The 121896-nt window shown below is 44.8% G+C and overlaps 8 protein-coding genes across 9 annotated transcripts; 6 read left to right on the top strand and 2 right to left on the bottom strand.

The window, feature by feature from the left end:
* Positions 1–18661: 18661 nt before the first annotated feature.
* Positions 18662–21045, bottom strand: LOC136456188 (probable leucine-rich repeat receptor-like protein kinase At1g68400). Of its 2 annotated transcripts, XR_010759372.1 has the most exons (3): positions 20238–21045; positions 19796–20148; positions 18662–18974 (listed from the first exon to the last, which is right to left on the bottom strand). XR_010759372.1 is itself a non-coding variant. In XM_066455971.1 (2 exons), exons 1-2 carry the CDS (start codon positions 21043–21045, stop codon positions 19904–19906), a joined length of 1053 nt encoding a protein of 350 aa, XP_066312068.1. In that variant the 3' UTR covers positions 18990–19903. The 2 variants fall into 2 exon arrangements, 1 of the variants encoding a protein (XP_066312068.1); XM_066455971.1 differs by lacking the exon at positions 18662–18974 and having other exon boundaries at positions 18990–20148.
* Positions 21046–22889: 1844 nt separating this feature from the next.
* On the bottom strand, positions 22890–23790 carry LOC136456189 (hypersensitive-induced response protein 1-like). Its single transcript, XM_066455972.1, has 2 exons — positions 23197–23790; positions 22890–23112 (listed from the first exon to the last, which is right to left on the bottom strand). The coding sequence occupies exons 1-2, from the start codon at positions 23546–23548 to the stop codon at positions 23027–23029; spliced, it is 438 nt and encodes a 145-aa protein (XP_066312069.1). The 5' UTR covers positions 23549–23790; the 3' UTR covers positions 22890–23026.
* Positions 23791–26073: 2283 nt separating this feature from the next.
* LOC136458432 (hypersensitive-induced response protein 1-like) lies at positions 26074–27565 on the top strand. Its single transcript, XM_066458368.1, has 2 exons — positions 26074–26753; positions 26838–27565. The coding sequence occupies exons 1-2, from the start codon at positions 26402–26404 to the stop codon at positions 27374–27376; spliced, it is 891 nt and encodes a 296-aa protein (XP_066314465.1). The 5' UTR covers positions 26074–26401; the 3' UTR covers positions 27377–27565.
* A 4220-nt stretch (positions 27566–31785) lies between these two features.
* LOC136458431 (outer plastidial membrane protein porin-like) lies at positions 31786–34033 on the top strand. Its single transcript, XM_066458367.1, has 6 exons — positions 31786–31967; positions 32085–32152; positions 32723–32833; positions 33029–33118; positions 33229–33434; positions 33518–34033. Exons 1-6 carry the CDS (start codon positions 31925–31927, stop codon positions 33822–33824), a joined length of 825 nt encoding a protein of 274 aa, XP_066314464.1. The 5' UTR covers positions 31786–31924; the 3' UTR covers positions 33825–34033.
* A 4751-nt stretch (positions 34034–38784) lies between these two features.
* On the top strand, positions 38785–39966 carry LOC136458430 (protein RESTRICTED TEV MOVEMENT 2-like). The gene is made up of 2 exons (XM_066458366.1): positions 38785–38956; positions 39054–39966. Exons 1-2 carry the CDS (start codon positions 38857–38859, stop codon positions 39764–39766), a joined length of 813 nt encoding a protein of 270 aa, XP_066314463.1. The 5' UTR covers positions 38785–38856; the 3' UTR covers positions 39767–39966.
* A 1662-nt stretch (positions 39967–41628) lies between these two features.
* On the top strand, positions 41629–42413 carry LOC136458429 (17.9 kDa heat shock protein 2-like). The gene is made up of 2 exons (XM_066458365.1): positions 41629–41785; positions 41877–42413. Exons 1-2 carry the CDS (start codon positions 41683–41685, stop codon positions 42239–42241), a joined length of 468 nt encoding a protein of 155 aa, XP_066314462.1. The 5' UTR covers positions 41629–41682; the 3' UTR covers positions 42242–42413.
* A 20564-nt stretch (positions 42414–62977) lies between these two features.
* LOC136458428 (15.7 kDa heat shock protein, peroxisomal-like) lies at positions 62978–63813 on the top strand. Its single transcript, XM_066458364.1, has 2 exons — positions 62978–63224; positions 63292–63813. Exons 1-2 carry the CDS (start codon positions 63083–63085, stop codon positions 63660–63662), a joined length of 513 nt encoding a protein of 170 aa, XP_066314461.1. The 5' UTR covers positions 62978–63082; the 3' UTR covers positions 63663–63813.
* Positions 63814–79645: 15832 nt separating this feature from the next.
* LOC136458427 (protein QUIRKY-like) lies at positions 79646–83568 on the top strand. Its single transcript, XM_066458363.1, has one exon. It carries the CDS (start codon positions 80034–80036, stop codon positions 83244–83246), a length of 3213 nt encoding a protein of 1070 aa, XP_066314460.1. The 5' UTR covers positions 79646–80033; the 3' UTR covers positions 83247–83568.
* Positions 83569–121896: the final 38328 nt, after the last annotated feature.

The raw sequence follows: 121896 nt of genomic DNA, 5'->3' as shown, positions 1-121896 counted from the left end.
TCTCTCCGCCATAATGATAGCCAAGTGTTCATCAATGTACGGTTGCATCAGTTGTGTACTCTGCAAGACACTGTAATGCGTCTGACTCACCTCTTTGTAATCATGGTCGATGAACACTTTTCTACCACTGGTGCCCTTCCTAGCTAGCCTACCCTTGTGATGAGAATCAGGTTTACCAATCCCTTTCTGTACTTTTAGATACTCTTGACAACACTCGATGACTTCTTCAGTACTGTAACCCTCTATCATGGAGCCCACTAGGTATGCTCAATTATGCACGTATCGACTTAGAACCGACATGAACCGCTCGTAGGACCATATTTCATGCAAGTAGCAAGGGCCCAACGCCTATATCTGATGAACCATGTGAATCATGAGATGTGGCATTATATCAAAAAAAGCAGGAGGTAAACACATTTCCAGTTGATTTTGTGTCTCCACCACAAATTCATGTAGGTCACTCAGCTCTTGCTTGCTAATTGTCTTCTGTGAGATCTTCGAAAAGAAGTAGCACATGCGGGTGATGGCCATTTTCAAGAACTCTGGCTTTATAACCCTGATTGCAATAGGTAGAAACACTGTCAGCATCACATGGCAATCGTGAGCCTTGCAGTGTGTTATTGACAAGTCCTTCATCGACACTAGCTTCTTCACATTTGCTGAAAACCCACTCGGGACATTGATCCCCCTCAATAAAGTGCATATAGCTCTCTTCTCGTCTGGTGTTAGGTTGAAGCACGTCGCGGGCAGAGTGTATTTTACATTAGCCTCAGGTACCGGGTGAAGCTGTGGCATCATGTTTAGCTGCACCATGTCTTTCCGTGCTTTCAGACCATCCTTTGACTTGCCTATGTCCATCAAGGTAGCAATGAGACTCTCAAAGACATTCTTCTGCATGTGCATAGCATCAATGGCATGGGGGACCTCTAAGTCTGGCCAATAAGGCAGATACTGAAAGAAGATCAATTATTTCTTGAAAGGTACGCCTTTGATAGGAGGTGTGCTTCTATCTCTGTTCGTCCTATCTGGATTCTTCTTTCCATAGATGATGCATATGTTTTTCACCATTCTGTACATGTGTTCTCCGTTATGACGTCTCTCTGGAGGGGGTTCAATCTCTAGGACATTGTCATAAAATCTAAAGAACAATTTGCTATGGTACTTGTGACTTGTCTTTAAGAAGCGTCGGTTCCTTAGGTAAACTATCTTCTTGGATGCATCCAGGTACACCCATGTAGTACCATCCAAGCAAACCAAGCATCCCATCTTCCCTTTGATCTGTCCAAAACAAACAAACAGCGCGGGGTAATCATTGGTAGTAACAAATATTATTGCTCTACATATGAAGTCCTCCTTTCGGAACGCATCATACATCTGCTTCCCATGCCTCCATAGCCTCTCCATTTCTTGCATCAAAGGCTTGAGGAACACGTCTATATCAATGCCTAGTTGTTTAGGGCTAGAAATAAGAATAGTGAGGAGAAGGTACTTTCTCTTCTAACACAACCATGTTGGGATGTTGTACATGGTCAAGATCACTAGCCATGTGCTGTGGTCGCTCATCCTCTCATTGAAGGCATTCATTCCATCGGTGCTCAAGCCAAACCGTACATTCCTTGGGTCATCACAGAATTCTTTGTGCTTCTCATCAAACCTTTGCCACTGACTACAATTAGCCGGGTGTGCAATTTTATCATCATCCACCTTACGCTCATCATCCCACCATGTCATGAGTGTGGCTTCTTTAGGGTTTAGGAAGATACGTCTCAAGCGGTCGGTCACTGGCAGGTACCACGTTACCAAGGCAGGAATTCTTCTTTGCTTTGCATCGTTGCCTAATGGAGTGTCCTTTAGGGGCTGAGATTCTTGTATCACCTTTTTTGTACCCTTCTTATTCCTCTTTTTCTCCGTAGAGGCTTCGTCCCCACCATAAAGGTCATTGTTCTTATACCAACTGGCCCCACACCAGGGACATTTATCTAGTGACTTGAACATTTCGCCATAAAAAAGTATACAGTGGTTGGGGCATGCATGGATTTTTTCAACCCCCATTGTCAATGGACTTATGACCTTCTTCGCTTGGTATGTGTTGGTGGGAACTGAGTTTGGTTGTGGCAGCACCCATGACAGGAGATGCAATAGATCATTGAAACTACGGTCTGACCAGCCGTACTTAGCCTTCAGGATGAGCAGCTCAAGCACAAAACGTAGCAATGTCCAATGTGTCGGACAACCCTTTTCAACACCATACATAGTCTCCTTTGATGCTTTTGTCACCCTTTCCAAATTTTCTAAACCTTTTGGGCTATTTAGTAAAATCTCTAGTCCAAGGGCTCGAATCATGTCCTCCAAATCATCTTCATCCCCGACACGTGCTCCACCATCATTATTGGCACCACCTTCGTCGTTACCATCCCAACCACCAGCATCACTACCTTGTTCATTGCCAAACTCAAAATCCATTTATGCATCAAGCTCTGCTGAATATTGGGACATGGATTCTATGGTTTCATCGTCGTATTTCTCCTCATCCTCGTTGTTAACAATAACCATTTCACCATGATGAATCCACACTGTGTAGTCCTCAACAAATCCTCGCATAATCAAATGTGATCTGATGATAGTCACATCTGTCCATGCCATACGGTTCTTGCAATCTTTACATGGGCAAATAATTGTATCCTTATTCTCTTTCAATGTCGTTGCATGCTTCTTTGTGGCTTCAATAAATTTATCCACCTCTTCATGGAAACCTGCCTTGAACCTTAACGAACCATACATCCAAGAGTTCATGTACTCCATCTTTTACAACAACAACAAAACAAACATTAAAGGACTACTTATTCAGATATATATAAAAATGAAACAAATTAATAATTACTTGAGAATAATTGTATATACTTCAGATATATATGAATATAAATCTAATATAATTACATGAAGCATACAAACACACCATGGTAAAGGAAAATTAATTAATGGTCCATTTATCCATAAATAATTAAAATACATATTTATTGATTACAATAAACAATTTGAAAGACAACAATTAGCAACAATTATACTTTACCCAATATCTTTCATACAAACCCTAGTCCAATTTCATCAAACATAAATTTACAAAAATGAAATTAATAAAAAAAACCAAACCCAAGATCTAGATCCATATGCACATGAAACATCCATAAAACTAACTAATTGTTCACTAAAATCAAGAAACATGGACCAAATAAGGGTATGATCTTGTTCCCCTCCCTAATTTACCCTAATACATTTAAAACTTGGGTCTAATTTACTTTATAAGTAGCTCAAGCACCATAGAAGAGAGAGAAAAACAAAAATCTAATTACTCACTAACCAACCATTAAAACTTCAAAAAAAGTATGGAATATCATTTTCTTACCTTCTACAACCTCTCTACCAAAGGATTTAAGACCAAAACCTTTCCCCCTTAGTAGAGCAATTTTTGGGAGGTGCCCAAGGCCTCCCCACCTTTCTTTTACGAGTTGAAGTGAGTGACCCGAGGAGGAAGAAGGTGCTGCATCTGTTTTATATGAGGGGCATTTGTAGAGGCGGCTGGTGATTGAGCCACCCCTATAAATCGGAGCTATAAATACGGGGCCATTTGTAGGGGCAGCTCAATCACCAGCCACCCCTACAAATAACATTTTTAGGGGCGGCTGGTGATTGAGCCACCCCTACAAATCAGACCCCATTTGTAGGGGAGGCTCATAACACCAGCCACCCCTGCTGTTCCATTTGTATAGGCAGCTGGTGTCTGGGCACTTGAGCATGCCACTGTAGGGGCGGCTCCATCACCAGCCGCCTCTACAAAAAAATTGAACTGTTGCTAAAAATCATTTTTTACATAGTGTCCGTCCCTGGCAGAGCTTCGGCGTGCACGATGCACTCTGCTGCTTCATAGAGAATGCACCCATCATCGATAGCCTCATGTCCGATTCACAGGGTCAAAGCGTTGGATCGTTCCACGGCTGGTCGACATGAACCTGTGGGGCCTGAGGCAGCTCCTCATCGCCGAGGTGCCATCACGTGGCCGTGGCTACTCCTGCAGGCCGCACTATCGCTAGAGGTCCTACACATCCACGTAGCCCATCACCTGGTTACAGCACTGCCACCTGGGCACGAGATAAGTTGGCAGTGGCAGCGATCGATGTTCCGGCACCGTCATCTCAAGGAGCTTGTGCTTGCCGGGTTCGAGCGGATGCTACGGCAGATTTCCTTAGTGAGATACCTGGCCAGGGTGTGCAAGTTGCTGGAGCGTGTGGTTCTTCTCAAGGACTGGTGCGTGCGAGAGATGAGGCTCTAGGACGGGGAGGTGACGGACATTTTAGCTACAATGCCATCTTCTCCTTTCTTCACCCGAGCGCTCCCCTAGGGTGACTCGGGGGCGACCGCCGTGGCTAGGACCCCCCTCTTGGCCCTCCCCTCTGTCCGCTGTTGTCGCCCATCGGCATGTGGCAGCGGTAGCCTGAAAAAAGGTGCCCGCCGCATCCTCCCCCCATCCACCTCTCTCTCCCCCTCCCAATCTTCCACCACCATGACTTCCCCGGTGCTTCTCCAGTGGGCTCATCGATCGGCGGCCTGGATCCAGGTTCCTCTAGACCGGATCTGGCCTCCTCCTCATCGGTGCGACGGTGGGGGCTGGGCGGTCGGGCTTGAGCGGTGGCTTCTCCGACGAGTTGGTGTGGCCGGCCAAGCGGCGAATCTGCTCCCTGTGTGTGGATCCGGCGCCGGCTCCTCTAGTGGCACAGATCCGGCACCTACTGTTGCCGTCTAGTGGGGTGCTCGGCATGGGCGGCCTCTAGGGCCTCTCGTTCTATGCGTGGGCCCCTGTAGCCACTGCTACAGGGCATCGGTGGACGCGGCCGTTGCTAGGGCCACGCTCGATAGGCGACCAGTTCCGAGGTCACCATCGGCCTGGCATGCTGGCGTCCGCGCCACGGGGGCCACCGGTCATGGGGTTGGCGACCACTGTCAGGTGACGTGCTGTCACCAGATCCAGCTGCCGCTGCTCACCTAATGCCCCAATCCGTATAGTGCCAGCGTCTGTGCCGTAGCTGTCACCGGCCATGGCTTTGGCCCGGTTGGTCCATCCCGTCCGCAGAGCCATGTGGATGGTCGGCGCACTGGGGGCTGGTGTGGCGGGGCTCATGGGACTCATGGTGAAGCGACGGTAGTTGCACGGGTTGTGGGCGAAAGCTCAGCCCGATTTTAGCCGGGCGGACGACAGTGACGCCTTGGGCGCCACATACCTCCTTGGAGGCGTCGCTTCTGAACCTCATGCTTCTGCACCAACATCACCAGATTTTGGGCGAAAGCCCCACCTTAGAACCCTCTAAGGCCAGCGACAATGGCATCTAGGATCGTTCCCTTGGGTGCCACCTCCTTCCTGAAGGCATCGCTGAAGAATCCCGTGTGGTCGTCGTCTTTTGTGGTTCCTGCCATTCGCTCCTAGAGGAGTTCCTCACTGTGCCCGTGTGTGCCTTCATTCTACTCGCTTAGGTCTGTCTTGCAGCTCTTAACCTTGCCGTCATTGTCTTGCTTATCTAACGGATGCTTTATCATCATTGTCGTTGGTCTCCTCTCAGGCATTTGGCGTCGAGAGTGTCATGGTCGCTCTCCTCTATGGATTCTTTGTCGTAGGGGGTCACTTCTTCCTCGATGGATGTTTGACCATCGACAGAACTCTTGGCGGATGCTTTGCTGCCGTTGGCTCTTGGGTCCCCTCTCTTGTAGATGCTTTGTTGCTGAGAGCGTGTGGACCCTCTTCTTGGCGGATGCTTGGCCGCCATGGTCGCTTGGTCTTCATTGGCGGATGCTTTGCCACTATTGCTGCTGGATGCTCCTATGTCTTATCAGGGTGGATGCTTTGCCACCACGGCTTTGTCTATCTTTAGGAAACCCTTGCGTGTTATTTTTATTGCAGGCTTAGTTGTATGTCTTCGGTATTGAGGGCAGTCGCTATTCTTTCTTCTCTTCTCTTGTTCCTATGTTTATTCCTTTGTGTTGTCTCCAAGACGTGTATGGCTCCTCGCCGTGACTCTCTTCGGAGGTTGTAAACTTTCCCGCTTCTCTTAACGAAGCACGTGCTAATGCACGCTTTTGGAAAAAAAGGACTGGGAGGTGGTGCCGCCGGAGCTGGAGTGGCCATGGAGCAAGGTTGATAAGATGGTGGTGAGGAGGCAGGTCATGTATGGGAGTGACCGTCCCACGGTGCATCATAGGGTGTACGTAATTGGTTGGCTGTTAGCACTCATCCATCACGGGCTGAGGAACCAGGGACTTCGAATTAGACCTGGCCCCCTCGCTCTCGATGGCACACCGTCCGGGTCGCTAGCCCAAACTAGACCATTGCCAATGTACTAATTGAGAGGAGTGGTTTCTCAAAAAAAACTAATTGAGAGGAGTGAGGAGGAGAGAAGACAAGTATTGAAAAAACTCTAAATTCGTTCCAAGAATTCTGTCCTCAGTCCTCGTTCTTTGCTTCTTCCTTCTTTTTTCTGTATTTCTGCAGTGCTGCCGGTTCAAGCCACTTCACCACTGCCGTTGTGCCTGTGTGCGGCTATGCCGTGCAACCACATTTGTGCTGCCAGCAGCACAATAGAATGAACTCCCATTGCAACGCACGGACATATTTGTTAATATTTTTCTATATATAAGAAAAAAAGGAGATAATTTGGAAAAAGAAAAAAACGAAAAAGGGGCAAGAACGACGGGGCGGTGGATATAGAAAAAAGAACTCACGATGTAAATAAAAACGGATGAAGCTAAAAAAATAAAGAAAAACAGACAGGAGAAAATAGTAATACATAGTAATATTGTTGCCAAAGAAAATTTGTTTGTTTGGTCTCCACTTCCGAGTAGGTAAGAGCAGTGCTTTGGATACGTTCTCAAGGATGAACTATATATTCTTTGAAAAATAGTAATACATAGTAATATTAAAGTACTGTTTCAGTGGTCCTTCACTCTTTCCCATTAAGATAGACAGGGCGGACATGCTCCTCGGCCAGGAGCCCTGTCCACGTCGCCTGAATTCTTCACCATCGTTGGATCGCAGCCACCGACGGCTAAGGTTGTTTTCATCTGATTCTACCGAGATCAGCTTCTGATTTTACTGCTTAGCTTCTACCTGCTCTCTTCTACTAGGATCGACTTGCTCTTGCTTCTCATTAGAATCTGTAAAAACTAAATATATACTCAGCTTCCCTTCTCTTCCCTTACCCAAAAACTTCTCGGGCCGTCCCGATCCATCCATCCCGAAAAAAAATCCTCCCTCTTGCTCTCTTTCCCGTCTCCCGACGCCCACAGGGGCGGTGGCGTGGGGAGAGCGTGCCACTCCCGCCCTCCTCCTCTGCCATCTGCACTGTCGCCCGCCTCCTCCGCCATATCATCCTCCTCTCTCCCCTGACCTCCCGAGATGGTGCCGGGCATGAGGAGATGGCACTGCTTCGAGCACCGTCGCTTGAAGCGTTGTGGCAGCGGGTCGAGCCCGGTGGCTCCCTTCCTCTTCCTCATCCTCCGTGCGGCCTCCTGATGCTTCGTCCCACTGGCGCTGCTTCGAGCGGTGCCGCCTAAAGCGTCGTGGCAGCGGGTCGAGCCCGGCGGCTCCCTTCCTCTTCCTCATCCTCCATGCGGCCTCCTGATGCTTCATCCCACTACGCATGTGCTCCTTCGGCCGGTGAAAACTTAGGTACCATGCCTAACCCTAACCCCACCGTGCACTCTTTTCTCTTCTGCCCCCTTCCCTACAGTTCGATATTTGCGATTCTCAACTCTTTGATTCGTACCTCTTGTAGGGTTAGGATTTTTGAGCCAATTTTAGGTATGATATGTTCGTTCTAGGGTTACCAAGAGGTGTTCCCGGATGTTTAGAAACTGTGCTTTCTTACCTCTTCTAGGGTTAGGATTTGGGCTCAGCTTTAGATGTATAAACGGAATTCACCCATATATGCTTCTATGCAGAACCTCCCAATTTTTTAAAATTTGACATGTCGCTCATTTCATTGACACCAGCTTTATGTACTCTAATTGTTTGTGTTTTTTATGTACATTACGATCCGAAAGGTATGCCACTTCATGAAGTGCAGCCAGCCAACGTTCAGGAAAACATCATCTACCATGTGCATGCTCATTCCGTACTTGCCAGCTTTGTAGTAAGGTAATAACCTGAACATTGCCAGCTTTGCAGTTGAATAGCTGTGGTTACCTATGAGTTCCATAATTAGTCCGCTGGCTTGATTTTTCGTTTGTATATTTTCCCTGCTCCTACACAGAGGTTGCAAGAACAGATTGCCTTACAAAGCTACAATGATATTTTTTGGTTTTTGATTAAGCTGTTGTGGATGCTTGCTTGCACAAAATGTTTGGATGTTTCAAGCCTATATCGATGCCCCTAAAACAATCCTGATCCCAACCTGTAACACCTAAACTTACTTATCATGGTTAGTTCACTATGATACATATTGTCTACATCGTTCTCTGTTTTTTGCTTAGTTTTAAGCCAACCTTTACAGTATTTTACTATAGGCCCCAAGGAAATCAAGGCGACGACACAAGATTCTTATGATTGCCTACATCATTGTCTGAGTTCTCCAATTTTTAAGATATATGAACAAACCCTGTGTGAGATTGGGGTACAAAGGTAACAGGCCCTGTACTCTGATCTAAATATTTTTTTACTTCCTTTACAATTTTAGTATTCACATAGTCATGATTGAACTACTTCAGTACTTTTTATCTTTGATTACCACACACAAATATGATGCCTGATGGACCGGTAGGTTTTGGTGTCAAACACTAAAAAAATGTTTATGGTAAAATGATTTTGGCACACATGGCCTTAGCCTTTCAGTAGAGATTTTGCTGTAACTATGTTGCCAAATTTTTAACAGTAAGTATTTTGTCCAAAAAAATTGAAGCTTGGTCTGGCCAGTTAGGGCCCTTGACATAATATGGCACGCATGGGCTATAACATCAGGTAGATGGCATATCTATGTCATGTGTGTTTCGGTTAAAACTACAGTAGTGAAATCATGTCTCTGTTGATGAGTGCATCACCACTGCCTGAGGACATAAAGGTCAGTTCATGGAACCACCGTAGTGAAAATGTTATATTCTAATTTCCAGGTTTCATTTTGTGATTCGTTAGTATTTCGCAATACAAATTTACAAGTGTGTGTGGATGGAAGACCCTTTCCATCTATGATTTCTCAGTAGACAACACTGTTACATTAATCGACCTTGCTTGCATACTCTTCCTGTTGAACGTTGAATGCTCTAGCCTGTTGAATTTTGTGCCAACATATTTCATACATTCTACTGCTATTTAATGTTTGCCTCTCTATTTAGTATTCTATAACTGCATCTTGAAAAAAATATATTTGCAGGTACACGTTTAGCATTCTATAAAGAGGACAAAGGAACTCTTCTTCTGCCATGCTGATCATCCACTACTGCTTCAAGGTTATAACCTCTCTTTGTTTTTTACTTGGTTTTGGTTACCTGAAGCTTTCATAGACTATTACAACATGCAAGAAACTGTTGCTAATGAAGGGTGTATTCATATTTGTCTACTTTATATCACTAGAAATAGTTCTTTGTCATTCTGCTGCCATCATCTCAATAGGGTGGGAAAATTCAAATAACCTTCATACCGCTATAGATATACGTAACTCTCACCTGCCCATGCATTCTTATCAGTATTCTAATGTGGTATATTAGAGGCTAGGTTGTAATTCCATAAATCAATTTCCATTTACCCAATTTAATCAGTAGCGTTTCAGTTAAGAGATTTTCCAATATTTTTGTATCCTTGCCTTAGTCGTACAGAGCAATTGGTATGGCCTGACCACTCTGCTACTCATTTGCGCACAGGTTCTGGCTGAACGGCCACCATCTTCTACCTGTCCGGGCTAGAAGAGTTCTATCGGTTTTAAATTTATGAATAGGTTAAAATGTAATGGAGACAAATCTTAATTTGGATATACGTTCACATGCACAGCTGCACCAAAAACTTTGCCTGCCTCGTGTTTACCTCCCATGTGTCTGGTATGCTTACTATCACCTAATACGTGAACTAATTTTCAGTGTCTCATGCGAAATAGATGTTGTTTTCAAGCTGTTTTCTTTGCGCATTATCATAAGGCTAATGCAATGTCAACCGCATATGCTACTGATTGGGCACTCTGGACATCAGGTATATCGTTTAGTGCTTCCTATGGTACCTTACATTCATTGTATTTTCATCTTTTCAGCAACAAATTCTTACTGAATCCTTCTTAGTTTGCTCCCGAGTTGCCTACTCTATTTTTATTTAACCTAAATCTTTTTAAGATTTTCTTGCTTCCATAACAGTAAGCTAGAAAGTTTTGCCTGGTTGCGCTGCAAAACCAGTGTTACCCTCGTCTTTCTTGATGGACAAAAAACTCTCTTTTGTTTATACAGTTACCATGACAGTAAGGCAGAAAGATTTGCCTCACAATTTGTTGCTCCAGTGTAGGTTCCGATGATCATGTTTATAAAATAGTTAAATTTGTTCTGATGTTGAAAAAAACATTATGTTTAGTTTCTATACTAGGTCACCTTTACATAATTATGGACCTACAGTATACTTCTTGTACTGACATACTTAGTTTAATACTTGGAGTGCGATATAGCCATAGATCTACGTATGTTCTGAATTATGGCACCTCTGTAGTACAAACTTATGACACCTGGTTATGCAATCTATTTTAGTTTTACAGACCCATGGTTACATAGATAAATGAATAAGCAAACACTTCTTGTAACACTAATTTTTTTTTAAAAAAAACTGAAGGACCACGCGAAGCATAAAAACCTAATACAAAAGATTATAGTTTGGTTTAGGCTACCTCTTCTGAAGGACCTGCCATTTTTCCATTCAGGTTGGAACAAGCATGATTACAAGTGGATGTCAAACTACTAAGAGTAATTGATGAATTTCGTAATAGCAGCTGGGAACCCCATGGGGCACAAATCTTGGTCCTGCGTTGGTCAAAACAAAGGCTGCAAAGAAGGAGCAGGAATACCTACTTACAACAGCGACAGATTATGCGTAAGTAAAGGTATACAAGCAGCAGCATCTGTTAATGATTTTGAGGCCCTCCTCATCTTTTGCAATAGATATATAGGCTTCATTGAAAATTTTGAATTAACCCTTTCCTGATTTTCCATAGTCATGGGTTCCAATCTAAGATGTCCCAAATTATTGCTAACTGCAGACAACGATGGCCTCATACTACCGTCCCTCATGATGGAATGTCTTCCTTGCTCAATTTGCTCTGAATAGCTATTGGATCTCAAAAATTGAAACCTGAATTTTTCATAATGTTTCAAGGTTTGTGCCTGATCTTGTGATCACCCTACCTGATATACATATCTCTATTCTTGTAGTTAAGTGCAGTTGTCTCGTCTATATTTTACTTTGAAGTGTGTTTGCAGATAAACTAAATTAACAAGCCATCTGTCTCGTTCTGAATTTTGGATTGGGTAGTCTTATAGCAGTCCGTTACAGATCAGATGTAAGTTTAGTTCCATATATCCCACGTAAATTCTCAGATTCTAGTCTGGCCCTGTATTATGGACTTGCGTTTCCTTTTATTTTAATTCCAAATTATAGGTTTAGTTCCATATATCCCAGCTAAATTCGCAGATTCCAGTCTGACCCTGTCTTGTAGACTCAGGTTTCCTTCTATTTTAATTCCAAATTCATCTCTTCCATAGATGTTTTTCCCTGATACCATGGAAAATTACATTTGAGTAAATAAGCCAACACACCTTTTGTTTCTGTGAACAAATAATATTGTTACTGCAAAATTACATTTGAATAGATGTTTCATGGACTGTGATAATACTGCTATGTTTCCATAAGAAAAAAAAGAGGCCATGGTTCACACTTTTTAGTTTCCATTTTGATGGCCGATTCCCTTTTCTGTTAGCTGCTTGGCTTTACTGCAGTTACCTCATTGCTTGGCATAATGCAGGTTTCCTCTCTGCATTGCAGGTAAACATCTTAACCCCCAAACTTCTTGCGACTCAGCTGAGCAGCACATTGCAAAGTATGTTGTGGAGATTAATTTGTTATCGTTACTACTATATTGTTTGCCGCTTCCATCTTGTGCTCCTAAATTCATGTTGATGGCTCTGGGGTTCCTAATTCATGCCCCATGCTATATTATAGTAACTTAAAGTGGGTCTACACAGCTTATTCCATTCCTTCTGCTCTATCAGATATCAAAAACTATTAAAAATATATATTTTTCTGGGAAGAAGACTCTATGTCTATATCCTCGTGCCACCTTTACCTGCTAATTGGTTGTTTCAACTGACAAATATTTAGTGAGCGCACATTTACAGTTAATAATTGGATGTCCGGTTTACTCCCGGTCTTCCATCTTTTCATGTTCCCTTGATAATTTTTTGGTGTTACTTACTATTTTGCAAGCTGCGCTTTTGTGAAAAAGAACCGGTCATTCTTGTGGTACAAGTACGTTTCCATTTAAAAGCTTAGCCAACTTGGTTTTCAGGTAAGTCAGCTGCTCCACATGGAACCGCCTCAGCCTGTCTCTACTGAATCAACTTTTTGACATACTTTTGGCTTGGCCTAAACATGGTGCATTCTTTACTCAGATTTACTAATGCTTTCACACTGTGTTCTCATTTGAAAGGCGTGAGAGATGAAAAAGAGCTTTCTAGAGTGCTTGATCACAAATTAATTTGGATCTGCGCTATTCAATGTCGGTTTTCCCTAACTGTACTTCTCATTTCCCTATTGCTATGCAGGATATGATCTTGATAAGTGGAGCTACCTTCCTCTCTATAGATTTTCCTGAGCTCCAACGTCGACCTTGGTTACCTACCTGGTCTACTTTCGGTGCGCTATCTTCGAGGCTAAAAATAATGCTTACAAGGTACTACACCATTGCTGCCCTGTTCGCTTCCTTGATGAACTTATAATTCCAAATGCATTGCATTTGTACATTGACACCCTCAGTATCAGTCTCTCTATTGAATTTCTCATTATCTTTGAAGATCCCTGACATGCCGTATTGCATAGGTTTTACAGATTTCTATTATTATCTGTTGTTGTCGATTTGAGTAATTTAGTATGTGCTACTAAGCAACCTCAGGTTCTCAGCAGTTTGAGAGGAACTATCTTTTCCTGACTGGAATTATGGTAGTTTTCCCAAGTTTAGATGGCAACCAAGAAAGTTCTCCTTATATTCTAAGCCAACATATCCCTCAGTAATATGCTTCTAACCCTACAGTTTCTCTTTAGTGCATCTACCATCTCTTTCATTCCAAGCGTTTAGTTTGATGAGCATTTCTTCTCTATTGATTTAGCCAGCTGCTTCCCCAGCAGCAGTAGCATAGGTGTGTCTGCTAAATGTTGCCGATTCTATCACCATGATCTTGGCATTGGGAAGCGAGCTGCCAAATAGTTGTTGTCGTTCAAAGAAGAAAGGTTGGGATAATACTTCTACTTTGAGCTGCATTGAATAAATTATTTCTGCACTCCACAGTCTAGGAGTATATCTCTTAGGGATGGAGACATGGACAATGTGTCAGATACTGCTATCAGCACTTGGCCTTCTTACAAAGTAACATTTCTTTCTCGGCCCGTCGTAGCTTGATAGGACCCCCTTGGGGAAATAGCTGGGATGACCAGCGGTGTTGGCGAGCCCTCGGTGTTGGCGATGTCCACTTGCCACCTTGGTTAATTTCAATCTGTTATATAATTCATGGTTGGTTGCGGCATGCGTTGTTTTCGTAGGTTTCCTTTGTCTACTATTATTTATGTATTTTACCTTTGCTTGTCCCACATTACTTTTCATGCTTTGTGCTAAGTGTATTGATTTATGAGCAATTTGTGAGAAAAATACATTGTTATAGTACTTGGGCGGCCTGTTGGAAAATATTGCATGTAGAAACAATTTGGACTCATCTTGCATTGGTTGGTTGTTGGAAGGAATTTTAACGAAAGGAGGTTGCCTACATAGTTATTCATCATTGTTCAGTTTCATGCAAGTTATCCACCAAGATAATTATAGTATGACAGCACCCTATGTAAGTAAATTGTATCCAATATGAAACTGAGCTATGTTGGAAGGAGTCTCTTCCACCAGGCACTCCTAAAATTAATTGTACTTTGTTTTTGTCATTCATCTTAGTATCATCGTGATCATATAGATTACATATATTCATGTGGTTACCTGTCCCTTAGTATTTACTGCAAATTGGTCCTTGCTTATTGTGAGACTGCTTTTAGTTGTTAGAAACCATGGTTATGGCAGGTGGTTAAACACCAGCACCTGCATGTAACAGTCCTATGCAAATAGTGGGGAAATGAAGGTATTAGCAGCTCTATCATGCTCAGCCAATAATATGTTGCCAAAAAATAGTATTCTTTATGATCCTGAGGGGCCTTGTTTTCATTATATGCTAAATAAAATTCATGTGATTTTAGGTAGTTGCCTCTAATTTTTTATTACAGCTGTCTGGTCTTTTAATACGAGCAAAATGGATGTCATCACAGTTACATATGGGACATGGATGAGACAATTATTTTGCTCAAGTCACTTCAGGGGCTTTTCATGGCCATCTGTGACTGACATTGTGGATAGCCTGAAGGCCTCTTCCAGCCCTTTGAAGACTGTAAACTAAAGGTTATTGTAGTCATGCACAAGATGTAGAATTTGTTCTAAGTCGAAAAAGAATGTAGCCATGCTCTGAGCAGCTTATGTATGTTCTGTTTTCTCTGATGTAACATGTGTTTATGTCAATCTATTATATATCATTGTAATGTGCCACCACCAAATATTATGTCTTCGAGTCACATCTATTCTTTGTCATATGGATATCGAGATTATTCCATTTATCAAATAGTCAAAAAAAATACCAGGTGCAAAACCACGTTATTTAGCTACTTGACAATAGAGTCCACACACTTTCATGCTTTCCAGAACGGGCGCGCCCCTTATATTAGTGGATCAATGAACCTAAGACTGGTACCAGCAATAACATATAAGATATGTTGGTACATATGTTTATTCTCGCATGTCTACCATTACTTCACCACGGGCGCGCAAATGCGCGCGCAATGATACTAGTACCCATACAAGTTAGAGCAGCGTATTCAGACATGGTTGAGTGTTCGATACTAGAACGAATTAGAACATCTGACATGATTATTGAACAAAATCTACAAGCCTTTCATTCATATAGGAGTTAGAGTAGCACATGTCTGATTTCGATTTCAAGATGAATGCAGGATGTGTGAGCATCGAATATATAAATCTCTAAGCCGACTTCATGTTGCAACGCACTGATACGTTTGCTAAATATTAAATCCGCGGGGTTGTCTAGGTGACGACACAACAATATGTGCATTCCATTCAGCGCACGTACACGTTGCTAGTATTACTAATGATATATCTCTAACAGAGTCTGCGCATTAATCCTCATGAGACATATACTAAAAAAGATGAATCTTAGAACATATGACATTTTGTTTGGTAGATTTTAATTATAATAGTAACAATAACCATTGGATTTGTTGTTTTCTAAAAAAACCACATACTCCTTATGTACCAAAATACTCCCTCTGCCCCCAAAAAAATTGATGCTCTAGGATTCAAATATGTGTCAGAAAATTTCATGTTTAGCTCTTGGAAAATAGATTTGGATTAGATTGTAGTCTGCATGTCTTCATGCATTTCTTTTAATGAGGAGGTTATCCTTAATTAGTATTGTTTACCTTCTAGAAATACATGAATAATTTCTGTTGAGTACTAATTTATTCTAAAAAAATCTTGAAAACATCATTTTTTTAGGATGGAGGGAGTAATTGATGCTTTAGTTATGAATTTGGACAAATGTGTATCTATATTCATAGCTGAAGTGTCAACTATTTTGAGACGAAGGGAGTATGCTATATGAAAATTATATAAACTAGCCTACTAAACTTGTATTTAAATTACCCACCACTGATACCATGAATGGTAAGTAAAAAACCCTCTAATTTTCATTTAAATTATCTGTCACTACCATTTAAGGATAATACAAAACAACCCTTAGATTCACATTTAAAAAGTTTCATATTTAAATTACCACCGTCTGTCACTATGAAAAATAATGTAGAGTAACCTCTTTAATTTGTATCTCATCTCCACTATTATGAAAAATAAATTAAAATATCGCTTAAATATATTTCTAAATACTAATATCACGACGACATGCCAGATCCCCTCCAAGACTTATCATTTTCTACATACTAATATCATTGAGTTGTCACTTTTTGATCGGCCGGCTGGCCGAGACGCCGATTGCTGACTCCGCGATTCCATTCAATCGTTCTGTCCATGTGAACGACATGAGTCCAAGACCGCACTGTAGGTCCCTTCTCCTTATCTCTATTCTGAATCTATATCTATATCTATCTATATCTCTTATAATCCTAAACCCCACTAGCTATATATCTCAACATGCAAGATGTCGCTCGAACGGGCACTCAAGCACCTAGAGCACCGAAATCCCTACACGCATGATGTCATCACCCGAATAACTCTCGGTACTCGAGAGAAAGCCTCTGCACTCGCACAGAGCACTAAGGAGACCTCGACACTCGAGGATGATAAAACACTGTTAAAAAAAATTCAAGGCATTGGCACCCGAGGATTAAGGGGTTTGCACGACCATCGGAAGATGGAGCTGTTTAACCAGCTTGTCATTAAGTTCTAGGGGGCTACTATCGGATATATGGGCCAGGGTACCTATACCGCCCGTATATTCGATAATGTCCATCTATTGAGCTGGAAGCCACGACAAAGGAGGCCCACAAAGGTCGACCGATTCCACCAACTTGGAGATCAAGGCGTATCGAACATATCAGGAGCCGTCGTATCTGAACGATTGAGTAGGATCAATCTGTTGTGCTTTCTGTATAACAAATTAGGAATCCAATCTGTTAATCGATCGCTCTCATTGTAACCCTAACTCCCCTAGGCTATATAAAGGGGGTAGGGGCCTCACGATCGGGAACCCATCTACTTCATTCTAGCGCATAGTTAGAAGGAGGAGCAGTCCATGTAACCGAGTATACGAATACAAGAGAAGCAGCATCACCCCAACTAGACTAGGGTACCTCACGTGTCTAAACAAGTATAAATCTTGCGTCTCGTGTGCTACCATCTGATTCTTCTTACGCGAGTAGCTCTGTTAGGTATTGCCGAAGCTAAATCTTTTGACACCGTGGTGTTGGCACACCCATGGATGTGTACCAAAGACTTATGTTGTACTTACTAAAAGACTTTTGCTTGTACTCTATGTGATTGCGTGATGGAGACAATTTGTTGTAAACCTTACTCTTTTAATGTTGTGTTGAACTTGATGTGAGATGTAATAATCATTTTTGGTGTTTGATCTTGGTTGAAGGTCGGATATACAATACACTATATGGGTAGTGTACCAGGATGACAATTAAGTTTATTATGTAACTAATCATAGTTAATGGAAGAATGATTAGTTAGGTAATCAACTCAAGAGGGAGGCGATCCTGACATATTTGACTTTCTAGGCTAGTGATAATCTCCTTGCCTTGCACGCCTTCCGAAGTTTCTCACTTTTGTGAAGACAATAGGGCTCAAGCAGTCTGCCTCTCCTTCTCCAAAAAAACCATGGCTTTGGACCGCTCAAATGTGTCTTTGCGTTCCTGCTCAGAAGTCTTTGACAACATGTCTTTGGTCCTAATTTCATAGCACTAATTCAAAGGTAACTTCTCACGGAACCACTGGCCCATTACCTTGGAAGCCTGTCTTAGGAGGAAACCTGGAGTTGGCCCTTAGGGTTCTTGCAAGAACAAACATTTCTTCTTGCACTGATGGTCACACACACAACAAATGATCTTGCGGGCATAAAATTCACATATTTGGATCATCTAGTGAGGCTTTTGACCATTGTCGACCATTAGCACTGCAACCATAATCAATTTGTCCCACATCACCAAATGGTCAACTATCTCCATCCACCCATGTTGCATGTCTCTATCTTCATATATAGATGGATGATTGGGTGACCTTGTTCACCATTGGCTTCCAACTTGTGCATCTTATTGATCAACACCACATGATCCTGTGACCTCTTTTTCACTTTGGTGGTTGATATAGTGATATTGTGCACAAAGACTTCTCTATATCATGCGATCTCTAACCTTCTAGTGTTTGTTTCTTTGTTGCTTCTTATTGGATCATGGTGTTCTTCACCCATATTGTTCCTTATCATCCACATGATCTACGTAATCCTATCTAATACATATTTGCAAATTGGTGAAGTCAACTTGCACCATACTGTCAAATGGGTACATTGGCTACCAATAAAGAATACTAAGCCCAAAATTCAAAAACATGTGGTAAGTTTGAGGATAGAAATAGAGTGGATAAGTTTGCCCACATCAAACCTTACGTATACTATTAGCCTTTGTTTGCGTGGTCATTCTCATCTAGAAAATTAGAATGTTTAGAACACCAAGCGATCAGTTAAATGTAGTGTATTAGTTATTTTAAAAACAACTTTGTGTGGTCTACTAAAAATGTATATGAAAGGCTGACAAATTGAAGAAATATCCTTACATAGAATAGGGTTCTTTTATTCATTCATTCATGACAAACATTTTCTCATCTTATCTGCCTCTACATGTAGTAGATATGGTCATGAGCATCACATTAGAAGAATGGTGCACGTTGCGGAATTCCCTTGCGTCGGTGACGAGCAATCCTTTTTGGTGGTGGTTCTTCTTCATTGTTGTCATTGCAGCTATATTTGATACTAGCAGTGCTTGAACCAACATTATCATTGCTAGTCACATTGTCCTTTCCTCTATATTCAAGTTTGCTTTCCACCATGACTGGCAGATCCATATCCTCTTTTATGCCTTTGAGCTACAAAATGTGATAATTTCAAATGTGTGAAATTAGTAAAATATGACTTATGAGCTGAAGTACAATAATTGTCAAACTTATTACTTCTTTTTATACCTTAATGAACTTAATATTTATAATACATAATAACTTACATTGCATCCAAGAGAGCAAAAGCAAAATGCACCAAGTAGAGCACGACCACACATCTCTCAGTTGTGTGAGGATGATGAAGTTGATTTACTAATGGAGGCACCAGAACTATGGAGTTGTGGCCGCTCATTCAAGAATACAACCCTTGCACTATTGATTATGTAAGTTTGCACATCTCTTATATCAAGAACTATGGTATCAAAATTATGATTTTATCCCTGTTTTTTTTACTTTGTGAATTTACCCCAGTGATTTCAAATCGAGGCACTACTTTGCCCTTATTCCGTCATCCTCCCCTAACGGTGTTAAATTTTGTACAAAATGATAGAAATGCCCTTGTGATTTTGCCCCTGTTTGTTGTGCCTGTTTGTGATTTTACCCTTGATTTTGGAATTAGACATTAATATTTGCTCAAATATATTTGCCACGACTTGCAATTATTTTAATTCAGATTTAATGTCCAAAAATAATCAAAAATTTGGCAGCACCTTGGTAATATTTTGATAGCATTATGACAACAATATGAAGCACATATAAAACACATGACAACAATCATGGAGAAACATGTCCATATCACATTTCAAAGTCTCCCATACACCATGTGAATATTTCCACAAAAGCTAAAAAAATAGTGCACTCACTCTGGCAAAAAACAGCAGTAGATAAGGGTTAGGGTTTGCTGAAACCACCTTCGCTCTTCCATGTCGATTTGAGAGATCCCGTGCGCTAAGCCGTCCTGAGCAACAAGCACTGAGCAGGATTGCAGCCACGCGGCTCCCTGAGCACCTTCGCGCCCCTCACGTGCCCATAAGAGCAGAAGCGGGCGCCCCTGAGCCTTGCTCGAAAGGGAAGAACAGCGGGCGGGCGGGCGCCGCCGGGACCTGCGCCCAGGCAGTGCTCTTGATGTTGCCGTGCGCCAGCTTTGGCATGCCGCTGCCCCGACGGCCTGAGTGGTGGATGTAGGCTAGCCCGTGCGCAACACCGGCCGGAATGCGCAGGCGCTCCGCCCACTCCAGCGGCGTGCGCCCAGGGCCCCAGTTCCCTGCATCGTCATCATACCACATTGTTTCAATTCAGCAATAAATCAAGCCAACAAAAATTATTCACAAGACAAGCGAAGAGAGGACTTGCCATGGAGGACGGAGAAGAGGCTGCCATTGGGCATGTACTCGTACACCAGTAGCTTCTCGTCGCGGGCGTAGTAGTAGGCATTGAGGGGCACGATGTTGGGGTGGTGGAGGCAGCCCAACACGGCCATGTGGTGCTCGATGCCCTTCTTGGACGCGGTCGCCGGCACCGTGGCGTCACGCAGCCGCTTCACGGTCACCACGGTGCTGTCGTCGAGCATGGCCCTGTACGCCGTGCCGCACCCGCCCTTCCCCAGCATCTCCGCGGACGTGCGCAGCAGCTCCCCCAGCTCGAACCACCTCGTGCCACCGTTGCTGCAGCTCATGTCCTCTAGAAACACCATCTTCCCATGCTCGAACGTCGCGCCACCAGCACCAGCCGCCGCGACGACACCGGTGGCGCCATAAGGGCTGGAGGAGTACACTATCTTCTCCCCCTGCTGGAGGCGCCGGCCGCTCTGCCACCCAGAGAGGCGCGACCAGAAGTAGCAGAAGAGCAGCCCGGCCACCAGCCCCACCACAGCGAAATCCCCCACCACAATTGCCACCACGGTGGCACGACTCATCTTCCCCTTGCCGCCGCCGCTGCCTGCCACCTCGGAGCCCGCTGGCTTCCCTAACGGCAAGGACACCGCCACCATGGTGGAAGCCGGAGGACAGTTCCTTGCCACGGATGCGTTCACCGTCGTCGACGCATTGGGCTGTTGCGCCTTGTCCTTGCACAGCGGGAGCGGTGAGCTGTAGAGACCGACATTCCCGCCGAACACCACGGCCGGGAACGACGCCATCATCGTCGGAATCCTCCTGGACATCAAATTGTTGGAGACATTGAGCTCCTACAGCCTTGGCAGCACAATGGCGTCGATCCCACCGCTGAGCCGGTTGGAGTCTAGCCTTACGGTGAGTAGCCTGTCGAGCCAGCTGAGTGACAAGCACTGAGCAGGATTGCAGCCACGTGGCTCTCTGAGAACCTTCGTGCCCCTCCTGTGCCCATAAGAAGAGAGGCGGGCGCCCCTGAGCCTTGCTCGAAAGGGAAGAACGGCGGGCGGGCGGGCGCCGCTGGGACCTACGCCTAGGCGTCGGAGGAGACCCGCGGTCGGGCACCGCCACTGCCCGGCGCGCGAACAACCAGAGCCACGTCATTCCCCCACGCGTGCGCTCCCGCACCCCGCAACAACCGCCTCACCGCGTGCCCTAGGCCAGATGCGCCGTCGCCGATGGAGCCGCCCGCTACCGATGAGGGCTATTCTGGATGAGGAAGAGTCAGGGGCAGTGTGGTCATTTCTACTATCTTTTTCTGCTTTGGAATTCTTTTAATTCATTTATTCTGTGTCCATTTGACGGACATCCAAAGCAGGGGCAAACGGACAGTTCATTTCAAAATAAAAGGGGTAAAAACACAAAGTAAAAAAAATAGGGGCAAAATCATAATTGGAGTTCTGGACAAGGGTAAGAACACAATTTTCCCAAAAAGACTACAACAATCGATTTTTAAGAGCTAGCTTTTAGTATTTTTTCATATTTTAATACAAGTGAGAGAAAAGCTAGCTTTTAATTAAGAGCTAGGCTCTTACACACACTTCAAGATCATGTGAGAATGGTATGTGAGACTAATCATACTAAGAATTATTAGTTAACACTATTAGAGATGTTGACTTAGAGCTAGTAAATAGCTCTTAGTGTTGCGGGTGCCCTAGGCCCTGTTCGTTTCGCTAATAAGCTAGGTTGAAAAGTAATGTTCGCTAATTTATTGTGAGAGAAAAACATTGTATCAGATAAGCCAGGCATAAGTTCAAGCAAATAGGGCTCCTTGGTTCGAGAAGCTTGCATGTGGCTTGCGAGGTTTGGTGCGCTGGAACCATTGGAACCATGGTTTTGGTCTAATTTGGAGTTTAATCACCTCCCGTTTGGATTGGTGTGGGGATTGGTATGGGTTGTGAGCATTTGTCTGTGGACTAGACTGGTTCGGTGAGACAATGTTTGGATTGGTACGGGGATTGGAGTTAATTTGGAGTTTAATCACCTCCAATTTTGATTGGTATGGGTTTTGGACTAGACTGATTCGGTGAGGCAGTGTTTGGATTGGTATGGGGATTAGGGTGGGTTGGTATGTGGATTAGATTGGTTCAGTGAGGTCGCTGTGTTTTTATGGTTTGAGGTTAGTTTGGCTGAGCCCCTTAACAACTTTAAGCATGCCTTCATGCACCCAATCGGCGGGCGGAGATGATTTCGCTTAACTTCGGTCATTCGGTGCCCATAACAATGGGCTTGCTGTCTTCGTTACACAATACTGTTTGGGCTGCAACAGTGGTGCAATAGCCCATCGGTTGTTGCCTGCTATTGAAAATGTGAGACCGTGAGCAAAAAAATTTATTAGCCTAGCTTATCATCCATGGTACAGTATTTTTCTCTCCCAACAAATCAACCAACAATACTTTTCAACATGGCTTTTCAACGAAACGAACAGAGCCTAGGCTGCAACAAGCACTATCGAGCAAGCTGATGGGTAGCATCTGCTTCTACGTTAGCAAAGTTGTTTTTTTCCCCCATATATAAAAGAATCTGATGTTTATATAAGTTATTCTAACTTTATTGGACAGTCAAAGTATCTTAAGTTTTACCAAATTTATATAATAAAATAATAATATATATGATACCAAATAAGTATCATTAGAATCTTCATTAATTATGTTTTCATAATATACCTATTTGATGTCATAAATCTTCGCAGATCTTTCTATAGTCTTGGTCAAAATTTGAAATGCTTTAATTCTATAAAAAAATTAGAATGACTTATATAATTTGAAATAAAGGCATTATATACACTAACGCACACCTCGAAGTAGAGTATTTCATGTTGGGCACGCTCGCACGGATCACTGGATCAACCAAATCGTCCATCATCCATCACAAAAACACATGAACGGATAGACAAACTGATGAAAAGGAAAAATGATAGTTACCGTCGAAGACGTAGGACTGAATCTGCTCCCGGGCGTTGCTGAGTCGGTAGAAGGCGTCGTAGGCCTTGTCGGCGATGGCGCGGTACTGCACGGATGCCACCACCGTGACGAAGACGTTGTCCTTGCTCTTGGTTTCGCAGCGGACGTCCAGCTGCTGCACGCGGAGGGAGAGGTAGCCGGCGACCCTCCGGCCGACGCACCAGGGCATGAAGTGGCAGCCCGGCTGCAGCACCGTGTCGTACCGCCCGCACGTCTCCTCCATGGCCACCGTCGACTGCTCCACGCACGCGCAGCACAGCAGCTGCGGCAAGTCCGCCGAGTGGATCGACGACGACGACGACCCCGCGCCCATCTCGATTATTGCTCGATGATATGAACAGTGGATGAATTATTGGCGCCTGATGGTCAACTGATCGATCGAGAGGATGCAGACCGCGTTATGTGGAGCGTAGCTGAAGGGAAGACTTGACTATCCACTGAGATGACAGACGCTAGACAAGCAAGTGCACTAAAAAAAATTGTTAAAATCGACACGAACCCTGTGATGACCGACATCCAGGTGCACTAAAAATTCAACACAAAATCGATTGGTGGTAGCCAGTCTGTAGTCTGAAATTCTGAACTCTAGCAAACATATATGATTTTTCTGAACTGGAGTTCAGTTTATATTAACAAACGAAAGTGAGTGATTGATTGTCTTCTGACTTCAGACTTATCCGACGACTATAACATGTTCGGGTTGGAAGAATTAGCACGGGATGACTTCTTGGCAGGTAGTCTCTAAGTCTCCCTCTCGGAGAAGCCAAACCTCGGTCGCCATCGGGATGACAAGAACCGCCGGCGCTGTCAGTGTTGAATCAGGGCATATGTATCAGTCATATGTATATGTCGGTCCCCTAGTTCTGGGGTTCACTGTACATATGTATCAGTCCCTAGATTGGTAGCGGATACGCACAACTCAACAAGATTGATATAAAAAAACCCATCCTTTTAGTGCTAATGGGGAAAACGGGTTACATGGTTCGGGTTTACATAGCTTGGGCCACTGGACTTGTTTCCTATATCAGAGTTCTAAGACAGTGGTCCTATGTCAACGTGGCTCCATTTCCTACAGGCAACTTGAAGTGCGGACACAACCTTAGCCTTATTCATCTAGCGTAATCCTATATCATAACATCATAATCCTAGAGTAGCTCTCTCGTACGGCTCCATCTTCGGGTATATTCCTGGTGTCTTATCCTGGCATAGTCCTAGTAGTTCCATCCGAGCATAACCTCTTGTAGCTTAACTCCTAAAAATGTAGATGGAGGGGGGTTGAGTACATAAAGTACTCAGGGTAGGCTATTGGTGAAGGTGGATTTATGGTGGTTGGAGTAGTTGAGTGGATAGGTAAGGTAGTAAGATGGAGTAGTTATAATTTTAGGTTGGATCTGACAGAGTATTACTATTCTCACCAGTTCCCGTTGTTCATAATAATTATTAAATTTGTAAAATACATCTTACCAGATAGTTGTAGTAATTTAATCATAGTATCTCATCCTAGCATTTGCCCATTCCAAGGATGTGGCTATTCGAATACATTTAGTTAATTCTGCAGAGGTGTACAAAATTCCCCACACGATAGACACAGTCCGACACCATCGTCATGGCTTAGACAGGTCTAACGAGAACCCGTACCCGCTCGGAGGCTAACCTAGACTTCTATATAATATCTACTTCGGCTTCTCAGGGGTTGGAAACACAAACCGGGAAGATAACAAATCCCCCCAAACATGATGATACCAAATCATCACAAAAGAAAACATGGCTCGAACATGGCCAAGAAAACAGTGGCTCGAACGCGACCTAAAAACTTAAAGCTTAATGTGGAAGATCACATAGCATCCACGCCAACCGGACACGGAAGAAAACCTATCCCCCGTGTCGGCTTCTGATTTTCCGTTGCCTACACCGGCCTCCTAGTAGACATTATACTTCTATTCAACGGAATGTGAGATCAGGTCTACCCATATAGACATGTGGCTGTACGTAATGACTCACTAGGCGAGAGGGACTACGAACCGGTCCTTATGTGACCGAGGCGAGTATCTCCTACAGGAATTTATCCCACATAAATTACCCCCACTCGCCCCATGTCGGGGTTTAGTCAAATTTTACCAATTTTAAGTTCCATAGTTATTATCGTCAAGTTTATCAAGGTAACCATTACCTTATCATTATCACATTATCATAATTAATTTATAAGGGGTTTCAAGTAGTATAGGCTGGGTTATTAATTAGTGGAGATGAATAGTGATGGGTTTATGGTGGAGGCTAGCAATATATGGTGGTGGTGGAAGGGAGGTGGTTAAGGTATGGCATGTAGTGTAGAGGGAAGGGGTAGGTGGGTGTTAGGACTTGCCTTCATTTGCTGATGATTATATCCTCTCCAATTCGTGTGTCTCATATTCTTATCTTCTGGACTCCATCGGGTTCCCTCACGTCTCCTATCCTACACGGTCTAGCGTCGACAAACAAGAGAACGCAAATAAAGAAAATAACAAGCAAGGCATGTAAAACAAGCATAGACGATTTATCCTAGGTGGGTTGGTCCTATTGGATGATGGGTTGGTTTATTAGGGTTATCGCTATTACATCAATCTGAAGTAAGGCTTGGATAGAGGTACAGATAAGGTTTTACGGATTAGGTTGAGGCGGGCGGTTGGTTCGATGGGCGCCGGTGGTTCTTGTCATCCCGATGGCCACCGAGGTTTGGCATATCCGAGAGGGAGACTTAGAGACTACCTGCCAAGAAGTCATCCCGTGCTAATTCTTCCAACCCGAACATGTTATAGTCGTCGGATAAGTCTGAAGTCAGAAGGCAATCAATCAATCACTTACGTTTGTTAATATAAACTGAACTTCAGTTCAGAAAAATCATATATGTTTGCTAGAGTTCAGAATTTCAGACTACAGACTGGCTACCACCAATCGATTTTGTGTTGAATTTTTAGTGCACCTGGATGTCTGTCATCACAGGGTTCGTGTCGATTTTAACAATTTTTTTAGTGCACTTGCTTGTCTAGCGTCTGTCATCTCAGTGGATAGTCAAGTCTTCCCTTCAGCTACGCCTCCACATAACGCGGTCTGCATCCTCTCGATCGATCAGTTGACCATCAGGCGCCAATAATTCATCCACTGTTCATATCATCGAGCAATAATCGAGATGGGCGCGGGGTCGTCGTCGTCGTCGATCCACTCGGCGGACTTGCCGCAGCTGCTGTGCTGCGCGTGCGTGGAGCAGTCGACGGTGGCCATGGAGGAGACGTGCGGGCGGTACGACACGGTGCTGCAGCCGGGCTGCCACTTCATGCCCTGGTGCGTCGGCCGGAGGGTCGCCGGCTACCTCTCCCTCCGCGTGCAGCAGCTGGACGTCCGCTGCGAAACCAAGAGCAAGGACAACGTCTTCGTCACGGTGGTGGCATCCGTGCAGTACCGCGCCATCGCCGACAAGGCCTACGACGCCTTCTACCGACTCAGCAACGCCCGGGAGCAGATTCAGTCCTACGTCTTCGACGGTAACCATCATTTTTCCTTTTCATCAGTTTGTCTATCCGTTCATGTGTTCTTGTGATGGATGATGGACGATTTGGTTGATCCAGTGATCCGTGCGAGCGTGCCCAACATGAACCTGGACCAGGTGTTCGAGCAGAAGAACGTGGTGGCGCGGGCCGTGGAGGAGGAGCTGGCCAAGGCCATGACCATGTACGGCTACGAGATCGTGCAGACGCTCATCGTCGACATCGAGCCGGACGAGGTGGTGAAGCGCGCCATGAACGACATCAACGCCGCGGCGCGCCTGCGCGTGGCGGCGGCGGAGCGCGCGGAGGCCGACAAGATACAGCAGGTGAAGCGCGCTGAGGGGGAGGCCGAGTCCAAGTACCTGGCCGGCGTGGGCGTCGCGCGCCAGCGGCAGGCCATCGTGGAGGGCCTGCGCCGGTTCGTGCCCGACGAGAAGTCCGTCATGGACATGGTCCTCGCCACGCAGTACTTCGACACCATCAGGGACATCGGCGCGACGTCGCGCGCAGCCACCGTGTTCATCCCGCACGGTCCCGCCGCAGTCCACGATGTGGCTGCGCAGGTCCGCGACGGCGTGCTCCAGGCCGCGGCGTACGCTCCCGGCGCCGGAACCAAGTGACCGGCCGGCGTAGTGGCGCACGGTACCTTTCCTAGCTCTGTTGCCTGTCTATTCTTGGTTCTTGGACATGTACCATGTATGTATTCGAAACGTGGCCGTATGTGTTTTGGTACCTTGTGTTGAACCTTCACTCTACTTATTACTGGAGTGAAATACTCTTATATTTCAAATTATAAGTCATTTCAACTTTTTTTATAGAATTAAAGCATTTCAAAATTTAACCAAGATTATAGAAAGACCTACGAAGATTTATGACATCAAATAGGTATATTATGAAAACATAATTAATGAAGATTCTAATGATACTTATTTGGTATCATATATATTATTATTTTATTATATAAATTTGGTAAAACTTAAGATACTTTTACTGTCCAATAAAGTTAAAATGACTTATATAAACATCATAATCTTTTATATATGGAAAAAACAACTTTGCTAACACAAAAGCAGATGCTACCCATCAGCTTGCTCGATAGTGCTTCACTGGAGTTGCCACTTCAGCACCCACACCCAGTTATCAGCAGCAGCATGTAGTTGCAGCCTAGGCCTTATTCGTTTCGCTGAAAAGTCATGTTGAAAAGTACTGTTGATTGATTTGTTGTATGAGAAAAGTGCTATACCATGGCTGATAACCTAGGCTAATAAATTTTTTTTGCTCACGGGCTCACATTTTCAATAGCTGGCAACAGCCGATGGGCTATTGCACCACAGTTGCAGTCCAAACAGTATTGTGTAACGAAGACAACAAACCCATTGTTATGGGCACCGAACGACTGAAGTTAAGCGAAATCATCTCTGCTCGCCGTTTGGGTGCATGAAGGCGTGCTTAAAGCTGTTAAGGGGCTCGGCCAAACTAACCTCAAACCATAACAACACAGCTACCTCACTGAACCAATCTAATCCACATACCAACCCACCCTAATCCCCATACCAATCCAAACGCTGCCTCAACGAATCTGTCTAGTCCACAACCCATACCAATCCACACCGGAGGTGATTAAACTCCAAATTAACTCCAATCCCCGTACCAATCCAAACGCTGTCTCACCGAACCAGTCTAGTCCACAGACAAATGCTCACAACCCATACCAATCCCCACACCAATCCAAACGGGAGGTGATTAAACTCCAAATTAGACCAAAACCATGGTTCCAATGGTTCCAGCGCACCAAACCTCGCAAGCCACAAGCAAGCTTCTCGAACCAAGGAGCCCTATTCGCTTGAACTTATCAGCCTGGCTTATCAGCCATGGTACAGTGTTTTTCTCTCACAACGAATCAGTGAATAGTACTTTTCAACCTGGCTTATCAGCGAAATGAACAGGGCCTAGGGCACCCGCAACACTAATAGCTATTTACTAGCTCTAAGTCAACATCTCTAATAGTGTTAACTAATAACTCTTAGTATGATTAGTCTCACATACCATTCTCACGTGATCTCGGACTGTGTGTAAGAGCCTAGCTCTTAATTAAAAGCTAGCTTTTCTCTCACTTCTATTAAAATATGAAAAAAAATACTAAGAGCTACGTCTTAAAAATCGATTGTTGGAGTTTTTTTTGGGAAAATTGTGTTCTTATCGTTGTCCAGAACTTCAATTGTGATTTTGCCCGTGTGTTTTTTAACTTTGTGTTTTTACCCCTATTATTTTGAAATGAACTGTCCGTTTGCCCTGCTTTGATGTCCGTCAAATGGACAGGGAATAAATGAATTAAAAGAATTCCAAAGCAGAAAAGGATAGTAGAAATGACCACAGTGCCTCTGACTCTTCCTCATCCAGAACGGCCCTCATCGGTAGCGGGCCGCATCGGGAGTGGGCGGGAGCGGGCGGCTCCACCGGCGGCGGTGCATCTGGCCTAGAGCACGCGGTGAGGCTGTTGTTGTGGGGCGTGGGGGCGCACGCGCGGTTAACGCCGTGGCTCTGGTTGTTCGCGCGCCGGGCAGCGGCGGTGCCCGGCCGTGGGTCTCCTCCGGCGCCTCCGCGCCTGGGCGCAGGTCCCGGCGACGCCTGCCCGCCCGCCGTTCTTCCCTTTCGAGCAAGGCTCAGGGGTGCCTGCCTCTGTTCTTATGGGCACAGGAGGGGCGCGAAGGTGCTCAGAGCCGTGTGGCTGCAATCTTGCTCAGTGCTTGTCGCTCAGCCGGCTCGACAGGCTGCTCACCCTGACTTCGACCGCCTCAGCGGTGGGATCGACGCCATTGCGCTGCCGAGGCTGCAGGAGCTCAACGTCTCCAACAATTTGATGTCCGGGAGGATTTCAGCGGCAATGGCGTCGTTCCCGCCCGCGGTGTTCGGCGGGAACGTCGGTCTCTGCAGCACGCCACTCCCACCATGCAAGGACGAGGCACAGTAGCCCAATGCGTTGGCGGCGGTGAACGCATCCGCGGCAGGGAACTGCCCTCCGGCTTCCGCCATGGTGGCGGCGTCCTCGTCGTCGGGGAAACCAGCGGGCTCTGAGGCGGCAGGCGTTGGCGGCAAGGGGAAGATGAGCCGCGTCGCCGTGGTGGCAATTTTGGCGGGGGATTTCGCCGTGGTGGGGCTGGTGGCGGGGCTGCTCTGCTACTTCTGACCGCGCCTCTCTGGGCGGCGGAGCGGCCGGCGCCTCCAGTAGGCGGAGAAGATAGTGTACTCCTCCAGGCCTTACGGGGCCGTTGGTGTCATCGCGGCGGCTGGTGCTGGTGGCACGATGTTCGAGCGCGGGAAGATGGTGTTTCTAGAGGACGTGAGTTGCAGCAATGGTGGCACGAGGCGGTTCGAGCTGGAGGAGCTGCTGCGCACGTCCGCGGAGATGCTGGGGAAGGGCGGGTGCGGCACGGCGTACAGGGCCGTGCTCGATGACCGCACCGTGGTGACCGTGAAGCGGCTGCGTGACGCCATGGCGCCGACGGCCGCGTCCAAGAAGGACTTCGAGCACCACATGGACGTGTTGGGTCGCGTCCGCCACCCCAACATCGTGCCCCTCAACGCCTACTACTACGCCCGCGACGAGAAGCTACTGGTGTACGAGTACATGCCCAACAGCAGCCTCTTCTCCATCCTCCATGGCAAGTCCTCTCTCTGCTTGTCTCGTGAATAGTTTTTGTTGGCTTGATTTAATGCTGAATTGAAACAATGTGGTATGATGACGATGCAGGGAACCGGGGCCCTGGGCGCACGCCGATGGAGTGGGCGGCGCACCTGCGCATTGCGGCCGGCGCCGTGCACGGGCTAGCCTACATCCACCACTCGGCCCGCCGGGGCAGCAGCACGCCAAAGCTGGCACACGACAACATCAAGAGCACCGCCTGGGCGCAGGTCCCGGCGGCGCCCACCCGCCCGCCGTTCTTCCCTTTCGAGCAAGGCTCAGGGGGCGCCCGCCTCTGTTCTTATGGGCACGGGAGGGGCGCGAAGGTGCTCAGAGAGTCACGTGGCTGCAATCCTGCTCAGTGCTTGTCGCTCAGGACGGCTTAGCGCACGGGATCTCTCGAATCGACATGGAAGAGTGAAGGTGGTTTCAGCAAACCCTAGCCCTTATCTACTGTTGTTTTTTGCCAGAGTGAGTGCACTGTTTTTTTAGCTTTTGTGGAAATATTCACATGGTGCATGGGAGACTTTGAAATGTGATATGGACATGTTTCTCCATGATTGTTGTCATATGTTTTATACGTGCTTCATATTTTTGTCATAATACTATCAAAATATTTCCAAGGTGCTACCAAAATTTTGAATATTTTTTGGACATTAAATCTGAATTGAAATAATTGCAAGTTGTGGCAAATATATTTGAGCAAATATTAATATCTAATTCCAAAATCAAGGGTAAAATCACAAACAGGCATAACAAACAGGGGCAAAATCACAAGGACATTTCTATCATTTTTGTACAAAATTTAACACTGTTAGGGGAGGATGACGGAATAAGAGCAAAGTAGTGCCTTGATTTGAAATCACTAGGGTAAATTCACGGAGTCAAAACAAACAAGGATAAAATCATAATTTCGAGACCAAACAGAGAGCCTTTTTTTTTTTTTAGCTCGCACGCGTGTGCAGCTGCAGCACAGTGCTCCCTGGCGGACGGACTCGGGGAAACTGTTGGCCGGGCTGCAACCCGTAGAGGCCCAATAAAAGCCCGTGTTCGCCGAAACTTCCGGCCTGTTCGCTGGTTGGTTTCTGGGCTGGTTTGGACTGGTTGGTACTGATTTATTGTGAAAGAAAAACACGATTGACTGGCTGATTTGGGCTGGCTAAAACCAACAACAAGCGAACAGGCTCGATCCACACACGTGCGAGGCGACGGCGAACGTCCACGAGTGACGTGGATGTGGGTCCCAAGCAGCCTGGCCGAGCTGCCCCCCTCACGCGGGTTGCATCCCACGTCCCGCGAAGCACGAGGAGACACGATGATAATGTGATATTATTCCTGAAAGCCAAAAAAAATAGAGGAAAATAAAAAGAAGCAAGATCTGCCGCGGCTCCATTTTAACTGGTCGCCGCCTCCGCCGCTGCCATCTCACCCCCTCTCTCTCTCCTCCGTACCACCCGTCTTCGTCTAGCCGCCGCCCGCCGCCACCATGGCACCCGGCCTCTACACCGACATCGGCAAGAAGACCAGAGGTCTAGCACGCCATCTCTACCCTCCTCTTACCTCCTGATTGAGTACTGTTCATGTTCTCCGGTGCCCGGGAACCGATTGATCCTGACGCGTGGTGTCTCGTTTCCCTTTGCGCGCAGATCTGCTGTACAAGGACTACAACACGCACCAGAAGTTCTCCCTCACCACCTGCTCGCCCCATGGCGTCGTGAGTGCTCCTTCCCTCCTAACCAATCACCATCTCCTCCTAATCATGTCACTAGATGAGAACCCCATGGCGTAGTCCTTATTGGAGTGAATTACTTGTAGTTCGCTTCCTTTCGGTGTTGCCAAACAGATGGAAACTCCACGCCCATTTCCAACTGGCCAATCGATTAGGTCGCTCTTGCTGGTTCTCTGCAGAGAGCCGTCCCCTCTAGCGATCACTGTTTTAGTATTGCCTACAAATCTACAATGTGTGCCGGATCTCATACATGGAGTCCTGTATTTTTTATTTTTAAAAAGAGGATAAGGAGTCCTGTATTTTCTAGATTAGATTATGCATGTTCAGGATATCCTCTCTCTTAATTACTGTGGTTCTGGTCTCCCTTCCTTTTCCTGTAATTGCGTCGTGCATTTTGAAGGTGGTAACACAACAAAGCTTCAGGCGCGTGAGTTGATGATGTTTTACTGAATAGACGAGTAGGGGATCAGAATGTAGTATTGGTTTTCTCACTTTCTGTATCTCAAGTTCTATATGTGATTTGCTCTGTGGCAATAATCTTGATTTTCCATACAGGCAATCACAGCTGCAGGAACAAGGAAAGATGAGTCCATCTTTGGTGAGCTTCACACCCAGATTAAGAACAAGAAATTGACAGTTGATGTCAAAGCGAACTCAGAATCAGATGTAAGCAAACTTGACGGTGTTCCACTTCTCTCTATCAAACTAACCATGTTTATGAGAATCTAGTTTCTGCTTTTGTTTTTCACATTGTTCTATTTTGGTTTGCACATTTAACTGTTTTTTATGCATAGTATTCTCGACTTGTGAGGATACCTTTTTTCTTGAGACTTACGAATTTCTTTTGGATTCATCTTACAGCTGTTGACAACAATCACTGTTGATGAGTTTGGCACTCCAGGGCTCAAATCAATTCTCAGTTTGGTTGTTCCGGACCAGAGGTCAGGGAAGGTATGTTTTTTTTAACTCTACGGATTTAATCAATTGTGATTTGCTCAACTGTGTCGAACGACATGGTAACCAGTAAGGAAAACAATTATCCTCCTTTTTTGTCTTATCAGCTTGAACTCCAGTACCTACATGAATATGCTGGTGTGAATGCAAGCATCGGGCTTAATCCCAACCCTATGGTTAATCTTTCTGGTGTCTTTGGAAGCAAAGCACTCTCAGTTGGCGTTGATGTTTTTGATACGGCGACTAGCAATTTCACCAAGTACAATGCTGCCCTGAGCCTCACCAGTCCAGATCTTATTGCTTCCCTTCATTTGTGAGTATCACATCTTTACTGAACATTGGTCTTACAACCACTCCTATTTTACTATGGTAAATAACCATGAAAATCTTAATCAGGAATAACCATGGTGATACCCTGGTTGCGTCCTACTACCACTTGGTAAAGCATCATTCAGGCACTGCTGTTGGAGCTGAGCTGTCTCACAGCGTCTCAAGAAATGAGAGCACACTAATCTTTGGGTCTCAGCACTCACTTGATCCCCACACGACTGTCAAGGCACGCTTCAACAACTATGGCATGGCCAGTGCCCTTGTCCAGCATGAATGGCGTCCCAAGTCATTCATCACCATCACTGGTGAGGTCGACACCAAGGCAATTGAGAAGAGTACGAAAGTTGGCCTGTCCTTGTTGCTCAAGCACTGAAACACTGAGTGTTTTGGGCTCTAGGATTTTTTATTTTCGGTTCAGGTGGATTGGAATAAACATGGCCTGGAGTCATCTTTGCGGCACCATTTTGATCTTGAAATATAGATTTTTTTTTCTCTCCATGATCTATTTCATAGGCAAATATTAGGATTGACCTTATGTTTTAATTCTCAGTGCCCTGTTAATAGTTTCTGTTGATTGAGACCTATTGTTAAGCTTGTCAAATATGATGGTGACTACTTTGTGTTCACTTCTATGTTCATTCCTTTGTCAGTCACTAGAAACATGCGTGGCTTTGCCACGCCTACACCAGATTTGGGCCAGTGTAGAATTTGGTGTGAGCCATAGCGAGTAGTGACCTAGAGTTCTCTCCAGATGATGTATTCACCTGAATATGCGCCATGGTCAGTAGATATGCAGCCTGTTCGCTTGTTGGTTTCAACCAGCCCAAACCAGCCAGCCAACAGTGTTTTCCTCTCACAACAAACCAGCACCAGCCAGCCCAAAAACCAACCAGCGAACAGGCCGCATGGTCTCTGATGATGGCCAGGTTAAAAAGTATATAGTGATATAGTCATTGATTAACATGAGGAAGTAAGAATGCTAGGAGTTGCATTGAGCTACAAATTCTCTTGAAAATGGCTGTAGCATCTGACATAGTTGCTATATATGGCCTGCTTTAACAACAGAGCTCCATGCCTATCGGAACTTGCATTATTATAATATCACTATTCAGTTAATGCATTATTAGGCAATGACCACTGGAAGGAATTATGCACCACAGTAGTATTTTGTTTGTTTGTCTTCAACTCTCTGGGTCCTATACCTCAGTTAGGAGCAGACTCCAGCTCACGCATCCTTCTCATGCACACGTTTAGCCGAAGTTGTTCCGTCCTCTCTACTCTCTCGATAGCCTCCTCTCCCCCTCCATGGCTCCTAATACAGAAGAACATCGTATTACTCAGTACCTGTAGAAAGGACTGGTAGCAAGCAGAGAGAAAAACTGGGCAGAGATATAACATTCACAATCATCGAACCAAAGGAAGAGGACTACCTGCACATAAATGTCAAAAGGACTTGGTAAAAATTAATTGGACCATGATGACATGAAGTTTTTTTGAAGCTAGGCGATGTCACGTAGGCTTTCAGTTGCTGAGATGATCAAATATCAACGCGTTAAGAGTGGTTTCAGGAAGAATAATAATTTATATGATTAGCAAAAGACAACACTGAAATTTGTTTGCAAGGTTTAAATGTTAACTATACCCAATGCAAATCAGTATGTCTACAGGATGGTTAAATTTAAGAATTCCAACTTTCTAAGTCCCTTAATGATTCTTGAAGAACAACTATGTTTGAAATGTAAGGAATATAAACCTATCTTCTTCAGTAGATATAGAAAATAACAGGATGGTATGCAATCTCAAAATGTAGTCTGTTTGATGTAGGCAAGCATTTATACATCTCTACTGCTAAATGAAACATTCTGAGGTACATTTTTGGGTCAATGGAAGTTGTGCACAGCAATTGTCACTACAGTGTTGATGGCAGAAGCGCACAGGAGGTCGGTATTTACCTATTTTAGCTCGTGTGAATAATTGAGGTCATCAGGCTTCAGGTCAGAAAGAAGTTTGAAAACCATGCTGACTGATGTTAAATAAAATTAGTTATTGGTTATAAGTATATTTTCCTCAATATATGCATAATGAAATAGGTAAATGATGCATTTGTCAGCTAAATGCATGAGTACATTTTCTATGAACTATCAGTCAAAAATATATTTTAACGATATGTGGTTGTACCATGCCGTAGATAGATGAGGCGCAAAACTAAACATAGCGTGACATGCTCTTTTTGTATGCATGATGATTAGGAGCCAAAGCAGAGGCAAGAATCTCTTTAAATACAATGTTCCTTGTTTGATCAGAACAATTATCATTGTCATCTACAATTAAGATGTTGAAGCCTTTAATTTTAAGTCACACGAGATACAGCATCATACAATATTACAATTGACCATGACTGAAAACAGTTTTTTTTTTTTAAGTATACACCTACAGCTGACAGGTCTATCCATGACTCTTGCTGTTTGTCATAGCATAACATACATTAATGGGAAATTGCCGTCTCTGAAGAATGACAGGAAATTTGTTATTTTTCAGTGTAAGACAAATTGAAGGTATGGCTATCATCACAGAAGTTTATATTGTGTGGAGTAACCTATTGAGTAGGTTAGTATAGAAAACACTATAGGGTTTATGGTTAAGACACAAAAGGGAGCTGGATATGGCAGCCGTCACTAAAATTTGTATTTCACATTAAAATAAAATATGGAGTAATGGTTACTATACAAAACACCGTGGGCACATAAGAGAGCCTGGATATGGCAGCCCCTCACTACAATTTGCATTTGACATTAGAATAAATTAATAACCATGGTGACAAATCCATAAAGCATGAATACTGACATGAAGGAATAACTAAGTCTTGAGACTTGATAACAAACATTACAAGTAGTTACAAAAATAAAACTACTGATCAAAGGCATACTCATCTGAAATCTTTTCCTACTTGACGTATTTGTTGCACTGCGTCAATATACTCTCAGAAAAATTCAGAAGCACAACAAGAGAGAATCCATTCCTATCCTATAAGAAAATCTTGAAAACAGGTCACTTCCGGAACTTGCATCAGAAGCTTGGTTACGTGAAAATAAATAGGACTTGTGGCACATCAACGGCCTGATAGTTGCAATGAGCCCAGCCTGGATGCAACAAGCACATTTTTTTCTAGCATGGCTAACCCAGAAAGTGTTCAGGTCTTAAGTAAAAAACCGTAACTATACATCTGTAAGACTTGGTTGCAGGTTACTACCATACAAAGTACTGAGTATTAATTGACATAGATATAGAGCTATTGAGTAAAAGAAAAGGGAAATATTAATCAAATTTATTCTTCTCATGGGGATAGATATTTGACAAATGTAATTGAACATCCTCTTATGCATACAACATAGTTAAGTAGTAGGACCTCTCTTTCTAGGCGTGGGAAACTACCCCATATGAAATATTGGCACCATTTAGTAGCTGTCAAATTTTGATGACTGAATCTTCAAACTACAACATTATTAGCAGTTATCAAGTAAGTCTCAGTTGATGCCATTGTGAAATGTAAATTGGCTGCAGCTCAAGTTGCATGGCAGTTCTTGATCAGCTGAACCACAGTATTGGCACAAAATTGCAAGTGCAAGAGCAGGACATCCAATTGAGGAAAATTTTCAAAGCAATACAAGGAAGCAAACCTTTGGGTGGCTACTGAAGGATGCAAAGATCATGGAGTTCTGCTGCAAAAATTTGCTCCTTTTTTCTGAAATGAGCAAAAATGTGTTCCTTATCGAGCAGCAAATAGCACAGCTCGATATACACGTTGCTGGGCCAAATCTGCATGTTCGCCCTGTCCATGTCTGCATCGTGGCTGCGACAGGTTCCCTGCAGACCGGCACTGGGGAGGGAGACACGGCGGGTGCAGCGGCGGCGTCCGGGGCGCGCGTGTGTCCAGTGGACCCATCGTATCTTCTTCCTTGCGTGTGCTGCTGACCATGGTTCAGGGATGGCCCCCAACTTGCATCACCATGGAGGGGCCGAAGGGGGCAGGCTCGGACGAGGGCCGTGGTGGAGGGAGGTGCGTCCGGCGAGGCATACGAAGGGAAGAAGCCGGTGGGAGCGGCATTGTGAGCAGCATACCGCGGCGCCACCATGCTCGCCTGTACTCGACGCACGTGCCTCTCCTCGTGTCTCACCGCCCTCGTCTGGCCGCCCCCGCGTGGCCTCGCTAATCTCCCCGCCCATGCGAGCGAGTTCGCAAGGATTCACGGGAGGAGCATGGCGGCCTCGCGGGAAGTGCGGAAGAGAGGGGTGGCGGCGGCGTGGGTGAGGCCGATGGGCCGGCAGCCACCGGCAGCAGTGCGGCCCAAGGCAGAGGGACCGAGTGCTCAGCCGAGCCGAGCGGGTTCATGAGCATTAGCGTGTGTCCGGGTTCACAACTTATCGGGTAAGACACCCACTACGGTTCATATTGCATCTTGGCTGGATCCGACGGCTAGTGGGTTACAGGCGACGTGGCCCTATCCATTAGCCCGCTTTTGGTGCAAAAATCGTATACAGTGAAGTGATGCGTCTGGATTTAGGGTGATTACTCTGTGTTCACTTCTATGTTCATTCCATCGTCAGTAATGCGTTTGGATGTCTGGATAATAGTGGGATTGTTTACTGTGGTATACGTATATTATGTAAGGACATAACGGCACATATATTTTTCTTTTTCTATTTGGCCTGTTTGCTAGTTGGTTTCTGGGCTGATAAGTCCGACTAATACTGATTTGCTATGAGAGAAAAGCACTATTAACCTGTCTGATAAGCCCTGGCTAAAACCAACACTGAATATTTGCAAAGCCAAAGCAGCGCGCGTGCCTCCTGTCACTCTCAGTTGACATTGACAGTTTTGACACCACCTAATCCGTGAGGACAAGACGTGAGTTCGACTGTTCAACCAGGGTTTCAATCTGGCCATACCGAATTGGGGCATGCGGCAGAGGCCCGGAGCAACACACATGGCACCGCGCTTCCGTGTCGTGTTGGTGCGACCAACGGAAAACGTTGTAGTGAAGCAGGTAGCCTAGCCGAGGTGCTGCCGTGCCGCGCGCCCAAAGGCAACGGAACGGAGCATGTACATTGGTGGCTCCGCCAGAGCTGAGATCCCTATCCGATCCTTCACCCCAAAACCAAAACATTTTTGGTACGGTGGCCTCCTCCTCCGTGATCACAAAGAAATCGACAACAATTTTCTTGCCCTCAGGAAAAAGCTTAGAATGAGTGAGCAGCTAAATTAATCAAGGCTCGCTGCATGCGCCCCTTAATATGAAGCACCTATCCTCCTTACGGCCACGGACCAAGCTACCATAGGCACCAGGCTCATCGTAAACACCATCAGCACGCGCGGCGCCGTCTCAGTCTTGTCGAGACCACCGGCAATGGCGAGCACGCAATCCCCGGCGGCGGCCGACAACGTGGACCCCGTCTACGAGTGGCTCGACGACGGCGCCAGCTACCTCCTCCGCCTCGACCTCCCAGGTGACAGCTGAGCTGACGCTCAAAATGCATGGTGCTACCTGCTCATTCTACTTACCTTGTTCTTCTCCTTCTTGTTGGTTGAATCAAATAATGGAAGGGTTCAAGACGGAGGACTTTCGGGTGCACGTGGACGGCGAGGGCCGCCTCACCGTCATCGGCCACCGCAAGCCCACGCCCGGCAGCGACGGCAAGGCGCTGCGGCTCCACAAGACGTTCCAGCTGCCCAATACGGCCAACCTTGACACCATCAAAGGCCGCTTCGACAGCAACGTGCTCACGCTCACCGTACCCAAGCTGCCCGCAGGTGCTGCCGCCCCCACACCGCCACCGCCGCCACCGCAGGCCAAGGCGGAGGCGCGAGTCGCCGGCGATAAGAAGCCAGCGGCTGATCAGGAGGACAAGGCTGCCAAGGTTGGCCAAGAGAGGACCGAGGTGGAGAGGACGAGCTTGACGGCGAGAAGCAAAGAGGAAGACGTGAAGAAGGCTAAGGCCACGGCGCCGCCACCGAGCGAGAAGGCGAGGGGAGACCATGAACAACAAGATCACCAGGATGGCAAGGCGAGGGCCGACCACAGGGAGAAGGTCGCCCGCGAGGCCGCGCGCAGGGTCGAGGCAGCGCGGGCGAGGGTGGCGGAGGCCAAGGCCAAGGCGGAGCGGGAGAGGAAGTGCGAGCACTGGAAGGACCGCGCCATGGAGGAGGGGATGAAGTTGGCGGAGGCCGTCAATAAGAACAAGGAGGTGATCGCCACGGCCGTCGCCGCCTTCACACTTGGCGTCTTCGTCTCCACTAGGCTCTTCTCCAAGAATTAATTAATCAATCAACCCGTGCATAATCATGGATCAGACATGATCAGAACAAGAGCAGGATCGCCAATTATATTCATTCGTAGGCTTTGTACATGCACGATCCATCACTAATATGCATGCATATAAGAGATGCAGTGTGCATAACGACTAAATGACTAATTGTTGTACATCGGTGTATATATATAGTTATATACATATGTATTTATTTACTCCCCATGTTTCACAATACTTGTTATCTTAGCCTTCGACACAATAATTAAGGACGACAATGAAAATATAATGACCATCCTACCCTTGGTTAACCTTATCCCTCTCTAATGTGTGCATTTTGTGTTATTTCAAAAGTGTAATGTCACTATCCCCTATGCGTTGTACTCTCGGCATCTCAAGTTCTTACCTAATATGGGGCAAGATTGGATAAAATGGGTCAAAGTTATAGTGGATTTTTATTTTGTTTACAAATATAAAGACTCATGAGTCTGTTCTAAGTTTGACTAAGGTTATAAAAAAGGCCAATGATTTATCATATTAAATGAGAATCTTTAGAGAGGCATTCTAAAATAAGTTTTTACAATTTGCTTCTTGATATGGCAGATGTTAAGGCTCCTCCCTATAAATTTGATTAAACTTTGGATAGTTTGAATGTTTGATTTAGAACAAACTTAGAAGCCTTTACTACCATATTTGTAGACGGACAACGGCGGATCCAGGAAAAATTTTAGGGGGCTGAACAAAAGTACGACAGCAACATACCTCCGACTGCTGCTCGATCTTAAGTCTCAGCCCCACCTACACGATAAAACTTTGCCTAAAAATTCAGGGGCTCCAGGGCTCCGGTATCAGGTAGGGGGGCTCGAGCCCCCCCCCCCCTCCCCCCCCCCCCCCCCCCCCCCCACGCCCGTTTGAATCCGCCGCTGTAGACGGAGGAAGTATTTTGATAATGGCGGAAGAAACTAAAACAACAAGTATGATGAAAAAAGGGAGTACATTATATTGTTAACTAATGGTCAAAATAATAATGTCTTGGTAATTACCATCGGGGGCCACACTTCGTCAAGTGCACTTTAAATTTTAGGAAAAAAATGAGGAGGAACTACATGCATGCTAGGAAACAGTAGTTTATAGCAAGCTTGTTCTAAAAATAGCCTAGTCTAACTTCACTATAGCCTTTTTTGTGGTTACAATATTGCAATTATTTACTATTGTCAGTAATGAGTAATGATACTATAGCTTTTTGGTTTAGGTGTAGAAAAAATAGCATCACTAATGTTGATCAAGGCAAAAACTTATTCCTTGCTCTAGATGATTCTAATCTATTTTCTCCGTTATTTTCTTTACTTAATAAATGACGTAATGGAGCATTGGATAATCATTGAATTATTGATTTCTGAATGCTGCGTGAATAAAGTCGATCGTAGCTGTGAGTATTTTGATTGATTTAATCAATATTAAGTGGTGGGCTTGAAAAGTATTCGCCTAAAGTCTTGTACATGTATTTGAATAATTGTATTCATGAAATATCTTTAGTTATACTTTTTGTGGATAATTAATTAAAAAATATATTTCCTGCCACTCCTATTTAAAACCTTGCTAACAGGAGAAGTCCATTTAAACCTAATACGTACTTCCTAGGAGCTTTCGGAGCTGAGAATGAGATCCCTTCCCGGCCTGTCTGTCTGATCCTTCACTCCCAAAACATTTGTAGCCCCTCCTCTCCGTGGTTTCAAAGAAATCGACAGATTTTCTTGCCCTCAAGAAAAGCTTGGAATGAGTGCCTCGCACATCTGAGGCAGCTAATGAATGCCTCGGTTCATCAGATCAATCCCTCCTCCCCACGGCCACCAAGGCACCAAGAAGCTCATAAACGCCATCAACGTGTGTGAACTGTGAAGGAACGAGACGACCCAGGGACACCGGCAATGGCGAGCGCGGCGGCGACCCACGGCGTGGACCCCTCCTATAAGTGGAAGTGGCTGGAGGAAAGCGACACTTACCTCCTGAGCCTCAACGACCTCCCTGCAGGTGAGGCGCCTCGCCTGTAATCTAATCTGAAAATGGTTCCTTCATTCTACTTACCATGCATGTTCTTGGTTGAAACAATAACAAATCGAAGGCTGGAAGCTGGAGGACTTGTTGGTTCGCGTGGACGGCAAGCGCCGGCTCACCATCACCGACCGGCGCAAGCCCACGCCCGGCGGCAAGGCGCTGCGGCTCAACAAGACGACGTTCCAGCTGCCCAAGACGGCCAACCCCGACACCATAACCGGCTGCTTCGTCGGCGGTGTACTCACGCTCACCGTGCCCAAGGCCAAGGGGCAGCAACAGCCGGCAGTCACCGTCGCCACGAAGGAGGAGGCGGAGCCGGAGCCCAAGGCGAAGGCGGAGCCGGAGCGGGAGAAGGAGCTGATCGACACGGCCGTCGCCGCATTCACGCTCGGTGTCTTGTTCTCTCACAGGCTCTTCTCCAGCAGGAACTAATAATAATAATCAACGACAGGCACGTCATCAGCCAAATCATTCGCAGGGCATCAAGCCTTCTACCGTAGCTTCGTGGGCGTGCACACGATCGATCACGCACATGGTTGTCTATCAGTGGATGAAATGTGTACGTGTTATCGTGACAAAGATGAACTGTACACTACATATACTGATATACAGGGGCTGTTGTTATGCACCGCTTAAGCAGAATAGCCAACAGACACGAGGTACGGTAGAGACACTCTTACTTGGATTTTGCATAAAATTGTACCTTCAAAGTCAGGTCAATATATAAGTACTTGTCAGTAACGAAGCACAAGTTAGGCAAAATACCATTCAAAGATAAAAGATTGCCTGTGGTTTCTTGGAGGGGGTGATCCTAATAACAAAGGAAATCAAAATGTTCAGACTAGATAATAATAAGAAAATACTTCAGCCTTGGGCTCGAAATGTTCCAACTCAATTTATATCATTCCAACTTAAATAAAAGGCTAAATGAAAGCACATTTTTCAACGTCCAAGTTGCACCTGTAGTCCGATTTGCAACCCCAAACTAGGAACCGGGCAACGGACACCCTCTAACTTTCGTAACCGGATAAATTTGGTGCTTTTCTATTTTCTAAAAATACTAAAAATCTAGTTTTACCTTTACTCATTTGGTTCATAGGAAAAATAGAGGAAAAATGTAGGATTGAGAATCCTATAGGATTCCTACTGTTCAGTACCTTTGGTTCATAGGAATGGAGCATAGGAATAGTGCAGCAAATTTTCCTTTGACTAATGTTTTGGAGGAAAACTACAGGAAATTTAACATCCACTCTCAAACCTCTTGGTAGAAATCCTACGTTTTCCTATGGCTTGTCCAAATGATCACTCCTTCAAAATTCCTATGTTTTTCAATCTTCTGTTTTGTAACTACATTCCTATGATATTCCTATATTTTTTTATGATTTTGCTTTCATATGTTCTAAAGGAGGCCTAAAAGGTTATAGTTAATTTATTTTAAATTGAAAAATGTGATCTTCTAGTTTCCTTCTAAAAATGGTCTCTCTATTGGTGCTCTATCACTACTGCATAAAGGGTTTATAGGGGCGGCTCAAGACCATTTGTAGGGGCGGTTTGGCTAGCCGCTTCTACCAAACCGTTTCTACAAATCATGTATTTGTAGGGGTGGTTCCCAGACCGCCCCTACAAATCGATTTGTAGGGGCGGCTGATAACACCAGCCGCCCCTATAATACCTGTTTGTAGGGGCGGTTCAATCTAGAACCGCCCCTACAGTACGTTTTCCCACACAAAAAAATTCAAATTTACAATTCAAATTCGACCAGAACATACATATGGCCCTGTTTGTTTCCGCGTATTCCCGCATTCGCGTTGCGAGTGAGCGAGGAAAGCGAGATAATCCCGCCGAACGCCCCGCGACCAACGTTCCTGAACCGCGTTCGTTCAAGAGTATTATATAAACTACAAGCACAAGAGTATTATATAAACTACAATTACAAGTCCAATTCACAAGAATATATACAATCCATCATTAAATAGACATAATTCACAAGGTAAAACCAATGTCAAATTCCATACACATTGTTATCAACGTCCTAGAGCTAGCCTTCCAGTCTCACGAAGGTGTTGGTACTGAGGATTTCTACCGAAGTCAGACTCTCGGTCATGGTAGGTGCCTTTGACGTGTACAATCTGGTCCAATATGAAGTTGCAAAGGTCGCCGACGAAGCTCTAAGAGTTGGTCATCCTTGTATGGGTCTCTTTTCATTTCTTTCTCTTCTTTCCACTACAAGAGAACAAGTTTCGGTTTAGTATTTCATACCATGTACGAAGTTTTTATACTACGGGTGAAGAGGTTCAAACTTACCCTTAAGGGGTGTCTCCTGTAGGCACTGGTGTTACTCATCATAGAACATACATAGTATCCACAATGTACACTCCAGGCTTCTGCTTGGGGCACTGTGTGTTTTGCATATGGAAATGTTAAGTAATGCTTTTGACAGCCATGTAATGGAGTACTGAAGAAGTAAGTTACACTTACCGCACATAGTGTTTTTATAGCCAGCTTTTTCTTCCTTACTGGATCATGCCTTCCGTGATGTTTAGTGACATAGAACCTAAATGCCCTGTTTGAATTATTTTAGCAAATACAACTTGTTAGTATCCAAAAGTGAACGTTACAAGTATGTATACAAATATATAAGCTAATGAGGATTGTCGATATGTATACGTCTTGAGAATCGATATGAAGTCTTTTTATGTCATCGGGTCCCTATCTATTGAATCAAAGACCCATGCCATGCTCCTCCCGACATCGACGCCTATACAAATCCAGCGGTTGCTGCATGGATTTAATCATAGAACTAGATAAGCTCTTTTGCATCGAATAAAATATATCGAACAAAGCTTTAAGTATAGAGTTGAACTTACTCGAAGTTGTATGGTAGCCATATAGTAGAGTGTTGTTGGAGAATTTTAAAAGCCAGGGCAATGTATGCCGAAACCTTAAGGGACTCTTCCCTTAGTTTCTTCATACGGATGTGCTCTTTCTCCCGAAGGGTCTTTCCAGCAGCTAGCTCTTTGTCATCTAGTTTTCACTATTTAGGGTAATTAAAATTTATTTGTGCTATAGCTTGAGGGTCTATATACCCGGCTTTCACACTTGGCATTTGTTTTACAATGTGCACTTGCATTCTACAAATCACGGCGTGGGTTAGTTACAACAAAATTCAAAGATTATATTCATATCATATCGGAGGACAAGGACTTACAGGCACCACGTGCGAATTAGATTCATCTCCATTGCTCTGAGGTGAAAGCATGTCTGCATGTCATTGAAGTCAAAAACAATTTTTCCGGCTGGGCTTCCAAATATGCCGGTGGGAAAGCATGCTTGTACGAGGTCTATGCTCGTTGGGAGAACACGCAAGTACCAATCATGGAACCTTCTCATTCCAAGTGGTAGGCGCTGGATGTGCCAGTTTGGTAGGAAGGGCTTGCCTCTTTCATATGTTTTTGGTCAATCCTTTGATCATTTGATGGCATCAACATTTGGATACTGCTTTGCTGTTTGGTAGAGTTTGCTAGTGACGGCCTCCTTAGAAGCCTGTGATGGGACTTTTTTAACTTGGTTCTCAGGCTTGAACTGGTCATGGGAATACCACTTGTGCATCGACAAGACGTCTTTCATCGGAACATAAATTGGTCTTATGGTGATTGGATGCTTCTTTCAAAGTTCCCATTCAGGCACGTCCTCATCTTCTTGTGCATCACCTTCTTCAGGAGGCACTTGTTGTTCATGTATCTGACTATGCTTGTTGAGAAGACTATGGCATCTCATCATGCACTTGCTCGGTACGAGCTAGGAGAAGGTTGTGGCTTATCAGGCACATGCTCGCTAGGAGGCGGGGAAGAATGTGGCATCTTCAGGAATGTGGTGGTCACGAGACGGTGAAAATATCTCCCCAACCTCAACAACTCGCTCTAAATTTAGGTAGAGGGGGATGAAGCGAAGAAGCAGTCAATATAATGTCTCAGTTTGTGCCAGAGGATGAACTGCCCCATTACGTCTTCGAGTAACACCAACCCCTTAGGAGTTGCGTAGTCTATCCTCCACTGCATGAACTCGGGCTTTACGGTATGCACCTCGACCCTAGTGTAGTCCGGCGGTATCTTATTATTGTGGTGTAAGCCATCGGGAGGATGTGCCACACCTGTTGCCACCTCCATCACAATGTTCTGCTAGGCCACTGAGAAACACCAAGGTGCAACTAGTTGGTTCCCGTATGCGATCGATGGGGGTTGTGGTTGCAGTGGAACCTTGGCTGCTAAGGAACTTTTGGAGGGCTACCAACTAATGCTAGTTCTCCCGGCAGCGTCATTAATATCCATGGCTCCGTAGACAGTCCTTGCTCCTCCAGCGCCTTCGCAACTAGAGCCTTCACTTGGAGCTCAAGATTAGTCTCTCGATCTCTGCCATGTTTCTTGTACATGTGCCTATCCTCTTCGAATCCTTGCTTCTAGGTCGTCCTTTTCCCTAGCCCTCTGGTGCGGCCTGTGTGCTCCTTGTTTCCCAAGCCAAGGCTAAGCTCGTCCCTCTCTTTGGAAGGATTGAATGAGCCCTTCTCCTTGTCTTCAGCATATTTCAGTATCCTTGATACTGCCTCTTGGGTCTCCGGCTTATCAAACTTAAGATTACCGTCGGATGATTCTATACTCCTCGCATATATCCAATTCCTTGAGCGTACCTTCAAATTCGTCACATCGATATTCCCAGCAGCTGTGGCCTCTTCGTCCATCTTCCTAAACTGCTCTTCCTTGGCATAGCAGCCATCGGGGCCTAGATGATGGTGGTGTTTGTTCCTCTTCGCCAGCTCGGTGTTATGGGCACTGAGCTCCAATGCCTCCGGTGAAGTCTTCTGAGCCACGAGCTCCTCCCATTGACTAGGAGTTATGTTGCCGAACTTGTTGAAGGGAGTTAACCCCTTTTGGATATACTTCTTGTTGAGCTCCGACCTCCAACATTGGAATGACTCTCCCATCATCCTGAAAGCATTTTTTACCAGTTCGTGCTTACCCTTCGAAAATCTAAAATTGAGCTCAAGCTGCCTATCCCATAGTTCATCCTTTTTCTTCTCTGGTACCTCTTTCCAGTTAAGGATTGCTGGGTCTAATTTATCTCTTACTAGGGCCCCGATCGCATTATAGAATCATCCTCTTAATTCCTTCGGCTCAAGGATCTCCCCTGCTGGCCCGACCTCCGTTATCACATAGCATGCCTTATCTGGATATTGATTTGCTTTTCTACCCCCTCAGTTTCCTCTTAGGCTTGGTAGTCGTGGTTGTGTCTTAAGGTTGTGGAGCAGAGGCCTCAATGTCCATCTCTGTGGCTGTTGCCTCTGCTCTCCTTTCCTCTACTCCGTCTTGTCCAGCGAGATGTTGCGGACGTCGACGTCGTCTTTTTTGAGTTTCAGGAGGGACCTATATATACGACAGGTCAAAGTGTTAGCAGAGATAACACAGCCAAAGCTTTAGCAAAATTTATAAGCTAAGGATTTTTCCCTACCTCCTCGTTCGGGTCAAAATCCTTGTCCAAATCTTCCTCCGTTGGCCTCCTTCTGGCTTCACATAGGAAAGGATCCTCAGGACTTACATATCCCTCTTCTGAGTCCTCATCATCATCATCTTCTTCTTCTTTGTCTTTAGCAGCCTCTCTTGCTCTTCCTTCTGCTCCCCCTTCCACCTCGTCACACTGCTCCTGAGTAAGCATCACTTCTAGATCCTTTTCTAACTCGTTATCAAACTGCTCCTGAGTAAGCTAGTCCTCTAGTGCTTGCTCATCATAGGTTGGTTGCTCATCATGCTCGGAGCATCGGGCTGCACTGTATGGTGTCCACAACATTATTTCATGTTTTGTTCTAATAGATGCAAGAAAGTGTGCTTTAGGTACGTGAGAATGTATAAGAAATAAAAAGGTCTATAAACCAAAGTAGTCCTATAAAACAACAATTTATCAAAAAAACAAGTAGTAGCAGTAGTAGAGGCCTTAGAAACATGTCAATCATCATCTGATCATGAACTTGGAGCATAAAGGCATCATAACAGAGAAGAGAGGAGAAGGTAATGTAGGGGCGGGTGCTAATGATGCCAAGTTCCTCATAAGTTCTTGATCATTAGCTCATATTCCATATAATGTATGGACTTGGATAATTTCATCATCGGAAAAACAAAGGAGAGGAGAGGAGAGGGGAGATTTGGCAAAAAAAAAGCAACAACTACTTAGCAAACATAGAGCAGCAGCTGATGGCAAAAGATAGGACAACAAGTCCTGGGTGAGTCCTAGGAGATTTGGTAAAAAAAGCAACAGCTGCTTAGCAAACATAGAGCAAGTTAATACATAGGGATGCATAGTAATGTATAGTACCAGGGATTTAACACATAGGAAAAATAGCAACCAGTAGTACTAGTAGTAGGACAGCAGTAGTATTAATAGTAGGACAACAATAGTAAGTAGTAGAAGTAGTTGGAGTAGTAGTAAGACAACAATAGTACTAGCAGTACTACTAATAGTAAGCCAATAACTTGCAAGTAGTTGGAATTGAGCAGGAATTAAAGTAATTGCCAAAGAATAGCTACTGATGATGAAATGTGCTTTTCACAACTACTAACATGGAACAGTGAAAACTTCCTAATAATAACTATTGTAGGAATCACTTGATAGATGAAGCCAGCTACATGATGTTCTGCGGAAATGACAAAGCTGGTGTACAACTTTTAAAGTGCTCAAACCCTAAGGCTATCAAACAAACATCCATTGTTCTTCATTTCATTTTATCCGAGAACTACAACCCAAAAATAGTTGAGCTGACAGTGGTGCTGCAAAATCTAAATTTGAGCAATGGGCCTGGGAGTGCAAATGGTAGAAGCAGAAATTTAGAACAATTTAGAGTTCATGTAAACCACAATTTAGAACAAACATTATAATATCTATTTTGGGACTGCTCAATGCATTTCTAGAGGACCTTAGCAATGTGTCAACATCAGAAATTCTAAAAATCATAGAGCAGATCAGACAATGTGCTCTTCACTGGTATTTTCTAGGCAAGCATGTGAGGTGGTGATTTGGTCGAGCAGTATAATGTTTGGAATTTAGTCCCAAGTTGTAGCTTAGCAATTGCATACAAAACTAATTGTGTCATCAGATTACTAAGCACCGGTAAAATTTCATATCTGGAACTAGAATAGCCTAATATTACTACAGCACTGCAAGCCATTGGTTGTTACCTTCTATCATCACAGGACAGAGGTATTGCCAGCAAAAGTATGTAAAACAAAGTGGTCAACTCTAGTCATGATATTAAGGTCAACTGCAAGGTTATCGAGCAAGCCATATCTCACATATGACAGACACCAAATGAGGCAATTGGCTAGACAAGCAACGCAAGTTATCACCTTAGAATGAAGCATAGCAATAGAAAGGTAAATCATTTCTCCAGCTCATGCAATATAAATAGATACACTACTTTGAACTGTCCCAAAGCAAGCTTATTCCAGCAACTGTATTGCTTTAAACTAGGATTTGCTTCTATAGTATTAAGGTAAAGTACAACTGGTAATGAGCCAGTTCCATCGCCTGATTGGACCTGTGCCCGGACGGTCACTAAAAACCAATAGCATGCACGTTGCATCAAAATAATTGGATCGACTAGTATAGTGCCAGGCAAGTACAGAAATAGTTGAGGAGGATTATTGGCCTTACTGTTTAGCTTTAGGACATTCCACAAGCATGCAAATATTTAACTTCGATACTATATCACCTGTGTGCCCGATATCTGTTCCTTACTGTTTATCAAATAATTGTGTTTTGATGTAGTAATGCACTTGCTGCTTGTAATTCTAATTCTGGCATAACAAGTGAACTAACACATACCTCAAATGCTAAAGCAAAATCGCTGGTCTCAGGGATAAAAAGCCTAATTCTTAGCAGGTATATGTCTTACATGTAAGAATGCATGCACCGTGAGAAAACTGCCAAAACAATAGTACATTGCATTGCATCAACAGAAAAATGGCCACCAATATATATAGTGTTGTTGGTGTTACAAGAAATTAAAAAAAAGAAAAATGCCAGCTCACCTAGCAGTCAGTAGACTAGAGGAACCAGGACACTATGGAATGATGAGGCTGAAACATGGCTTCACTATTGAATAGGAGGCAAAAAGGAAGTCCCAATTTGATATTCTTGAACTGAAGGAACAAAACATTACAGTAGCACAATCCATTGGTAGGGGTGGCAGCTATAGCCGACTCCATGAACACTTTCTGGTCATTGTTCGAAAATCTTTGCCATAGTAGGCAAAAATGACATATGCTCAGTTGAAACATAATAGAGGCATCATAGGCAGTAACAATCATAGAAAATGACATATGCTCAGTGCTCAGGTTAAAAAATGGCATCATAGGCTAGTGGTACATGCTGCTAGGGTACATCATAGGCATCACATGTAGCTAGGGCAGTTCATCACAGGCAGCACAGGCAATAAGAAGATGGGGGCTGAAAAACTATTGTAGGCATCACAGGGAGTTGTTGTGAAATATCTCTCAATGCAAGGGCTAGCCTGTAGACTAGCTGCATTTGCAGGCTAGATGGATGGATCGAAGATAGATAGATAGATGCAGATCGATGAAAGCAAGTATAAGATGTTGATAAGATGAGGGTTAGTTCAATCGATTTGCCTCAGATTTAATTACCTTTTCATTTGACCTTGAACTTGGAGCTTAAGAAACATAGACAGCAACAAACCTCAAACAGATAGTAGAAAATCAAGATCATGACAGGCATGAAACCATGAGAGACATCCAGCCCAGCCATCAGATTATCACAACCGCCCAGCTGTTGCTTGGGCATGGATGTCTCACATGGTTTGATGACAGCCATGAGAAGCATAAGCAGAAGATAGAAGAAACAATGCTCCAGTACCTCACAAGTCCAAGGTCATCAATGTGCATATTCCATTACTCAACTAGGCATTGTTATCTTCATAGACATGAAAAGGATCTCACAATTGTATCAGCTTCAGTCAAAAAAATGGTGGACATCATAGGCACAAAAAAATACAGGCCTCAGCTAACTAGCAAACTAACTTATGATCATCTTGCAAACTAACTGCAATCATCCATAGGTGGCAAATAAGAACACAAATTGCTGAGGCAAGTTCATGGCTCCCATGGAAGCATGGGACACGTCCATCCCAGCCATCAGGTAGGCATGCCTACAACTAGTTGCTTGAGAATGGACGTATCCCATGATTTGATGAAAGATATGAGATAACACAAGAAGACAAAAAAGCACCAACAGGAAGAATACCCACCTCAGATTGCTATAGTTTGCATCATCGGCCGATGGAACCAAGAGAAGCAACAGCGGAGGACAAACCAGATGGGTGCATGGAAGCAAGCGAGCATACCAATCTAGAAAGCAATTTAAGACTGAAGCACCATAATAATATAGTGTTGGTGATGCAGAAACAATGGTAGAAGTAAAAAAAATCTTTGTTGTGGAATGACATTTTCTATCTAAAGGATGAAGTTAATCTAAATTTCTTGGTTGTCACTTTGTCAGGTCTAGAACAATGAAGAGCTAGTAAATTTTTGGCATTCTATTGTCATCATATCTTTTTGCTGGTAGTATGCACTAATTTCTGTCATTGTGCTCAGGGAAAAGATCCATCTCATTAATCATTATACAGTAGTGTACTTGTGTGCCTACATTCATTAGTAAACAGTGCTCCTTAGTGGTTACCAGTGGCTGTGAAATCATTTCTTCTCTATGTTTTGTGCTGGACAACTAGTCTATATAATTGTCGGATAGTCAATGCTTTCTACTGTTTATATTAAGTTCACCTTTTGTACATATCGTTGAGTTTTGTTCATTGCATTTCCTCATTAAGTTCTACAATTAAGGGATCGTGCTTCTTACCTTAAACTGGTTTTGGTGAATACATGTTTCATGTAGATAAGATGTCCTCTGCACATGTATATGTGAGATTGAATAAAGGTCAAACAATGGATGACATGAGTGAGGGTTTGCTGGAAGACTGTGCATAGCTTGTCAAAGCTAATTCCATTCAAGGTTGGACAAACTACAAAGAGACAATATTATATCATAGATTTTGGCTTTATGTTTTCTTGCAAGAATGTGGAATATTATACAAGCTATAGTCTGGCACATGTGATGATTTCTTCATTTTGGTGCAGGTAATAAAGTCAATAACATTGATGTAGTTTATACTCCATGGTACAATTTGAAGAAGACCCCTTCAATGGATGTGGGTCAAGTTGGTTTTCATATCCCTAAATTGGTGAGAGCTCATCAACTTTTTTTCTGTTCACTATTTTTACAGCAGGATTATGTGCATATGCTTTTGTATGTACCTTGGCAAACTTTATATACTTTATATGGCGGTGGATCAAAATGTGTAATACATGCTTCTGATAGGGTTCGTTAGTCTAATCTTATGTACTAAAATAGTACCACTGCATCGTTGAATTCAATATCTCATCAACTGTTTATATTTAATCGTGGACAGTGCATTAGAACTTAAGAAATTAAACACCATTCTAAACAAACAACTAAAGTGGTGGATAATAAACACTAAACATCCCACGCACAATAGCATGTTGTTCTCCTCCTCTAAATTGCTACGAACATACACTACTCACTCCGTCAAAAAAATCTCATTTGTTCTATGAATCTAAACAAAACATACAGAAGTGTGGAGCATGGATCGAGCGAAGGTCTAAGTCAAGTATTTAAAATTTGAAACGGCTGCCATAAATCTAAACAAACAGTAGGAAAGCATAGACCATGGATCAAGTCAGGTCGAGTTATTAAAATTGAAAACAGAATTGAGGAGCATGGCGTGGTATGTATGATACGGAAGCGAGGAGCAGTACGTACCAGATCCGATGAGGACTCGACTCGGGAGAGAAGACACAGCCATGACCAGAATAGAGTTCCTTCCCTTCCCTTGCTGCTGCCACTAGAAGATGCCGATGAAGGCGAAGACGGTGGTAGGAGTCGGTGCTGCAGACTGGTAGACGGTGGGCGCGCACGACGGCGATGAGGCTGAGATCCAGATGCGGAGCTATTGCAGTGGGTGTGGACCTCTCCTCGGTTACTCGGTTGGAGGCAGATCGGGGGAGGTACGGCGCGACGGATTTAGGGCACAGAGGCGGTGGAGGTAGGGCACAGAGGCGGCGGAGGGAGAGCGCATTGGCACCAGGGCTGCCAAGGGGAGGGAGCACGGGCACCGGCAGCGGAAACCCTAGCTACCATGGGAAGGGGAACGACGGTGGAAACCCTAGCTTCTGGGGGGAACAGCGGCGCGTAGGGCAGGAGACAGACCAGGGGTTAGAGGTGGATCGGGGGAGGTACGGCGCGACGGAGGTAGGGCATGAAGGCGGTGGAGGTAGGGCACAGAGGCGACGGAGGTAGGGCATAGAGACGGCAGCCTACTGACGTTGTGGAGGAGAATAGCGTCCGGACTTATAAAAAATTCTACCTGCTCGTGGGCTCTAGTTTATATACCGGAGTGAGTTCATTTGTAGGGACGACTCCTGAGTTAGCCGCCCCTACAAATATTTTTTAATTTATTTTAATTACTGATTCTGTAATTCCTTCATATATAAAGAACACAATGTAAATTTATATATTAGTTTTTTTATTATTCTATATATATAAATATATGTATATATGAACAATTTTATTAGATATATAGATATAATTCTATATTTTCTTCTTCATAAAAACAATATTTTAAAATTGAAAATTTGAATTTTAAAATAACTAATAGAATTTTAGCACACGAAATGACCTCAAATGAAAATTTTGTAAACATCAAAGTTGTAGAACTCATCAAGATGTATAACTTATATTCTTGTCATCTTTTCATTTGACAAAATTTGAAAAGTTCAAATTTTGAATTTCAATAAATGGCAACTTCAAACAAGATTTTGAAATCTTAAATGATTTTAAATAAGAAAGTCATGAACATAAAAGTTGTTGAATACAATCACTATCTACTAACTTTTATTTTGGTCATCTTTTCATTTGACTAAATTTGAATAGTTTCAAATTTTGAAATTTTAATAAATGGTAACTTCAAACAAGATTTTGAAACCTTAAATGATTTCAACTAGAAAAGTCATGAACATAAAAGTTGTTGAACTCATCACAATCTACAACTTTTATTTTGATCATTTTCTTATTTAACAAAGTGTTAGTAAACATTGTTCATAAATCCTACATATCACTCATAGTTTCATAAACTATACGAGAGACATGTTGATTTGTGAACAATGTTTATTATCACTTTTGTAGACGAAGAAATGACCAAAATAAAGTTATAGATCTTGATAAGTTATACAACTTTGGTATTCATCATTTTTTCAGCTGAAATCATTTAGTATTTTAAAATCTTGTTAGAACTTGTCATTTTTTTAAATTTAAAAAATTGAATTGTTCAAACTTTGTCAAACGAAAAGAATGACCAAATCAACACAGTAACTTGATAGGGCATGATTTTAGAAAATTTTAGAAAAAAACCATCACATTTAAAGTTAGTATAAGGGAGAAAGACTAGTTACAAATTTTACCCAGAGATTCAAAAGAAAAATCACAAATGTTCATGATGATCAATGATGAACAAGTGTGATTTCTCTTTTTAATCTGTGGCTGAAACTTGTAACTAGTTTTTTTCCTTATACTAACTCCAAATGCGATAGTTTTTTTTCCTAAAATTTTTTAAAATCATGCTCTATCATTTTAGTATAGTCATCCATCTTTGTCACTAATTTTAAACAATTCAAATCTGAATTTCAGAAAATAACAACTTTAAACCTAATTTTGAACTAATAAATGATTTCAGCTGTAAATGTTATGAATATAAAAGTTGTTGAACACATCACTATCTATAACTTTTATTTTGGTCATCTTTTTATTAGACAAAATTTGAACAGTTCAAATTTTGAATTTTAGAAAATGACAGTTTCAAACCTGATTTTCAATCACTAAATGATTTCAGCTGTAAAGGTGATGAATATAAAAGTTGTTGAACACATCACTATCTACAACTTTTATTTTGGTCATCTTTTTATTTTACAAAATTTGAACAGTTCACATTTTGAATTTCAGAAAATGATAGCTTCAAACCTGATTTTCAACCACTAAATGAATTCAGCTGTAAAGATGATGAGTGGATGTTGAAATAGATTCATCTAGATATTGCAAAGGATAGTCTCACACACATATATAGATATATGGTCTTACACACATACATAAATATATAGTCTCACATGCATGCATAAATGAAGTCTTACAAACACACACTTACACAAGCACTCCACGTTCAACAACTAGCTAGCCCGCTGTAACGACTTTTCCCTTGACACCTTTTTGTTCCCATGACAATATGTCTTTGGGTAGGTTCTTTTCCAAAACACTGATCTTCTTAGGAAAGTCTATGAATAGCAGCATCTCATCGTAGTTATTGTAAGCTTCAACATCGTCCACGCCATTAACTCTGATAATGTGCTGTTTCTCGGAGGCAACCACGTGCTTTGTCTTTTTTTGGAGGGAGGTTACTTTGTGGGTCGAACATATAGAAAACTTATGCGACACGTGAAGCGAGCACCCAAGGGTCATCTTGGTAGCCTAGATTTTCGACGTCCAGGACTCTCAATCCAATCTCTTTCAGTTGGTGTTGTTTGATCCAGCGGCATCGAAACAGAGCCACCGTTATATCCCTTCCATAGTCAAGTTCTCATATCTTTTTAATAATGCCAAAGTATTGGATCTTTTGCCCCAATCCATCGAGAGCCTCTATTCAAACACCACTGTTTTGGTTCACATATTTACTATCCTTTGCGTGGGTATAGTACGTATACCCATTGATATCATAAGCATTCCAAGATGCCACTTGTCTCGATGGCCCCTCTGCCAACCTACTAATGGTAATAGAGTCTATGGTTTCTCCATGCGGTATGTTTTGGTCCTTCAACCATGTAGTTGGTCATTGCCTGTGCTATTTCATGACCCAATCATCCAAACGACCATTTCTCTCTGCCATAATGATATCCAAGTGTTCATCAATGTATGGTTGCATCAGTTGTGTACTCTGCAAGACACTGTAATATGCCTGACTCACCTCTTTGTAATCATGGTCGATGGACATTTTTCTACCACTGGTGCCCTTCCTAGCCAGCCTACCCTTGTGATGAGAATCGGGTTTACCAATCCCTTTCTGTACTTTTAGGTACTCTTGACAGCACTCGATGACTTCTTTAGTACTGTAACCCTCTATCATAGAGCCCTCTGGGTATGCTCAATTATGCATGTATCGACTTAGAACCGACATGAACTGCTCGTAGGACCACATTTCATGCAAGTAGCAAGGGCCCAACGCCTGTATCTGATGAACCATGTGAATCATGAGATGTGGCATTATATCAAAAAAAGCAGGAGGTAAACACATCTCTAGTTGATTTTGTGTCTCCATCACAAATTCATGTAGGTTACTCAGCTCTTGCTTGCTAGTTGTCTTCTATGAGATCTTCAAAAAGAAGTAGCACATGCGGGTGATGGCCATTTTTAAGAACTCTGGCTTTATAGCCCTGATTGCAATAGGTAGAAACACTGTAGCATCACATGACAATGTGAGCCTTACAGTGTGTTATTGACAAGTCCTTTATCGACACTAGCTTCTTTACATTCGCTAAAAACCCAGTCAGAACTTTGACCCCCCTCAGGAAAGTGCATATAGCTCTCTTCTTGTCTGGTGTTAGGTTGAAGCACGACATGGGCAGAGTGTATTTTCCATTAGCCTCAGGTACTAGATGAAGCTGTGGCATCACGTTTAGCTGCACCATGTCTTTCTGTGATTTCAGACCATCCTTCGACTTGCCTATGTCCATCAAGGTAGCAATGAGACTCTCAAAGACATTCTTCTGCATGTTTATAGCATCAATGGCATGACCAACCTCCAAGTCTAGCCAATAAGGCAGATACTGAAAGAAGATCGATTGTTTCTTGAAAGGTACGCCTTCGATAGGAGATGTGCTTCTATCTCTGTTCGTCCCATCCGAATTCTTCTTTCCATAGAGGATGCATATGTTTTTCACCATTGTGTACACGTGTTCTCCGTTATGACGTCTCTCCGGAGGGGGTTCAATCTCCAGGGTGTTGTTATAAAATCTAAAGAACAATTTGTTGTGGTACTTGTGACTTATCTTTAAGAAGCATCGGTTCCTTAGATAAACTATCTTCTTGGATGCATCTAGGTACACCCATGTAGTACCATCTAAGCAAACCAAGCATCATGTCTTCCCTTTGATATGTCCAGACAAAGCAAACAACGTGGGGTAATCATTGGTAGTAACAAATATTATTGCTCTACATATGAAGTCCTCCTTTTAGAACACATCGTACATCGGCTCCCCATGCCTCCATAGCCTCTTCATTTTTTGCATGAATGGCTCGAGGAACACGTCTATATCAATGCCTGGTTGTTTAGGGCCAGAAATAAGAATAGTGAGAAGAAGGTACTTTCTCTTCTAACACAACCACATTGGGATGTTGTACATGGTCAAGATCACTGGCCAAGTGCTATGGTTGCTCATCCTCTCATTGAAGGGATTCATTCCATCAGTGCTAAAGCCAAACCGTACATTCCTTGGGTCATCGCTGAATTCTTTGTGCTTCTCATTGAACCTTTGCCACTGACTACAATCAACTAGATGTGTAATCTTATCATCATCCACCTTGCGCTCATCATCCCACCATGTCATGAGTGCGGCTTCTTTAGGGTTTAGAAAGATACATCTCAAGCGGTCGGTCACTGGCAGGCACCACATTACCAAGGCAGGAATTCTTCTCTGCTTTGCATCGTTGCCAAATGGAGTGTCCTTTGAGAGCTGAGATTCTTGTAACACCTTTTTTGTACCCTTCTTATTTCTCTTTTTCCCTATGGATGCTTCGTCCCCACCATAAAGTTCATTGTTCTTGTACCGGCTGGCCCCATATCGGGGACATTTATCCAGTGACTTGAACGTTTCGTCACAAAAAAGTATACAGTGGTTGGGGCATGCATGGATTTTTTCAACCCTCATTGTCAATGGACTTATGACCTTCTTTGCTTGGTATGTGTTGGCGGGAACTGAGTTTGGTTGTGGCAGCACCCATGATAGGAGATGCAATATATCATTGAAACTACAGTCTGACCACCCATACTTAGCCTTCAGGATGAGTAGCTCAAGCACAAAACGTAGCAAAGTCCAATGTGTCGGACAACCCTTTTCAACACCATACACAGTCTCCTTCGATGCTTTTGTCACCCTTTCTAAAATTTTTAGACCTTTTGGGCTCTTTAGTAAAATCTCTAGTCCAAGGACTCGAATCATGTCCTCCAAATCATCTTTATCCCCAACACGTGCTCTACCATCATTATTGGCACCACCTTCATCGTTACCATCCCAACCACCAGCATCACCACCTTGTTCATTGCCAAACTTGGGATCCATTCATGCATCAAGCTCTATTGAATATTGGGACAGGAATTCTAGGGTTTTGTCATCGTATTCCTCCTCATCCTCGTCGTTAACAATAACTGTTTCACCATGATGAATCCACATTGTGTAGTCCTCAATAAATCCTCGTATAATCAAATGTGATCTAATGATAGTCACATATATCCATGCCATACGGTTCTTACAATCTTTATAGGGATAAATAATTATATCCTTATTCTCTATCAATACCGTTGCATACTTCTTTGCGGCTTCAATAAATTTATCCACCTCTTCATGAAAACCTACCTTGAACCTTAACGAACCATACATCTAAGAGTTCCTGTACTCCATCTTTTACAACAACAACAAAACAAATATTAAAGGACTACTTATTCATATATATATATATATAAATGAATCAAATTAATTATTACTTGGGAATAATTATATATACTTTAGATATATATGAATATAAATCAAATATAATTACATGAAGCATACAAACACACCATGGTAGAGGAAAATTAATTAATGGCCCATTTATCCATAAATAATTAAAATACATATTTGTTGACTACAATAAACAATTTCAAAGACAACAATTAGCAACAATTATATTTTACCCAATATCTTTCATGCAAACCCTAGTTCAATTTCATCAAACATAAATTTACAAAAACAAAATTAATAAAAAAACTAAACCCTAGATCTAGATCTACATGCACATGAAACATCCATAAAACTAACTGATTATTCACTAAAATCAAGAAACATGGACCAAATAAGGGTATGATCTTGTTCCCCTACCTAATTTACCCAAGTACATTCAAAACTTTGGTCTAATTTGCTTCATAAGTAGCTCAAGCACCATAGAAGAGAGAGAAAAGCAAAAGTCTAATTACTCACTAATCAACCATTAAAACTTCAAAAAAAGTGTGGAATATCATTTTCTTACCTTCTACAACCTCTCCATCAAAGGATATGAGACCAAAACCTTCCCCCTTAGTAGAGCAATTTTTGGGAGGTGCCCAAGGCCTCCCCACCTTTCTTTCATGGGTTGAAGTGAGTGACCCGAGGAGGAAGAAGGTGATGCAGTTTGTTTTATATGTGGGTCATTTATAGGGACGGCTGGTGATTGAGCCACCCCTACAAATCACAGGTATTTATACACAGGGCATTTGTAGGGGTGACTCAATCACCAACCGCCCCTACAAATAGCAACACCGGGGGCGGCTGGTGAGTGAGCCGCCCCTACAAATCCGACCCATTTATAGGGGCGACTCGTATCACCAGTCGCCCATGCTGTTCCATTTGTAGGGGCGGCTGGTGTCGTGGCTCCCAAGCACGCCACTGTAGGGGTGGCTCCATCATCAGCCGCCCCTACAAAGAATTTCTCCCGTTGCTACAAACCGTTTTTCACGTAGTGTATTAAAACTATTTGAATCTTATTTGTCCGTGCTACTGGATGTTGGTCGTCTCCTCTTGGCGGATACTTTGCCACCGCGTCTTCATCACATGTTGAAAGGTCCTGATGGCTAGAGGGGGTAAATAGCCTATAAAAAATTTTACAACAACACTTAACAAGGTGGTTAGACAATTATGAAGCGAAGCGAGTGTTGCGTGAGCCTACTCAAAATGCAAGCCTTCTATCCACAATTCTAATCACTATGATCTCTAGTCCACACAAGAGGCTATGTCACTACCACTAAGTATGTGAGCTCTCAAAGACTAACTAAAGAACCTCACTAACCACTAGATCCGACATAAGCTAGCTCTCAAAACTAATTACACTAAAGAGCTTAGCTACACTAAGAATGTAAATACAAGGGTGAGATAGTGAGATTATACCAATGAGGCAAGCGATGATCAATCAATCAATCACAAAATAACCAATGAAATCCTTGGGACAAGATGACACAAGATTTTTCACCGAGGTTCACTTGCTTACCGGCAAGCTAGTCCCCATTGTGATGATACACTCACTTGGAGGCTCACGCGCTAATTGGCATCACACACTAAACCCACAATCGGGTGCCGCACAACCAACACAAGATAAGGATCACATAAGCCACGAGCAATTGACTAGAGTACCTTTTGGCTCTCTGCCAGGAAAAGGTCAAGAACCCCTCACAATCATCATGATTGGAGCCAGAGACAATCACCTTCCTCCGCTTGATAATCCTCGCTGCACCAAGCCATCTAGGTGGTGGCAACCACCAAGAGAAAGAAGCGAATCCCGCAGCGAAACACAATCACCAAGTGTCTCTAGATGCAATCACTCAAGCAATGCACATGGATTCACTCCCAATCTCATAAAGATGATGAATCAATGATGGAGATGAGTGGGAGGGCTTTAACTAAGCTCACAAGGTTGCTATGTCAATGCAAATGGCCAAGAGAGTGAGCTTGAGCCGGCCAAGGGGCTTAAATAGGAGGACCCATGAAATAGAGCCGTTGGGCTCCTCACTGTAGCCCAACTCGGGGTGACCGGACATGTAGGTCCGCCTGACCAGACGCACAGCCCCAGTGTCTGGTCATCGGATGATTGCCACGTGTCCTCCTCTTCAAACTTGTGCCACCCGATCTCAACGGTCGAAAACTTCCCACGCTAAAGTTAAAGAAAGTCCGGACACGTCGATACAGAGACTGGACGCGCCAGCCCCGCGTTAGATCAACAAAATCCCGTGCGCCAACAGTTAACGACCGGATGCACCGATCACTTCTCCATACGCCGAGTCGAGTTGCGTCAGATCATTTCCAGAGAGCTCCTAGAGCGCTCGAAACGCGATCGGACGCGTCCATTCGGCACCAACCGGGTGCACACCAGCGTCCGCTCATCACTTTTTTGCGAAACGGCTTGCATCAGCATAAGTCATACATGATTGGATGCACTTTTGTCGTGTCAGGTCACTTCTTCAGCCAGCGTCCGGTCAGAGACCGACGCCACGCTCTTCACTGCACTGATGATCGGACGCGCCGAACCCCGAGTCTGGTCACTGCGTGACCTGCGTCCGGTTAGAGGAAAATACCTCCTTCACTTCACCAACTTCTCCAGCCTTGATCAAATGTGCTAACCACCAAGTGTATCTCCTTGTGCACGTGTGTTAGCATATTTTCACAAAAATTTTCAAGGGTGTTAGCACTCCACTAGAATCTAAATGCATATGAAATGAATTAGAACATCTAGTGGTACTTTGATAACCGTATTTCGATGCGAGTTTTACCCCTCTTAATAGTACGGCTATCTATCTTAAATATGATCACACCCACTAGGTGTCTTGATCACTAAAACAAAATGGCCCTATGGATTTCACATTTGCCTTGAGCCCATTTTGTTTTTCTCTTTCTTCTTTTTCCAAGCCGAGCACTTGATCATCTTCATGGCCTCCACCATCATCCTCATCATGATCATCACCAATTGCTCCATCACTTGAAATGTGCTACCTATCTCATAATCACTAGAGTAATAGGTTAGCACTTAGGGTTTCATCAATTCATCAAAACCAAACTAGATGTTTCACATATGTTAGCAACCCAACGTTTATATATGTTGTATTCTGTCATCAGGTCCGATCGGTTAGGCTTGAGGCGGAGGGTCCTTTTCCCCTGCTTTTTCTTGTTGGTCTTGCTGTTGTGTGGGTTTAACGGTAATCCCTGGATCACCATTGGTTCACGCGTCTACCGTCATTGTTCCGTCCTTCCTCGTCAATCTAAGGATTGCTTCAGATTGGTGTAACCTTGGCATTCTACTTCTACTTAATGAAACACGTGTCATAATGACACGCTCACAAAAAAATCTTATTTGTATAAATAAATAATGAGCATGACTACAAGCAATAAACCAATAGGAAAATAAATAAACCAGTTCCAAATAGGCAAATAATATTTTTAGAAAAAATGTTACTAGTTTCAGATTTTTGTGGTTTAAAATAAATTAGTTATGACTTAGAGATCAAATCAATTTTTTATAATTTTTAGAATATAGAAAACTACCTCTAAAACTAGTGAGTTGACCAAATTTATTTGATTTCGATAGTTGGACGGTATATGTTACCCTGTTCTGTAGTTAAAGTTTGAAAATCGGACTGGGCACAACTTGGAGGTTAATAAATGTACTTTACCCTAAATAAAAATACACTATCAAAATATGTTTTATTGTATATATGATGAATCTTCTACGATGTTTTAGATGTTTGTGTATTTTTTATAAACTTGATTCAAATTATAGAAGTTTGACACTTAAACTAGAACTACTTATAATTTGGAACGAATAGAGTAGTAAACCAGTTATAAAAGATGTTTATATAAGGCTAACAATTCCGCTAGATCGTACCCGGCCAGGTGGGGGAAAAAAACCTGAATTTTTGCTTTCTTTTTCTTTCCCTCGGTAACGAGCGATACACTTGTGTTTTCTTGAGACGAGGGTTTGCATTGAGTAGCGTACCGCATGGGTGCCGAAAGCAAGGCACCGGCCGCTAGAGATCCCTAGCCTTTACCCAGACGTCGACGACAAACTCGATTTTCTGCTGCAACGTGTACTTTGAAGAAAAGTTTGGAATAACCAACAAAACACACAAAACAAAACAGACACCTACAGTGGTGCCGCTACGTACTATATAAGCTAACCTAACGATCGTTGGGCCTTGGACTCCTGTGCGGTAATACGACTAATCAGCTCTAGCTAGCGGCAGCAGCTCGATCACCACCATCCGATCCATCGACGGATCGATCACCAGAGCGCCCGGCTTCCAGATCAGATCAAGCGCAATTCATGGCCAGCTGCAAGCCGAAGGGACCAGCCAAGGGCGGCGCAGCCGCGGCGCCAGAGGCCTGCGGTGGCGTTGCCGACATCGACCCCAAGCTCGAGTGGCACGACGGCGCCAATAGCTACATCATTCGCCTCAATCTCCCAGGTAATTACTCCACGTTCGATCGATCGCGTCTGCATGCCATCAGGCCTCATGAGATGAGATGATGAAGGGTTCAAGAAGGAGGACTTCAAGGTTCAGGTGGACTGCGGCGGCCGGCTGACGGTCCGCGGCGAGCGTCCCGCCGGGTACGTGCGGTTCCACAAGGCGTTCCAGCTGCCGCAGACGGCCAACCTCGAGGGGGTCGCCGGCCGCTTCGACGGCACCGTGCTGTCCCTCACCGTGCCCAAGCAGCCGGTCTCCGGGACCGACATGGTGATGGCGAGGCTGATCGAGGCCAAGGAGGAGTGCGCGGCGCGGGCGGAGGCGACGACGTGGGCAGAGGCCCTCGGCGGCAAGGGGCAGATGGTCGCCGCGGCCGTCGCCGGGTTCGCGCTCGGCGCGTTCCTCGCGCACAGGCTCTTGTCGGCCACGAATAGCTAAATATATATTTCGTGTCAAAATCTGTGTGTACAGAGATGTGTGATTTATTATAGTTGGATTCCTGGCTCGGAAAAGGAGGGAGGTCTTACGAAATGGGTTGTTCATTCAGAAAAGTACAGAAATGACAAATGAGTGCGCGTTCATTAGACTTCATTTCACCACCCACTAGTATATTTCTTTATATATCTTCCCTCGCATCTGACTTCACTTTTATCGGAGAGACATCTCTGACTTCATTTTTCTTTTGAAACATGCCGTGATAGTGTTTGAAATGCAAATAGGTGATCCAGCATAAAAAGTCGTCCTGGACTGTTCTCTTGACCGGGCCGGATAAACTTTTGGGCTTCCACAGGCCCAACGACAAAGGTCAGGCCATATTTGCACACGTCAGCAACAGGAGACTGATAGATAGATAGATGGGGATGGTCCATTCCCAGCACCATTTTCCTATGAAACGTACGCGTATATATGAAGCACATGAAGGATGAAAGAAACTTGAACTCATATTAACACCACAGCAAATTCTACGCGCGAGGGGGGATGACACGGCAGAATCGATTCCGCCCTCCCTTTCACCAGCAGCCGTTGCCATCATACAGCCGGATAATCTATAAGCATCATGCATGTATCAAGATATGTCTGGACCTCTATGGTCCTATGCACAACAACCATTTATACCCGTTGTGCACATGAACTACATTTGCACTTCCCTTATCAATCAGCGTATTTCTTTAGGGAGGGGAACGTTTATGACGTCTTGTGTATACTTTTGTCATCTCGGGGGATCGTAGCACCCTGCACAAAATTCCGGGCAAGTATATGAACAAAATTGACATTACTTTGCTTGGAGAATGGCACCGAAATTCAGCTATAATAAGGGCGTCCGCAACAGGCGGCGACATTGTAGGATCGCGTGTTTTTTTTTTTTTGAGCGGGGAACAGCCCTGCCTTTTCATTATAGAGTTGGAAAGAAACATTTACATACTTGTCTCAGCGTTTGGAAGAACAACCAAGACAAAAGAATGAAAAGGAAATAAAAAGGAGCTGTACAGAACTATAAACGGCTTCCTAGCCTGCTAGATGCCCAGCGTCTCCATGGCTTGCCTGAACGCCACCACATCGTTGGCTTGAGTAGGATCGCGTTGACGTGGAGCTGAGAGAGGTATGAGAGAGACGCTCGCTAGCGATTCTTTCATCACTAGTCTCGCTCCAAAATCGAGGCGTGGGACACCCTAATATAAAACAATCGTTTCGATGGATCGAAGTGATAGTTTGGTTGTTGTATTGGGTTCATGGTGTATAAAACCTATGTTTTTGGGTTCCATTTCCATATCAACCAGGATTTCTAACCACCTACATTTTTTTCCATAAAAAAGAACTATTCTATCAATTTCATCATCTAACATTCTAACAAGTGTCCCTCTTAGAGAACATAGGGTAAAAAGAACATATTTTTTAATCAAAGATATATCATGTGTCCCTCCGTTCCAAATTGTAAGTCATTTGAGCTTTCTAGAATCATAGCTTTTACTATGCACCTGAGTCATTTGAGCTTTTTTAGATTCATATATTTTATTATGCACATGAGACTTGCAATTTGGAAACATCTTTGTGGGTTGTTGTTTTGTTTACGATTTGTTATTAGAAGCTATCTTTTATGTACACATAAAGCATTCATAAACAAGTCATTTTACATAGCTATCAGGTGCAGCTCATGTATTTTACTAGTAGTTAGGAATCAAATTCTCTAAACCACATATATTGGCGCTCTCCATTGCGTTGGATTTTTAGTCATGGATTGCTCTTTCCTGCCACAACGGCCATCTAACGAACGAGGCTTGGGTTCACCTTTTCTATATCTATATCTAAGAGGCAAAATGTCTTCCCATTCTTTTGCTATGGCCTCCTCTAACTAACTCCGTGAATGTTAAACTGTCTACACGTCTCATGTTTTATTTATGACATATGGGCATAAGTTCTTGAGGTAACCTACATTGCTGGAATCCTAATCTGAATATATAGATCCCTTCGCTCCATAGTTAGTTGAATACGAATCCTAGTCCATCTTGATAGAAAAAGATAAAAGTAGAAATTAACCATTATTTTTGGTCCCTTCCGTTCGTGTATCCCAACATCTTCTCACGTTTTTCTCTAGGGCTCTGGTCACCGGTGTTAATTTAACCCTGTCCAAATCGGTCTCTAGCACTCACATATGTGGAGATTTTCCTAATTCCTACGTCGACCATCTTTTCCTTCTTAGCTCAGATTTATTTTTGTTTTTTTAACGTCCGTCCGGTTTCGTCCGAGTATCAGATACTGCCTTTGTTTTTGTTTTAACGTCTATACGTCTCTCGCCTTTCCAAATCGAAAGAGATCAGGTTTGTCCGTCGACCATCTTCTCCATCCTTTCTGCCATCAAATCAAATTTTCGTCCAGCCGGTAAACAGTATTTTTTGTGCGTGTTCTTATTTAGTTTTCGTCTCCGTTTCTTCTTTTTCTGTCCTATCGTTCGAAGGTGTTTTATAGTCCGTGCGGGTCCCCTGCAAAGGAAAGTGTTGCCCCGTCCACATCCCGTGCCTCTTCCATGACTTTTTAATTCTTTCTTTTCTATAAAAAAAATAATGAGCATAGTATTATGGGCTTTCGAAACTTCAGCCAATACGTAATAAATAAATATTTTTATTACTAAGTGATTAATGTAATTTTGATTATAAATAAAATACTATAATAACATAAATCAGTTGATGGCCTAACTAATCAAACTATAAACTAAAATCTTGAGCTGTTTGTCTTCCAATCTAATCAAATTAAATGTTTGTCCAAGTTGTTCGTATATATATATACCAGTACAACTCTAGACACGGTCTGACATGTGAAAATCGAGCATGGTCTAGGGCATAATTCATACTCATCAATAGAGAGACCAATTTTTAACATGATGACGACTGACCCCTTGCCGACTATAATAAAATATAAAATCATATATTTTGGTGGATCTTCAAAAGAAGTCACGGAACTTAATATCTAACTACATCAACACCTCAATAGTATGAAAACTAAAGTTATGATATATAATACGAGTAAATATGTTTTATGCCTTACAACAAAATAAAAAATATATCAAGGTTGTATTTTAATTCAATAGAGAATAAATAAGACATTGTCATATTATTGCTAATATTTACTTATATTATGAATGCCATGGTCATCATAAAATAAAGTAAACTTCTAAATTTTATAGAAATGATAAAAATTAAATGGATACATAACATTGCTCATCCTTGTTTCCATTCACAAGCCTGTTCGTTTGTGATTGGTACAGGAACCACTCACAACATCAAAAGTAGCACCTGCGACTGCTGCAACTATGCAGCAAGCTAAAGCAAACAAGTTGAATGTTTGATAATGTCGACCAACAAATAAATATTTGTAGTTTTGTCGTACGTTGTGATCGGAGGTGGCCTAGCACTCAATGACACATGGTTGATACTGGTTCAGCCAACGTGCCCTACGTCCAGTTTGAGTCGGTCGGTGACTTTATTCCTGAGCCCATGTGCTCGAAGTTTGCAGTGGGGTTACAAACGAGAAGGAGAAAGATGAGGGCACAGGAGGTCCGGTTGGCTCTGGTCGGAAAGGCCGAGAGCGACAGGAGCTCGACTATGAGCTAAGTGTTCAAGCGTGTGCTTGAGGTCCAAACCTGACGGTCATGTGGTTGTGAACTAGTGAACTTGATTGATCTAATGAAAATGGAATGACTTTGATCAACTTGGATCAACTTGGGTTAACCGAGTCTATTGGGAGAGAGCGCATCCCCTTTTATAGATGAAGGGGATGGCCTTATAAGTGAGAGGGAGAGACTTCGTATGTTTCTAAGTCTTGCTGCCTACGACGGCGGGTACAGGACGACTGTAGACGCCCACAACACTGTTGACGTCAGATGCATGTGGGAGGTTTGTGTCATCTTCTTTGGGCGCGGCAGACGTAGGCGCCCGCCATACTGTTGATTCTTGGAGGCATGCAAGGGGTTTTACCATGTTCCCGGTATGGTAAAAGCTGGCGCCCACAACACTGTCGATGCCCAGAGATATGTGGGGGGGCTTATCGTATGGGAGTTTTAATGGAGCCCACAATACTGTAGGAAAAATATCGGCGCCTACAACACTATTTGTGTTAGGACGGTTGTGGAGCACTGTTCCTGCAGGTGGACAGGGTATGGTCCCTGGCATCGTGGTTTGACTTGTGTGCCTTACCTTGCTTTCTCCGTTTGTTTCCTAGTCCCTTCCGAGCGGGCGTCCCCGGTCGGTTGGTCCCAGTCGGCTCTGGTTGTGCCGGTCAGAGAAGAGCAGCGAGCAGGATCTTTGCATACCTCGGTCGAAGATGTGGGGTCGGAGTCAGAAGTAGTGCTTTGGCTAGGCCTTCCGGTCGGAGAGACATCGGGAGGTGGCTGGAGACCGAAGTGAGCGCTCTGATCGGAGAGGTGGGTCGAAGTCAGAAAGCAGGCACCGTTCCTTCTCGGCCAGGCCTTCCGGTCAGTGATTGGATCTCCCTTTTGGCCCGTTGTTCCGATACTTGGGCTGGCCCATGAGTTGCGCGTTGTCAGCTTGGGCCGAGCCTTTGTTTGGGAAGCCGGTCTGCGAGGACCCCGGGTTTATGAACCCGACAGGAGCCCCTGAGCCTTCAGGCGATTTGGGTAGAATCGTCTGGGGTTTTTTTGCCTTGACAGTGGATGTGCGCGAGCACACCCGTGGGTGTAGCCCCTGAGCCCCCGGCCAGTTCAGGCAGAACCGTTTGGGGGGCTTTTCGTGTCGCTAGCGGGGGAGGTTTTTATTTCGTCGGTGGGGTGTAGCCCCCGAGCCCCCTGGTGGTTCGGGCGGAACCGTCTGGGGGTGTTTGTTTATCGGGCGTGTGTGCGTGTTTTTTAGTTTTAGATGGATTTGTCAACCAAAGTGTCATTGTGCAGTCGAGGTGGTTAGTTTTGTTAGTTTAGGGATCAGTTGAGATGGAACTCGCTGATCCTGGCGTCGGTGCGCGCCATGGGATCGGGCAAGGCAGTTAGTCAAGGGATCAGACGAAACAGAGCTCGTTGATTCTGGCGTCGGTGCATACCGTGGGATTGAGCGAGTCAGAGTCGTGGATCCTAGTGGGGCGAGTTTGGGGTCGTAGACCCAAGTGTTTTAGTGTGCAGTCAAAGCGTAGCTAGATGGGACAAGATCGGGGTCATAGACCCAAGTAGTTTTGGAGCGCAGTCGAAGCATAGCCGGATGGGGCGAGATCGGGGTCACAGACCTAGGTGTTTGGAGCGTAGTTGAAGCATAGCCGGATGGGGTGAGATCAGGGTCGCAGATCTAGGTATTTGGAGCACAGTCTAAAGGGGCGAGTTTGGGGTCGTAGGCCTGGGCTTTTTGTGTCTTGAGCCCCCAAGCCTTGTTGGGCCTTAGTAGGGATCGATGTGAGTTGTGTGCGTTACCCCGTCCTCGGTTCCTCACAATCGAAGGGGCTGAGTTTTGTCTCTTGTCCCGATTGCTCAGGCTCGAGTGACGCGCTTGGTGAGTTCGCTAACAGGTATGATCGAGTGGAATCCGGGTTCATCGTTCATGACGGGGTCGGCATAGCCCTCTTGTGACATTCCGCTGCTCCTTTACCTACAACCCGACATATGCCTGGGTTGTTCCGGAGACCGACCCGGGTGGCCTAACGGCCTCCCCTCAATGGAGATTCTGTGGGCTTGGCAAGAGGTTCAGGATCGAATGAGAAGGTTGAGATAACCCTATCTGCTAGACTAGGCAAGGGCTGCATGGGGCTCATCTGCATTTTTCTCCCTTGGCTTTGTTGTTGCTCATGTCGAATGAGGCAACTACCACTTCATGACGCAACATGGAGTGTTGTGATGCATTTCGCTGCATGTGCGATGCTTAGTTCTCGAGCCCCGGATGGTTTAGGGCCTGAATCGTCCGGGAGGCATGGGCGTATAGAATGAATGCGCATATGGATGTATGAAATCATTATAAAGAAATAGAGGGAGTTAGTAGTGTTTACCTTGATAACTTGAGTGACGGGATTTGGAGAGCTTCAATTGGAAACGTCCGACCAGGACCCGTGCTCGTCGTTCGTGATGGAGTCGGCATGGCCTACATGGGGCGTCCCTTCGCTTCCTACCTGTCGCTTAGTGTGTTTTTCTGAGCCGTTCGATCGACTTAGGAAGCCCGATGGTCTCTCCCAGCGGAGATCCTGTTTTGGGTTTTTCCAAGTCCCGTCTAGGGATACGGAGAGCTGCCTGTGTGTGGCGACACTTTGGTTTTCATGCCTGGTCATGCGATAGTGATGGGCCATACCCAGGCCATGTTTCGTCTCACCAGGCAGTGTTCTGTCTGACCTGACGTTGTTTCATCGGCCAACGTGCGTCTCATCGGTCAAGATGTGTCCCATCGTTTCCCATCCGCATTGAATGGGGGAAGGGGAGAGTATTTTGCTCTGATTTTTTGGCCCTCTTCGGCTGTCGTGTTCCTTCCTTAAATAGGGGGAGGGGGAGGGCTCTCCATCGTAGTCCTTTGCCTGTTCTTCAACTATTGTCTCTCTTCCTCCTTCTTCCTCATCGAGAGTGCCTATATGTCACGGCGATTCCTAAGTGAGAGAGGGGGTGAGCGAGGGGAGGACTTATAGATTCTTTCGTGAATCTAGAGTGTGATGTCGAGCTAGAGGCTGCCTGGGACAGTGCTGGCCGTTTTTGCCTGAGAAGGGGCGGCTTCAGCTGAAGGGGGAGGCGTGCTGGATTCATCTGCAAGGCCTTCTTTGGGATGGAGCCGTGTGTGGACTTTATCCGGTGGATCTTCGTCAGGCAAGCCTTGTCGGAGGGGGAGTCGCTCAGGATCATGCCGGTGGAGGGTTCTGCGCCTGCAGCTGCTCGGGTTGGCTAGTTAATAAAGTTTGATGAGATCTCTTCTAGCCATGGTGGCCATACCCTGGTGGCCGCGTCCCTGCCTAGGAGCTGTCTCGACTACATGAGAAGGTTAGGAGCCCCATGCTCTTCTACTAAGCATCTATGGGTGTGACGCCCTTGAGGTACCCATCCCGCTCATTGAAGTCGAGGAAGCGAAATAGGGTAGGTCCCTTGAGGTACCCATTGTGCTCACCGAAGTTGAGGAAGCGGAAGCGGGTAGGTCCATTGAGGTACCCATTGCGCTGGTCGAAGTCGGGGGAGCAGAACTGGGCAGGCCCCCAGCGGTGGTGGTTACGTTCGGCGGTGTTCAGGCGATGTCATCAAGCGGCCGCAGTAGTATTTAGAGTAGTAGTAGAAAATGTAATAGTTGAGTTCATGGGTGAGTCCCCGTGTGAACAGTTTTTTTGTATCAATGAATACATCAGTACCATTTTTTATAGGATCACTATCCGTTCCTTGTTTTTATCCTAGCATATCTTTTGTTTTTTGTCCTTCCTTTTTCATACATGCCCATTAGTTCTATAGGCTACAGCTTTTTTAAGAGCCTTGGCATGACCCACGGGGCTCGGCTGCTCATAACCGTAGGTCATGGCGGGGTACGTTCGGTTAGGAGTAAGAACAAAAGTTACTTAGGGTAATCAAAGGAAAAGAAATGCGCTCCTGTTTGGGGACGAAGTTGTTTACCATGTGACAATAAAAAGGAGAGTAAAAATGAGAGGTAGTATTCAGTATTGTACCCTTATGGAGCCCTCAAGCGACCCGAGCTGAAAGTGTTCGAGCTGGGGTACTTTATAGGGGTAAGTGTTGACTAAAAAGTTGTTAGACCAAATTTAGGGGAAAACGACATAGCTGTTCAATGTTTCAAGTGTTGGTGGGAACATTGCCATTGTTGTCCTCCAGTCGGTTGGTGCCTGGTTGGATTACTTTGGTCACCGTATAGGGCCCTTACCATGGTGGAGAGAGCTTGTGTTTTTCCTTTGTTGATTGGGTCCTCTAGAGTACAAGATCACCGACTTTGAGTATCCTCCCTCTGATCTTCCTTTTGTGGTACCTACGGAGGGTTTGTTGGTAGCGAGCGGAGCGAATGACAGTCATCTCACGGGCCCCTTTGAGCAGGTCAACTGCGTCTTGTTGAGCCTCAACGGCTCGGTCGTAGTCAAAAGACTTCACTCTTGGGGCGCTGTGGTCGAGGTTAGAGGACAGCACTGCCTTAGCTCCGTAGGCTAGGAAAAAGGGTGTGAACCCTGTGGATTAGTTTGGGGTCATTCTTAGGATCCAAAGGATCACTGGGACCTCTACAACCCATCGCCCGGCGTACTTGTTGAGTCGGTCAAAGATGCGTGACTTAAGTCCTTGGAGGACCATGCCATTAGCACGTTTGACGTGATCGTTAGTTCATGGATGTCCGACCGAGGCCCAGTCGATCCTGATGCTGTATCCATCACTGAAGTCTAGGAACTTCTTTTCGATAAAGTTAGCCCCATGGTTAGTGATGATACAGTTGGGAACGCCAAACAGGTAGATGATGTCGAGGAAGAATTTGACTGCCTCCTTCGAGCAGATATTGGTGATGGGCTTGGCCTCTATCCACTTGGTGAACTTAACAGCTACTATGAGTAGGTGAGTGAAGCCACCTGGGCCCTTTTTGAGGGGCCCCACCATGTCAAGGCCCTAGATCGCAAATGGCCAGGTGATGGGGATGGTTCGGAGCTCCTATGCTGGCAAATGGGTTTGCCAAGCATAGAACTGGCATCCTTCACACCTGTGGACGACCTCCTCTGCATCTCGTAGTGCTGTGGGCTAGTAAAAACCTTGGCAAAAGGCTTTTCCGACTAGCGACCTTGGGGCCACGTGATGTCCACAAATCCTAGCATGGACATCGAGAAGGAGCTACTTTCCCTGGTTGGTGGGGACGTACTTCATGAGTACTCCTGACAGACTCCATTTATAGAGCTCGTCACCGAGCATGATGAACGTCTTGGTGTGTCGAGCGATCCATTGGGCTTCAGTCCTTTCCGGTGGGAGAACCTCCTCGAGGAGGTATGCGAGTAGCGGTGCTCGCCAGTCGGTTTGATCGAGTGCCAATACGGCGACGTTTGTGGATGACATCGTCACGGAGGTACTGGGATCAGAGCCCCTGAGCGCTAGCTTAGCATTGGGGTCGAAGCCCTCGGGTGCTGGCTTGGCGTCGGGGTGTGTCTGGATCAGACCTTCTAGGATGCGGGCGAATGGCTCGTGGACGTTGTTGATGAAGACCCCGCTTGTGGATGGATCCCTCCTAGCAGCTAATTTCGCAAGAAAATCAGTGGCATCGTTGTCCCTTCGAGGGACGTGATGTAGCTCGATCCCCTAGAATCTGTCCTCGAGCTTGCGTACCTCTTGGTAGTATGTTGCCATGAGGGGGCTTTTGTAGGAGGACTCCTTCATGACCTAATCAATGACTAGCTCTGAGTCACCGTGAACGTAGAGTCGCGTAGCACCAAGCTCGATGGTGATGCATAGTCCGTTGATGAGGGCCTCGTACTCCGTGGCATTGTTTGAGGCTAAAAAGTGGAGGCGGATGGCGTAGTGGAGCCTACTACCGTTCGAGGAGATCAGAACCACTCCAGCCCTCGAGCCGGGTGCCATTACGGACCTATCGAAGTACATTGTCCAGTACTCGTGGGTGACGTCCGAGGTCGGTAGCTGTACCTCTATCCATTCGGCGATGAAATCCACGAGAGCCTGAGATTTAATGGCGGTACATGGGATGTATCTCATGTCGTGGCCCATGAGTTCGAGTGCCCACTTAGAGATCTGTCCCGCGGCGTCACGGTTGTGGATGATGTCCCCAAGTGGGTATGAAGTGACGACCATGACTTCGTGGTTGGTGAAGTAGTGCAGGAGCTTCCGGGTCGCCATCAGCACGGCGTATAGGAGTTTCTGCACCTAGGGGTACCGGACCTTGGGGTCGATGAGTACTTTGCCAACGAAGTATACGGGCTACTGGACCTTAAGTTGGTGTCCCGGCTCCTCCCTTTCGACGACCAGTGCGACGCTTACCACATGGTTGCTGGCCACGATGTAGAGGAGAAGGGGTTCTCCTCGTTTGGGAGCGATAAGGATCGGGGCTACGTCAGGGATGCTTTTAGGCTCTCTAGGGCCTAATGGGCTTCCTCAGTCCAGATGAAAGTGTATGTCTTTTTTAGGAGCTTGTAGAGTGGCATCCCCCGTTCGTCGAGTTAGGAGATGAATTGACTCAGGGTAGCCAGATAGCTGGTGAGCCTTTGCACGCCCTTGATGTTGCATATGGGACCCATGTTGGAGATGGCCGTGATTTTTTCAGGGTTGGCCTTGATGCCACGCTCGGACACAATGTATCCTAGCAGCTTCCCCTTTGGAACCCCGAAAACACATTTTTCAGGATTCAGCCTAATGTTGAACCTTCAGAGGTTCATGAACGTTGCGGCCAAGTTTGTGATCAGGTCATAGGCTTGAGCTATTTTGACCACTATGTCATCAACATAGACGGCGATTGTTGGTCTTGGCTGCTCGGTTTGGTTAGGCTGATCGAGCGGGTCGATTTGGTCGGTGAAGCATTACTGCATGCACCTTTTGTAGGTGGCGCCAATGTTCTTCAAGCCGAATGGCATGGTTACGTAGCAGTATGGACCATACGAGGTGATGAATGAGGTTGTGAGCTGATCAGACTCTTTCATCATGATCTGGTGATAGCCTAAGTAGGCATCCAGAATGGAGAGGATCTCGCAACCCGAGGTGGAGTCGACTATCTGGTCTATGCGTGGCAAAGGAAAGTGATCCTTCGGACATGCTTTGTTGAGGCCAGTATAGTCAACGCACATCCTCCACTTCTCGGTCTTCTTTTTAACAAGAATAGGATTGGCAAGCTAGTCAGAGTGGAATACCTCTCTGATGAATCCAGCTGCTAGGAGTTTGGTGATCTCTTCGCCTATGGCCCTACGTCTCTCATCGTTGAAGCGACGTAGGCGCTGCTTGGCAGGCTTCAAGCCTGGGATGAGGCGTAGTGCATGCTCGGCGACCCTCGTGGTATGTCTGGCATGTTAGAAGGCTGCCATGCAAAGACATCGCGGTTGTCACGCAAGAAATCGATGAGCTCGCGTTCCTATTTGGCCAGGAGCTGGGTCCTGATCCGAACTATCTTGGTTGGGTCGGTGGGGTCAATTCCCACCACCTTGGTTTCCTCATGTGGTCAGAAGGCCATCGAGGAGGTTGGTTTGTTGTAGTCTGGGACTGCTAGGATCAACGATTCCCCGAGCCATGGGAGCTCGGACGAGTTGACGACCGCAGTGGCGAGCTCGTAGTGCTCACAGTCATACGTGAAGGCATGCGAGAAGGCGCTGCTCATGGTGATGATGCCATTTGGTCCTAGCATCTTTAGCTTGAGGTAGGTGTAGTTGGGGATTGCCATGAATTTGGCGTAGCATGGCCGCCCCAAGATGGCGTGGTAGGATCCTAGAAAGTCCACCACTTCGAAGGTGAGAACCTCCGAGCGGAAGTTGGCTCGACTGCCGAACGTGATGGGCAGGTCGATCTACCCGAGTGGGTATGCCTGCGCTCTCGGGATCACTCTGTGGAAGGGAGAGCCCACCAGGCGGAGCTCCGATCAGGGGATGCGCATGGTGTCGAGGGTGTCGATGTAGAGGATGTTGAGGCCGCTGCCTCTGTCCATCCGCACCTTGGTGAGGCGCTTCTTGTGGACAATGGGGTCGAGACAAGCGGGTAGCGTCCTAGTCTCACGATGTGGGAGGGATGGTCCCTCTAATTGAAGGTGGTCGAAGATTCTGAACAGCTAAGGAAGGATGGGACAATCGTCTCAGCGGCGCATGCCTTCCTATAGCGTACCTTGTGCTAGCGCTTAGACTAGATGACGTCGGATCCACCAAAGATCATGATGCATTCATCGGCGTTAGGGAAACCGTCTCCGTCCTTGCCCACCGTGTCTCCTTTCTTGGCTGCTGCCTCTTTGTCGTCCCCTTCTTTTGGCCCACCGGCCTGTCTTAGGAAACATTTTGAGGTGCTCATAGTCCTTATAGAGGTGTTTGACGGGGTAGGCATGGTTGGTGCATGGGCTATCCATGAGTTTGTTGAAGTGGTCAGGCAGGCCCTGTTGGGGTTGCTTGCCCGTGCGGTCAATTGCGGCAACCAACGCGGTGTTGTCCGGTCAGTGCTGGTCCTTTTTGTTCTCCTTGCCCCTCTATGTGGAGGGGCCCTCGCCTTGGTCCGTGCACTTGGCCTTGCCTTTGTCCTGGCCTCCATTGAAGACCGCTCCGACCGCTTCCTCACTGGAGGTGTGGTTAGTGGCGACGTCGAGTAGGTCGTAGGTGGTACGGGGCTTCTGGCATCCAAGCTTGTGGATTAGGGACTCGCAGGTCGTCTCGGAGAGAAATGCGCTGATGATGTTCGTGTCGATGACATCAGGGAGGGAGTTACATCGATGGGAGAACCTACGGATGTAGTCCTGTAGAGACTCGCTAGGCTACTGCTGGCAGCTCTTGAGGTCCCAGGAGTTCCTAGGGCAGACATACGTCCCCTAGAAATTCCCGATGAAGACCCTCTTGAGGTCTGCCCAGTCGTGGATGCTGTCGTATGGGAGGAATTCAAGCCATGCCCGAACATGTTCCCCCCACATAGATGGGGAGATACTAAATGATCAAATAGTCATCATCCACCCTTCTGGTGTGGTAGGCGAGCCAGAAATCTTCGAGCCAAATACTGGGGTTTGTCTCCCTAGTGTACTTGGCGATGCTAGTGGGCGGGCGGAAGCGCTATGGGAATGGCGCTCTCCGGATATGGCAGTCAAAGGCTCGTGGCCCCGAACCCTCAGGGCTAGGACTCTGATCGTCCGGTCGGCGACCGTGCCTGGGGCGCGTTTCACCGCTCCCCTCGATGGTTGGGCTGGGATATGTGTCACCTACTCTTGCCACCACTCGGTGGACATCATCATCGTATCGAGCCTGATGCCGGTTGCTAATGATGTTGCGAGCGTCCTAGTGCGACTGAGCCGCTTGTGTACCAGCAGTCGGTGTGGGGCAGGCGCCAGGTCGGACCATGGCATGGCTGTCGCACCTAGCGGTTGTAGCGGCGAGCGAATGGAGCGATCTATCTAGCGCGTCCCTGTTCCCCCGGTGGGGAGAGAGGGCACATGTTGGAGTCACGATGTGGAGCTTTCCGCCTGTTGAACAGCGGTGGCTTCTATGAGAACCCGGAGGTTCTGGTAGACTGCCCGCTCCTAGGGGTCGACGGGCTCGAGAACGCCGCGTAGAAGCATTGCCGCAGCAGCGATGTTCTGGCCAGCCTGAGCGAACTGTGGGAGATAGTTTCCCTCATTCATGATGTCGTGTTGGACCTGGCGGGCGTGACCCTGGGCACCACCCGCCGGGTCATGCGCATGGGGCGCAACGTGCTGTACCGAGCGCACCGGCGCAGGCGGCGGCTGGTTCTGCCGCCGTTGTCGTAATTCCTCGGCGTGCGCTTGCGTAGATATGAGGGCCCCGCGCGTGGGTCCGGAGGGGTGTGAGTCTGCGTAGATTCCACAACCACTGGCAGCTATCCTAGAGCGTCCGCCATAGCGCACTCCTGGGACGAACGGTGGTGAGGTGCCACGTCGCCGATGCTGGAGCCGTCGCTCTCACCCTCATCATCCGGGAGTTCATGGAAGGTGGTGGAGGCATAGCTCGCCATTCTCATGAATTCAGATGTGAGGGGGGATGACGCCGACATCCTTTGGAGCACCAGAGCGTATGCATCCGCGTGGGGGCGTGAGGCCGTAGGGGAACCGATAGTACGGTGTTCGTGGCGTGGGCAACATGGTCCCTCCGGATGATCGGTGGGAGATAGTAAATAAAGAGTAAATAACAGTATGCATATTACTTATAGTGGGGTTTGAGCAGAGAGCTTGCTCAAAATGAAGCGCAGATACTACGCCGTCGAAGTCATCGTGCGTCCCGGAGCCGGTGGAGAGCGCCCCTCCAATGGGCGCTAGAATGAGTGCCTCCTCATGGAGGTGTAGTAGCCGAGCCGGTCAGCGACGAAGTCCAGGCTTCCGAAGAGGAAAGCCCGGGATTGCTCAAAGACGGGTGGAACCCACATCCCAACATGTGAGAGTGCAGGAAACTCTAGTGAGCCAAAGCGAATCGTATCGTCCGAGCCCACCACGGCGAGGGTGGTGGAAAAGTGGGCCATCCGATGACCAAAAAAGTGTTGAACGTACAACGTCTTCCCCACGGACGACGCCAACTATCGATGTAGAAAGTGACCAACAAGTAAATATTTATAGTTTTGCCGTACGTTGTGATCGGAGGTGGCCTAGCACTCAATGACACAGGGTTTATACTAGTTCAGGCAACGTGCCCTACGTCCAGTTTGAGTCGGTCGGTGACTTTATTTCTGAGCCCAGGTGCTCGAACTTTGTAGTGGGGTTACAAACGAGAAGGAGAAAGATGGGGGGCACAAGAGGTCTGGTCGGCTCCGGTTGGAAGGACCGAGAGCGATAGGAGCTCGGCTATGAGCTAAGTGTTCAAGCGTGTGCTTGAGATCTGAACCTGGCAGTCCTGTGGTTGTGAACTAGTGAACTTGATCGATCTAGAGAAAATGGAATGACTTGGATCAACTTGGATCAACTTGGGTTAACCGAGTCTATTGGGAGAGAGCGCATCCCCTTTTATAGATGAAGAAGATGGCCTTACAAGTGAGAGGGAGAGAGTTCGTATGTTTCGAAGTCTTGCTGCCTACGATGGTGGGTACAAGACGACTGTAGACGCCCACAACACTGTTGATGTCAGATGCATGTGGGAGGTTTGTATCATCTTCTTTAGGCACGGCAGACATCGACGCCCGCCATACTGTTGATTCCTAGAGGCATGCAAGGTGTTTTACCATATTCCCGGTATGGTAAAAGTCGGCGCCCACAACATTGTCGATGCCCAGAGGCATGTGGGGGGCCTTACTGTATGGGAGTTTTAATGGCGCCCACAATACTGTAGGAAAAATATCGGCGCCTACAACACTATTTATGTCAGGGCGGTTGCGGAGCACTGTTCCTGCAGGTGGACTGGGTATGGTTTCTGGCATCGTGGTTTGACTTGTGCGCCTTACCTCGCTTTCTCCATTTCTTTCCTAGTCCCTTCCGAGCGGGCGTCCCTGGTCGGTTGGTCCCAGTCGGCTCTGGTTGCGCCGGTCGGAGAAGAGCAGCGAGCATGGTCTTTGCATACCCCGGTCGGAGACGTGGGGTCGGAGTCGAAAGTAGTGCTTTGGCTAGGCCTTCCGGTCGGAGAGACGTCCAAAGACGGCTGGAGACCGAAGTGAGCACTCCGGTCGGAGAGGTGGGTCGGAGTCGGAAAGCAGGCACCATTCCTCCTCGGCTAGGTCTTCCAGTCGGTGATTGGATCGCCCTTCCGGCCCGTCGTTCCGATACTTGGGCTGGCCCATGAGTTGCACGTTGTCAGCTTAGGCTGAGCCTTTATTTGGGAAGCCGGTCTGCGAGGGCCTCCGAGTTTATGAACCCAACAAATAGTTTTTTTTGTCTTCCATTACAACGCACGGGCATATTTGCCGGTGTCTACTAAACTTAGATCGACACTGAGGAGGTGGACGCTACGGTAGGTCTAAGGCCACCTGGCATCTCTATGGTTGGTTGGTAGAGACCATGAAAGGTGAATGAGAAGACCCACGCCAATACCCATCATAGATATTGAGGACATACGTAAGACCAAGATGAAACATTGATATCTATTTTAGGTGGCGAGCAGGAGAGAAAAGAAGTGAAGTAGAAAAGCATTGTGACGCCACTTGTAGTTCGAAGAGATATAAAATCAAATTTACATTTTATGATAACCTTTTTTTTTGGTGAACGGATCTCTTTGGCTCTTGTTTGTTTTATGACAACTAGGAGATGTGTCTATTGAAAGAGGTTAGGTCTAGATTTAATGGTGGAAAAAAAATCAGCCAAGTGATATATATAGGTAAGCAGAGCGTATAACCAGTACTTCTGGTGCTGGGTGCAGCCGTGCACAGAACAGAAAAGGGCAGGAGGAAGAAGTCGCCAACGAGCGCAGCGGCGGCGCCACCACCGGCACTTCCCACCGCATGAGCGCACATTCAAAAGCGCCAAGAAACAGACCAGATTCTGCCCGCACAAAGCTGAGAGCTTCCACGTCAAGAAAGACACCAACTTCTTCTCCTCTCTTCCTCTGCGCTGCCCCTCTCTCACTCTAGCACACATTCTCCCTCCCTCGCCAAAGCACGCTAGCTCTCCCCAAAAAAGCAAAAGGAGCTACCACTTGATCGCTCCACCACCCCACGCCGACCGATAATAAGGAACCGTATTCCCTTCGCCGTCGCCTTCTCGCTTTCTTTTTCACACCGTCGCCTAGCTCAATCACCACCCTCCCCTGCTTGCTTCCGCGGTTACACCCATGGCGGCCGGCGGTGGCGGTGGCGGCCCTCCGCCGCCGGGGCCGCCGCCGATGGTGCGGAGGCTGGCCGTCGAGGTGGTGGACGCGCGCAACCTCGTGCCCAAGGACGGCCTCGGCACGTCCAGCGCCTTCGCGGTCGTGGACTTCGACGGCCAGCGGAAGCGCACGCGCACCGTGCCGCGGGACCTCAACCCGCAGTGGCACGAGCGCCTCGAGTTCGTCGTGCATGACCCGGCGAACATGCACGCCGAGGCTCTCGACATCTCGCTCTACCACGACCGACGCTTCAACCCCTCCGGCGGCGGCGGGGGGAGCGGCAAGAACCACTTCCTCGGCCGCGTCCGCATCTACGGCTCCCAGTTCTCGCGCCGCGGCGAGGAGGGCATCGTCTACTTCCCGCTCGAGAAGCGCAGCCTCATCAGCTGGATCCGCGGCGTGGTTGGACTCAAGATTTACTACTACGACGAGCCTGCAGTAATGCCCCCGCCTCCGGAAGAAAAGCCGCCGGAGCAGGCCGACAACGCGCCGCCGCCGGAGGTCCCGCCAGAAGCGCCGAGAGAGCTCCCAGATATGCCCGCGCCGACTGAGGCCGCCGTTGAAGTGCAGCAGCCGGCGGCGCAACCTCCGATCATTAACGTGGAGGAAGCGCACATGCACTCACCAATGATGATGCCGCCGATGCACGGGCCGCACGGCCCCCACGGCCCCATGATGCCGCCGCCGGTACACGGGCCACACGGGTCAATGAAGCCGCCACCAGAGCCGCCGCAGCCGGAGCCAGGGCCAGCGCTGGAACCGGAATCCAGCGACCAGTACCCTCCCGAGGTGCAAAAGACGCGGATGGCCACGGAGCGCGTCCGCGTCGTGCGCCACCCGAGCGGCGGCTTGGGCCCGGATTACTACGCGCCCTCTCCCCGCGTCATCCCGGGGCGGTTTGTGTCCACCGGCGAGTCCGTGGAGCCGGTGCAGTCGTCGTCGTACGACCTGGTGGAGCCGATGCGCTACCTCTTCGTGCGCGTCGTGCGGGTGCGCGGCATACGCGCCTGCGAGGGTCCGTACGTCAAGGTCCAGGCCGGCCCGCACTCGCTCCGGTCGCGGCCTGGCCGCGACGTCTCCGGCACCGGCAACCCCGAATGGAACCAGGTGTTCGCCATCAGCCACGCCAGGCCGGAGCCCACGCTGGAGATCTCCGTGTGGGACGGAGGCGCGCCCTCCCCTGCCGAAGCCTTCCTCGGCGGCGTGTGCTTCGACCTCTCCGACGTGCCTGTCCGCGACCAGCCCGATGGCCCGCTGGCGCCGCAGTGGTATAGGCTCGAGGGCGGCGAGCCCGGCATGGTGACGGGGGACATCATGGTGGCGGTGTGGATCGGCACGCAGGCCGACGACTCGTTCCCGGAGGCGTGGAACACCGACGCGCCGTACGCCGCGTACACGCGCTCCAAGGTGTACCAGTCGCCCAAGCTCTGGTACCTGAGGGCGTCCGTCATCGAGGCGCAGGACCTGCGCGTCCCGGCGCCGCTGCCGGGGCTGCCGTTCGACGTGCGCGTCAAGATACAGCTTGGCTTCCAGTCGGCGCGGACACGACGGTCAGTGGCCAGCAGCAGCGGCTCCGCGTTCGCGTGGTCCGAAGACCTCATGTTCGTCGCGTCCGAGCCGCTCGACGACAACATCATCGTGCTAGTGGAGGATCGGTCCATGATCAAGGAACCCGCGCTCCTCGGCCACGCAACCATCCCGGTGACCACCATAGAGCAGCGCCTCGACGAGCGGCAGATCGTCGCGTCGAGATGGTTCACCCTCGAAGGCGGGACGTCAGGCATCGGCATGCCTCCCGGCAACGCCGGCGGCCCGCCGGCTTTCTACTCCGGGCGGCTGCACCTTCGGCTCTGCCTGGAAGGCGGGTACCACGTGCTCGACGAGGCGGCGCACGTGTGCAGTGACTACCGGCCGACGGCGAAGCAGCTGTGGAAGCCGCCGGTGGGCGTGCTGGAGCTCGGCATCATCGGAGCGTGCGGCTTGCTGCCGATGAAGACGAAGGGAGGCGCCAAGGGGTCGACGGACGCGTACTGCGTGGCCAAGTACGGCAAGAAGTGGGTGCGCACGCGCACCATCACCGACAGCCTCAACCCACGGTGGAACGAGCAGTACACGTGGCAGGTGTACGACCCGTGCACTGTGCTCACGGTCGCCGTGTTCGACAACTGGCGCATGTTCGCCGGCCCCGGCGACGAGCGGCAGGACTACCGCATCGGGAAGGTGCGGGTGCGCGTGTCCACGCTGGAGAGCAACCGGGCGTACACGGCGTCGTACCCGCTGCTGGTGCTGCTGCGGTCGGGGCTGAAGAAGATGGGCGAGGTGCAGCTCGCCGTGCGGTTATCGTCACCGGCGCAGCTCCCGGACACGTGGGGCACGTACACGACGCCGCTGCTGCCGCGCATGCACTACCTGCGCCCGATCGGCGTCGCGCAGCAGGAGGCGCTCCGGGGCGCGGCCGTGCGCACCGTGGCCACGTGGCTGGCGCGCTCGGAGCCGCCGCTGGGGCCGGAGGTGGTGAAGTACATGCTGGACGCGGACGCGCACACGTGGAGCGTGCGGCGCGCCAAGGCCAACTGGTTCCGCATCATGGGGGTGCTCGCCTGGGCCGTGGGTCTGGCGCGGTGGCTGGACGGCGTGCAGCGGTGGCGCAACCCGTCGACGACCGTGCTGGTCCACGCGCTCTACCTCGTCCTGGTGTGGTACCCGGAGCTGGTGGTGCCCACGGCGTCGCTGTACGTGTTCATGATCGGCGTGTGGTACTACCGGTTCCGGCCCCGGGGCCCCGCCGGCATGGACGCGCGGCTGTCGCAGGCCGACACGGTGGACGGCGACGAGCTGGAGGAGGAGTTCGACCCGGTGCCGCCGCCCGAGGTCCTCCGGCTGCGGTACGAGCGGCTGCGCACGCTGGCGGGGCGGGTGCAGCGCGTCATGGGCGACGTGTCGGCGCAGGGCGAGCGGCTGCAGGCGCTGGTGAGCTGGCGGGACCCGCGCGCCAGCCGGATCTTCGTGGGCGTGAGCTTCGCCGTGGCCGTCGCGCTGTACGCCATGCCGCCCAAGATGGTGGCCGTGGCCAGCGGGTTCTACTACCTGCGCCACCCGATGTTCCGGGACCCTATGCCCCCGCCGGCGGTCAACTTCTTCCGCCGCCTGCCGAGCCTGTCCGACAGGTTGCTCTGACATCTGAGAGGCTGGGAGCGAGTGGTGCGACGGCGCGAGTTTTTTTTTTCTATTTTATTTCTCTCTCCCTCACCCTGATTATTCTCCGTTTCGCTGTAACAATAACGAGCTGTGCGACCAGTGTATCGGATCGAAGAGGATAGAACAACAAAATTGAGATTAGTGTATTCATAAGCAAATATATAGATAGTGGTACATTCCAAAAGGAACATAAAGATAGTAACAATATAGCTGTCATGGCAATCTGCTACATTCGTTCAGCATCGTCAGTATACATCTCAATCTCATTTGAAATCCGTTGAGCTCAGAAAAGGATGGTTTCATACGGATATCCATTTTGCCAGTCATCAGCTGTCTTGCTCTGCTCACAGATCAGAGGATCCATTCCTCGAATTCAAGCCATAGTATCGTTAGATATACCATAGTATGCTTATTTGGTACTTCCCTCCGTTTTCGTTTACTTGTCACCGAACTTTTACCATGTGTTTTTTCTGCAAAAGATTTGTAGATACATCAAGTTTTCACATATATGATCCTTCATTTTACATACTTGATTATTGGTATATACTTTGAAGTATCTAAGATTTTTTAGAAGAAAAAAGGGTTGGCCAAATCTGCTACGGTAAAAGGTTGGTGATAAGTAAACAAAAACCGAGGGAAGTATTATAGTTTTTTTTGCCTATAAATTAGATTAAACTTAAAAAAATTGACTTAAGATAACCATAAAAGTTAATTTATTTGTGATGGAGGAATTAGTTGTTAGCCCACCTTCTCAAGTGTACTGCACCCTGAATTGCAGCAGCTTCTAACAAAGCATAAAAAATGCATTCTCTAGTGTAGTTTCAAGAAGTAGGGACAGGGGCCTTCCGCTGCTAGTAAGGTCCTCCCTCATTATGCATTTTTAGCCCTAAGAATGGCTCTCCCCACCCTCACCGTGCTCCCCCCCCTCCACGCCGTCCCCCTCCGCCGGCAACCATGGGCTTCGCCAGTGATCCTTTGGTGACTGTTGATCATCATGGGATCCTCATCGGACCTGGTCGATCGACTTGATTTCGACCGGGGTCTGGTGTTCCAAGATGAAGTTCGGCAGCGCTTCAAGTCGCCGGTACATCATCCGCACCCTTCACCTGATGGATCTTTCTTCCTCTTGGTTACTTTTCGGAGATTCCTGTTTCGTTTAACGGAGGAATCAGTCGCTCTCGCTTTGCAATCTTGTTTGGGTGGTAGGGCTCTAGATTTTCATGTCAAATTTTTCAGCAACAACCACTTCCGTTTCTTGGTTTTCTCCAAGGAGGTTGGGTTCCATATTTATAGACTCTGTCACATCACAACTTCTAGTTTTGATGTGTATTTTCATCTCTGGAACAATGGCACCCCTCATTGGGAGAGAGAAAAACGTGCCTGGGAGATTGAACAGGAGAAGGAATGGACCAAGGTCCTCTCCAGATCGGCCAAAAAGGAGGCCAAAAAGAAAGGAAAGTTGAAACATGTTCATTTTGCCAAACCAGTCGTTCAATCTCCTCCCAAAGTCAAGCATCAACAGAATATCTCTCTCTCCTTTGGCTCCTTTTCCAGCCATTTGGATCCAAGCAATTTGCCTGAACGTTTGGTTTTTGGATCTCCGTCGATCCTCCGGAGAGATCCCGGTGGCAGCAATGATAAGCCGATGAACACGGCGAAATCGGTGGTGGGATCCCGTGACCCCAATCCAATTTCAAATTCAAAGTGGGTGGGTCGGCCCGTGAAGTGCTCTCATTGTCGGGACTTGGGCCATACTAGGCGTTTTTGTCGCTCCAAAGTGAGGTGTTCTCTCTGTTTTAATCTGGGCCATATTAAGAGGCGTTGTCCCTCTGCCCGATCCAAACCACCTAAGCCCATCTGGGAATGGAGACCCAAAGCTCAAACAACCCAATCTAATCCACAGCTTGAGTGGAGGCCCAAGATACCCGTCCACCCTCAGCCGAGTGCACCACGGGAAGAAATATCGCCTTCTAGTAATCTTGTCCTCGATTCCCGTGCCGGAGCAACGGATTTTTCGGTTTCTAAAAACTTGGAACAAGAGCAAGAAAATTTCCAATCTAATACAAGTCCGCCGTCCCAGCCGGACGCTTCAGCTCCCCTTAACCAAGAACAGGGAATACCCTATTCCTCTTTGCATCCGCCGTCACCGTCCACTGTTCATCTCCAACCCACAGAAAACCCCACTCCCATCTTCGACGGCGACGACATTGGCGCGATGGCCAACTTCCCTGTCAATCCCCAAGCTTTCCTCGTCGCCGGCCTCACCGTCAACCATGGCTGGAATCGCCCGGCCAGAGGACGGCTGGCTCCCGGTGGTGAGCCAACCAGAGAGCACGACGACCATGCCATTGTCTCTATCGATCCTATGCCGGCTCATGCCGATCAACTCCGCCCGACGCTCAACTTTGTCTGCAACTTCCTGCACCATGAACAGAGGGTTAGTACTGAAGCTGCTCATCTTTCCCCTCTTGTTCTTGGTTTGATCAGGCTCCGTACTGTTGCACAACGGGATAAGTTAGTCAGAGAATCTCCTTTCAATCTAGGACAGAACCATGTTGTCAGAGTTGTTAAACATGATGATGGAATCAATCACAGACCTTGCACTTATATTCGGGTTTGCCGGTTGATGTTTCTTGCCTTCCCATTGGATTTCCAAAAAGACCTATACATCAGAACCGCTGTTGCACCCTATGGCCGATTGCTAGTATGGCACAGGGACAAAAACAAGTCTAGAATTCTTCTGCAAGTTCTGCTTCTTAGCCCAGATAGAGTGCCGAGAAGCCTAATTGTATGGGTCGTTCTTGGTCAGTGCCTGTTTACATCCTTGATGGGCATTTTCCAGACGCCTTCCCTGCTGAAGAAGACCCAGTCCCCTTTGACGGTGAGCCCCATCCAGAGCATGCTCCAGTCGTCATGGGTCCCAATCCGCTAGAGCCCAATTGGGAAAACGAGCAACAAGGTGCAGCTACCAATCTGGGTTTTTTCGGTGGAAATCCTCACCCACACCCAGCACAGCATCAGCCACACCCTGTGCAACAGCATCAGCAAGCACAGGCCGGGATGGTGGGCAATGATGACATGGAGGTTGATGATGCCGATGAGGGGATGGAAGTTGATGCTGAGCCTGAAGGTGGGGAGCCATGGCCACAGTTGAACCCAGCCATCTTTGTAGCCGACAATGTGCAGGGAAATCAGATGCAGGCAAATCAGGTTCCTCAGCATCCAGCTGTTCCTCAAGATTTGCTCGACCTGGGTTTATCTGGCTCCTCGATGACGTTTCTTCGTGCTGATGGACCTGATATCTCCATTGATGAGGTGATTCAGCTCTCAGATGATAGTACTTCGTCTAGTGATGCCTCCTCCACCCCCAATGAGGACAGCCTGCGTTTTGCTGCTATTCAGAACCACTGTGCAACTATCAGCCTCTTTCAGAGGAAAAGCCTGCTTGGACGTAGTAAGGCTGGTCCATCCACCATAGTTATGCAACTGATCTTCATTGATAAAGCATTGGTGACAGAACAGAATTCAGTGACAGAGCAGAATGCAGACACTCAGATCCCAGCTCCAACAGGCCTCGAGATAGTTCCATGGCGCCCGGTCCTGGATGCACTGGCATTGCAGATTTGGCCAGACGCAGTTGCAGCTAGACGCAAAGCTCCTCAGCAGACTGCCTCCCCACAATTGATCATTAGTGAAGATGGCATTGTGAGCAGCACTGAATCTGTCCCAGCAGAGTTTGAATGTCAAACGAAGCAGATTAGGCCCAGCCCAACTACAGCCAGGGGCCGCAAAGCTAACCAGACCAGGCAGAAGAGAAAAAACATGTCCTTACCTGAGGTGGTCTCTAACAGCGATGCTCGTACCCCTTTGGTTCAGAAAAGTGTCCGTCGCAGCTCGAGACTTTCAGCTGGCCATGAAGGCTACTGCCCTGTCAGGATTGAGAAGGAACCGTCCAAAAGATGCAGGAATTAGGTGGTCCAGATTGATGAGGCTACTGGTGAAGCCGGCCCAGTTTCTATCTCTGTTCTGCAGGACTAGGGAGTCAAATGCAGTGTGGATCCTAGTGATCTCACTGAAGACACGCTGATGCAGGCGCCCCCTCCACAGGTTCAAGATGATAATGTTGCCGAGTGAATCTGGTGAAGCAGTACCTGGGAAGCTGCTCATCTTTTGCCTCATCACTATCAGTTATCCTTTTATCAGTCTTTTGTTTCATAATCGTCATGTGTCTTGTCGTGTGAACCTTGCTAAGTCTCTGAACCTTGTCGTGTGTGGGCACAACACTCTGTTGGTGTTAAGTTTAAACTCTATGTTCCTGGGTGCTTTATCTTAGTATCTATCTGATGTGTGCCACTACATCAATCGTCAATCTGGATGGTTGGCGTAATCTTCACCTGATGCTCCTAGTGACATTGGATATCGCATCTTTTTACATGATCATCGATGAATTCACGTAGTTGGCATATACTTTGTTGGAATATCCTCTGTATCAATGCGTCAGAAAAACGGGATGGGGTCCGAGACAAGATAGAAGGGAGTTCTTGTTCTTTAGTCTGTCTGCAGGAGACAAAACGTGAACTCTTTGATATGATATCTCATATAGGTTCTATTCGCTTCTCTTATAATTTGTCTTTTTCAGCTGGAACCGTATTTTTCTCTCACAACAATTCAGCCAGAACAGTGTTTCGGCTTGTTTTTTCAGCGAAGCGAACAGGGCCTAGAAAGTTTGCACCCAAACGATTTGATAAGTTTGATTATATTCCATCAGCCTGTTCGTTTGGCTGTGGCTTGTCGTAAACGATCGTAAATTTCCAGCCGGAACAGTATTTTTCTCACACAAACTAGCCAGCAGTACTTCTTCACGAACCAGCAATGATACAAACCAGCCAACCAGCAATGATACAAACCAGCCAACCAAACAGGCTGCATCTGTTTGGTGCGTCGGGCTGTATTCTAGTTATCTGGAACAGTGCTATCTTCATGGGAGTGGTCCTCGATAAGCAACAGTTTGGTATTACATTGAGCTTTTGTTCCATGCATAACAATGAGACCTGAAAATTAACCACAGTCTACGGTCCGTGCGTTGAACCGGCTCGTTCTGATTTCATCAGTTGGTTTAGAGGTCATGACATTGATGATGATGAAAACTGGATTTTTTGGGGCAATTTTAATTTCTATCGGTCACTAAGCAACCGCAACATGACTGGAGGGAATCTGGGTGATACTTTCATCTTCAATGATGCAGTTGGCCATCTGGGCCTCGTTGAGCTACCTCTGAAGGGGAGAGCCTACACTTGGAGCAACATGCAATCAAACCCGTTGCTGGAGCAGTTAGATTGGTACTTCACGTCACCCAACTGGATAGTTGAGTATCCAAACACAGAAGTGCTACTGTAACACCCTCGGTGTTACACCCTAAATCATTTACTAAGATATGTTATGAGCATCATATTTATGTGTTAGTGCATGTGATGGAGTGCATAGATGAAGCATTGCAATTAAATCGATCAATAAAAGTGTTAAACAAAAAGTTACTCCATAACTCATACAGTTAACAAGTAGGGTTGTAAACCAATTTTGATTGAACAAAAACACTATAGAACACACATGTGACACTTAACTAAAGTTTAAAATATGAACTTTGCAGACGACAATGAAATACTTGTTGTGGAAAAATAACATTGCTAGCCAACATTTTTAATAGCCTAAAAATGAAACTTGAAATCAAATTCAGCTCAAGGACTTAGAATAATTTAAGTATATATAAGCAGCACGACAGTGCAATGTTTGGTGATTTATTTTGTGAAATCGAGTTAAGGAGTGGTGTAGTGTTATAGCCCGATTTGGTAGTCTCATATACCATCTTAGGTGTAGCTAAGACCGTTTAGGTTTTGTAGCAGCGGTTTAGTCGCGGTGGGAGCTTTAAAAACCATGCACAACATGTCCTCGGCCTGTTTCCCTGAGTGGGTGCGGTCATCACGCCTCAGGGGCACGACGTTGGTGCGTCTTGAGCATGCCCGCGCGCTATCCGTGCTCGGCTAGCCTTGCCGGCCATCCGGTCCATCGGGGCGCTGCGGTGTGGGGCCACCGCTGCTGCTCACGCGGCCGTGCGGCTGCCCCTATCCTGTGGGCTGCCGTGCTGCCAGCTCACCGTGCATCGCGACGCAGCCACTGCCGCTGCCATCGCGTCATCCTTGCGTTGGGCCTCTGGCGCGATTGGATGCCGCGCGCACGTGGCCGTGCTTGCCGTTGCCTTTCCATTGATGGCACTACGGTCACCACGGTCGTGCCAACCACATCTAGCCAAGGCGCGCACACGCCGAGCCACCGGCTATACCCCCACCGCCCTCTCTCTATTCTCATCTCTCTACCGCCGTCGAGCCGCGTCCACGTGCGAGCCAGAGAGCGGTCACCTCTACTCAATTCCGTCCGTCTACACCTTCGCCCTCCCATCTTCTTGCCGCTGGACCCTGCACAACCATGATGGTGCCCCGGCCAAGCACCAATTTGGCTCCTTTCCACCGACGTGCCGTTAAGGCCGTGCCTCGGCCATGACCGAGGGCAGACCTCCATTTCTCCACCCGAGCCCAATTACTTGTGCCACTACATTCGCCTTGCTCTCCTCTTAGCCCTACGCACCCCAGTCCAGTCACTACCGCCTCTACTCCGCCGCTGATGCGACTATGCCACCATGATACGTCGCTGCATGGTTCGGCCACATGCGGTCAGCCTCCCTCCGTCGCTCTCCGCTCCAACCCTCACTATGGCTTGGCTTATGGTAGTCCCTTGATGCTCTCATGGTAGCGGGTTGGGACCATAGTAGCTCTAGTTCATCGGCGCGGCTGCCACCGTCATGGCCAGCCACGTGTCGCTGTAGCCATCTCTAGTTTGTCCCACAGCCCCACGTCACTGCTAGGTGTAGGTAGTGGAACCCTAGATGAGTGTTGGCCCGACCGACGGGTCGAAGTGGACCTCTAGTGGCCGGCGTAGCTTCTCTATGCCGCCGCTCACCGCGCCGCCACGCGCATGGTCACCGAGAGTAGTTGTGAGTGATAGGAATAGTGATAGGACTCCGATGCAGTTTGGGAAGAATCTGGGGTGCTGGCTGCAAAAGTGCCTCATGCGCGGGCTCTCTCTGTCGCGGGGCGACCTGCGTTGCGTGGGCTGGGTCAGCTAGCTGCGTGTGCATGCGCACGCTGCACCGCGTGTGTGGGCCGCGCGGAGAGATTCGTTTTTTGTTTTCATAAGGAATTAGAAATTGTTTTGTAATTTAATTTTTGAGCTGATCTTTGGTAATTAATATAAAATCATGTAGGTATCCAAAAATTATGAAACAAATTTTGTTAGGTTCCTAATATTGTGCTCTATCTATTGGTGTATTTAGTTCATGTTTATATGTGTTGACATTAGGGGCTATTAAATCAATTAAGGATGCTTAATAATATTAAGTTAATTATTGTATGAATTTTTTTTTGGTAAATTGGTGATAACTTTAGTCCTAAAATTTTTATAGTAGCTTCATTGTATTATTATGTGCTCACTGTAATTTTTGTGGCTTTAGAATAGACTAAGCATTAGGGTAGTTAAATGCTCTTTACTAGAATTTTATGAAAATCACATGCATAGATATACCTGTCCTAAGAGTCTTACTAGTGTAAGTTCGAGTAGCTGCTATGCTTAGGTTTTTGGTAGCGTGAGTAACCTGCTGTTACTCACAATAGGTGATTATTATTATTACTCTCATAATAAAATGATGAAAAGAAAATGGAGACCGAACATGGATATAGTATGGATATTGGTGGGTGTAACAGGTTGTGTCTTGCGGCCAATGGGGCTGAGCTTGGTTACACTGTTTTTCTTGTTCGTGTCGATTAAGGACCGTCTATTGCTGTGGATGGTAGTCATGTCACAGACTTATTATCCTGAGCACATATTTACTTATGGAAGCGGGAAGGCTCGTTACGCTCTTATCGTGCGTTCCAGCTCTTTTTGGACCGACTGATTGGAGGCGAAGAAAGGTGGAGGTCTAAGTACCATATTGAGACCGGGTCTCAAGTGTGGGGGCTTGGAGTCCAAGTTTGGACGAGAACTTGGACCCTGTGATAGGAGTGGAATGGGTTAGTCTTGCTTGTGCCAGGGGCGCAAGCGGGACGTGTGTTTCAGGGTACCCAGCTGGGATACATTGGTTCACAAATCGTCGTTTCCGTGAGACGGTGCGACTTGGCTATGGTCTAGCACCGTAGTAAGAACTGGAAGATAAAACATGGTGAAATAGTTCTAATTGCTTAACCCTTGCTTGAAAGTAGACCAGGTGCTTACCTAGAATAGTTAGCTAATAAAGTAATTATGACTGCTAATAAAACTTGACACTAAGGACGTACTATTAGTAATGCTCTTTCGTAAACAAAGGAAAACAACAAACCCATAATGTCTATCATATCCTTGAGAGTCAGGAAACTATTCTCACTAGTCGGGTAAGTCTTGCGAGTACATTCTATACTTAGGGTTTATTTTTACCCATGTTGCAGTTGCAGCTTGAGGAGTAGTTCTTGTGTGGAGGATTCTTCTGGTGGGTACAGACGGATCCTTGTATCGTTTTCACTAGATGTTTATTTTTATTTAGCTGTTTCATTATCGCACTCTGAACTCTAGTATTGTAATAAATAATTTCTAAGAACTCTTGTTGTATAAAATAGACTAAGTATTGTAAGCTTGTACTCATTATTAGATCTTGGCGGTAAAATATGGATTGTTCGAGTTCTCTCTTAGGGTGTGCTCGATGGAACTATCCGAGATAGCTCACTTTCAAGGTGCTTAGTGTCTAGTGGAAGACGAGCGTCTCCAAAAGCGTGTTATTTTGGGTGGTTCTGCCATAGGTGGTATCAGAGCCAATAATGAGTCTACGTGTTTAAAAACTCTTTTCAAAACCTAAAATTTGATCAACAAAAGTTTTGTAAAAGGTAGGATGTGATAAATTATGTAAATAAGTATAAGCCATAGTAATATGGTCTATCTAGGATAGTGGCACTAGTTTTATCGAATCAATCTTCTATAGGTACACTAACTTACGCTGCGTAAGAATCATTTATGAAAGTGCATTTACCCCCTATGTGGGTTTTGGTGTATTGATGACATCCAAATTAGGGACTAATGTGATCTTAATGAGACATCGCAGCTATTAGTCCCATCAAAGAATCAAAGAGTTGATAAAGATGAAATGGTATCCCTCAATTTTTGAAGTTGTAAAGGTGGACGAACTCAAAGCGCTCTCCAAAGGTTTTATTTTTGCTTTTGAGTTTAGGATCCACCGCACTATATAGAGGGATGCAAACTTAGTTGGTCTGAGGAAGATAGATTGCTCAAGCATAAAAATAAAATCAAAATAGAGATACTCTAGCACTTCACGAGCACATAGAATAATTTTCTATGACTGTCGGTGTTGGAAGTCCCGACGTAAGTCAGAACTCCCGACAGTCGAAAGTCACGACTTTTGCCGAAAGTTCTGACTCTAGTCACTTAGCCTTCGCGGTGACTATGGATGTCGGAAGTCCCGACGTGAGTCGGAACTCCCAACAGTCAGAAGTCCCAACCCAAGTCAGGAGTCCCAACATCGATGGTTCTATTGGCCGGCTATCTATGCTCGTTAGAACTCCCGACGTGCATTAGAAGTCCTAGCATCAACGGTGCTGGCTGGTTGTTTAACTGCGCTCGTCGAAATTCCTGATGCACGTCAGAACTTCCAACCGTCGGAAGTCCCGACGTTTGCTGGGACTTTCGACATTAACTTGCACGCGCGGACTTCTGACCCTGTGTGAACAGTCCTTCCTGTTAACGTCGGAAGTCCTGAGATTTGCATCGGAACTTCTGACATAGATCTGAACGGTTAGATTTTCACTTAGAGTATAAATACCACTCTCTTCACTTCTAACCATGACAGACTCATTCATAGCTGACCCACTTCATGCTCAACAGCTCCCAAGCAACTAAAGCACCCCTCTCCTTCCCCCTTTGCTCTAATCTTCGATTCCCTTAGGGTTTTGAGTGAAAGGAGAGTGGATTAAGTGAGAGCATCATTTTAGCAAGCTTGAGCACTTGATTTCTTCATTAAGCTGGTTGATTTTGCGTCTATTACTCTTGGGGCTTTGCCCCTAGCCGGCTTGGCGTTGTCCAAGAGCTTCTATGGCAGAACCACCTAAATTATAGGACCCACATGCACTTGTCACTATCCAATGACCTTTGACAACTATGCATATGTTCCTGGTAACTTAAGAAGTCTGTCGGGTGTCCTCGGGGAACCCCGAATCATTCACAATTTCTGAGCAGGATCACATTACAGAGTCATTGCAGTATTACAATATTTATTCAAATATATACATCAGAGTAAAATAGCAGAAGTCTTATGATAACTTAGTTTACAAACCAGTTGTTTCAAACCTTACAAACTAAGTTCGATAATTATTACAAACCATAGTAGTAGTGGAGTGGCATAATTAACATAAACATAACACACAAAATAAGCATCCTGCCCAAGGATCACATATTCACTTATCGTCATCGATAGGAACAACAGTCATGCAGCAAGGTCCAAAATAGACCTGCTCATGAGGCTCACCTGCAACAAGGGTCAATGAACCCTGAGTACAAAAGTACTCAACAAGACTTAACCGAAATAAAAACTGAGAAGACTCAGGAATGCAGGCTCAGGGATTCAAGGTATGGCTTTAACAATACTCAAAGTTCTTTTGCGTAAAAGCTCTTTACAAAATTTCAGTATTTCAATATTTAAACTTCATAAGAACAATATATGAATTTGTCATGATCCATAATGAGATCATGAACTTCATATCAAACTCTTTCTCAAATCTAGCTCCAGTTTTAGTTATTAACTATGATGATAAATAGTGAGTTGAGTCTCCATAACCGAGGAGCAACGATGATTCAAACCGATTATAAACCCAGCTGGGGATTCTAGACCACATGACATATGCAGGTCCCCGACTTACATATATCAACCTACCATCAGATCTTCTAAAATAAGAACGGGTCCGCACCACCCGAGAATACAGTACCCCACCAATCCGGCCCATTGCCACGTGGGTACATGCTATTCCCGCCATCTCTTCACTCCTAGTGCGCGAGTAGCCATTCTTGTAATAGAATAGCCAAGTTAAGGCTTACCAGAGTATGTGGTTAGTACTACAAAGTCTCACCTCATGCAATTCAACAACGGACGGACCTTAATCGACATAGGTGGAAAGAAGCCGCTCACAAGACCTCCATGTCTTGTGGCTCTCACACACCGAGTCCGCTTAGTCTAGATTTATTACTTCCCATGCTCATATCTCATGATAACATAAGTAACCAAAGATCCATTTAAAACTTGTAGGTGACAGGTAATCACCCAGCTAAGCATGACTAAGCATAACTAGTTATTTACGAATTAAAACTGGTAACAAGGTATATATGGAAAAACAAGGTTGATAATGCACCAATTAGGTTTCCACTAGACTCCTAATCACTTAATGCAGTATATAAAAGCAAAAGCGATAAAATTTGTAAAACACAAGATAGGGTTAAATGCATCCGGGGCTTGCCTTCGTTGACGGAAAAGTTAGGTTCCTGCGACGTTCCACAATTATCCGATCTGACCTCAACAGACGGATTAACCTCCTCCGTAACTTGATTAACTACACATGTTCACCTTCGTTCACTACACGTAGTAACAATGCCATGTTTAACATGATGCGGAATACAAAACATGATGCTTGATGATGGATGTAAAATTAACAATTCGAATACAACTTTCCTTCGCGGTACAGTTGCAAGTCAAACGAACTAAATCTTTTTCATAACACATACATCAATTGCCAAGGATCATTATCAACTAATGACCCAAGGTCACCACTCAATCCAAAATTTCAAACAAAACCTAAATCATTAAAGGTTACTATTTGCTTTTCTGAATTAATTATTTAATTCAAAATTATGAAATAAATCAACTTATTCTAATTGAGCTCAAATTTTTGTAAATGTTCATTACATGATAGCTAAGTGGCAAACAATTTTCATAATTTTTGGATAATTAATTAAGCCTAGAAAAATCATGAAAACCCATTTATTAATTAATTGAGCAATTTTTATCACATTCAAAAATTGCTGAAAATCAATATTTCATATTTTTCTTAAATAATATACATCACAGAGAGGTCACACAAAATTTTTCATAATTTTTGGAGCTCTAAATAAATCTACACAAAAATAACAAAAACTATCACTATTCATTCAAATCTGAAAAACAAAAAATTCATTTTTCAACTACACAGTCGCTGACAGGGTGACCCCACATGTCATACCTGACCTCCCGCCTTGACCACGATGGCGACGGCACTGACCGACGAAAACTCACCGATGGTGAGACCAACGGCGACGGCCAAAGTACCAAAACACTCCCCACACCACCCCGCATCGCTTGAAGGCACTAGCTTGAGCAATTATAGCGAGTTACGAGCTTGACGTCGGCCATCGCGGACGCGGCGGCTCGGTGATGCCACACTAGTGAAACAAGGCTATTACAGTGTAAACAAAAGGCAAGGGAAGGTTCAGCAGCTCACCATGAACACGTTGGAGCAAAGAGCGAGACCGGAGAAGCAACGGTGACGCGGGTCGACGTTCACAGCGGCCACGGTGGAGCAAACTTCGGCGACTGCGGTGCTCAGGCGACTATGATGGACTAAATGAGCAATCAACCGGTCATAGAGCATCTCGAGAATAAGGCAGAGCTAGAGGTGCACTGAGCAAGAGCAAAGGCTCACCGGAGAGCGCTGACCACGACGACACAAGCACGATGGAGAGGTTGCCGACCGCGAGGAAGAAAGGCGGCTAGCGACGATTCCCAGCAAAATCAAGTGACCACAGTTGGATGACCAGGCGTGCAAGGAGTAGGTGAAGCTATTGAGCGCTTTGCTGTGACGGCACAGACGCTGGTTCGACGGTGAGGGCTCGACGGAGATGATCGGCGACGTCGGGAAAAGCAGAGCAAAGAAAGGAAGAACGGCGACGGCGTCTGAACTTTATAGAGCGGCCAAGGGATCAAGGAGATGACACGTAGTGGCCTTCTCCACGCCAGCGCGAAGCCAAGAGCGGCCACAGGCGTGTCTGGAACCGAGCAGAAGGACGGCGGTGGTCGTGGCACTGTTCACTATAATTACAGAATTGCCATTCGTTTTAACATCCAAATTACTCCCAAATTTGTATAACAACTACAAAATCTCCAAAAATAAAAGTTGCTCAAAATTCAAAGTTCTATAACTTTGCTTTTTATAACCACCCCTAATTCAGTCTACATTTTGAAATGAACTTTTGAATTCAAATAGGGGACATTTAACGAATTTCGCCTTTTCAAATTACTTCAATTTTTTCATAACAACTTTGAAAACTCCAAAAACAAACTTTGTATAACTTGACAAGCTCTACACTTTTGCTTTAAGACTCAACCCCAAAATGTGCTTAGATTTTGAAATGAGTTTTTAGGGTAGAATTTAAATACTGAAAATGAGGGTTTTCTAGAAAATTCAAATCCAAACCAAATTTTAAACTTGATTCAAACAATACAATTCAACACATACCACATAAAGGTAAACTTGTTTTAGTGTATGCATATCAAAGTTTTTACTAAATGCCAAATGCTTTGCAATGCATATGATGACATGGCAGGTTTTAGTATTTAAACACCCGAGGTGTTACAATCCTTCCCCCTAAAAGAAATCTCGCCCTGAGATTCAAAGCTATAGGGTAAGTAATGGAAAAGGAAATGTGTTAGTCCAAAAACACCCAAAACCTATCCATAAAACAGCTGAGGTCTCTTTACAAAACACAATTTGTAACAACCGAGCTCAACTGACATTACTCTATATTGACGCAAGAAACTCTAGAAATTTTTCTAGCAAGTAATCTTCAGATTTCCAAGTAGCTTCTTCTTTAGAATGTTGATTCCATTGTATCTTGTAAAACTTGATTGTCCTTCTTCGTGTGACATGATCTTTCTAATCCAAAACTCGGATAGGATATTTAGAATAGGTCAAATCAGGTTCAAGTTCCACTCCTTCAACCTCAACATTCTGCTCAGGCAGTCGGAGACACTTCTTCAATTGAGAAACATGGAACACATCATGCACAGCTAAAAGATGTTTGGGTAGCTTCAAGCGATTTGTCACTTTTCCATACCTCTCTAAAATTTGAAATGGCCCAATATATCGAGGTGCCAACTTACCTTTAACACCAAAATGGGTAACTCCCTTCATTGGTGATACCTTCAGATATACAAAATCTCCCTTGTTAAACACCAATGGTCTACGTCGTCTATCTGCATAACTCTTTTGTCGGGACTGAGCTATCTTCAAATTACTTTGTATTTGCCTAACCTTGTCTTCTATTTCTTTCACAAGGTCAACTCCAAAGAACCTTCTTTCTCTGGGCTTAGACCAACTCAGTGATGTTCTGCATCTACGATCATAGAGTGCTTCAAATGGAGCCATTATAATGCTCTCCTGATAACTATTGTTGTATGAGAACTTAGCCAAAGGCAAACATTCATCCCACTTCTTAGAATAGTTAAGGACACAACACCTTAACATATCTTCAAGTACTTGATTGACCCTTTTAGTCTGACCATTAGTCTGGGGATGATAAGCTGTACTATACAGGAGTTTGGTACCTAACGAAGTATGCAAGTGTTTCCAAAAGCTGGAGACAAACTGTGTACCCCGATCTGACACTATGGTTTTTGGTACTCCATGTAGACTCATGATTCTTGCTAGATACATCTTGGCATACTGGATAGTAGGATATATACTCTTGACTAGAAGAAAATATGCTGACTTAGTTAGTCGATCTACATTGACCCATATTGAATCAAAAGCTTTTGATGTCTTGGGTAGACCAATGATAAAGTCCATACTAATATCCTTCCACTTCCAAGCTGGAATAGGTAATGGCTGTAACTCTCCTGTAGACCTCAAATGTGTAGCTTTCACCATTTGATAAGTATCACACTTGGCTATATACCAGGCAATTTCTATCTTCATTTTGGTCCACCAAAACCTTTGTTTCAAGTCATGGTACATCTTATTACTTTCCGGATGAATAGATAGCCTAGTAGCGTGTGCCTCTTCAAGAATTGACTGTCGCAATTCAGGAACCTTGGGTACCACTAAGTGATTCTTGAACCATAACACACCTTCATCATCTACTTTGAAGCATTCCGCTTTCCCATCCTTGATTCTCTCTTTGATATGGGCTATACCCTTATTTTCTTTCTGAGCAGCAATAATCTGATCTCGAATAGTGGCTTCAACAGTTATATTGGCCAAACTACCTTGTGGAATTACCTCTATACTCAACTTTTCCATCTCTTGGCATAAAGTCAAACCCATTGTTCTTACTGTCAGACAATTGCAATGACTCTTTCGACTGAGGGCATCTACAACTACATTTGCTTTACTAGGATGGTAATGTACTTCCAAGTCATAATCCTTAATTAATTCTAACCATCTTCTCTGTCGCATGTTCAAATCCGATTGAGTAAAGATATACTTTAAACTCTTGTGATATGTGTAAATATGGCACGTATTACCATGCAGGTAATGGCGCCAAATCTTCAGAGCATAGACAACTGCTGCTAACTCTAGATCATGCATGGGATAGTGCTCTTCATATTGCTTGAGTTGTCTGGAAGCATAGGCAATGACTCAGCCTTCTTACATCAATACACATCCAATACCAATACCAGAAGCATCACAATAAATATCAAATGACTTCTCGATATTAGGTTGGGCTAATACTGGTGCAGTGGTTAATAGTCTCTTCAAAGTTTGGAAAGCTTCTTCACATTCAGATGGCCAGACAAACTTGGCTTGGTTCTTCAACAACCTAGTGATGGACTTGGATACTCTAGAGAAATCTAGAATAAAACGACGGTAATATCCCACCATTCCTAGAAAACTCCAAACCTGATGAACAGTGGTTGGCGGTTTCTAATTAAGCACATCCTTAACTTTGCTTGGATCAACAGCAACTCCTTCAGCTGATAAGACATGTCTAAGAAACTGTACTTCCTTAAGCCAGAAGTCATACTTACTGAATTTGGCATATAGTTGATGTTCTCTCAAGCGGGTCAGGACAATTCTGAGATGTTCCGCATGTTCCTTCTTGTTCTTGGAATATACTAGGATATCATCAATAAACACCACCACAAACTTGTCTAGCTCAGGCATGAACACTGAATTCATCAGATACATGAAATGAGCTAGGGCATTTGTCAAACTAAAAGACATTACCAAGTATTCATATAATCCATATCTCGTGGTAAATGCCGTTTTGAGAATATCTTCAGGCTTAATCTTGATTTGGTGATAGCCTGACCTTAAATCAATCTTGGAGAAAACTTTGGCTCCGGCCAGTTGATCAAAAAGCAAGTCTATCTGAGGTAAGGGATACTTATTCTTAATGGTCACTTTATTCAGCGGACGATAGTCAACACATAACCTCAGGGTCTCATCTTTCTTTTTCACAAAAATTGCAGGGCATCCCCAAGGTGATGAACTAGGTTGAATAAATCCTTTCTCAATCAACTCTTGCAATCGAGTCTTCAACTCGGCTAATTCCTTGGGAGGCATCCTATAAGCTCTTCAAGAGATCGGAGCTGTTCCAGGCTTTAACTCTATGTTAAACTAAACATCCCTATCTGGTGATAGACCGAGTAAATCCTCAGGAAATACATCAGGGAATTCACAAACTATCGGGATATCTCTAATCTCCTTGACAAAAGTTGCACAAACTCTTTCCAATGATCTCCTTAAGGTTGGAAGTTGGATAAGAAGCTGAGAATTACTATTAGGCAAACTCACCCTTAATGTCCTATTCAAAGCATCTATAACAGCCTTATGCTGATACATCCAATTCATTCCCAAGATCATATCTATATCTTGATCCTTGAGAATAATCATGGTAGTGGGAAAAATATGCCCACCTAGGTTTATGGGTACCTGGTATACCATTTCCTTAGTACACAGACGTCCCTTGGGCGACTATATAAAGAAACTTTCCTTTGTTTCCCCAATTGGAATTGCATGCTTTACGACAAAGGTTCTATTGATGAATGAATGAATGAATGAATGAGATGCACCAGAATAAAAAAGCATAACAACAGGGTGATTGGCGATAGGAAACATACCCATCATCACTGGCTCCCCTTCTAGAATTTCTCCAGCTTGAATATAGAACACCCGTCCTGTCTTCCTTTCATCTTTGCCCTTCTGAGCATTCTGATTGTGGTTCTTGTTCTGTGCTTGACCCTGTTGTTGATTGGTAGGGGCCTTTTGATAATTTTGATTAGCCTGCTTGGGATACGGACATTCCCTGGAGAAATGCCTGGTCCTTCCACAATTGTAACATGGATAATTGTGACCCTAGGACATTAGAGCATTGCCACCAGGAGCATTTGTCTGTTGTGAATTCGGGTAAGTTATAGCAGGATAGACATTTGACTGTTGCTCGGCTTGAAACTACGGCGGACAATAAGGAGGACGATAATGGTTGACTGGATGATAGATTATCTTTTGCCTCTTTTGATTTCCACCAAAAGATCTAGACGGCACACTCTTCTTTTTCTTGATCTCCTTATGCTGCCGATACTTTTCCTCAGAAGCAATTGCAATATTCACTGCCTCATGATAAGTAATATTGGCACATGCAGTCATCATTGTCTGTAATTTGGTATTCAGTCCTCTCATGAACCATTTCTTTTTCTTGGCATCTGTATTGACATGTTCAGATGCATACTGTGATAGGTGATTGAATCTATCCACATATTGCATAATCGTTTGATCCACTTGCTTCAAAGCAAGGAACTCATCCAGCTTCATGGCCATCACCCCTTCTAGAATATAATAAGCTCTAAAGGCAGTACGGAACTCAGCCCAAGTTATTGGAATGCCAGCTGGTTGCATAGCCACTAGATTTGCCCACCAGGCACCTGCTGCACCTCTAAGTTGCTGGGCAGCAAACACAGGTTTCTGCATCTCCATGCATAGAATAAGATCAAATTTCTGCTCCATGGTCCGAAGCCAATCATTAGCCTCTAGTGGTTCATCTGCCTTAGTGAACACTGGGGGTCTTGTATCTGTAAAATCAACATATGTAGCCTCCTGCCTGTTATGATTGCGGCCATGGTTTCCTTGCACCATATTCTAATTATGCACCATATTCTAATTACTCTGAGCTATCTCTTGAAGCAATCGAGCATTTTCTATGGTCACATGGACCAGTGCTGCCATAGCATCAGCTAAAGTTGGTGGAACTAGTGGTGGATCAGGAACACCACCCTCTTCATGTGAAGAAACATGAATATCCAAAGCACGAGTACGAGGCATCTGTTCATAACAAACCAAACTTTACTCACAAGCTTTTATTGAGATATATAAAAGAGCTCACTGCAAACACATTACATTGGGTTTTCTTATTTAAGCACAAGCCCGCACCTAAACAAGACTACTTAACTTAACTAGATCTCCTATTTTACAACTCTACTCTTCTCCTCGACCACATCAAACCTCATGATTGGTATCCATTCCAGAAACATTTCCGCCTTCATTATCACTTTCATCAATCATCACTAATTCCTCTAGATCTTCTTCTTCTTCTTCCTCTTCAAGTTCATCATCATCAGCAATGACGACACCAAGGTCCATTGCATCAGCTTGAGGTTCATGATTTGGATCTAGGAGGTTGCTCAACCTATGGACTTCTTCATGCAAAGTAGTATTATGTTCTTCTAAATCTTCTACATAAAATTCTAGCTCATGTGTTCTAGCTCTAGCTACATCTTCCCTATGCGAAGCCTCATTTCTCCCTTCCACCATATGAACTAACATACGCTCATAGTTCTTATGAGCCATGGTACGACACTTCAATTGATCCTTTAACTTACCCATCTAGATGGTATCCAAGGCCCTATCCCTAGTAGCCTATGCTAACTCTATTGAAAGCCTTAGTATCTCTGCCTGGGGATCAGGCCAAGAGCTGCTATTGCTAGCACCATCATTTCTAGGGGCAAGTTGGTGACGAGGAACTCCTTTAGGTCCAACGGACTTATGGGGCATTACCTTGGTGCGAGCCATACTGTAGGAAGCAAGATTAATCCAATTAAGACCATCAGATCAGAATCTAAAGAGTAACCATGATGGATTACATAACTCAACCCAGACTCACTACCCAACCTAGACTTAGGGTGAAGGAAGTAACAAGTGAATTAATGATGATGCATGAATCGTTCTTATGAACAAAAACATCAAAGCTTATAAGGTACATAACCATAATTATTTTTATATAGGGCATAAGAAGATTACTACTCCACCACACAAGCCTTTTTAATCAATTAAGGAATGGTGAGAATGAAATAAGATAAGCCAGAAGCAATTTGGACCAAATTAACAAGTTATATTTATTTGTCCCAAATCATTTTGAAGTTTTTGTAAAACAACACAATAAAGACTTTGTAACCTGGCTCTGATACCATTCTATGGCAGAACCTCCTAAATTATAGGACCCACATGCACTTGTCACTGTCCAACGACCTTTGACAACTATGCATATGTTCCTGATAACTTAAGAAGTCTGTTGGGTGTCCTCAGGGAACCCCGAATCATCCATGATTTCTGAGTAGGATCACATTACAGAGTCATTGCAGTATTACAACATTTATTCAAATATATACATCAGAGTAAAATAGTGGAAGTTTATGATAACTTAGTTTACAAACTAGTTGTTTCAAACCTTACAAACTAAGTTCGATAATTATTACAAACCATAGTAGTAGTGGAGTGGCATAATTAACATAAACATAACACACAAAATAAGCATCCTGCCCAAGGATCACACATTCACTTATCGTCATCGACAGGAACAATAGTCATGTAGCAAGGTCCAAAACAGACCTGCTCATGAGGCTCACCTGCAACAAGGGTCAATGAACCCTGAGTACAAAAGTACTCAACAAGACTTAACCGAAATAAAAACTGAGAAGACTCAGGAATGCAGGCTCAGGGAATCAAGGTATGGCTTTAACAATACTCAAAGTTCTTTTGCGTAAAAGCTCTTTACAAAATTTCAGTATTTCAATATTTAAACTTCATAAGAACAATATATGAATCTGTCATGATCTGTAATGAGATCATGAACTTCATATCAAACTCTATCTCAAATCTAGCTCTAGTTTCAATTATTAACTACGATGATGAACAGTGAGTTGAGTCTCCATAACCAAGGAGCAACGACAATTCGAACCGATTATAAACCCAGCTGGGGATTCTAGACCACATGACATATGCAGGTCCCCGACTTACATATATCAACCTACCCTCGGATCTTCTAAAATAAGAACGGGTCCATGCCACCCGAGAATACAGTACCCCACCAATCCGGCCCATTGCCACGTGGGTACACGCTATTCCCGCCATCTCTCCACTCCTAGTGTGCGAGTAGCCATTCTCATAATAGAATAGCCAAGTTAAGGCTTACTGGAGTATGTGGTTAGTACTACAAAGTCTCACCTCATGCAATTCAACAACGGACGGACCTTAATCGACATAGGCGGAAAGAAGCCGCTCATAAGACCTCCATGTCTTGTGGCTCTCACACACCGAGTCCGCTCGGTCTAGATTTATTACTTCCCATGCTCATATCTCATGATAACATAAGTAACCAAAGATCCATTTAAAACTTGTAGGTGACAGGTAATCACCCAGCTAAGCATGACTAAGCATAACTAGTCATTTACGAATTAAAACTAGTAACAAGGTATATATGGAAAAACAAGGTTGATAATGCACCAATTAGGTTTCCACTGGACTCCTTATCACTTAATGCAGTATATAAAAGCAAAAGCGATAAAATTTGTAAAACACAAGATAGGGTTAAATGCATCCGGGGCTTGCCTTCGTTGACGAAAAAGTTTGGTTCCTACGACGTTCCACAATTATCCGATCCGACCTCAATAGATGGATTAACCTCCTCCACAACTTGATTAACTACCACGTGTTCACCTTCGTTCACTACACGTAGTAACAATGCCATGTTTAACATGATGCGGAATATGAAACATGATGCTTGATGATGGATGTAAAATTAACAATTCGAATACAAGTTTCCTTCGTGGTACAGTTGCAAGTCAAATGAACAAAATCTTTTTCATAACACATACATCAATTGCCAAGGATCATTATCAACTAATGACCCAAGGTCACCACTCAATCCAAAATTTCAAACAAAACCTAAATCTTTAAAGGTTACTATTTGCTTTTATGAATTAATTATTTAATTCAAAATTATGAAATAAATCAACTTATTCTAATTGAGCTCAAAATTTTTGTAAATGTTTATTACATGATAGCTGAGTGGCAAACAATTTTCATAATTTTTGGATAATTAATTAAGCCTAGAAAAATCATGGAAACCCATTTATTAATTAATTGAGCAATTTTTATCACATTAAAAAATTGCTGAAAATCAACATTTCATATTTTTCTTAAATAATATACATCACAGAGAGGTCACACAAAAATTTTCATAATTTTTGGAGCTCTAAATAAATCTACACAAAAATAATAAAAACTATCACTATTCATTCAAATCTGAAAAACAGAAAATTCATTTTTCAACTACACAGTCGTTGACAGGGTGACCCCACATGTCATCCCCGACCTCCTGCCTTGACCATGATGGTGATGGCGCTGACCGATGAAAACTCGCCGACGGTGAGACCAACGGCGATGGCCAAAGTACCAAAACACTCCCCACACCACTCCGCATCGCTTGAAGGCACTAGCTTGAGCAATTATAGCGAGTTACGAGCTTGACGTCGGCCATGGCGGACGCGGCAGCTTGGCGGCGCCACACCGGCGAAACAAGGCCAATAGAGTGTAAACAAAAGGCACGGGAAGGTTCCGCAGCTCACCATGAACACGTTGGAGCAAAGAGTGAGACCGGAGAAGCAATGGTGACGCGGGTCGACGTTCACAGCAGCCATGGCAGAGCAAACTTCGGCGACGGCGGTGCTCAGGTGACTGTGATGGACAAAATGAGCAATCAATCAGTCATAGAGCATCTTAGGAATAAGGCAAAGCTATAGGTGCACTGAGCAAGAGCAAAGGCTCACCGGAGAGCGCTGGCCACGACGACGCAAGCACGACGGAGAGGTTGCCGACCGCGAGGAAGAAAGGCGGCTAGCGACGATTCCCAGCGAAATCAAGTGACCATAGTTGGATGACTAGGCACGCAAGGAGTAGGCGAAGCTATTGAGCACTTTGCTGTGATGGCACAGACGCTGGTTCGACGGCGAGGGCTCAACGGAGATGATCGGCGACGTCGGGAAAAGCAGAGCAAAGAAAGGAAGAACAGCGACGACGTCTGAGCTTTATAGAGCGGCCAAGGGATCAAGGAGACGACACGCAGTGGCCTTCTCCGCGCCAGCACGAAGCCAAGAGCGGCCACAGGCACGTCTGGAACCGAGCAGAAGGACGCCGGCGATGGAGCGGTGGTCGTGGCACTGTTCACTATAATTACGGAATTGCCATTTGTTTTAAAATCCAAATTACTCCCAAATTTGTATAACAACTCAAAAATCTCCAAAAATAAAGTTGCTCAAAATTCAAAGTTCTACAACTTTGCTTTTATAACCGCCCCCTAATTTGGTCTACATTTTGAAATGAACTTTTGAATTCAAATAGGGGACATTTAACGAATTTCGCCTTTTCAAATTACTTTAAATTTTTCATAACAACTTTGAAAACTCCAAAAATAAACTTTGTATAACTTGACAAGCTCTACACTTTTGCTTTAAGACTCAACCCCAAAATGTGCTTAGATTTTGAAATGAGTTTTTAGGGTAGAATTTAAATACTGAAAATGAGGGTTTTCTAGAAAATTCAAATCCAAACCAAATTTTAAACTTGATTCAAACAATACAATTCAACACATACCACATAAAGGTAAACTTGTTTTAGTGTATGCATATCAAAGTTTTCACTAAATGCCAACTGCTTTGCAATGCATATGATGACATGGCAGGTTTTAGTATTTAAACACCCGAGGTGTTACAGCTTCCATCTTGTGGAAGAGCCTTGAGAAGTTTGTATTACCCTTTGATTTCTTAGTGGAAAGCTCAAGTGACCTTTGTGGTTGCTTTGAGAGAGGCAAGGAGGTGGAAAAGACTCCGACCTTAGTGGTCACCTCAACAATGACGACGTAGGAGCTCCATAGTGGGGTTGTCGAACCTCGTGATAAATCCTTGTGTCTTTTGTGCTTGTTGTTGTGATTGCTAGAGATTACTTGTATGTGTTTGTCTCTTTGTCTCCCAAACTTCCATTTTAGGGTTTGGACTCGATCTATGGTTTGGAGGCATTACGGCGTCAAGGGAGTGACCCAACATCTTCACCAAACCACTAGGAAGTGAGGTTGTAAGATTATTTATCCACAAAGTTAAATTTGGCACTGCTTTTGTAGTTCACGTAGGCGTTGGAACTGCTGATGTTTGCGCTAAAACTTCTGACAACGTTGGGAGTTCTAACCCAAACGTCGGGACTTCTGACATTGACTGACAGATTTGAACTTAGCATTTGTAGTAAATTTTTAGATATGCCTATTCACCCCCCTCTAGGCATTGTTAGATCCTTTCAATTGGTATCAAAGCAAGGTTTTTCTTTGTGCTTCACCCGTGAGAAGAAACAATGTCGGAGTCCGACAGATGCAAGCCATTGCCGCTGAAATGGCTAAGAAAATAGCTGAAGAGTTGATGAGTGCTTAAGCCAAGCTCTTTCAAGATGAAATGAAAAAGATGCAAGATGAGATGAGCAAGATGAAGGAAGAATTGAGCAAGAAGGTTGATGATGCAATAAGTGGCAAGAATGATACTAGTGACAAGAATGATACTAGTGACAAGAATGAAGCAAACATAGATGCCGCTAGTGATATTGGAGCCAGTGAGCATGCTCATGGAAAGGGAATATATTCAAACATGAATTTTGACTATGGACAACTCATAAAAGGTTCAACACTACATACTCCATCCATCAACATTGGCAAACCACCTCACTTTGATGGAACAAGATACACCGATTGGTCTTACAAAATGAAGATTCATCTCATTGCCGCAAGGCTTGGGGAAGTTGTGGATGTTGGTGTGATGATTCCTACCGATGAAGATAGAGAGATAACTCCAGAAGAAGTGCACAACCTCCATCAAAATGCACAAGCCATAGCATTGCTTGTGTCAAGCCTAGCTCCAGATGAGTTTAGAAAAGTGAATGGAATGGAAAGTGCAAAACAAATTTGGGATACTTTGAAAGTATCATTTGAATGAGATAAAAGTGTGAGAGAAGGCAACATAGAGTTACTTCATGATGAATTGGAAAGATTTGTATTCTTGCAAAATGAAACAACACAATCCATGTTTGATAGGCTCATGGCATTGGTCAACCATATAAGAGCTCTTGGAAGCACCGAATGGGATGACAACAAAGTTGCTAGAAAGATGTTGAGAACCTAAAGAGCCAAGAACAACATGCTAGCATCCATGATCATAGAAAGGCCCGGTTATGATGAGATGACACCTCAAGAAGTTCTTTCAAAACTCAAGCATCATGAGTGTCTAGATGAAGATGCAATCAATGCTCATAATCAAAATCCTAATGCAATGGGATTCAACAAGAGTGCAACCCTTAAAGCAACTCAACAACATGAAGGTCAAGGTTTAAGTCAAGAAAAGAAGAAGAAAGTGAAGGATGATTCCTCAAGTGGAGAAGAAGATTCCAATGCAGAGGTTGCATTTGTGATTAGAAATCTTAGAAAGTTTATGAAGAAGAAAAGCAACCGCAAGACCTATGGTGATGGAAAGAGAAGGTTCAAAAAGAGATTTTGCTATGGATGTGGTCAAACTGGTCACTTCATAGCCGATTGTCCTAATGAGAAAAAGAAGCACAAGCATGACAAGGATGAAGACAAGAAGAACAAAGGTAAGAAGAGAGGTGAAGCTCATCTTGGGGAAGAATGAGAGTCAAGTGATAGTGTCTCAAGTGATGATGAGAAGAAGAAGGGAGCCATAAACATCGCCATCCACCACTCTTCTTCACCGACCATGATCTTCCTCGACTCAACTTCACCACCAAAACTCTTCCCCAACCTATCTTCACCACCGAAGCTCTTCTCCAACCTCATCAACAATGACTACTACACTCCAACTTGCCTCATGGCAAAAGGAGAGAAGGTACAAACTACACCTATTTCCTCTAGTGATAAGAATGATAGTTGTGATGAGAACATAGAAGAAATTGAAGCAACTATCATAAAGAAATTTAGTAAAAAGGCATTCACTAAAATAAAAACGCTAATGAAGAAATTAGAGAAGAGGGATAGATGCTTAGAGATGCAAGGAGATATAATTACTCAAGAGAGAGAGAAAAACCTTACACTTGAAGCATCTATCGCCGAGGAAAAGATGAAGGTTGAGAAGTTAACCGTAGAATTGTCTTTAGCCAATAACTCAATTGGGAAATTGACTAAGGAACATTCCTCAGTTAATGATCAAGTAGCTAGCCTTAAGAATGAGAAGAGTATAGCTCAAGAAAGCCTCACAAGCTTGGAAGAAAAATACCGAAATCTTGAGTTAAACTATAGTACTCTTTGGGCTAGCACTTCAACTTCTCCTAAGACAACCGAAGACTATAATGTCTCCACTAGTGTTTGTGGCAGAACCTCCTAAATTATAGGGCCCACATGCACTTGTCACTGTCCAACAACCTTTGACTTCCATGCACATGTTCCTGGTAACTTAAGAAGTCTGTTGGGTGTCCTCGGGAACCCCAAATCATCCACGATTTCCGAGCAGGATCACATTACAGAGTCATTGCAGTATTACAACATTTATTCAAATATATACATCAGAGTAAAAATAGCGGAAATCTTACAATAACATAATTTACAAAACAGTAGTTTCAAACCTCACAACTAAGTTCGATGATTATTACAAAACAAAATAGTGGAGTGGCATTATAATATAATACAAAACACACAATGAAACTGCCCTACCCAAGGGCCACACATTTACTTCTCATCGTTAGATCGAACAATAGTCATGCAGCACGATCCAAAATAGATCTGCTCATGAGGCTCACCTGCAACAAGGGTTAACGAACCCTGAGTACAAAAGTACTCAATAAGACTTAACCGAAATAAGAACTGATAAACTCAGGAATGTAGGCTCAGGGATTCAAGGTATAGCTTTAGCAATGATCAAAGTTATTTTTGCGTAAAAGCTCTTTAACAAAATTCTTTATTTCAACATATAAAACTTTATAAGAACCACATATGAATCTACCATAATCCGTAATGAGATCATGAACTTCATACCCAACATCTTCTCAAACCATCCTTAAGTTCTAGTTATTAAACTATGATGATGAATAGAGAAGTGAGTCTCTATAACCGAGGAGCAACGACGATTCGAACCGATTATAAACCCAGCTGGGGATTCCAGACCACATGACATATGTAGGTCCCCGACCTACATATATCAACCTACTCTCGGATCCTCTAAAATAAGAATGGGTCTGCGCCACCCAAGAATACAGTACTCCACCAATCCAGCCCATTGCCACGTGGGTACACGTTATTCCCGCCATCTCTCCACTCTCAGTGCATGAGTAGCCATTCTCGTAATAGAATCGCCAAGTTAAGGCTTACCAGAGTATGTGGTTAGTACTACAAAGTCTCACCACACATAGTTCAACAATGGATGGACCTTAACCGACACAGGCGGAAAGGACCCGCTCACAAGACCTCCATGTCTTATGGCTCACACACACCTAGTCCGTCTGGTCTAGATTTATTACTCTAGATGCTCATATTTTATGATCACATAATTAACCAAAGATCCATTTAAAATTCTCAGGTGACAGGTAATCACCTGACTAAGCATGACTAAGCATATCTAGACATTTACGGATAAAATAGGTAATCAAGGTAGATATGGAAAAACAATGTTGGTAATGCACCAATTAGGCTTTACTTAACTCTTAATCACTTAATGCAGTATAGAAAAGCAAAAGCAAAATTAATTTGTAAAACACAAGGTAGGGTTGTATGCATCCGGGGCTTGCCTTCGTTGACGAAAAAGTCTGATTCCTACGACGTTCCACAAGTATTCGATCCGACCTTAACAGACGGACTAACCTCCTCAGCAACTTGATTAACTAACACGTGTTCACCTTCGTTCACTACACGTAGTAACAATGCCATGTTTAACATGATGTGGAATACGAAACATGATGCTTGATGATGGATGCAAAAATTAACAACTGGAATACAACTTTTCTTCGTGGTACAGTTACAATTCAAACTAACTAAACCTTTCTAGAATACTAACATCAATTGCCAAAGATCATTACCAACTAATGACCTAAGGACATCACTCAATAAAAAATTCAAACAAAACCTAAATCACTAAAGGTTACCATTTGCTTTTATGAATTAATTAATTAATTAATTAAGAATTATGAAATAAACCGACTTGTTCCAATTGACCTCAAAATTTTTGCAAATGTTCATCACTTGATAACTAAGTGGCAAAATAATTTTCATAATTTTTGGACAATTAAATAAGACTAGAAAAATCATGGAAATCCATTTATTAATAAATTGAGCAATTTTCATCACATTCAAAAAGTGCTGAAAAATAACATCTCATATTTTTCTTAAATAATATACATCACAGAGAGGTCACACAAAAATTTTCATAATTTTTGGAGCTCTAAATAAATCTACACAAAAATAACAAATTACATCACTATTCATTCAAATCTGAAAATAGAAAAATTCCATTTGAACGCTGAGTCACTGACAAACGGACCCCACTTGTCATCTTCAACCTCCAGCGTTGACTCCGGCGACACGTGCGCTGACCGGCGATTCCTCGTCGACGACGAGGTTACCGGCGAAGGCAAACGCACCAACGTGCTCCCCACGACTATGCGCACCTACAGACGTCCTTAGTCGCACCGATTACGGCTCTACACTAACTCAACGCCGACCATGGCGGACGTGGTGGCACGGCTATGCTACGCCGGCGACAGGAGCCCGGTAGCGATTGAACAAAGTGCACGAGAAGTATCAGCAGCTCACCTCGAACACGTTGGAGCAAAGATCGAGACTAGAGGAGCAACGGAGAGGTGGGTTGACGTGTACAGCAACCACAGCAGCGCAAACGACGGTGATAGTGATGCTCCAGTGACTGCAGTGGATAGAAGGACCAATCAACCGATGATAAAGTATCACGAGCACAAGGCGAAGCTGACGGTATGCTCAGCAATGACAAAGACGCACCGTGAAGCTCCAGCCACGGCGAATCGTGCTCGACGGAGACACTCTCGGCTGCGAGGAAGAAGAGCGCGCACAGCAGTTTCCCGATGAAATCAAGCTAAATTGGTGGGTTGGCTAGGTGCGTAAGGATAAGGTGGAGCTATAGCAAGCTTTTGCGGTGACTGGAACGCGCTGAGACGATGGCACAAGCTCACCGGAGATGGACGGTGGCGACGGAAGAAAACAGAGGAAGAGAAGAGAAGAATGACGGCGATGCTCTGGCTATAAAGACCGACCAGGAAGCAAAGAGAAGCCACACAAGAGCTGTTCCCACACTAGCGCGACACCAAAGACGGCCACGACATGCCTGGAACGCCGAAGAAGGCCCGCCGGCAATGTAGCTTAGGCGGTGAACACTGTTCACAGTATTTACAAGATTGCCATTCGCTTTCAAATTCAAATTACTCCTAAATTTGTATAACAACTCAAAAATCTCCAAAAATAAAAGTTGTTCAAAATCAAAAGTTCTACAACTTTGCTTTTATAACTAACCCCAAATTCAGTCTACATTTTGAAATGAACTTTTGAATTCAAATAGGGGAAAATTAATGAATTACGCCTTTTCGAATTACTCCAAATTTTTCATAGCAACTTTGAAAACACCAAAAACAAACTTTGTATAACTTGACAAGCTCTACACTTTTGCTTTTGGGCTCAACCCCAAAAATATGCTTAGATTTTGAAATGAGTTTTCAGGGTAGGATTTAAATACTGAAAATCAGGGTTTTCTGGAAAATTCAAATCCAAACCAAATTTTGACTTGATTCAAACAATTCAATTCAACACTCATAACACAAATGTAATCTTGTTTTAGTGAATGCATATCAAAGTTTGCAATATGACCAAATGCCTTGCAATGCATATGATGACATATCCTGTTTTTAATATTTAAACACCCGGGGTGTTACAATCCTCCCCCCTAAAAGAAATCTCGCCCCAAGATTCAAAGCCATAAGGTAAGTAATGAAAAAGGAAATGTGTCAGTCCAAAAACATCCAAAACTTGTCCATAAAACAACTGAGGTCCCTTTACAAAACACAACTTGTACAACCGAGCTCAACTAACATTACTCTATTCTATATTGATGCTAAAAACTCTAGAAATTTTTCTAATAAGTAATCTCCTGATTCCCAAGTAGCTTCTTCTTCTTAATGTTGATTCCATTGTATCTTGTAGAACTTGATTGTCCTTCTTCGAGTAACATGATCTTTATGATCCAAAACTCGGATAGGATATTCAGAATAAGTCAGATCTGGTTCAAGTTCCACTCCTTTAACCTCAACATTCTGCTCAGGCACTCGGAGACACTTCTTCAATTGAGAAACATGGAACACATCATGCACAACTACGAGATGTTCTGGTAATTTCAAGCGATATGCCACTTTTCCATACCTCTCCAAAATTTGAAATGGTCCAATATATCAAGGTGCCAGCTTGCCTTTAACACCAAAACGGGTAACTCCCTTCATTGGTGATACTTTCAGATATACAAAATCTCCTTTACTAAACACCAATGGTCTACGTCGTCTATCCGCATAACTCTTTTATCAGGATTGAGCTATCTTCAAATTACTTTGTATTTGCTTAACCTTGTCTTCTGTTTCTTTCACAAGGTCAACCCCAAAGAATCTTCTTTCTCCAGGCTTAGACCAACTTAGCGATGTTCTACATCTATGACCATAGAGTGCTTCAAATGGAGCCATTCTAATGCTTTCCTGATAACTATTGTTGTATGAGAACTCAACCAAAGGTAAGCATTCATCCCACTTATTGGAATAGTTAAGGACACAATACCTTAACATATCTTCGAGCTTGGTACCCAATGAAGAATGCAAGTGTTTCTAAAAGCTAGAGACAAACTATGTACCCCTATCTGACACAATAGTCTTGGGTACTCCATAGAGACTCACAATTCGCTCTAAATACATCTTGGCATACCGTATAGTGGGATATGTATTCTGAACTGGAAGAAAATGTGGTTAGTCGATCTACAATAACCCATATTGAGTCAAATCCCTTTGATGTCTTGGGTAGACCAACAATAAAATCCATACTTATGTCCTCCCACTTCCAAGATGGAATAGGTAATGGTTGTAATTCACCAGTAGACCTCAAATGTATAGCTTTCACCTTTTGACAAGTATCATATTTTGCTATATATCTAGCAATCTCTATTTTCATTTTATTCCACCAAAAACTTTGCTTCAAGTCATGGTACATCTTGTTGCTTCCTGGATGGATAGATAACCTAGTAGCATGTGCCTCTTCTAGAATTGACTGCCGCAACTCAGGAACCTTTGGTACCACTAGGCGATCCTTGAACCATAACACACCTTCATCATCTATGCTGAAGCATTCTGCTTTTCCATTCCTGACCCTTTCTTTGATATGGGCTATACCCTTATTTTCTTTCTGAGCAACAATAACTTAATCTTAAATAGTGGCTTCAATAATTATGTTGGTCAAACAACCTTGTTGAATTATTTCTACATTCAACTTCTCCATCTCTTGACATAAAGTCAAACCCAATGTTCTCACTGCCAGACAATTGCAATAACTTTTGCGACTAAGGGCATCTGCAACCATATTTGCTTTACCAAGGTGATAATATACTTCCAAGGCATAATCTTTAATCGGTTCTAACCATCTCCTTTATCGCATGTTCAACTCTGACTGAGTAAAGATATACTTTAAGCTCTTGTGGTCTGTATAAATATGGCACATATTACCAAGCAGGTAGTGCCGCCAAATCTTCAGAGCATGGACCACAGCTACTAATTCTAGATCATGAGTCGGATAGTGTTCTTCATGTTGCTTAAGTTGCCTAGATGTATAGGCAATGACTCGGCCTTCTTGCATCAACACACATCCAATACCAATACCTGAAGCATCACAATAAACATCAAATGGCTTCTTGATATCAGGTTGGGCTAATACTGGTGCAGTGGTCAATAGTCTCTTCAAGGTCTAGAAAGCCTCTTCACAATCAGATGACCAGACAAACTTGACTTGGTTCTTCAACAATTCAGTTATGGACTTTGATACTTTAGAGAAATCTGGGATAAACCGACGGTAATACCCTGCCAATCCCAGAAAACTCCGAACTTGATGAACCGTGGTTGGCGGTTTCTAATCAAGCACATCCTTCACTTTGCTTGGATCAACTGCAACGCCTTTAGCTGACAAGATATGTCCAAGAAATTATACTTCCTTGAGCCAAAAATCACACTTGCTGAACTTGGCATATAGTTGATGTTCTCTCAAGCGGGTTAGAACAATTCTGAGATGTTCCGCATGTTCTTTCTTATTCTTGAAATATACTAGAATGTTGTCAATAAATACTACTACAAACTTATCTAGCTCAGGCATGAATACTAAATTCATCAGATACATGAAATGTGCTGGAGCATTTGTCAAACCAAAAGACATCACCAAGTATTCATATAATCCATATCTTATGGTAAATGCCATTTTGGGAATATCTTCAGGCTTTATCTTGATTTGATATCTTGACCTCAAATCTATCTTGGAGAAAACTTTTGCTCTGACCAATTGATCAAAAGCAAATCTATCCGAGGTAAATGATACTTATTCTTGATGGTCACTTCATTCAACAGACGATAGTCAACACATAACCTCAAGGTCTCATCTTTCTTTTTCACAAAAATTGCCAGACATCCCCAAGGTGAGGAACTAGGTTGGATAAACCCCTTCTCAATCAATTCTTGTAACTGAGTCTTCAACTCGGCCAATTCCTTAGGTGGCATCCTATAAGCTCTCCGAGAAATCAGAGCTGTTCCAGGTTGCAACTCTATGTTAAACTGGACATCCCTATTAGGTGGTAGACCGGGTAAATCTTTAGGAAACACATCTAGAAATTCACACACTACCGGGATATCTCTAATCTTTTTGACAGCAGTTGCACAAACCTTGCCCACTGATCTTCTTAAAGTTGGAAGTTGGATGAGAAGTTGAGAATTACTATCAGGCAAACTCACCCTTAATGTCCTATTCAAAGCATCTATAACAGCCTTATGCTGATACATCCAATTCATTCCCAAGATTACATCTATATCCTAATCCTTAAGGATAATCATGGTAGTGGGAAAAATGTGCCCACCCAGGTTTACGGGTACCTGGCATACCATTTCCTTAATACACAGACGTCCTCCAGGTGACTGTATAAAGAAATTTTCCTTTGTTGCCCCAATTGAAATTTCATGCTTTACCACAAATGTTCTATTGATGAATGAATGAGATGCACCCAAATTAAAAAGTATAACTGCAGGGTGATTGGCAATAGGAAACATACCCATCATCACTGGCTCCCCTTCTGAAATTTCTCTAGCTTGAATATAGAACACCTGTCCTGTCTTCCTCTCATCTTTGCCCTTCTGAGCATTCTGATTAGGGTTCTTGTTTGGTGCCTGACCCTGTTGTTGATTGGTAGGGGCCTTCTGATAATTTTGATTAGCCTACCTAGGATACGGACATTCCCTAGAGAAATGACCAGTCCTTCCATAATTGTAACACAGATAATTGTGACCCTAGGACGTTGGAGCATTGCCACCAGGAGCATTGGTCTACTGTGAATTCGCGTAGGTTATAGCAGGATAGACATTTGACTGTTGCCCGGCTTGAGACTACAGCGGACGATAAGGAGGACAATTATGATTTACTGGATGATAGATCACCCTCTGCCTCTTTTGATTTCTCCCAAAAGATCTAGACGGCATACTCTTTTTCTTTTTGAGCTCCTTATGCTGCTGATACTTTGACTCTGAAGTAATTGCAATATTTACTGCCTCATGATAAGTAACATTAGTACAAGTTGTCATCATTGTCTGTAGCTTGGTATTCAGACCTCTCATAAACCACCTCTTCTTCTTGGCATCAGTATTGACATGTTCAGATGCATATTGTGATAGGTGATTGAATCTTCCCACATACTGCATCACTGTTTGATCCCCTTGCTTCAAAGCAAGGAATTCATCCAGCTTCATAGCCATAACTCCTTCAGGGATATAATGGGCTCTGAAGGCAGTACGGAACTCAGCCCAAGTTATTGGAATGCCAGCTGGTTGCATAGCCACTAAGTTTGCCCGCCAAGCACTTGTTGCTCCTCGAAGTTGCTGGGCGGCAAACGTAGGTTTCTGATACTCCGTGCATGGAATAAGATCAATTTTCTGCTCCATGGTTCAAAGCCAGTCATCAGCCTCCAATGGTTCATCTGCCTTGGTGAACACCGGTGGTCTTGTGTTGGTAAAATCAACATATGTAGCCTCCTATCTATTATGGTGGTGACCACAGTTTCCTTGCATCTAATTCTGATTACTCTGAGCTATCTCATGAAGCAAACAAGAATTTTCAGCCATCACATTGACAAGTGCGGTTATAGCATCAGCCAGATTTGTTGGAACTGGTGATGGATCTAGAATACTATCCTCATCTTGTGAAGTTCTCAGAATATACGAACCCTGCGTACGACACATCTGCTCATAACAAACCAAACTTTATTACAAGTCTTTATTGAATTGCACCAAACCTTACTCCACACATATACATAGAGTTTACTAATATAAACACCTAAACCTGTAAGTACCAAAACAAGACTACATAACTTAACTAGAACTAACTATTATACAACTCTACTCCTTTTCTTGATCACTTCAAACTTCAGGCTTGGTATCCATTCCAGAAATATTACCGCCTTCATTATCACTTTCATCGATCATTACTAACTCTTCAGGATCTTCTTCTTCTTCTTCTTCTGATTCATCATCATCGGCAAGGATGACACTGGGGTCCATGGCATCAGCTTGGGGTTCATGATTTGGATTTAGTAGATTGCTAAGCCTATAAACTTCCTCATGCAGATAAGTATTATGTTCTTCTAAATCTTCTACATAGAATTCTAGCTCATGAGTTCTAGCTCTAGCTACATTTTCCCTATGCCAAGCTTCATTCCTGCCTTCCACCGTACAAACTAACATACGTTCACAGTTCCTGTGCGCGGTGGTGAGATGCCTCAATTGATCCTATAATTCTCCTACCTGTATAGCATCCAAAGCCCTATCTCTAGTAGCTTGTGCTAACTCTATAGAAATCCTCTGTATCTCTACCTGGGGATCAGGCCAAGAGCTGCTACTGCTAGCACCATCATTCCTAGGGGCAAGTTGGTGATGAGGAACTCCTTTGGGTCCAGTGGACTTACGAGGCGTCATCTTGGTACGAGCCATACTATAGGAAGCCAATTTAATCCAAGTAAGACCATTTGATCAAAGTCTAAAGAGCAGCTGGATGGATTACATTACTCAAACCAGACTCACTACTCAACTCCAGACTCAGAGGTGAAGGAAGTAACTAGTGAATTAATCATGATGCATGAATCGTTCTTACGAACAAAACCATCAAAGCTTATAATGCACATAAACAACATTTGTTTTTATATAGGGCATAGTAAGATTACTACTCTACCACACAGAACCTTTTTAATCAAATAAGGAATGGTGAGAAAGAAATAAGATAAGTCAGAAGCAATTTGGACCAAATTAACAAGTTAAATTTAGTCATCCCAAATCATTTTGAAGTTTTTTTGTAAAACAATACAACAAAAACTTTGTAACGATCGCTCTGATACTATTCTGTGGCAGAACCTCCTAAATTATAGGGCCCACATGCACTTGTCACTGTCCAATGACCTTTGACTTCCATGCACATGTTCCTAGTAACTTAAGAAGTCTGTCGGGTGTCCTCAGGAACCCCAAATCATCCATGATTTCTGAGCAGGATCACATTACAGAGTCATTGCAGTATTACAACATTTATTCAAATATATACATCAGAGTAAAAACAGCGAAAGTCTTACAATAACATAATTTACAAAACAGTAGTTTCAAACCTCACAACTAAGTTTGATGATTATTACAAAATAAAATAGTGGAGTGGCATTATAATATAATACAAAACACATAATGAAACTGCCCTACCCAAGGGCCACACATTTACTTCTCATCGTTAGATCGAACAATAGTCATGTAGCATGATCCAAAATAGATCTGCTCATGAGGCTCACCTATAACAAGGGTTAACTAACCCTAAGTACAAAATTACTCAACAAGACTTAACCGAAATAAGAACTGATAAACTCAGGAATGTAGGCTCAGGGATTCAAGGTATAGCTTTAGCAATGATCAAAGTTATTTTTGCGTAAAAGCTCTTTAATAAAATTCGTTATTTCAACATATAAAACTTTATAAGAACCACATATGAATCTGCCATAATCCGTAATGAGATCATGAACTTCATATCCAACATCTTCTCAAACCATCCTTAAGTTCTAGTTATTAAACTACGATGATGAACAGAGAAGTGAGTCTCCATAACCGAGGAGCATCGACGATTCGAACCGATTATAAACCCAGCTGGGGATTCCAGACCACACGACATATGTAGGTCCCCGACCTACATATATCAACCTACTCTCGGATCCTCTAAAATAAGAACGGGTCCGCGCCACTCGAGAATACAATACTCCACCAATCCAGCACATTGCCACGTGGGTACACACTATTCCCGCCATCTCTCCACTCTCAGTGCGCGAGTAGCCATTCTCGTAATAGAATCACCAAGTTAAGGCTTACCGGAGTATGTGGTTAGTACTACAAAGTCTAACCACACACAGTTCAACAACGGACGGACCTTAACCGACATAGGCGGAAAGGACCCGCTCACAAGACCTCCATGTCTTGTGGCTCGCACACACCTAGTATGCCCAGTCTAGATTTATTACTCCACATGCTCATATTTTATGATCACATAATTAACCAAAGATCAATTTAAAATTCTTAGGTGACAGGTAATCACCCGACTAAGCATGACTAAGCATATCTAGACATTTACGGATAAAACAGGTAATCAAGGTAGATATGGAAAAATAATGTTGGTAATGCACCAATTAGGCTTTACTTAACTCTTAATCACTTAATGCAGTATAGAAAAGCAAAAGCGAAATTAATTTGTAAAACACAAGGTAGGGTTGTATGCATCCCGGGCTTGCCTAAGTCCAATTCCTGCGACGTTCCACAAGTATTCGATCCGACCTCAACAGACGGACTAACCTCCTTAGCAACTTGATTAACTAACACGTGTTCACCTTCGTGCACTACACGTAGTAACAATGCCATGTTTAACATGATGCGGAATACGAAACATGATGCTTGATGATGGATGTAAAAATTAACAACTCGAATACAACTTTCCTTCGCGGTACAGTTACAATTCAAACTAACTAAACCTTTCCAGAATACTAACATCAATTGCCAAAGATCATTACCAACTAATGACCCAAGGACATCACTCAATCAAAAATTCAAACAAAACCTTAATCACTAAAGGTTACTATTTGCTTTTATGAATTAATTAATTAATTAAGAATTATGAAATAAATCGACTTGTTCCAATTGACCTCAAAATTTTTGTAAATGTTCATCACATGATAACTAAGTGGAAAAACAATTTTCATAATTTTTGGACAATTAAATAAGCCTAGAAAAATCATGGAAATCCATTTATTAATAAATTGAGCAATTTTCATCACATTCAAAAAGTGCTGAAAAATAACATCTCATATTTTTCTTAAATAATATACATCACAGAGAGGTCACACAAAACTTTTCATAATTTTTGGAGCTCTAAATAAATCTACACAAAAATAACAAATTACATCACTATTCATTCAAATCTAAAAATAGAAAAATTCCATTTGAACGATGAGTCACTGACAAACGGACCCCACTTGTCATCTTCAACCTCCAGCGCTAACTCCAGTGACACGCGCGCTGACCGGCGATTCCTCACCGACGATGGGGTTACCGGCGAAGGCAAACTCACCAACGTGCTCCCCACGACTATGCGCACCTATAGACGTCCTTAGTCGCACCGATTACGGCTCTACACTAACTCAACGCCGACCATGGCGGACGTGGTGGCACGACTATGCTACACTAGCGATAGGAGCCTGGTAGTGACTGAACAAAGTGCACGAGAAGTATCAGCAACTCACCCCGAACACGTTGGAGCAAAGATCGAGACTGGAGGAGCAACGGAGAGGTGGGTCGACGTGTACAGCAACCACGGCGGCGCAAACGGTGGTGATGGTGATGCTCTGGTGACTGTAGTGGACAGAAGGACCAATCAACTGGTGATAAAGTATCACGGGCACAAGGAGAAGCTGACGGTATGCTCAGCAATGACAAAGACGCACTGTGAAGCTCCAGCCATGGCGAATCGTGCTCGACGGAGACGCTCCCGGCCATGAGGAAGAAGAGCGCGCACAGTAGTTTCCTGATGAAATCAAGCTAAATTGGTGGGATGGCTGGGCATGTAAGGATAAGGTGGAGCTGTAGCAAGCTTTTGCGGCGACTAGAACGCGCTGAGATGATGGCACAAGCTCACCAGAGATGGACGGTGGCGACAGAAGAAAACAGAGGAAGAGAAGAGAAGAATGATGGCGATGCTCTGGCTATAAAGACCGACCAGGAAGCAAAGAGAAGCCATGCAGGAGCCGTTCCTACGCTAGCGCGACACCAAAGACGGCCACGACACGCCTAGAACGCCGAAGAAGGCTCGCCGACAATGTAGCTTAGGCGGTGAACACTGTTCACAGTATTTACAAGATTGCCATTCACTTTCAAATTCAAATTACTCCCAAATTTGTATAACAACTAAAAAATCTCCAAAAAATAAAAGTTGTTCAAAATCAAAAGTTCTACAACTTTGCTTTTATAACCAACCCCAAATTTGGTCTACATTTTGAAATGAACTTTTGAATTCAAACAGGGGAAATTTAACGAATTACGCCTTTTCAAATTACTCCAAATTTTTCATAACAACTTTGAAAACTCCAAAAACAAACTTTGTATAACCTAACAAGCTCTACACTTTTGCTTTTGGGCTCAACTCCAAAATATGCTTAGATTTTGAAATGAGTTTTTAGGGTAGGATTTAAATACTGAAAATCAGGGTTTTCTGAAAAATTCAAATCCAAACCAAATTTTGACTTGATTCAAACAATTCAATTCAACACTCATAACACAAATGTAATCTTGTTTTAGTGAATGCATATCAAAGTTTGCAATATGACCAAATGCCTTGCAATGCATAT

Source organism: Miscanthus floridulus, chromosome 6, assembly GCF_019320115.1.
Source record: "Miscanthus floridulus cultivar M001 chromosome 6, ASM1932011v1, whole genome shotgun sequence".
NCBI lineage: Eukaryota > Viridiplantae > Streptophyta > Magnoliopsida > Poales > Poaceae > Miscanthus > Miscanthus floridulus.
The sequence above is the reverse complement of the archived record's forward strand: the minus strand, read 5'-3'. Positions and strand labels throughout refer to the sequence as shown.

Bases quoted from the DNA above. Each gene is read 5' to 3' on its own strand.
- LOC136456188 (XM_066455971.1), bottom strand. From the start codon at position 21,045: ATGTCCAGGAGGATTCCGACGATGATGGCGTCGTTCCCGGCCGTGGTG. The intron at 20,149-20,237 runs GCAAGTCCTCTC...ATGACGATGCAG, and splicing joins CCTCTTCTCCGTCCTCCATG to GGAACTGGGGCCCTGGGCGC.
- LOC136456189 (XM_066455972.1), bottom strand. From the start codon at position 23,548: ATGGGCGCGGGGTCGTCGTCGTCGTCGATCCACTCGGCGGACTTGCCG. The intron at 23,113-23,196 runs GTAACTATCATT...TGGTTGATCCAG, and splicing joins TCAGTCCTACGTCTTCGACG to TGATCCGTGCGAGCGTGCCC.
- LOC136458429 (XM_066458365.1), top strand. From the start codon at position 41,683: ATGGCGAGCGCGGCGGCGACCCACGGCGTGGACCCCTCCTATAAGTGG. The intron at 41,786-41,876 runs GTGAGGCGCCTC...AACAAATCGAAG, and splicing joins CCTCAACGACCTCCCTGCAG to GCTGGAAGCTGGAGGACTTG.
- LOC136458431 (XM_066458367.1), top strand. From the start codon at position 31,925: ATGGCACCCGGCCTCTACACCGACATCGGCAAGAAGACCAGAG. The intron at 31,968-32,084 runs GTCTAGCACGCC...CTTTGCGCGCAG, and splicing joins CATCGGCAAGAAGACCAGAG to ATCTGCTGTACAAGGACTAC. The intron at 32,834-33,028 runs GTAAGCAAACTT...TTCATCTTACAG, and splicing joins AAGCGAACTCAGAATCAGAT to CTGTTGACAACAATCACTGT.
- LOC136458428 (XM_066458364.1), top strand. From the start codon at position 63,083: ATGGCCAGCTGCAAGCCGAAGGGACCAGCCAAGGGCGGCGCAGCCGCG. The intron at 63,225-63,291 runs GTAATTACTCCA...GAGATGATGAAG, and splicing joins CATTCGCCTCAATCTCCCAG to GGTTCAAGAAGGAGGACTTC.
- LOC136458427 (XM_066458363.1), top strand. From the start codon at position 80,034: ATGGCGGCCGGCGGTGGCGGTGGCGGCCCTCCGCCGCCGGGGCCGCCG.
- LOC136458430 (XM_066458366.1), top strand. From the start codon at position 38,857: ATGGCGAGCACGCAATCCCCGGCGGCGGCCGACAACGTGGACCCCGTC. The intron at 38,957-39,053 runs GTGACAGCTGAG...AAATAATGGAAG, and splicing joins CCTCCGCCTCGACCTCCCAG to GGTTCAAGACGGAGGACTTT.
- LOC136458432 (XM_066458368.1), top strand. From the start codon at position 26,402: ATGGGCGCGGGGTCGTCGTCGTCGTCGATCCACTCGGCGGACTTGCCG. The intron at 26,754-26,837 runs GTAACCATCATT...TGGTTGATCCAG, and splicing joins TCAGTCCTACGTCTTCGACG to TGATCCGTGCGAGCGTGCCC.